Genomic DNA, 144,179 nt, shown 5'->3' on the forward strand with positions numbered 1-144,179 from the left:
TCTAAACTGTATTTAAGTATTGTCTGCAGTCCAGCAGTGTCAATTTTGTGTGTGCTTTGAATTTATTGTGACTTTGTGTGAAGTAAATTCTCTAGACTAAAGGCTTCCATGCGATAACCTGATTGGATAATGTGCTATATATAAAATGTTTGCCAATTTGCTTCTGCAAGGATTGTGTATTTTGTAAAATTACATTAGTGCAATATTGGGGGAAATGTTTTAATTTCCCAGGTCATTTTATTTTTGGGGGGAAATGTGAAGAGTGAAGTCCAAGGATCCCGTTTACCTGTATTTGTCCCTAATGCATACTCTGTAAATTGCTTTGGATAAAAAGCGCCTGCTTAAATGCCATATTAGAATTGAATATGTATCTAGGTATAAAATTCACAATACATTACAGCTGTCTGAAATAACTATATTCTTTAAAAGGAAAAATAAATAAATATCTCCCTTCACATCTTTAACAGTAAAGACAAAAACATATCTCCCATACAAACAGCTAATATGAAGTTTCCCTTCTTCTCTACTGAAACTCTACCACGCTAACTGTATACTTATGATATTTGCAGAACACTGGTAATACCCAAAAATGTTTCTATGTGAACTATTGTGTGATCATAGCAATAGGAAAAATTATCACTGTACAGGAAAAATCTTCAATCTCATCTCAGCCTATCATTACCCTTCATAGAGCACAACAACATTGTCTGACCCCTCTCTCATTCACTTTGTCTCACCATACCTCCCCACTTCTCACTGGTGGTTCCTCAGACAAGCAGGTCATAGACCACTTTCTCGTTTCCAGGAGCAACAGGTTCTACAAAAACAAGGTGCGATATGGTCATCCTAGTCATCCTCAGACACAGGATGAGCTACAGGGATTTCCACTAGGAAGCATTCCCTGAAGAAGGTCATGACAGAGTTCAACAAGTAGCGTTGGCTCTTCACAGAGTAAATGTTGTGGCCTTCGTCCGGGAAGATCTAGGGAACAGAGAAATAGATAGTTGTTCTTTATCTTTATATTGAATTTTACAGCAGATTAGTTTTACATTTACTGTTATTACGAATGAGATAAAATGAAGTGTTAACTTCTATGACTACCACTATTATCAATGCCACAACACACATGCAGAACTGCTGTTATTAATTACACTTCAACGTAGATTCAGCGATATGACGCAGGGGCACAAAGTAAACAGCATGGTGGGTCAATTTCCATAACAACTACGGGCAAGGCTTAACTCCTCCACTGTTTTGGTCCTGCAGCTACCACGTTTTAAGAAGCCAACTCCTGCACAGATACTGTGGGTGACTGTGTGAGAGCGAAGTCTTGCGTCTGGCACATCTGCAATGCTGCTCGTGGCAACGTAATTTAGCCGAGTCTACCTTTATGTAATTTAACTCTTACCATTATCGCTCCACTAGTTCTTTCTTGAATTCTCCCTCTCCCTCCTCTCCCACTTACTTTTCAAAGGTGGGGCCTTTTTTAAATATCAGACAGATTTTCCTCAGGGCAGGTTTGGCACCACGCAGCAGGTAACTATTTCCACTTTGTCAAACTTTAAATAATAAATTATTCAAGGCAGAGGGGGAGGTCAGCTTCAATTATACATGCATCACTGAGGCCTCCTTTGTCAGGGACATTAAATGGCGCTTGGCATAGGAAGGGAGAATGTAACTAGTCACCTGCAGAGTGTAGTTAACATTTGATATTGACAGAAGTTCCACCAGCTCCGCGGAATGCTGGAAATGAACGGTGGCTGAAAGAGAGATAATTGAAACGTTGGTGTCCTTGCTCGACAAGCATTTTCATCCAAAATGAATAACATTGTAGGCAATTTCACACAATTAAATATAATTACAGGGCTGAGGCTGGAGTAATGTAGAAAAAAACAGTATCCATTGTCGTAGTCACTAAGCTATTGAGAAATGAAATAGATCTGATACAGTAGATTAAGCTATAGCACAATAGACGTACAATTGAAGATTCTTCTTATAAGACAAGTTCTAAGTATAAAATGCACTGTATCTCAGGTTTAAATGAGCTCAGACTAAAAATCTAGCATGTGCACAAGTACCTGGTATGCAATTATAACGTGTGCTGCTCAGTTCTATTTTTGTGAGTGCCTGTCAATTATATCTTATTTCATTAACAACAGTATGATACATCTGTCTTTTTATCCCCACTTAAGGCTAACAATCAACTGAACACAATGAATAAGCCCATTGTTTGACCTAAACACTGTCTGTCTGACAGATAAAACAGTAATTAGATAACGGCTTATCTCCTATCTTTTTCATTAAACCTACAAAATAAGCTCCACATTGATGTCCAACAATAGCGTTCAACCATGCTCTGAGTAGCAACTCGAGAGAACTAGTACTCACCATCTGCTGTTCCATGGATGATGAGAAACTTCCGTTGACCTGTGCCTGTGATGTTGGGAAGCAGACTGGAGAGCTGTTCGAGACACAATGACAATTTTATATCAGTGAAAGATACTGAAAACATACTGAAAATACCAACTAGTTTTCTATAAGAGAAATGCATTCAAGCACAGCTTGGTGTGATTTCTGCCCCTGAACAAGGCAGAGTTAAATAAAGGTAAAATAAAATAAATTTTAGCAGAGGCTTGCCACTACCAGAGGCTTGCCATTAGCGAAGAATCAACAGATATGACACTATTGCACTGTAACAAATGTTTATTGGATGAATTGCTAATGATAAGATTAAATGTAGAATTGTCAAAGTGCTTCCACCTTGTCCACCTCTCAATATGACATTTTTTTTTTTAAATGTGGAAAGTCAATCATACTTGGTATTTACGCTCATCCTGGACTGGAAACCCAAAGTAACGCTCAGTGAAGGCCGAACCTTTGGAAAAATACAATATAGTTAAGTGTGTTTTTGGAATTTCTTTCATTAGTCCACTATTAATACAGTCCCAAAATGTTTTGTGTCGGCAGTCAAGCTTTCAAGATATTGGACTTTCAAGAAGCAAAGTGTCACCTGCCACTTCATGATGAGGATGTGGCAAGTCACACTGCTTGAAAACCCAATATCTTGAAAAGTTGACTGCTGACATGCAAAACCTTCTGGGACTGTATTAACAGTGGACTAATTTAAAAAAAAATACCAAAACATAGTTTTTGAGTGGATTTTTCCAGTAAGTGAAAAATGACAGGTAGGAAACATGAGATTGATCATGTAAAGTAAAGAGCGAAAATTCAGGCGAACTGGAAAGTGAGAAAAGATTCCAGTGATTGCATAGACAGGAAGCAGGTATATTTTCTCTCATTATTACCTCTAACATCCCTGAACTATGAATGGGCTTCATGCCACTGTGTTTTGAGGTAGATATTCAAAGGCAGTTCTGAAGTAGTAAGAAACACTGTATTTCCTCCCAGTGCCTGACATATTTCTATAGAGTAATAGCAAATGCTGGCCTTACCATTCACATGAATGGTATAAACAACAACATCCTTCAGCCTTATTGGACGTGGCCCTACATTTCACGTCAGTGGATGAGTGCCGCATCCGCCTACCGCATTTGACAAATCCTGATGTATTAAGTGGCCATCAGCATAACTTCTAAGAGATATTGGACATGACTTGACAAACTCTATTAAATTAATGGCTACTGAAAGGATTTATCTTAGACTGGAAAATTACCGTAGAGTCTCCAGTCTGTCACGGGAGCAACTGCAACCCCACATCTGAACATGGAGCCAGAGGAGAGGAGTAGAAGAGAGCTCAGGAAACCCCCATAAGCCTGGGGAAACACCCCCAAAAATAGTTGGACATGCAATGTTGGATATAGGTAAAAACCCATGTACTGTAAGTAAGAATACAAAAAAAGGGATTATAGCCATATATGCCATATCCACAAATATTCTAAATTACACTTCCTTACCTTTCCATAAACAGCAACTTTATTTTTATCCACATATGGCAGCTTGGTCAGGTACCTAAGAAAATACGGGAGGGTATTAAAGTCTAACATTTCTGAAATGCAATGAATCAGTTCCCATCGAATCAACAATTTATTTCAACAGTATCCATGTGAGAGCTTTCAGATTATGTTCAGATCATGCTCCAGTACATACTCTACTGCTGCGATCTGGTCCTGCACCTCCACAGTTCCCAAACGCTGGTGGACTTCATGTAGGACCCGCTGGCCCAGGAACCCACTCCCACTGCCGTCCAGGCGAGCCACAATGACGTTATCTGAGCTGACCAGAACAGAGTCCCAGTCAAGAACAAACTGGTCACTCACCGCCTGGCCACCGGGGGCACTGTCACTATGGAACACCATGAAAGTTGGTCAAATTGAACTTACCATCAAGGTGCAACATGGGTTACTTCTGGTGTGTTCAGTGCTCATTGGAATATCGTATATCCTAGTAGTGATAAATACAACAGGAGTGTGTTCAAGTGTTTTTGAAGTCATAACAACTTTCAACCACTGACATATGAGCTAGGTAGCTAATAATGAGTTAACTAGATTACTAACATTGACAAAATGGCAAAACTAGTTAGATTATTCACACTATTAAAGGGCAATTCTGCCACTTTTCAACCTCATATTCATTTCTCCAGCACCATACCAGTGTCTAAATATGTTAAAATTGCATGTTTCTATAATCTGTGGTTAAGAAAATGAGAAGAAATGCTTCTCTGTTACATTAAAGGCTAGGATTAGTGAAAACTGATTTTGAAACCTGCAATCAGTTTTTTTGCTTACTCCCTATTGCGAATCTCACAGAGATTGAAAATCACTTTTTTTATGTTTTAACTTAAGATCATTGGGTACAAGTGCATCGCAGTGCTAGCTGTGCCACCAGAGATTCTGGGTTTGAGCCCAGGCTCTGTCGCAGCAGCCGTGACCAGGAGGCCCATGGGGCAGCGCAGCGGAGTTGCAGCGGAGTTGCAGTGATGAGACAGGACAGTAACTACTACCAATTGGATACCACGAAATTGGGGAGAAAAAGGGGGGTAAAAAAAGAAAAAAGAAAAAGTTAAAGGTCAATGATGAAATGTCCCAAAAAACTCTAAACTCAGGTATCACCTTCTGGTTTCCAACTTGTAACTCTTATGTGGAGGATCTGTCAAGTGGTTAGTTCCGTGTCGGAATGTCTCTGCAGATCCTCTCAAGCTCTATCAGGTTGGATGGGGTGAGTCACTGCACAGCTATTTTCAGTTCTCGCCAGAGATGTTCAATCGGGTTCAAGTTCGGACTCTGGTTGTGCCACTCAAAGACATTCAGAGACTTGTAGCGAAGCCACTCCTGCGATGTCTTGGCTGTGTGCTTAGGGACGTTGTCCTGTTGGAAGGTTAACCTTTTCTCCAGTCTGAGGTCCTGAGCGATCCGGAGCAGGTTTTCATCAAGGATCTCTCCGTACTTTGCTCCGTTCATCTTTACCTCGATCCTGACAAGTCTCCCAGTCCCTGTCGCTGAAAAACATCCCACAGAATGATGCTTCCACCACCATGCTTCCCCACAGGGATGGTCCAGGTTTTCTCCAAAAGTGATGCTTGGCATTCACGCCGAAGAGTTCAATCTTGGTTTCATCAGACTAGAGAATCTTGTTTCTCATCGTCTGAGAGTCTTTTAGGTGCCTTTTGGCAAACTCCAAGCGGGCTGTCATGTGCCTTCTACTGAGGAGTGGCTTCTGTCTAGCCACTCTACCATAAATGCCTGATTGGTGGAGTGCTGCAGAGATGATTATCCTTCTAGAAGGTTCTCCCATTTCCACAGAGGAACTCTGCAGCTCTGTCAGAGTTACCATTGGATTCTTGGTCACCTCCCTGACCAAAACCCTTATCCCCAATAGCTCAGTTTGGCCGAGCGGCCAGCTCTAGGAAGAGACTTGGTGGTTCTAAACTTCATCCATTTAAATATTGTGGAGGCCACTGTGGTCTTGGGGACCTTCAATGCTGCAGATTGGTTTGGGTACCATTCCCTAGATCCGTGCCTCGACACGATCCTGTCTAGGCGCTCTCGGAAAATTCCTTTGAACTTATGGTTTGTTTTTTTCTCTGACGTGTGCCTTTCCAAATCATGTCCAATCAATTGATTTTACCACAGGTGGACTCCAATCAAGTTGTAGAAACAGGATGGACCTGAGCTCAATTTCGAGTCTCATAGCAAAGGTATTTTATTTTGTATACATTTGCAAACATTTATAAAAACCTGTTTTTGCTTTGTCATTATGGGGTATTGTGTGTATATTGAGGAAAATAATTTATTCAATCAATTGTAGAAGTCTGTAACTTAACAAAAAAATTTAAAAAGTCAAGGGGTCTGAAAACTTTCCAAATGCACTGTATACAAAAAAAATGTATTGAAAAAAGGTCAAACAAAACTAAGTGCATCTAGTTTGCAGTCTTTCCAGCTTCAGTTTGAGGTGATTGTGTTTGCTGTGTTGTTGAAGAACAGTGTCCTGACGAGTGAGCACATTTTCTAGGCGAAATTGCACCTCATTAGCTCATTGTTATGGATATATCCAAATAAATGTCACTAGAAAACAGCTCAAACAAATCCAAATGCTGCAGTTTTGACGTGACAGTAAGTTAGCCGTAGTTGGCTAGCTAGCAAGCATGGGATAAGAATGTTGCCAGCCAGTATGGTAATAGCACATTTAGAATGAACAACTGGGTCGTGTCCATAGATACAGAACAAAAAGACTGAATGGCTGAGTCACGTCTCTGGCAACCGAACCGATAGAACGAACGACTAGCCAGCTTGGGTATCAACCCTAGATTTGTGTCGGGACTAAATCTTGTGGAAGGATGAAATAGTATGAATAAATAAATCTAAATAAGAATTTGTATTAAAATATGTCAATCACTATTTAAATATGTTTTGAATAACCTGTTGTATTGGGGAGGCAGGTAGCCAGTGACCGAAAGGTTGCTAGATCGAATCCCTGAGCTGACAAGGTAAAAAATCTTTCATTCTGCTCCTGAACAAGGCAGATAACCCACTGTTCCTAGGCTGTTACTGTAAATAAGAATTAGTTCGTATTAACTGACTTCCCTAGATAAATAAAGGTTAAAATATATATATTTTAAATAAACGTGATAATGCCCTCAAAGCCGATGTTTGGAGGATTTATTGGCACGGTTTTCCGGCCCGAGAGGCAATTTCCGTGCAAATATATCCTCCAAACACTGGCTTCTCAAGCATTATCACTTAAATATCCACTCTGGTTTTGACATGTGAGCTCTAACCAACAGCTCACAGATATACAGTTCGGGTAGGCTAGCCTACATGAAGAGATTATTATGGACAAAACAGCAAGATTATTTTTATTTGTCAAACAGCAGCCAAGAATCAATCAAAGGAGCATCACGCTCATCATCGTGTACTTTCACCACCCTGTGAAGTTCATCATAATTTATTTAATCTGTAGTGGGAGGACCACACTAACATATCACCGTGTGACTCCGTGTGACTTATTATATCAATATTCCGGATTAAAGTAATTTCAACCACCATTTCTCACATAATTAATTTTACAGACACAAAAAGATCCCAATTTGTCTAACGTATTTAGTTTTCTCAACATTTGGAAAGTTTACAGACAAATTAGCAGTTTCCATCAGGCCTGTCGTGACATTTGTTTTTATCTGACTTGTACTTTACTCGCATAAAAACAGTTGTTTGGAAACCTTGTTACTGATACAGAAATAAGACTTTTTGGAAAATCACTATCTGGATAAACACACTACACAGACACTTATTTTCTATGTCCCTGGAGTGATATATGGAATGACAATAGTCTTTATTTTGATCCCTCAATAATCTCAGGAGAAATGTTGATGCGAAACTTGGTTCTGCTATTGCTCTAAAACAATATTCAATCTGAAGCCACTGATAAGGATAAGGATGTAGGGAAATTTCACACACAGTACACTCCAAGATAAGGATTGGTGAAGGGTAGGATACGTACAGGATCAGCAGAAGTGGATGCGCTGTGGCCTCATCAAAATCTATTGGCAAGGTCAGCTCCAGACGAAGTGCTATAAAATAAATCAGAATTCCCTTACACCTCAAATGCACATTGATTATACTAAGTACCAATCAGCCTTCCAAATGTAGTACCTTAACACATCATGTTTATTTCTCCAATGAGAATCTTGAGAGAATCTTCAGATGTTTAACCTGTTCTGATTGCATGATATGATGACTTGACAAATGACATGTTACATCGCTCGACAAATGACCGAGCAACTGATTACATTGCAGGCAACTTTACACGTATGGCAGCGTACATACAAAATCAAGAGTGAAAAAAAAACATGGACAAAAGGCAATCCTTGAAATGGAGCTAGAAATTGAGGTGCAGTCTCCATTCAGAAGCCTTAATGAAATGCAGCACATTGTGTCTAATTGCGCACACGGTTCAGAGTGAAGAACCCATATGGCGAGCCATCCCATCTAATTGGATTAGTAGATTGGCAGGCTTCTCATTCCAGAGCTGATTCATAATCACCTCACAGAGCTGTGCACCTGTTCTTTTAATTGTGTTTATCCCTGGTATCTGTTTATTATGTACTCGGGCACTGCAAGCTCCATGGCTCACACTACATCTAAAAACCCTGCCTGTCGAATTGTCTGCACGTAGCAGGTGAAAAATGCTGAAATATGCTGAAAGCTGAAATATGTTACCTGTTACTTTGCTATTATTCCATGAATGAACCACATGAGGGATAAGGATGATGATTCATGATGATGCTGATGATGACAACTATGATTACAGTGACAGTGGTGATGATGTTAATAGACCAAAGATGATTATGAAGATGGTGGTCACGATGATAGAATGATCATGAGAAAGATTGGATTGTCATACCAAAGTTGTTGATTTGTAGGGTCCTGATATCTCTCCTTGGTATATTCCTATATATCAGTGCATCTCTTAGTGCAGTGTTCTTCTCCAAAGTGTCATTCTCTATATACAGAGATGGAAAAATAAATATTTGGATTAAGCAGACACATAATCTCTCTTAAATCCGTCATGGTAAAGCATTGTGTTTTACTATCTGCATAGACTCAGAATTGCATATAATGTTATTGCCTTCAGAAAGTATTCACACCCCTTGACTATTTGCAAATTTGGGCTTATTAGAGCCTGCATTTATAATGGGTTCAATGAGATGTTGTGTCACTGGCCTACACACAAAACCTCATCATTTCAAAGTGGAATGATGTTTTTAGAAATGTTTACAAATTTGATGAAAAATGAAAAGCTGACATGTCTGGCAACCCTAAATACGTTTTGCTTAGAAATTTGCTTAACAAGTCACTTAATACATTACATGGACTCACTCTGTCTGCAATAATAGTGTTTAACCTGATTACCTCATCTACCTCATCTTTGTACCTCACACATTAAATCATTAAATTCAATTCAATTCAAGGGGCTTTATTGGCATGGGAAACATGTGTTAACATTGCCAAAGCAAGTGAGGTAGATAATACACAAAAGTGAAATAAACAATCAAAATGAACAGTAAACATTACACATACAGACGTTTAAAAATAATAAAGACATTACAAATGTACAAATGTTGTAACAATGTACAAATGGTTAAAGTACACAAGGGAAAATAAATAAGCATAAATATGGGTTGTATTTACAATGGTGTTTGTTCTTCACTGGTTGCCCTTTTCTTGTGGCAACAGGTCACAAATCTTGCTGCTGTGATTGCACACTGTGGAATTTCACCCAGTAGATATGGGAGTTTTTAAAAATTGGATTTGTTTTCGAATTCTTTGTGTATCTGTGTAATCTGAGGGAAATATGTCTCTCTAATATGGTCATACCTTGGGCAGGAGGTTAGGAAGTGCAGCTCAGTTTCCACCTCATTTTGTGGGCAGTGAGCACATAGCCTGTCTTCTCTTGAGAGCCATGTCTGTCTACAGCGGCCTTTCTCAATAGCAAGGCTATGCTCACTGAGTCTGTACATAGTCAAAGATTTCCTTAAGTTTGGGTCAGTCACAGTGGTCAGGTATTCTGCCACTGTGTACTCTCTGTTTAAGGCCAAATAGCATTCTAGTTTGCTCTGTTTTTTTTTTTGTTAATTCTTTCCAATGTGTCAAGTAATTATCTTTTTGTTTTCTCATGATTTGCTTGGGTCTAATTGTGCTGCTGTCCTGGGGCTCTGTGGGGTGTGTTTGTGTTTTTGAACAGAGCCCCAGGACCAGCTTGCTTATGGGACTCTTCTCCAGGTTCATCTCTCTTTAGATGATGGCTTTGTTATGGAAGGTTTGGGAATCGCTTCCTTTTAGGTGGTTGTAGAAGTTAAAGGCTCTTTTCTGGATAATTATTTGTAAGGTCCCTCAATTGAGCAATGAATTTCAAACACAGATCCAATGTTTACATATCTTACATTACTCATCTCATATGTATAAACTGTATTTTACACCATCTATTGCGTCTTGCCATTGCTCATCCATATATTTATATGTACATATTCTTATTCCATCTCTTTACATTTGTGTGTATAAGGTAGTAGTTGGGGAATTGTTAGATTACTTGTTAGATACTACTGCACTGTTGGAACTAGATGCACAAGCATTTCGTTAGATATCACTGCGCTGTCGGAACTAGAGGCACAAGCATTTCTCTACACCTCCTTTAACATCTGCTAACCATATGTATGTGACCAATAAAATTAGATTTTGATTTTTGAACCACAAAGACGAGGGAGGTTTTCCAATGCCTAGCAAAGAATGCCACCTATTTGTAGATGGGTAAAAATAAAAAAGCAGACTTTGAATATCCGTTTCAGAGCGATGAAGTTCGGCAGTGGCTCGCCCATTACGGCGTTAGGGGTGGCGACCCACTTGTGATTGGTATTTTTTTGGTATATATTGCAGAGCTAGTGGCGTCACTACAGACCCTGGTTCGATCCCAGGTTGTATCACAACTGGCTGTGATCGGGAGTCCCACAGGATGGGGCACAAGAGTCCGGGTTAGAGGAAGGTTTGGCCAGGGTATGCCATCATTGTAAATTGTATTTTTTTCTTAACTGACTTGCCTAGTTAAATAAAGGTTAAATATTTTTTGTTGTTGTAAATAAATAAATGCAAATTACATATATATATAAAACTGGTTCATTTGGCCAAAAAAGTTCATAAATATATATTGAATAAATTATTATAATCTGTGTGTATATAATATATATATATATTAAATGAATCAAGGAGTATGTTTTAAATGCTCATAAAATTGCAATGTGTGAATTTTCCTGTTTCAAAAATATATAGTTCAAAACAAGCTAATCAGTTACTTACTGCTCTGCCCCTCAGTGACTGCCAGCAGTGCCTGTTCCGCCTCCATGTGTGCAATGGCCGCGAGAACATTGCTTGGATTGTGTTGCCAGCTATTTGCTATGAGTGGGAAAAGCCCCAATGAAATCACAGTATTTCATAGCATAAATTATAACAGCAAAAAGTAAATGGACCATCCAGGGGGGCTCAAATGTGCTTTGGTTCAGTCAGAACTTCTGGGTCTGCTCTAGTCTCCTCCTCCCAATGAGTCTCTCGCCCCAGATGGCTTACTTTCCACATGTGAGACTATAATAGATCAGCCATTTTAGGCGAAAAAGCAAAAAGCAAATTGTAATTAACTTGTAATTAAATGATCATAAAAGTCTTAGGAGCCTGGGACCTGATAAACCAGAAAACTACATCCAACAAGGGTCAAAGGACAGATGGATACCCCACCTAGAATCTTCTCATCGCAGATCTGGTAGGACAAAAAAAATCATGGCTAATTGTATCGTTTCCCCCTGATGTCGTTTATCAGGTTCTACAGTAGGTGACAGGGCGACATGTTGTGTGGACTAAAACAGCATAAAACTTGGTGTATCACAAGGCAAAATTGATCATTCAGCTACAGTAATTTTGAGAAACACTGAGAAATACTTTGGTCGTTTCAGCTGTTAGCTTGCTGGCTCGTTAGCTCCCATGCCAGTTTCAAGTCTTTCTAAACTCCTCTGACTAACTCGGAAATATGAAGTTATTTCAGAATGAACATTTACTGGCTAGCGTGTCATGCTTTGTGATATTATGATGGATAGCTATCCCCAGTTAGATAATGTGTTTTAACTTATTGCATCTGTATGCTGATTGCGTTCTCCCTGTTGCACTCGTTCGTTCGTGAGCTGGCTGCTCGTTCTAAATAGTATAATCTAATCTGTTCAAAACAGTGGCAGCATGCGCAGCAGTGGTGATTCGGTTTTTGACATGCAAAAGTGAAATAGGTGTATTTATGTTGTCGTTCAAATGCACAGATTACTTTATACTGTATATCTTATCAAAGACTTGTCATCATATTTTTTGTCCTGCGGTTTTGTTGACGACTCCAACCATCTCGCGCCATGGTTATTAATTACACTTTGTATGGTGTATCAATCCACCCAGTCACTACAAAGATACAGACATCCTTCCTAACTCAGTTGCCGGAGAGGAAGGAAACTGCTTAGGGATTTCATCATGAGGCCAATGGTGACTTTAAATCAGTTACAGAGTTGAATGGCTGTGATAGGAGAAAACTGAAGATGGATCAACAACATTGTAGTTACTTCACAATACTAACCTAAATGATAGAGTGAAAAGAAGGAATAAAAAAAAATACAGAATAAAGAAATATTAAAAAAATGTCCTGAATACAAAGCGTTATGTTTGGGGAAATTCCAACACAACGCATCACTGAGTACCACTCTTCATATTTTCAAGCATGTTGGTGGCTTGTCATTAGCTTGAAAATCTATGGCAAGACTTGAAAACGGCTGTCTAGCAATGATCAACAACCAACTTGACAGAGCTTGAAGAAATCAAAATAATAATAATGTGCAAATATTGTACAATCCAGGTGTGCAAAGCTCTTAGAGACTTACTGTCACGTCTACTCCCGCTCCCCCTCTCCGTTCTATTTATGACTAAATTCACCTCCTGTGCTTGCGTCCTGACTCCCAGCATCTGCGTTACACTTACCCAGAAAGAAACAGCTGTAATTGCTGCAAAAGGTGATTTTAACATGTATTGACTCAGGGGTGTGAATACTTATGTAAATTAGATCATTTCTGTATTTAATTTTCAATATATTTGCAAAAATGTCTAAAAACGGGTTTTTACTTTGTCATTATGGAGTATTGTGTGTGCCATAGATGGGTGAGAAAAACAATCTATTTGATCCATTTTGAATTCAGGCTTTAACCCAACAAAATGTGGAATCAAGGGGTATGAATATTTTCTAAAGGCACATTGTATGCCATAATATCCTAAAATAGACACATCCATAGTTGAAAATTAAACTCATTTAAATTGAAACGAGCAGCATAATCAAATCATATGCTAGAACTGATTCAATAGACATGACTCCTTTCATTTAATCACATTACCATATCTGTTCACACACACATTTTCCAAACACATCCCACTCAATGCACACACATGCTTTAGGATACCCAGGTTTCATTTAAATATTGTACCACATCCATCTAAATGATGATCAAATTGCTAGGAAACTGATTCAGCGATATACATTTGTTGTGGCCCTACGGAGGATATAATGACGCAACTTTAATGAGTGAAATAATCAACATCACTCACGGAGTGTGCCTGCAAAGGAAGAAGAGGTTGATCATGTATCTACTCCAGTATCCTAGACTGCTTTACAAATGGCATTTTATTCCTTATTTAGAGCCTTACTTTTGACCAGGTCCCATTGGTACATAGGCTGGATTCTGCAGTAAATAGTATAGAACCAGGTGTACTCCCGGGTGTAACTCCTTGAATTAAGTGTAAAACCTTGACCTGCTAAAAAAATTCCTTTCTTCCCTTCATCCCACTGTTCTTCCTTTCTTACACAAGCAAGCAGTATACACACAGTTCCATGGTTGTTATTGTTTGAATTGATGGTGCTCTTGTACTTACTGCTCATGTCATTCAGTTTGTAAAGGGTGGTTCTTGGTATACCAGGACCTGCAGAAACGAGACCAAGTATAACCATTTTTGTTCTTGTAAGAATTTCTAATCATTTGTTAAGCATTTCATGACAACATTTTAAACATCACTGAATGTCTGCTAATTATTATTGTAATTTATATGTTGTACATTCAACTGAAAATGTTATATAAAACACAATGCAAAATTACAGGTGGCATGTATCCAACTCAGAATGAACTGATTATCTTTATTGAACTGTTACCTCTACAGTTCAGCAGGACATATTGATAGTCTTGGTTGAAGACTGCATCGTAGTAAGAGCATTGTGTTTTGAACAGGGAGCAGGTCAGGCATTCACGTTGAAATGGGTTTACCGCCGACACCCTGATTGAAAGAAGTCGAGAAAATACTATACGGTAAGAGGTCAGAGTCAAATTATCTTGAGAGCTTGGTCCCTACAATATACAGTGCATTCGGAAAGTATTCAGACCACATTACTTTTTCCACATTTTGATAAGCCTTCTAAAATGTATTGAACAGTGTTTTTCCTTCATCAATCTACACACACAATACCCTCTTGGGTATGACGCTAAAAGCTTGGCACACCTGTATTTGCAGAGTTTATTCCATTCTTCTCGGCAGATCCTCTCAGGTTCTGTCAGGTTGGATAGGGAGCGTCACTGCACAGTTATTTTCATGTCTCTCCAGAGATGTTCGATCGGGTTCAAGTCCGTGCTCTGGTTGGGCCACTTAAGGACATTCAGAGACTTATCCTGAAGCCACTCCTGCGTTGTCTTGGCTGTGTGCTTAGGGTCGTTGTGCTGTTGGAAGATGAACCTTCACCTCCGTCTGAGGTCCTAACCACTCTGAAGCAGGTTTTCTCAAGGATCTCTCCGTACTTTGCTCTGTTCATCTTTCCCTCGATTCTGACTAGTCTCCCAGTCCCTGCCACTGAAAAATATCCCACAGCATGATGCTGCCCCCACCATGCTTCAAGTAGGGATGGTGACAGGTTTCCTCCAGAAGTGACACTTGGCATTTATTCCAAAAGTTTTCATCAGACCAAATCATTTTGTTTCTTATGGTCTGAGAGTCCTTAGGTGCGTTTTGGAAAACTCCAAGCGGGCTGTCAGGTGCCTTTTACTGAGGATTTGCTTCCGTCTGGCCACTCTACCATAAAGGTCTGATTGGTGGAGTGCTGCAGAGATGGTTGTCCTTCTGGAAGTTTCGCCCATCTCCACAAAGGAACTCTGCAGGTCTGTCAGAGTGACCATTGGGTTCTTGGTCACCTCCCTGACTAAGGCCCTTCTCCCCCAATTGTTCAGTTTGGCCAGGTGGCCAGCTCTAGGAAGAGTCTTAGTGGTTCAAACTTATTCCATTTAAGAATGATGGAGGCCACTGTGTTCTTGGGGACATTCAATGCTGCAGACATTTTTTGGTACCTCTCCCAAGATCTGTGCCTCGACACAATCCTGTCTCGGAGCTCTACGGACCTTTCCTTTGGCCTCATGGCTTGGTTTATACAGACTGGTGTGTGCCTTTCTAAATCATGTCCAATCAATTGAACTTACCACAGGTGGACTCCAATCAAGTTGTAGAAACATCTCAAGGATGATCAATGGAAACAGGAAATTTCAAGTCAATTTCAAGTCTCATAGCAAAGGGTCTGAATACTTATGTAAATATATCTATATATATATATTTATATTTATCCTATATATTTATATCTATATTTTTTTACATTTGCAAAAATATTTAAACATCTGTTTTCACATTGTCATTTTGGGGTGTTGTGTGTAGAATGATATTGTGTAGAATGATATAAAATATGTAATCAGTTTTAGAATAAGGCTGTAACGTATCAAAATGTGGAAAAGGTCAAGGGGTCTGACTACTTTCCAAATGCACTTTACCTCTAGACAAATGTTTGGACCAGAGTTGATATCTGTTGGATGCCTAACATCTGCATATTGGCAATTACTATACTTTCTATTTAAATTAATGTATACAGTACCTGTACAGTTGTCTTTGTATTGAACTATCTTCTGTGCTAAGGAAATAACTATAGAAAGAGAAGAAAATATGTTGTTATGATATGTTGTCCAGGTTCAGTCGGCATGACATTCTTGAACAATATTTTGCAACTGAATTCAGCACTACATCGTAGGCATGTCAGAGTAGGGTTGAAAATTCCGGTAACTTTCCCAAACTTCCCAGGTTTTCCAGTAATCCTAGTTGGAGGATTCTGAATTTTCTGCTTACTCCCTCCTGATTATGTGAATCTTCCACTGGGATTTTGGGAAAGTTACCAGAATTGTGCAACCCTATGTCAGAGTATCAGTAATGTACACTGTATCTGCTTCCTCATCATACTCCAGGATCTGAGACACCTCCCAGCTGCCAGAGGTCAGGTGGCGCATGTTGACCTCATCACCATTGAACTGAGCAGGGAAACAAAACAAACACACATTACATCACCTGCAGCGACACGCTAGACTCAACATAACCTTGTATAGCCCATGTGCGATGTATAACAAAACAAGGCAGTAAACATGTCCCCCATGAAAGATGCAGCGCCCCCCCTTGGATCAATCAGTATAATTTTGGCAAGAATGGCAAGAAGCATCATGGCAAGAAGCATCATTCACCCAAGTGTAATCCACATCAGGTCAGTGGTGTCTGAGATATCACATGGGATAGCTAGACTCATATCCCTTAACTTTTCTAGGGTAGGGGGCAGTATTTGGAATTTTGGATGAAAAGTGTGCCCAAATTAAACTGCCTGCTACTCAGCCCTAAAAGAAAATGCATATAATTAGTAGATTTGGATATAAAACACGCTGACATTTCTAAAACTGTTTGAATGATGTCTGTGAGTATAACAGAACTCATATGGCAGGCAAAAACCTGAGAAAAAATCCAACCAGGAAGTGGGAAATCTGAGGTTTGTAGTTTGTCAAGTCATTGCCGATCGAATATACAGTGTCTATGGGGTCATATTGCACTTCCTAAGGCTTCCACTAGATGTCACCAGTCTTTAGAACCTTGTTTGATGCTTCTACTGTGAAGGAGGGGGGAATGGGAGCTGAATGAGTCAGAGGTCTGCCAGAGTGGCATGAGCTGACCATGCGTGTTCACGTGAGAGTTAGCTTGCGTTCCATTGCATTTCTACAGACAAAGGAATTCTCCGGTTGAAACGTTATTGAAGATTTATGTTAAAAACATCCTAAAGATTGATTCTATACATCGTTTGACATTTTCTACGGACTGTAATGGAACTTTTTAACTTTTTGTCTGCTCGCACCTCATGAATTTGGATTACTGGGCTAAACTCGTGAACAAAAAGGAGGTATTTGGACATAAATTATGAACATTATCGAACAAAACAAACATTTATTGTGGAACTGGGATTCCTGGGAGTGCATTCTGATGAAGATCATCAAATGTAAGTGAATGTAAGTGAATATTTATAATGCTATTTCTGACTTCTGTTGACTCCACAACATGACGGGTATCTGTTTGGCTTGTTTTGTTGTCTGAGCGCTGTACTCAGATTATTGTATGGTGTGTTTTTTTAAAATCTGACACAGCGGTTGCATTAAGGAGAAGTGGACCTAAAATTCCATGCATAACAGTTGTATCTTTTAGCAATGTTTATTATGATTATTTCTGTAAATTGATGTGGCTCTCTGCAAAATCACCAGATGTTTTGGAACTACTGAACATAAAGCTCCAATGTAAACTCAGATTTTTGGATATAAATATGAACTTTACCAAACAAAACATACATGTATTGTGTAACATGAAGTCATATGAGTGTCATCTGATGAAGATCATCAAAGGTTAGTGATTAATTTTATCGCTCTTTCTGCTTTTTGTGACTAGTCTCTTTGGCTGGAAAAATGGCTGTGTTTTTTTGTGACTTGGCTCTGACCTAACATAATCGTTTGGTGTGCTTTCGTCATAAAGCCTTTTTGAAATCGGACACTGTGGCTGGATTTACAACAAGTGTATCTTTTTAAAATGGTGTAAAATACTTGTATGCTTGAGGAATTTTAAATATGGGATTTCTGTTGTTTTGAATTTGGCAGCCTGCATTTTCACTGGCTGTTGACGAGGTGGGACACTAGCGTACCCAAGTGAGGTTAACATGTGTTCCAAACAGATCAAGAGTCAAACAGAACAAGACATATAAACATGTCCTCATTATAGTGCCACCGTGTGGTCGATATGAATGATTCTTGACAGTGTTTACAACATGTGTAAAAAATGTTGTTGCAATATGAATATCTTTGACTGATTTATATGCATTTACAGTATGTTCTAGACCATGCCGAAGTGAAAGTTTAGGTCAAATGGTGTGAGGGGCGTGACCTTTCAAAGTTTGCATTTTCAATCTCTTGTTATAGACCATCTGGCCAATCAATGAAATTTTGTAAATACCGGATCTCTATGGCAAGACGCATTATTCACACAAGTTTCTTCAAAATCAAGCCAGTTCTGTCTGACATGTCGTGTGTGACTAACGTATTAACGCACTAACGGACGGAGACAGGTCCACAGTCCCCTCCCCAATTTTATCATGGGGGACAACAGAGAGCGAATAACCTAATTGAGACTTTCCTTACCACAACTATGACAGCTGAACATCCTACCTGGTCAGATATCATGGTGATATGGTGGAATGACCCTCGTCCGCCATGTTTTATTGGCATGGTCAGGAAGAAGGTATTCCCATCCTTGGAAAACAATGGCTCTTCATTCTGTAAGAAAAGAGAGTGTAGCCAACTGGTCATGACCAGAAAAAAAAAAGTTTAACATTTAATAGGCGGATTTTCTGGTTTTGCAAGGTATTTCCTTTGTATCCCTCTCTAGTGAAAAGTATTGCACAATAAATTATTGAATGAACTTGTGTAATATCTGTGTAATAACAATATGACAAACCTTATGCATGCTTACCTGACGATCAAGCCACTTCTCTGATGTAATCACATGTTTCTGAGGAGGAAACAGAGAGAGGTTAGTGCAGGGTATATGTGTCTGCTGTTCAAACCTTGAACTGTAGACATGGACAACCCATCAGACCTTTCACAGAGCAAAGACAGTAACGTGTACATGTACCACTCAAAAGTTTGGACACACCTACTCATACAAGGGCTTTTCTTTATTTTTATGATTTTCTACAGTGTAGAATAATAATTTTTATTCTTTAACACTTAATTTCCTTAAAACTGCATTGTTGGTTAGGGGCTTGTAAGTAAGCATTTCACTGTAACGTCTACACCTGTTGCATTCCGCACATGTGACAAATACAATTTGATTTGATTTGAAGGCCTGATTCATGCAGTCTCCTCTCAACAGTTGATGTTGAGATGTGTCTGTTACCTGAACTCTGTAAAGCATTCATTTGGGCTGAAATTTCTGAGGCTGGTAACAGTAATGAACTTATCCCCTGCAGCAGAGGAAACTCTTCCTTTCCTGTGGCGGTCCTCATGAGAGCCAGTTTCGTCATAGCGCTTGATGGTTTTTGCGATTGCACTTGAAGAAACTTTCAAAGTTCTTGAAATTTTCCGCATTGACTGACCTTCATGTCTTAAAGTAATGATGGACTGTCATTTCTCTTTGCTTATTTGAGCTGTTCTTGCCATAATATGGACTTGGTCTTTTACCAAATAGGGATATCTTCTGTATACCACCCTTACCTTGTCACAACACAACTGATTGGCTCAAATGCATTAAGAAGGAAATAAATTCCACAAATTAACTTTTAACAAGGCACACCTGTTAATTGAAATGCATCTCATGAAACTGGTTAAGAGAATGTCAACAAGTGCTCAGCATATGTGGGAACTCCTTCAAAACGGTTGGAAAAGCATTCCAGGTGAAGCTGGATGAGAGAATGCCTAGAGTGTGCAAAGCTGTCATCAAGGCAAAAGGTGGCTAATTTGAAGAACCTAAAATATAACATATATTTGGATTTGTTTCACACTTTTTTGGTTACTACCTGATTCCATACATGTTACTTCATAGTTTTGATGTCTTCACTATTATTCTACAATGTGGAAAATGGTAAAAATAAAGAAAATCCCTTGAATGAGTTGGTGTGTACAAACCTTTGACTTTTACTGTACGATGCTTACTTTTAGACATGCCCCCATAGTGACCTCACATAGCGACAGGATGGAGGTGTTCTGGGCTCGGTTCAACCAGCGCACACCAATCTTCTCCTCTGTGACCCATTTCACCATGGTTATGTAGTAGTCACTATAGTGGACAAAGGGCCATTGGGACACAATTATGTATATGTTTTTTATTTCAAAAACTAAATGATATGCTGCCAACTGGGGCTTAATGAACGACATGCTGCGATCGTTGTCTTTTTTAATTGAACATGCTGGTCTCTTCATAGAAACAAGATTGTTCAATTGATACCTTTTTTCAAAGCTGTTGGGAGGTCGCAGTTCAGTTGTCTGGGATCCCCCATCCAAGGTGACGACGTAAAGCTTAACTGTGGGATTGACCTGCCCTACCTAAAACACAAATAGAAAAACCACACGCACAACAGTTTTCAAAGTGCTCACCCACCATTGAGAGCACGGAGATCACACGTAGAATACTTTATAATCTATACATAGAAGGCATGAACAGTTTGTGATATACAGCCCCACAACATTCTGCTATGTTCTTGTCATGTTTTGAAATGCCAGCGTTCATAAACAGTCCCTCATCAGAGAATATAATGACCAGGGAGAATCACAAATGGAGCAAACAAGAGTTGTGTTGCGCAGAAGCCTTCAAGGCCCATCTTAACGAGGCGATTGTTTTCTCCCAGATGAGCTCAGTCCTCCCCTTAAAACACGCAGCTCATTAGTCTATCAGGGCTGGAGGAGTCCCATACCACAGATCCTAACTTGAAGATGACAGGAGTCAAACTTTGGCTTTCACTGCACTGATATTGCCAACTGCATTATAACCTTGCTCCGCTATTCTCTTTTTTTCGGCATAATCGGGTCTCTGGGTGAAAGGAAAAAAACAATATGCCAACTGATATTCCAAGAGAAATGAATTCTCTTCTTCGCCGACTCCCTCGATATTAGCCTGCCTCTCTTGTGGGTATGTGCAAAATTCTCATTGTATATGTGTGTGTATGTGCGTACTGTTATACGTGTGTGTGTACGTGTGTACGTATGTGCTTGCCTGCGTGTGTGCGTGTGCGTGCGTGTGTGTGTGTGTATGTGTGTGTGTGTGTGCGTGCGATCAAAACTTGCTGTGGTTTATTAATAAGATTCCCTCCAATGAACCTCTCTGACTCTAATTCTTTGTCCGGGCGAGGCAACATTCCTCTACCCCAGCTACCTCTCGAAGGGGCGAGTGGGCTCTTCCCCTCCAGAACAGAGGATGGTAGAGCATCACCTCTCCTTACCATAGCATATCACAGCACTTCCCGCCTAACGCTACAGATCCCTGCAACCACCACCACCGTGCTCTTCAAAGGAAGCCAGTCAGCGTTGATATGAATGAAACTAGACTTTCTTTTTAACCAGGATGAAAAAGCTAAAGCCAAAAAGCCCTGTGCAGGTTTAATTATTCATTCCACCTGTAATATTATGAAGCTGTTTCTTCTTTATGCTCTGGAAGAGCCAGGAGAGGGCTTTGGGTACATGGCTACTCTACACAGAATGTGCTTGTTAAATGTAAGAGTCTGGTAAGTACACCGTGCTGTTGAGTGGAACAAACTACCACAGCAACTCAAAGCTATACCGACCGTAACTTCATTTTTAAAAAATCTCAAAAGTTCCCATGAAGTTTCCATATGCACAAAAAGCTTATTTCTCTTAAATGTTGTGCACAAATTTGTTTACATCCCTGTTAGTGAGCATTTTTCCTTTGCCAAGATAAACCATCCACCTGACAGGTGTGGCATATCAAGAAGCTGATTAACCAACATCCGTCTTCTTCACCTTTGAAGAAGTGGGACAGAAGTGGGAAGTGGGACCACATTCCACTGGCCACTATCAACAGCCTGATCAACTGTATGTGAATTAGATGTGATGCGCTGCATGAGGCAAATTGTGGTCACACCAGATACGGACCGGTTTTCTGATCCAGGCCCCTAAATTCTTTTAAGGTATCTGTGACCAACATATGCATATCTGTATTCCCAGTCATGTGAAATCCATAGATTAGGGCCTAATAAATTTAGTTCAATTTACTGATTTTCTTATATGAACTGTAACGCAGTAAAATCTTTGTGTAACGCTCAATGAGTGAATAGGTGTAGAGAGGCGTAGAGAGCAAAGGATGCGGGAAAACACGCTTTAATGTCCAGAAATAATCACAGGAACAAAAATAGTATACCAAACCAGGTATAACTACAGAACAAAAGTACCCTATCGTGAAAAATAACAGGACAGCGAGAAACCCAAATGAAAACACTAACCACTCTAACACATACAGATGAACAAGCCCACACAAACAGAAGCGGGCTGAACAAACTTAAATAACCCCACCCTAACAACCAAACAAGGAACAGGTGAAACCAATTAGACAAAACCAAACGAATACAGAACAAAGGATCGGTGGCAGCTAGTAGACCGGCGACGACGACCGCCGAGCGCCACCGGAACAAGAAGGGGAGTCACCTTCGGTAGAATTCGTGACACTTTGAAATTGTTGCATGTCGCATTACACATTTTTGTTCCGTGTATGTAATGTTATGTTTTTTTGCACCATGCACTTTAGGGACCAAAATGAAAAAGGTCTCTTGACTTTATTGTGCTACCTCTTTCGCAAATCAATCAGTCAATCAATCAATCAATCAATCAAAAGCACTAGAATTTCACAGTCACTTAGAGTCAGTGACAATAGCTGTGTCCTGTTTCTGAGTACAAAAGTAGGACCCCTATGGGCAGATACAGTGCAGTTTGTTGCACTGAAAGTAAAGGGGCTGAATAATTTTGCACGCCCAATTTTTCCGTTTTTAATTTGTTAAAAAAGTTTGAAATATCCAATAAATGTCGTTCCACTTCATGATTGTGTCCCACTTGTTGTTGATTCTTCACAAAAAAATACAGTTTTCTATCTTTATGTTTGAAGCCTGAAATGTGGCAAAGGGTCGCAAAGTTCAAGGGGGCCGAATACTTTCGCAAGGCACTATAACTTCTCTTGTGTTTTTGCTGATAAATCCCCCATCATAGTAATATTTCCTGCATCATATCCCCCACAATACCTTCCCCCATTTCTACCCCCTTGGACTTGTGTCTTATAGTGAATGGCATTCTGAGATTAGGGAGTTTTCACCAAGTCAAACATACAGTAAACAAACATGGCTGCCATTATAAAGAATTTAACTGCTGTTAGCTTAGCTGACACACATTTATTTTCTAAACAACATTACATTAGTCTCTTGTCCTCACCAGAGAAGTGGTGCATTGTAAACTAGTCCAGCTGTAAGGTCGCCAACTTATGTTTTCTTGTCAGCGCACCCTGTTATTTAGACTGGTTTATTGAGTTTGGCTGTGGATGTTTGGCTGTGGATGTGTTCCGTGTGATGCTTGGATGATGAAGTTTGCATTTATCTTTTACAATAAAAGGTCAAACTGAGGAATACAGTTTAAGACCTTTATTTTCCATCAGTACAAAAAAAAAGATTTAGATGCTGTTCAGCCAACAATGCTGTTTAGACGCATTTGTTGCGTCATACGTTCTGTTACTACTGTTCCAATCACATATGTGAGATCGTACGCTGCAGGGACCACTCAACAATGATCACAAATATGTGATTGTACGAGTCAACAGGTTAAATTAAGAATATTTCTGATGGGTGACAATATTATCACTTGTGAATGATTGTGTTTGCAATAAGGCAAGAAACAGCACATGCCTTGTTTTGCGACTTTTTAAAATCAGTCACACATCTCATTGGCCCATATGGCCAATGTTTTAATAAGGTTTGTATCACAGTTAAAGTTGCCAAATAACTCCTTTACAACTGGTGTAGAGCCTAATGGCATACTGTAACAAAGTATTGAGATAAACTTTTGTTATTGACCAAATACTTATTTTCCACCATAATTTGCAAATAAATTAATGAAAAATTCTACAATGCGATTTTCTGGATTTTTTTTTCTCATTTTGTCTGTCATAGTTGAAGTGTACACGTTGACCAATAGAATTGCAAAATGTTTGTACTATGGGGGATAGTAGATATACATATGCTAGTGCTTTTGCTATTCATTAGGCCTACTCATCTTGTTGGCTGATGAAAATAACATTTGGACAGTTCTTCTAACATGTTCAGAATGCGATAAGGACATGCACAGTTGCGTCCCCAATGTGTCTGTCTTCACTTGTAGCCTACTTCGGAGCTGAGATGCCTGTGAGAAGGACCCGATCACTTGAAGGTCATTGGCTAATAAGAATTGAAATATCTGAGAGAGCCATGTGAGTAAGAGGTGCTTTGGAGTGCTGCGACTGGCAGCCGGGAAAAGGGAATTATAATTATTATATTCAGCCAAAATGCACAACGGCCACACAAGGGGGATGCAGCCCAACGTTTGTATCACAATTAAAGTTGCATAAATAACTCTAAATTGAGCATATAGGTGGACCTGTTTTCTTGTTAACCGCTCAACACAGAATAAACGCATATTTGCAGTCCCTCAGAAATTGTTTGGAGAAAATATCCATTTAATTTTATTCAGCTGTGTTCAATTGTATTCTTCATACTATAAAATAATGCCACAGAATTCTAAGCAAATATTGTCTGCTAAATGAACTAGTGTATCCCACAGCCTTATGGCATAACCGGATCAGAGCCTAAAATAATATATAAGTTTGCGATTCTGCTCTTCTGAAATAGTCTACATTTTCTAAACAAACCGGTCTAAAATAAATAATGAATGTATTGTAATGGTGTAGGTTATATTACATGTATTTATTCTACTTTTTAAAAATATAGATATTCCAAAGGTCTGCAGCAGTGGCTTGTAGGCTATGCGTGGAAGTCAAAGATGCTAAACGTGTTTATGTTAATGGCAATTAGTGTGAGACTGGTAGTAATTTGCATAACAGTCACCGGCTGACACAATTTCATGACCGCGACAGCCCTAGTAAGGATACTGTTGGTCTAAGTCTTACCTTGGAGTAAGTTTACTGTTAGCCTAACTTGGTCTAAATTGGTACCGGGTCTAACTTACCTTGGGGTAAGGGACTGTTGGCCTGACTCTTACCTTGGGGTAAGCTTACAGTTGGCCTGACTCTTACCTGGGGTAAGGGTACAGTTGGCCTGACTGTTACCTTGGGGTAAGGGTACAGTTGGCCCCTGGGGTAGAGGGCGCCAGTGAAGCGAGGCAGGAGCATGTTGGGTACCAGAGTGTCGTTGAGGTTGAGGTAGGCCAGTCGTGACCCGTCAGGGGACCACCAGTGTGCCACTTGAGAGTGCAGCACTTCCTCTGTAAAACAATGAAAGGAGATTTTTTAATAACTGTTTATACCAAGTAGATAAAACATTGCATGTGGTAACTCTACACTTTACACAACAAAATAAGCATGTCAAAACACATTCACAGCACTAATAAAGTGTATTTTCTTTATTGGAAAGAAATGCAAGGACACTTGTTTTTAATTATCTACCTTTTTTAGCTCCTCATCTTACTATTTTCTACTTCCTCCAGAAATAATAATGTGCGTGTGTACAGCTAAACTTTGGATTCATGGAGAGGCTGAACCATTATGCAGTAGGAGTGCCAGGCAGGCAGAAATCATGTAGGAGATGACAAAATTATCAGCCTCTTCACTTTCCACTGGCCAACACAATATAATGTGTAAAAATAGCTCATTTGGGGACATTTCTATTTTTCCTGCTCTAAACACCCAATAATCTAGCTGAATGTAATAATGGCCCTATATGATGCACAATCGTCATAGAGCTATTCAACAGAGTAAATACAGTCACTATCTATGTGTGGGTTGTGTGTGTGTGTGTCTTTGTGTTTGTTTGTGTGTGTGTGTGTGTGTGTGTGAATCCTGTTCTATGCTGGACACCAGTCAAGTCCTTTTGCTATCCGTGGTTACAAAAGACAGTCCCCAGGCCATAAACAAAGGGAGCCATTTCAGAGTTGGGGAATGTACTTATACTGTCCACACAGTATAGGTGAATTCCAGTCTGAGGTTGTCATTTATGGACATTCTCAACCATTGTTGACCAATATTATCAGAACAGTGGCGGTCCTACCTTCATATAACCAATCAGCGATGCCATTGAAGACCACTCCTTCTTGTCCTGAAGACGTCAGTCTCCAAGAACTGCTTTTGACATCCGTCTGGTAGTAAATGTTGTTTTCAAAGACATACACCTGATGAGAAAGATGTTTCATTCATCATGGGATATCAAATCTACTGCGTTCACCTACATATAGTCGATGTTCCTGCTATGTAATAAGATCACGCTTCATTACTTATAAATAAAAGAGCCTTGTGGTTTATTAAGACAAGTGTGTGGAGGCGTATGTGTGAAACACACACACACACACACACACAAATCAGACAGCTTCTATCTCAAGGCCATCAGACTATACAGCTTCTATCTCAAGGCCAACAGACTGTTAAACAGCGATCATTAACACAGAGAGGCTGCTGCCTACATACCAGCCTTGAAATCATTGGCCACTTTAATAAATGGAACACTATTCACTTTAGTAATGCCACTTTAATAATGTTTACATATCTTGCATTACTCATCTCATGTGTATATACTGTATTTTATACCATCTAGTACATCTTGCCTATGCCGCTCTGACATTGCTCATCCATATATTTAAATGTATTTGTTTTTATTCCATTCCTTTACTTAGATTTGTGTGTATTAGGTAGGTGTTGTGGAATTAATAGATTACATGTTAGATATTGCTACACTGTCAGAACTAGAAGCACAAGCATTTCACTACACTCGCAATAACATCTGCTAACCATGTGTATGTGACCAATAACATTTGATTTGATTTAAAGTTATACTCACACACGCTCAAGAAGTTATTCAGTGGAGGAAGAATCAACAACACAGAAGAACCTCTTAAATCAACGCACACTTTGCGGAGGGAAAGAACCCACACTTAAATAGAGTATTTGACTTGCTATCCCCAGTTTTGAGCTTTTTTCCCCCTGTTGTATCTTAGAATTAACTTGGAAAGTTCCAAAAGAAATGCGATAAATTGTACCGGTGGAGGTCATAACACATGGCAAAGTGGTCATTTTTAACAATTTATCTTAGACAAATACACACACACACACACACACACACACACACACACACACACACACACACACACACACACACACAGCTGTAAGGGCTTTCTAGGGTTGCGTTTACAAAAGGCAGACAAATTCAGATCTTCTTTTTCCACTAATTGGTCCGTTGACCAATCACATCAGATCTTTTCACATTAGACATTTTTCAGAGATGATCTGATTGGTCAAAAGACAAATGAGTGAAAAAAAATATCAGAATGGGTCTGCCTTTGTAAGCAGCCTATGTAACTGATTACATGGGGGCCAGGTATAAATACTGCAGTAAGTAGATAAATATGCTATCAAACGGTTAATTACTTTCCATGTCTACGCTTTACAAATAATGAACTGATTATACCATGCTTAATACTCCTTGGGTAGAGGGAATTACTCACAAAGAGAGATCTGGTAGCCAACAACATGTCTTAAAGCAACGGGTTGATTAGTAGTACTGTTGTTCGTTTTCCGTCTCGATAATTGGTTCCTTTTACGGCTTTTGTTTATGTATCTCTCATGTCAAAAACGACCTTTAATCAACATTCACCTTTGAGCAAAGGGGGTCTGGAGAATGAACTATACATACCATTGTTGCATAAGAGGTTTAAACATTGCCCATGCCTCTCCATGGCTTCCAGCGATTGAAAATGAGTCAAAGCAACGCATTTGGTTGGTAAAACACAACAAAAAACATTGTATTTCATGGGCTCATGTTCATGTTGACTTCACGTTTTGCAATCGACTTCAAAGATCTGATTTGAGATTGAGAGTCCTTCGCACCTGCTTTCGATTGTGTACATTTTTTTGTACTTACAGTATGAGGGAAGGTCAAACTATTTTGTTCAAACACAAATGGCAATTTTGGCTTCAACACTACACACTATGGCTTTAAACCAACTCTGGCCTTGTGGTTAGAGTGTCCGCCCTGATGGGGGTTCGATCCACAGTCGAATCAAACTAAAAATTCTAGAAATGGGACCTGATGCCTCTCTGCTTGACACTCAGCATTAAGGAGCTGGATTGTGGGTAATGCCATGCGATAGACTAGCATTTTGTCATCAAGCTGCCTCGTGCTACAAAATCAGGAGATTCTGCCCTGGCTCGGACAAGGCTTGTCCAAGGCTTACATACTTACTATATATACAGTGCCTTGCGAAAGTATTCGACCCCCTTGAACTTTGCGACCTTTTGCCACATTTCAGGCTTCAAACATAAAGATATAAAACTGTATTTTTTTTGTGAAGAATCAACAACAAGTGGGACACAATCATGAAGTGGAACGACATTTATTGGATATTTCAAAGTTTTTTAACAAATCAAAAACTGAAAAATTGGGCGTGCAAAATTATTCAGCCCCCTTAAGTTAATACTGTGTAGCGCCACCTTTTGCTGTGATTACAGCTGTAAGTCGCTTGGGGTATGTCTCTATCAGTTTTGCACATCGATAGACTGACCTTTTTTCCCATTCCTCCTTGCAAAACAGCTCGAGCTCAGTGAGGTTGGATGGAGAGCATTTGTGAACAGCAGTTTTCAGTTCTTTCCACAGATTCTCGATTGGATTCAGGTCTGGACTTTGACTTGGCCATTCTAACACCTGGAAATGTTTATTTTTGAACCATTCCATTGTAGATTTTGCTTTATGTTTTGGATCATTGTCTTGTTGGAAGACAAATCTCCGTCCCAGTCTCAGGTCTTTTGCAGACTCCATCAGGTTTTCTTCCAGAATGGTCCTGTATTTGGCTCCATCCATCTTCCCATCAATTTTAACCATCTTCCCTGTCCCTGCTGAAGAAAAGCAGGCCCAAACCATGATGCTGCCACCACCATGTTTGACAGTGGGGATGGTGTGTTCAGCTGTGTTGCTTTTACGCCAAACATAACGTTTTGCATTGTTGCCAAAAAGTTCAATTTTGGTTTCATCTGACCAGAGCACCTTCTTCCACATGTTTGGTGTGTCTCCCAGGTGGCTTGTGGCAAACTTTAAACAACACTTTTTATGGATATCTTTAAGAAATGGCTTTCTTCTTGCCACTCTTCCATAAAGGCCAGATTTGTGCAATATACGACTGATTGTTGCCCAATGGACAGAGTCTCCCACCTCAGCTGTAGATCTCTGCAGTTCATCCAGAGTGATTATGGGCCTCTTGGCTGCGTCTCTGATCAGTCTTCTCCTTGTATGAGCTGAAAGTTTAGAGGGACGGCCAGGTCTTGGTAGATTTGCAGTGGTCTGATACTCCTTCCATTTCAATATTATCGCTTGCACAGTACTCCTTGGGATGTTTAAAGCTTGGGAAATCTTTTTGTATCCAAATCCGGCTTTAAACTTCTTCACAACAGTATCTCGGACCTGCCTGGTGTGTTCCTTGTTCTTCATGATGCTCTCTGCGCTTTTAACGGACCTCTGAGACTATCACAGTGCAGGTGCATTTATACGGAGACTTGATTACACACAGGTGGATTGTATTTATCATCATTAGTCATTTAGGTCTACATTGGATCATTCAGAGATCCTCACTGAACTTCTGGAGAGAGTTTGCTGCACTGAACGTAAAGGGGCTGAATAATTTTGCACGCCCAATTTTTCAGTTTTTGATTTGTTAAAAAAGTTTGAAATATCCAATAAATGTCGTTCCACTTCATGATTGTGTCCCACTTGTTGCTGATTCTCCACAAAAAAATACAGTTTTATATCTTTATGTTTGAAGCCTGAAATGTGGCAAAAGGTCGCAAAGTTCAAGGGGGCCGAATACTTTCGCAAGGCACTGTATATGGCTTTCCAAAGGAGGAACGCCATTCACTGCTAGTTGTCTCACTGTGTGATGTCATCTTCCTGAGATTTCCAGTAAAAAACTCCTAGTGTCTTGCTCTACATTTTTGTATGCTTGGTTGTGTTATTATGGTATGGTCCCAGGGCAGACATGGTACATATACCCAACCAATTTGTGGACAAGCCCCTTCACCTCACCCCATTTCATCCGACTTTAACTACTTATCATAAATCTACCGCCATGCATGAGTAAAGGACATCAACTCAACGTGATTGAGTACACGGTGTGCAGTGTACACATCATAAACCCTACATTAGCATGAGTCATTTTCTTCAAGCTGACCCATAGGAATACTCACCAGCTGTTGATCCCGAACGCCCCAGGAAGCAAACTGCAGGACCGAGTCCGACACCTCTGGAGGGTTCAGCTCCTGTACCTCCCTGGTTGAAAACCCAACATCATTATGCAGTCCCTCATGTACAAAATTTAGAAGGATTATTCAGATTATCAGCAGTAGATTTGAGGTAGTGGTGTGCTTTCAGCTTTCGGGTCATAGCCACACCCTGATTCCGAAGGCATTTAAAAGCCATCCAATCATTAGCTGAATCAGACCTTCTTGCTTTTGCCCACACAGCATTCTGTTTCCTTATTATTCCAGCTAGCTGATCTGTATGGTTTGATAGGGGCATGCTTGTTGCATACTGTACATCCTGGAATGTTTTGTGGAAGTAAGAAAAGACAAATTCAACATCAGGGATGAATTCAACTCTATTCCAGGCAATGTTTAAAACATCATGTAATAAACCCTGAATATCAAACAGCTTACAGTTTCTTTTCATGATGATACGTGGAGGTAATTTAGACATTTTACAATCCCTTACACAGACAACCGCACGGTAATATTATTTTGTAAAGACACCAGAACCATTAAAACGACGAGGAGTATTGGTTAAAATAAGATCAATCAAAGAGGATTTCAACCTCGTTACACTTTTGACAATCTGAGTAAGATTACAGGTGTTACATAAATTCTTGAGGTGAGGAGAGTTGGATGTCAGGTCACCCATAAGCACGAATTCAGATTTGACGTTGTGTGATAATAGTTCAAATATACAATCCAGAGAGCCAATGGGGGTTCTATAACAACAGGAGACAACCAGATTCAAGGATGCGCAGAGATTTACAGTACATTCAAAGACAGATATCCAAATTGCTTAGGCTTGGTAACAGAAGTCAGAATGGTCGCAGAGAACTTGTCTTTTATGCAATGGCAACACCACCATCCTTGTGATCTGGCTGAAAAACATTGCCAAAATCATTGTCAGTGATGGATTTTTTTTTAGAGACAGGTTTGAGGAAGCATAAATATATCTGGGTCTGGGTTTTTTTTATCCAAATAATTACAAAATCAAGTTTCGGAAGAAGAGTTCTTACATTTATGTGTAGAAACTTCAGACCATTTTGACTTTTCAATTCAGATGGGGTAGAAATGTCCATTTCCTGACAGTAAAAGCAGCAACGTAATGACGTACTTAATCAGTCTAGATTGGATTTTACAGTATTTGGATTTCCAGACCATACTAGAACCATAGTCCAGAGGACCCAGAGTCTTAAACGCAACATATTTAAAAATATTCATACTGTCTGGTGACTTGGGGCGGCAAGGTAGCCTAGTGGTTAGAGCGTTGGACTAGTAACCAGAAGTGTTGCAAGTTCAAACCCCCGAGCTGACAAGGTACAAATCTGTCGTTCTGCCCCTGAACAGGCAGTTAACAGGCAGTTAACCCACTGTTCATAGGCCGTCATTGAAAATAGGAATTTTTTATTAACTGACTTGTTTCGTTAAATAAAGGTAAAAAAAAGAAATAAAATAAAACATAATTAAGTACTGAAAGAACAATCCATGTAAATGCAAGCATGTGGTTTCTCCCAGTTCTCCAGCGCAATAGCGGGACAAGGGTATGGTTTCTCCCAGGATGCACCATGGGAAAAACACTCAAAGTTCTCCACATTTAAGAGGCATCAGGCCCTAAATGCATCATCCTCAGTGTGAGATTCAAGGGTAGACAATAGCAACAACAGCAGCGTGTTCGTTTGTAGCCCGATCAATCAACGTGAGAAATAATCCCAACAAGTTTTCTAAGACTATAATTATAGGCCTATGAGGTCACTAATCAGAAATAGGTCTAAGCTACAATAAAATAACAAGGGCCAAGTAATAAAAATTGAAATTCATACAAGTTCCCCAGTAAAAGTCCACACAAGTCTACAGGCTAACGATAAAACGGTGTGTGCGCGTAAATGTGTGCTGGAGGTGAGCGAAGCACGGGGACGAAGGGAGCAATTGGCGGGGTAACTGTACCAGACAGGCGAGGAGCAGGCCTGGATAATCGGTAGAAGAGTCAGCGGGCCAAAAGGCGAGGGACAAGCATGTTCACAGGAGTAGCCTAGGTACAGCCTAGGTACACCCGCTTGGGAGAGGCTTGTTTCGGGAGGCAGGGTATGAGAGGAGGCTTTCAACCAGACAGGTGCATAGTGGAGCAATTGATATCTGTTTGCTTTCTCCGATAAGAGAAAATATAGATTATCTTTATAGCCAAGTAACTTGTTGACTATGTAAAAAAAAACACTGTTGTATCTGGCAATGATTACAACAACAAAAAACACTTGCAAACTAATGAACAGAGCGTGGAGACACACGGGTTCAGCTGACATCTTGGTAGGAAATTGCCTTCTGTTTACTATTAGGCTACTCAAATCTTGACAGGTGATACATACCTTGTATGCAGGTTGTATATCAAGTAGGATGCCAGGAAAGAGTACCGGTACACCTAAGGAGAAATCCATAGCAGAGAATGTGTTATCACCAATACATAATCAGAAAAATGTGGTGTTGATGAAAGATTAATAAAGCAATATTTATTTTCCATTATAAATGTTTTGCACATTATCCAAATCTATAATTGTTTTTATTTGGCACTGTGAACTAAATGGAAAGCTGGACAGAAGACTTTTGCATAACTATAAGGCCATTAAAACTCAATCTACACGGAGTGTACAAAACATTAGGAACACCTTCCTAATATTGAGTTGCACCCCCTTTGAACAGCCTCAATTTGTCAGCGTGTGGACTCTACAGGGTGTCGAAAGTGTTCCACAGGGATGCTGGCCCATGTTGACTCCAATGTGTAAGGTTCTGCTTTTCTTTTCTTAGTCAACCTTGCATAATTTTTCTTTGTGTTCTGTCTTTTCATTTTTGTTCATTGATTTCACCTGTGTTTGTTTCTCACCTGGTCTCATCAGCTCACTATTTTGTTCAGTTCTGTCTGTCTGTATGGTTGTGAGGTATTGTTTGTTTTTGACTGCCTACCTGTGGTTGACCATTGCCTGCGACCATGATTCCTGCCTTCCGCGAAGGCATAATAAACATGTGCCGTGCTCCGCGTGTGAATCTATACCTCTTTCTCCCTGAGTATTCATTACACAATGCTTCCCACAGTTGTGTCAACTTGTCTGGATGTCCTTTGGGTGGTGGACCCTTCTTGATACGGGAAACCGTTGAGCGTGAAAAACCCATCAGCAATGTAGTTATTGACACACACAAACCGGTGCACATGGCTCTTACTGCCATAGCCCTTTCAAATGTTTTGTCTTGCCCTTTCACCCTCGGAATGGCACACATACACAATCCATGTCTCAATTTTCTCAAGGCTTAAAAATCCTTCTTTAACCTGTCTCCTCCCCTTCATCTACACTGATTGAAGTGGATTTAGCAAGTGACATCAATAAGGGATTATAGCTTTCACCTGGATTCACCTGGTGCTCTTAATGTTTTGGACACTCAGTGTATATCCATTGTTTTTGATTGCAGATTGAGTCTGGACCATTCAGGAACATTCAAGACCTCTTGGAAAGCCAGTCTGGTGTGTCTTTGGCATTAAAATGGGTGTAATTGTTTAAGTTGTTAAAAAGAAAAACTTCCCAAGGTTTATTAAAAAGACTACTGCAGGTTTTTCTGACATCAATGAGGGATCACAGTTTTCACCTGGATTCGCCTGGTCAGCCGATGTCATGGAAAGAGCAGGTGCTCCTAATATTTTGTACGCAGTGTATCTCCATCAACACAGCTTTTAGTTGTCATCAGGTGAAGAGGGAATTTCTAAGTGGTGCTATATGGGTAATCAGTGAGCTCATTTGCATAACAATATTACAGTAATCTTACCCTTGGGCATGGTGATAAATACAGTGGAGGCGCGCCACTCGTCTTAACCAGAGCTCAATTGCCCATGGAAATGGAGTCTGCTTGGCTGATTATACCAGTCAGTCTTAATTTTGGTTCTCCTGTTTGAGTTGCCCGAGGAAAATTTTCCCCCGAAAAATACATTGCATCATCACTGGTCACTCATACTCACACTCAGAAGGTCTACTCTGACACCATGATAGGAGACATTTGGGAATGTTTTTTTTTCTTCCATAAGATTGTCAACAGTTGGCTAAAATGGCTATGAGAGAAAGTGAGGATTAGCCTCTCAGACTAACAAAGCCTCTTAACACATTTGATACGTTTCATGAGTGAAGGGTGGGAAGGAGGGGTAAGATGTTTTGGTATTATTCTTTGAATCGGTGAATCTGAGAGGTGGGTTAGGTGTGATGAATTGAATGATTACATCGAGACGAAGAGGTGAATATGAGCTTTATGTGTGAAGGAATACTTAGATCTATATTTGACCGGACGAATACTTTGCCAAGAAGCATGAGAACCACTTCCAAGTTCTAAATGTCTAAATTGATAACACTTTACTTGACACCCAGCATCATAACATGTTATGAAATTGTCCTAATCATGTCCTAATATGTCATAACAGCTGACATAACTTGTCATACCATGGTCATAACACTGTGATGACCCATATATTTACGCCTGTTGTTGCTCCTATTGTGTTCTTTTATGGCTGGTTATGACACCTACATAAGAGTGTCAAAACCCCACATTTATTGAACTGTGTTTTTTCCCTGCCAAAACGTTTCCTTTCATTTTAAAGTGTGTTTTTTAAGTCCTATGTTGTTGTTGTAATTCATTATTTACAGTCATGTGTCTTTTTCATCACATTTTAAATAACTTGCAAAAAATACACTTTATGACACGGTCAAGAAGCATTATGACATCATAATCATATAAGCCAGACATGTCTATCACATACATGCCCTTATGTTAGTCATCAGTCAAAAATAGGGTGTCTGAAATCTGCTCCTGAATTTATCCCAGACATCAGAAACAGCGCATTGGGGTAGGTGCATGTCTGACATATATTTGTGCGTAATTACAATGATAATGTAACATGGTCAATTTCAGAAAATGCTACATACAGTGCATCCAGAAAGTATTCAGACCCGTTGACCCGTTTTCCACATTTTGTTACGTTACAGCTTTATTCTAAAATGGATTAAATACATTTTTCTCCGCGTCAATCGAATCACAATACAGAATAATGATAAAGCAAAAACAGGTTTTTCAATTTTTTTTGCAAATGTATTAAAAATCAAAAACAGAAATAAGACCCTTTGCTATGAGACTCGAAATTGAGCTCAGATGCATCCTGTTTCCATTGATCATCCTTGAGATGTTTCTAAACCCTGATTAGAGTCCACCTGTGGTAAATTAAATTCATTGGACATGATTTAGAAAGGCACACACCTGTCTATTTAAGGTCCCACAGTTGACGGTGCATGTCATAGCAAAAATCAAGCCATGAGGTCGAAGGAATTGTCCATAGAGCTCCGAGACAGGATTATGTTGAGGCACAGATCTGGGGAAGGGCATAAAATAATGTCTGCAGAATTGAAGGTCCCCAAAAACACAATGGCCTTCATCATTCTTAAATGGAAGAAGTTTGTAACCACCAAAACTCTTCCTAGAGCTGGCCGCCTGGCCAAACTGAGCAATTGGGGGAGAAGACCCTTGGTCAGGGAGGTGACCAAGAACCCAATGGTCACTCTAACAGAGCTGCATAGTTCCTCTGTGGAGAATCTTCCAGAAGGACAACCATCTCTGCAGCACTCCACCAATCAGGCCTTTGTGGTAGAGTGGCCAGACAGAAGCCAATACTCAGTAAAAGGCATATGACAGCCCGCTTGGAGTTAGCCAAAAGGCACCTGAAGGGCTCTCAGACCATGATAAACAAGATTCTCTGGTCTGATGAAGCCAAGATTGAACACTTTGGCCTGAATGCCAAGTGTCACATCTGTAGGAAACCTGGCACCATCCCTATGGAGAAGCATTGTGGTGGCAGCATCATGCTGTGGGGATGTTTTTCAGCGGCAGGGACTGGGAGACTAGTCAGGATCGTGGGAAAGATGAACAGAGCAAAGTACAGAGAGATCCTTGATGAAACCTGCTCCCGAGTGCTCAGGACCTCAGACTGGGGCGAAGGTTCACCTTCCAACAGGACAACAACCCTAAGCACACAGCCAAGATAACGCAGGAGTGGCTTCGGGACAAGTCCTTAAATGTCCTTGAGTTGCCTAGCCAGAGCCCAGACGTGAACCGGATTGAACATCTCTAGAGAGACCTGACAATAGCTGTGCAGTGACCCTCCCCATCCAACCTAACTTGGCTTGAGACGATCTGCATAGAAGAATGGGAGAAACTCCCCAAATACAGGTGTCCCAAGTTTGTAGCGTCATACCCAAGAAGACTCGAAGCTGTAATCACTGCCAAAGGTGCTTCAACAAAGTACTGAGTAAAGGGTCTGAATACTTATGTAAATGTGATATTTTTTTGTAAATGTGCAAAAATGTTTAAAAACCTGTTTTTACTTTATCATTATTGGGTATTGTCTGCAGATTGATGAGGAAGAAAAAACAATGTAATCAATTTTAGAATAAAACTAACGTAACAAAATGTTGAAAAATTCAAGGGGTCTGAATACTTTCCAAATGCACTGTAACATAAACATATTGTTGACAAGTAGGCTATGTTGCAATGGAATGTTTTGCCTTGTGTGTGTCACGCCCTGACCATAGAGAGCCCTCGGGGTTCTCTATAGTGTAATAGGTCAGGGCGTGACTAGGGGGGCTTCTAGGTATTATATTTCTATGTTGGTGTGTGTGTATGGTTCCCAATCGGAGGCAGCTGATAATCGTTACCTCTAATTGGGGATCATACTTAGTGTGTCCTTTTTCCCACTTGCGATGTTGGGATATTGTTTTTGTATGAGTGCCTATGTGCTCTACCTATTTCACGATCGTTGTATCTTTGTTGTTTTGGAAGTGTCACTATCATTAAAATGTGTGTCACGTTTGTCGTAAAGAGGAGACCAAGGCGCAGCGTGAGATGAATACATTCTTCTTTTATTAAACGAAGAACACTTAAACAAAACAACAAAACGAACGTGAAGCTATAAACAACTAGTGCTGACATGCAACTACACATAGACAATAACCCCCAAAACCAAAATGGAAAATGGCAACCTAAATTGGATCCCCAATCAGAGACAACGATAAACAGCTGTCTCTGATTGGGAACCAATTCAGGCCACCATAGACCTACATTTACCTAGACAATACCAAAACCCCATAGATATATAAAAAACCCTAGACAAGACTAAAACAAAAACACACATACCACCCTCGTCACACCCTGACCTAACCAAAATAATAAAGAAAACAAAGATAACTATGGTCAGGGCGTGACAATGTGGAACTCTACTCACGCTGCGCCTTGGTCTAATTATTCATATGACGGTCGTGACAGTGTGGTAGGTTTTGTGAGTTTTGACACTCTTTTGCAGGTGTCATAACAGCCACAAAATAATGCAATATACACTATATATACAAACGTATGTGGACATCCCTTCTGCTATTTCAGCCACACCCGTTGCTGACATGTGTATAGAATCGAGCACACAGCCATGTAATCGCCATAGACAAACATTGGAAGTAGAATGGCCTTAATGAAGAACTCAGTGACTTTAAGCGTGGCACTGTCAAAGGATGCAACCTTTCCAACAAGTCAGATCGTCATATTTCTGCCCTGCTAGAGCTGCCCCGGTCAACTGTAAGTGCTGTTATTGTGAAGTGGAAACGTCTAGGTTTAACAACGGCTCAGTCGCGAAGTGGTAGGCCACACAAGTTCAAAGAACGGGACCAGCAAGTGCTTAAGTGTGTAAAAATCGTGTGTCCTCGGATGAAAATTCAATACCGAGTTCCAGACTTTTCTCTGGAAGCAACATCAGCACAATAACTGTTCACCGGGAGCTTCACAAAAGAGGTTTCCATGCCTGTCCAGACGCGCACAAAGGGGGGACCAACTCCATGCCCATGATTTTGTAATGAGATGTTCGATGAGCCAGTGTTCACATACCTTTGGTCACGCAGTGTATATCACAACAGGTCTAAATATATGTGTCATGACAGGGTTATGGCCATTTATGTCAGCTGTTATGACACATTATGACACTGTTGTGACCGTGTCATAACGTGTTCATGCGCTGGGTGTCAAGTAAAGTATTACCGAAAAGGTAGTTATTTCATTTAAGGCTCAGTAAGCAATCCAATAGATATTCACACCTTACTGCTATTATTGCTAAATGTTTTTCATATGATTGGCAGGAAAACATACACATTTAAACTTTGCCTTAATGATCACAAACTGACAAGTAACAATAAAATGTATGCCTATTGAAACACACCTAAGGGAGACATATGCATCACAGCATTAAATGCGGCATTAAATGCCAAAGGAAAGTAGCTACTCTAAAGGTATTCAAGTCATGCAAAACATACATCACGACACCGAGCCACACATCTAAGAGAAGATACATAATATTAAGATGTATGGCTACAACTAAAGCTGAGATCCAAATATTCACTTCAGGATATCCTACTCCCTGCAGCTATAACAGGCTATATTTAACACTTGGCACAAGCTAACATACCGAGCATGGAGGCTATTGGAGGCATAGCGGTAGCACTATTATGATAAATTCACAAGACAACTGGAGATGGTGGTGCAGTGGCCGTGCTATAACTCTCAATAGACTCGGGCTGTCAGTGTGATGATGATCACATCTGGTCACATCATCTCAGCGGAGATCAGTTCCAGTCTCCATCAAACCTGTTCTCGCAGAGCTCACTCCCCAGCATGTGAGGGCAATGCCACTAGAAGGGAGGTGATCAGGGCCACCAACACCTATAATGTAGAACCATGTAAACATTGTACAACTTATCAAGCTACTTGCACAGTGTGACTTGATTATTACATCTGTAATAACAGTCCATCTACAGAAAGTAATCTGTGTGGTTTTATGAGATGACGAATCATAAATACATGTATTCAGAAACAATTTTGGCAAGGAGTTTTGATTCCCGATTTACACAAGCATCATGCCTTATATGTTTTCCGTTTGTAACGAACTTTCCCCAGTAAAATGTGCGCATTGATTAAAATGCATATCTTTCACGGTAGTCCACAATTTGTAAAAATGTGTACATTGATAAGTATATATGCTTCCTGGTAGTCCAAAATGAGACCCCCTAACAGATTGTTCTGCTCAACAACCAACGATCTGTTTTCAATATTTCAACAGAAGACAAGCAAAGACAGGGACTTGATAAAGTACAATGCATATACGGTAAACATTTAGGACAGAATCATGACTTGAGATCCACGTGTGTAACTAGAGTATTTGCGGATAAATCAATGAATGATTTATGCATTTGTTGAGTTAAGCATCTGGAAGAAGGATTTTGTTCTGCCCTCAATCTATTTTACATTAGTGTTGTACAGTGTGCAATGTTATATGTGCAGTATAATACTCATGACATGTTCCAGCATCAAATACCCATGAATGAGTCAATTCTAAAATGACAGTCTCCTTGGTGACCTGAAAGAATAAAAAGCAATATCCACAGCCTTGTTATTTGAATTTACATAAAATATTTTTAAGCTATTTGTATTCCTACCTCTGTTTGGTCCTGTATGGCTGATGAACTAAATAATCCTTGTTGTTTGTCTTTAAAGTTTGAATTAAACCATGCACAGTAGATATGTTGTTGGGGGTTAGACTATATGGGTTGTACAACATTCTCCAAAGCATGAGAGGCAGGAGATAATAAACAATACACAACATCTACTGTATATACTCTGTATTCTCTAGATATACAGTACCAGTCAAAAGTTTGGACACACCTACTCATCCCAGGGTTTTTTTCTTTATTTTTACTATATTCTACATTGTAGAATAAGAGTGAAGACGTCAAAACTATGAAATAACACATGTAGTAACCAAAAAAGTGTTAATCAAATCAAAGTATATTTTATATTTGAGATTCTTCAAAGTAGCCACAATTTGCCTTGACGATAGCCATGCACACTCTTGGCCTTGCATGAGTAGGTGTGTCCAAACTTTTAACGGGTACTGTATATTTTCCAACCAACATCCATTGCTGTAAACCTTGCACTGTAGACCTTGATTTTAGATATTCTACCAGACTCAAATGTTGACAGGTTGTGATATTAGCAGTTTGTTCCTTTCTGGCATAAGTCAACAAATATTCTGCACCTAGTAATCTTTGGAAATTCTGTAATGCAATTCAGACAAGAGGAAACAAATGCCTTTCTCTCTTCTGCAATGATAATGAGTTTTCAGTAAGGGTGCAGCGCCTGTTAGAAACGCGCCTGAGCGCATATAGTCCCTTATCTCAGCAGCATTGATCACGCTCCTCAACCATCATTATAATGCCGCACTGAGGCTTTAAAGGCACAATCTGTGATTTCAACAGTCTGACCCTTCCACTTTACCCCTACAGGCAGGCACATGAACGGATAAGAGTAAACCAGTGCCCAGCAGATGCCACTTTGCCATCCAACACGCCTTTTGGGTGGTGGTATATATATTTTTTTGTTTAACGTTTTGTTGCTGTTGTTCGGAGCACATTGCCGCAAGTCATCGCGATGTCATCAAGTTAGCTACGCACCACCCTGTCCGTTGGTTGCGCCTGTTGGTGCACCCTGTCTGGAGGTTGCACCTTTTTCCTACACTGCTCTGTACTGAGATCGTTCATGCCCGGTATCCAAACATACCTTGAGATGCAGTCACTGGTTGAGTGTGTGTAACTAGCTACCTAGTTTAAATATCAACAGTACTGCCACCGCAGCATCACATTTGATTAACACTTGATAACATAATTACATAATCATCATCAATAATCGGTCTGGAAGACAGACAGAAGAGAGCAGCTGCATCAACAACACTCGCTCCGACCCAACTCCATCATTTCCTCAGTCGGCAGCAGCAACACAGGTAGTCTAGACTCTAGCTAACCACCATATATTCAAATATCCACACAATACACTAGCCAGCCAGCCAGCCATACAGTGTATGTCACGCAATGGCCTTAGTATTCTGTGTTTTCTTTATTACGTTGGTTAGGCCAGGGTGTGACATGTGTGATTTATGTGTCTTGTTTTGTCTAGGGGTTTTGTAGTCTATGGGGTTATGTTCAGTTGAGTGTTCTAGGTAAGTCTATGGTTGCCTGGAGTGGTTCTCAATCAGAGGCAGGTGTTTATCGTTGTCTCTGATTGGTATCTCTATTCTTTAGGTATCTTGTGGGTGAATATTCCTGTCTTCCTGTGTTTTGCACCAGTTAGGACTGTTTCGGTTTTTCCACGGTTTCTTATTTTGTATAGTGTTCACGTTTTCAGCTTTCATTAAAGATGTTTATAAATAACCACGCTGCATTTTGGTCCTCCTCTCCTTCCCAGGATGAAAACCGTTACAGTGTATATGTTGAGTTAGAAGATATTGAAAATTATATTATGAAGTTAATATTTAAGAGCAATGAAGATAAATCACAATCAGTAAAAAAAAATAGATAGATAACTAGCAGATTTACATTCACCTTTCACCCACTCTTCCCATGTCAATCATGTCTTTAGGAGACACTGTAACTAACTTACTAACAATTTGTGATGAGTGAGTGTGCTGTTGCAGAAATAAATAGGCCTATGCTCAAAAATGTATAATGTCATGAATTTTGAGATAGGAATTATGAACGTTTTATTTTTTTTGTCCCTTTTTTTCACCTAGGTTGGTTGAATGTATACAATCTTACATTTAATATTGTTAGGCGTATGTCATGGTTTTGTTGTAGTAGAAACAATTAACATTTCTACCAGAACCCTCTTGGCATTTTTAAAAGAAAGGTTTGTGAAATGCTTGTTGTTTTAGTTGCTTCTTGTTTTAGATGTTCCTTGACAGACGAGACATTAAAAACACTGAAAAATATAGCTTGTGTTTTCAGATAGAGTTTCAAGATATAAAGATAAGACAAGTCATGTTTCTACGTTACGCTGTAATGAAATGTGCCTTTAGAAAGTGTTCACACACCTTGACTTTTTTCACATTTTGTTGTGGTACAGCCTCAATATAAAATGGATTAAATTGAGATTTTGTGTCACTGGTCTACACACAACTTTGTTGTGGCAAGCCTAAATACGTTTAGGAATAAAATGTTGCTTAATTAACAAGCCATCTAAGTTGCATGGACTCAATCTGTATGCAATAATAGTGTTTAACAATTAAATGTTTTATGATTAACTCGTCTCTTTACTCCACACATAAAATGTTCTTTAAGGTCCCACAGTCGAGCAGTGAATTTCAAACACAGATTCCACCCCAAAGAACAGAGAGGGTATCCAATGCATTGCAAAGAGCAGCACCTACTGGTAAATGGGTAAAAAAAAAAAAAACGGTCATTGAATATCTCTTTGACCATGGTGAAGTTATTAATTACACTTTGGATGGTATATCAATACACCCAATCACTATAAAGATGCAGGCGTCCTTCCTAACTCAGTTGACGGAGAGGAAGGAAATTCACCATGAGGCCAATGGTGACTTTAAATCATTTGCAGAGTTAAGCAGACTGAAGCAGGTTTTCCCATTTCTTTTGATCCTGAAAAACTCCCCAGTTTTTGCCACTGTCAAGTATACCCATACCATGATGCAGCCACCACCATGCTTGAACATAAGGAGGCAGTTACACAGTGATGTTGTTGTGTTGGATTAGCCACAAACATGCCTTGTTGCATACATATGCATTTTATTCTGTATATTTGTATTCTTCTTTTCACTCTGTCATTTAGGTCATTAATGTGGAGTCACTACAATGTTCCTGATCCATCCTCAGATTTCTCCCATCAAAGCCATTGAACTCTGTAGCTGTTTAAAAATTACCAATGGTGTCACGTTCTGACCATAGTTCTTTTGTGTTTTCTTTGTTTTGGTGTTGGTCAGGACGTGAGCTGAGTGGGCATTCTATGTTATGTTTCTAGTTTTCCCGTTTCTATGTTTGGCCTGATATGGTTCTCAATCAGAGGCAGGTGTTAGTCATTGTCTCTGATTGGGAACCATATTTAGGTAGCCTGTTTTGTGTTGGGTTTTGTGGGTGGTTGTCTTCTGTCTTCGTGTGTCTGCACCAGACGTTTTTTTTTGTTTCGGTTTTTTCACATTTGTTGTTTTGTATTTTGTAGTGTTCACGTTTATTGTCTTTATTAAACATGATGAACACTAACCACGATGCGCTTTGGTCCTCTCCTTCGTCCACAGAAGAAAGCCGTTACAAATGGCCTAATCATGATAAGCAGTTTCCTTCCTGTCCTGCAGCTCAGTTCAGAAGGACGACTGCATCTCTGATGTATCTGGGTGGTTTAATACATCATCCACAGAATAATTATTAACTTGTCGTTATCGTTGCCCATCTACCAATCACTGCCCTTCTTTATGATGCTCCTTGGTCTTCGTAGTTGAATCTGTGCTTGAGATGTAATACTTGATGAGGGACCTTACAGATGTTGTATGCATGGGGGACATACATGTCAACCACTAATAATTCACAGAGTGAGTCCATTTAACGTATGATTTGTTAAGCCACATTTTACTACTAAACTAGTTTAGGCTTACACTGTGTACCAAGAGTGATATAGTAGCACAATTATTATCTCCTGTTTTAAAATCAGCTCAACATGGTAGTTATTAATCGAGCGGGCATTATTATTATAGCTCCTATAGAGCAAAGCATTCTGGGAACACTAGGCAATGAGACCTCCAAAGTGTACCTTGCATGGTTGTATCAATATGAACAAATAAAGGAATGAATGAATATAGCATAACAGCTGTCAGTCTAAACTTTCATTATATGTACTGTAAAATTTCATTTAATCAGCCATACTGAATGTATTGACGCCCAGGGAATTGAGATATGCTGCCGCTTGAGGTTGAACAGACAATACTTCAATAACAACATCGACAGCCCCGATTCATACACTTGTCCAGCCTAATTCTTAAAGCTCAGTAAATCTATATGAATGGCATGTATGTAATTACAGTAAGTGGATGTGGAAATCAGAGTGGCATGTGTTAGAATATCAGGACTAATTCTCCATATCAAGCGTCGGTACGTAAGTGCTCACAGCTGCTGGTGTTTGTATATTTCAATTGTTAAAGCCTCACTGACAGACTCGGATTTTGTCATTTTAATACATTAGAGAACTGAAATGTTCACATTTGAAGTCTAACGTGATGGCAATTGCCGTATTGCTGCCGTCTTAAATTGGGATAATGTACTTTGTAGTTGTTGGGGTTTAAATTGTTCAGAATTTTTTTTTTTGAGAGGCGGGGGAAATACAAAAACCCTACTAAAAGCAACATTGCCCAATTTGTCGAAATAAAGTGACATGATGTTAAAAGATGTTCATTGTTCTACAATTTACACCAGACTACCGCAACAAATAGAGGACACTGAGTTCTCACATCTCACCAGCAAAATGTTAACTCTTGCCTGGAACTAAAACTTGTACAGCTCTTTAGAATCACGGTTGTTGACCACTCAGACAGTTTGTGGGGACTCTGAAAGTCTGAACATTGCCCAACAACTCCCCTGGGATTTATAAGTAGATCTGTGTCTGCAAGTCTATTTGTTAGAAGCTCCTATGCTTGAGTGAGGTAGAACATACGTCAACCATACAACCACTCTTTCCCCAGGGTGTCACCTTAAGGAGAAAAAACAGCCTAATGGTTAGAAAGACAAGCCGGCAACCGGAGGGTTGTCAGTTAAAATCCCGGGTCTGACAGGAAAGTGAGCTGTGGAGGCTGCTGGTATCAAATCCTAGATGCCATTGCCTGCTGTTATGCCCTAGAGCAAGGCACTTAATCCCCACAACAACAACTCCCCGGGCGCCGAGTGTGGCAGCTTTCCGCACCTCTCCAAAAAAACAGATGTTTTTCGGAGAGGTTGGTTTAAAACGTCTTCGGAGTAGCCCCCTTCTTCTCAATTTCCGCCTAAAGACATACCCTAATCTAACTGCCTGTAGCTCAGGCCCAGAAGCAAGGATATGCATATTCTTGGTATCATTTGAAAGGAAACACTCTGAATTTTGAATGTAGGAGAATAAAACACAATAGATCTGGTAGAAGAAAATACAAGGAAATAAACATAAGTTTTCTGTTTTTAATTTTGCTGCATCATCTTTCAAATGACCAAGAACAGCCAAACATACAGATAGGATGCTGAGGAGGATTTGAATGGAGAACATAAGATGGCAACAATAGCCGAGCAAAGTTTTAGACAGATAACTTCCAAAATGAGCGAGCTACATGACATTGAGCTGGAAGTCACCCAGGTGTCCCATACAAATTTACTCAAATTGAACACAAGTGGCCGAATTGGTACAGTGATACATTTTGAAGGAAATAACTATATACAAAATACATAAATGCTATTCTAACACACACCAAAAAAAGATATGTAAAAAATAACTATTTACACATTTTCTATTTACAATATTGTGAAGACCCTCAGTCCTCTACACAATATTGTGCTGCTGGTGCCATGGCCCATAGCAGTCTCTTTCTGCTGTAAAGAAGGGGCTTACTGAACAGGTGGTGCAGGTGATGGGGCATTTCCTGTGACAAAGGGCACAATGACGTCTCCCTTTTTACCCTGAGGCACATTCATGCCTGCAGAGATGAATCTGGACAGGTGAACACCACTGGTTGGAGCAGAAGGGTCAGAGGTAGAGGGGACAGAAGGTGCTGCAGTGGACTTGCTGTAGCTTGCAAGCTCCTGGATGAGCAGCTCCCTGAAGGCTAGCTGTGAGATGGGGGGGCTGTCCACAGCCATTTCCTTCTGGAGGATGAAGGCATTCACCACAGCAATGTAAATGAAATGATGTAAAAATGTCTTGTACCATTTTGTGGTCTTGTGGAGAACATTGTTGTATCCTATCAATTTCTTCTATAATTTGGGTTACATCTGTATGTCTAGACTTTGTTTGAGCTTTTCCTGATTTATTCGCCATCATTTAAATATATAAAATAGCTGAAAATGCTCTTCACAATGTACTGCTATGCGTAACACTCGTGGCTCCGTGAAGTAGGATTTTCAATGGCGAATGAACCTCTTTTACGCCAGAGTTTACGACAAAGGCGGGTCTTCGAACTTATAACCATGACATATTGCCATTTACCTCAGCTCATTGGCTATCTTCCAAGCTTGATTTCAAGATGATCAGTGGGAATTGGGCCAAAATACAGTCAATCAACGATAGACCGCTCCTACCATTGGTGCGCAATGAGGTCATTGATTGGTGTCTTCAAATCGGTTTGTTTTGGTCAATACATCCCGGAAAAAAAGAGCCATCAGGTGTGATTGTGTTACTAACAAACAGAGGATTGCAACGAAACCAACCATGACTGGATAAACGTGTGTTTAGTGTGTGTATTTACCACAAATGTTTCGTCCAAAGTTGAATGAGACGGAAATCACGACGCAAGCGGTTTTCAAATGTTTCATGTTAGGCTTTAAAAATTGATTTTATCAAACAAACTAACATTCACTGTGGAGATAGGGCAATTGGCATTGCCACCAGAGGAATATTTTCAAAGGTAAGCGATTTATTTTATTGTGATTTCTGACTTTTGTGACGCAAATGCTTGGTTAGAAAATGCTAGTAATACTTTTGTTAGCTGGGTGATCTCCTGAGATAATCGCTACCATCCCACTGGTGCCAGAGAGGTTAAAAGCAGAAGTCACATTTGAGATGGACCAATAATGTGATCTTAACTGTCAACACCTGAGCGTCCACAAAAAACTATATTTTGGGATTATCTCCTCACACTTTCCCTCAAAATACAACTTCCAGCCCTCTGTGCAAATACAATGTTAAACGGCGGTGCAAAACAGGAGCGCGTGGCTTGCCTAAGACAGAAAGCCTTTTGTTTATTTTGGGATATTGCCTTTTTGGCATAAGCCTCCGCCACCACGGGAAGGCAGGAAAACACAGACACCTTGAGCTTTCGCTAGACTCTGCTCTGTGTGCGTCCGTCCCTATGGGTTAATCACTACACCTGACTGTGTAGCAGCAGTCCGAAAACCCATCTTAAAGGCCCACTCTAATTTTTGCAGCCGTTTTTGATCATTTAAAATCATTAGACACCCATTGATTCCCTTCCCTGAGCTTTATATTAAACCAAATGGCAGGGATGCCGTTTTGTTGTTTTCCAATGAAGGAGTGGGCCTTTATAGCTGTATGGCTGTTACAAACGTGTCTAAATGGAACGTACACAACAGTGCATGTCAATCGTCTCATTATGGCACTGATAAGGCAGGAGGCATGTAAATGTCCATGCTTGCAACACCAATGTTGATTAAACCACTGTTAACAGTACTGGTGACTAATAAAAAAAAGGCTATTTTTAATGATTGAGGGAGAGTTCCATCTAGTAAAAAATGTCAATAATTGAATGCTGTCAAGTCATATGGCAACACATTGAATGGCTAACCTCTCAGGCTAGTAAAAACACATGTTAGGTCTAGCATAACTCACATTTACATCAATGTGGCACCTCTTTCTCAGTTCCATGTATCCATAAAAGTAAGCATAGGCTATCGCATGGCATATACAGTGCATTCGGAAAGTATTCAAACCGCTTGACTTTTTCCACATTTTGTGACGTTACAGCCTTATTCTAAAATTGATTAAATAATTTATTTCCTCATCAATCTACACACAATAACCCCTAATGACAAAGTGAAAACTGATTTTTTTAAATGTTTGCAAATGTATTAAATATAAAAAACAGAAATACCTTATTTACAGGCATGTCAGAGCAAAAACCAAATCATGTGTCATCAAACTCCTTTCTAGGGAGTTTTTCCTAGCCACCGTGCTTCTTCACCTGCATTGCTTGCTGTTTGGGGTTTTAGGCTGGGTTTCTGTACAGCACTTTGAGATATCAGCTGATGTACGAAGGGCTATATAAAATAAATTTGATTGATTGATGTGTCACGCCCTGACCTTAGAGAGCCTTTTTATTCTCTATTTTGGTTAGGTTGGGGTGTGACTAGGGTGGGTACTCTAGTTTTTCTATTTCTTGGTTGGCCTGGTACGGTTCCCAATCAGAGGCAGCTGTCTATCGTTGTCTCTGATTGGGGATCATATTTAGGCAGCCTTTGCCATCTGTTGCGTGTGGGATCTTGTTTTTGTATTGTAGCCTTTTGCACTACAAAGCTGCACATTTGTTTTGTTACTCTTTATTTGTTTTGTTGCTGGTTCACATTAATAAATATGATGAACGGAACGCCTTCCATGCTGCACCTTGGTCCAATCCTTCCAACAACGATCGTTACACCATGGCATGGAAGGAATTGTCCGTAGAGCTCCGAGACAGGATTGGTTTGAGGCAAAGATCTGTGGAAAGGTACCAAAAAATGTCTGCAGCATTGAAGGTCCCCAAGAACACAGTGGCCTCCATAATTCATAAATGGAAGAAGTATGGAACCACCAACACTCTGCCTAGAGCTGACCGCCCAGACAAACTGATCATTTGGGGGAGAGGTGACCAAGAACCTGATGGTCACCCTCACTGAGGTCCAGAGTTCCTCTGTGGAGATGGGATAAACTTTCAGAAGGACAACCATCTCTGCAGCACTCCACCAATCCGGGCTTTATGGTAGAGTGGCCAGATGGAAGCACTCCTCAGTAAAAGGCACATGACAGGCCGCTCTGATGAAACCAAGACCAAGAACTCTTTGGCCTGAATGCCAAGCATCTAGAGGAAACCTGGCACCATTCTTACAGTAAAGCATCATGCTGTGGGGATATTTTTCAGCGGCAAGGACTGGGGGACTAGTCAGGATCGAGGGAAAGATGAACGGAGCAAAGTACAGAGAGATCCTTGATGAAAACCTGCTCCAGAGTGCTCAGGACCTCAGACTGAGGCAAAGGTTCACCTTCCAACAAGACAACAACCCTAAGCACACAGCCAAGGTAACGTAGGAGTGGCTTCAGGACAAGTCACCGAATGTCCTTGAGTAGCCCAGCCAAAGCCCAGACTTGAATCCGATCTAACATCTCTGGAGAGACCTGATAATAGCTGTGCGGCGACGCTCCCCATCCAACCTGACAGAACTTGAGAGGATCTGCATAGAAGAAGGGGAGAAACTGTATGCCATGGGTATGCCACGGGTATGCCATGCTAGTAGCGTCATACCCAAGGAGACTCAAGGCTATAATCTCTGCAAAAGGTGCTTCAACAAAGTACTGAGTAAAAGTGAATAATTATGTATGTGTGATATTTCCGTTTATATATATATATATATATTCAAAGATTTCTAAAAACCAGTTTTTGCTTTGTCATTATGGGGTATTGTGTGTAGATTGATTAAGAAAAAAACAATTTTAATCAATTTTATAATAAAGTAACAAAATGTGGAATATGTCCAGGAGTCTGAATACTTTCCGAATGCACTGTACCCTCATCAGATCTTCGTCCTCCTCTGCATTTTGAATAGGCTCTTAGCTACCCTACTAACCATCTTCTGGTGATTGGTGCAGACTGCATTATACAAACCGGTATCTGAATCAAGATGACTGCTGTTGTGAGCCACTCTCATGTTCCCAGGTCTGCTATTAAACAAGATTAAAATTGGCTACACATCGAAGTGCCTAAAAGGAATGGCTTTTATGCGCTCCAGAAGAATGAATGCGAGAGAGGAGCTATATAGGCAGCAGGAAAAGATTTGTGTGGAGCGCAGAAACCAAGTATTGTTTTAATGGACACACTTTGAGAGCCATAGGCTAGAGTGTCTATGTATACTGACTGAATAAGAGTTCATATTTTTAATAGGTTTTGCTGTAAGGTCTTCATTTTTGCAAGCGAGATATTCAATTCCATCAGGGCATTCAGTTGATGAAATGTGTTAATGGCACTCGTTTTGAAGCTGTCACTGTTTATTGGGCATCCAATGTTTTTCAATGATAGGTTTGGAGACATTATGACTGTAGTCGGCTATGACACACAGTTCAAGTGAAATATCGGGAACTCAAAGTACGACTGGTTATTCCATTAAAATACCTGCTTCATCATAAGGGGTTATGTTTGTGCGAAATACCCTTGATGCTGAGTTAGGGTTAGGTCATTACTGAGCCAGTAACAGATTGCATTCAGAAGATCAAAAACCATGTTGCTAGTGTTTCGTAGCCAATTCTTTGTTGTTGTTTGCAACCAAACTAATGGATAAGCGGTCGGTCGTCTGAGTAGGAAAGGTTTCCCCCGGATACCACCTATCTTTTCCTTTGCTGGAGCCTCTTCCTATTATGAAAGAGAAAATCACTGAACACAAGAATGGGAAATTGTTTCTGACGGTTTCTGCAAATATGTGCTTTCTCTAAGTATTGCAAAGTATTCCCTATCATTGCATGTTGCTAATTATTCATCCAAGTAACACAGTTCAATTGCACATCAAACAAATACAATTTTGATTTGATATCTATCGAGCCCGTAGCCTATCGGCTTACGTTAAACGATAATTGCTTTCTCTTTGAACAACAGTTATTTTTGTACGATGATGGAAAAAATGTCTTGGATTGTTTACAACAAATTGCTTTGATGCGGATACAACTTTTGTCCTGAGGTTAATGAAAGGGTTGAATTTGAATGGAGTGATGTAAAAATACGACAATAAATCTACACAACCTCTCATTATTTTCCAAACTGTTAGAAACAGGGCAAAAACATGTTTTTCCACTATGTAGTCATACCACAAAGAATAAACACATTCGACTGAGACCAAAGGCACCTTCAGTGGGCATTCCATTGGCCCACAAGTACCAGAAATAACCATCCAGTGAACCAAGCAAGCTATCCACTAACGTTGATGTTTTTGTTGGTGCATGCCAACAAAGTTGTAAATATTAATAATTATGGTACGGTTGCGTTATTTTTAGTTGATGGGTTGTGCTTGAGCATTCAGAGATGCATCAGTGGGATACTATCCAAATACAGTGTTTCCCATATCTATATAGACTCAAAAAGACCTGAATAACGTAAAGAGTTACAGTATCGGTTTGGACCTACAGAAGCAAACAATACGTCAGCAGGGAGTGAACTAGTAGTATTTACAAAACATTTCAACGTCACTATGAACCTAATAAGAGCAGACACAGGTAGGACATGAGGAAGAAGACAAGCCCTACGCCTTTTAATGCAGTTACTTTTCCACAGAGTTACGAGTCCAGAGAATTAGCTTTCTTTACCAGAACATCACAGAATACGAACAAGAGGAAGGCCTCAAAACACCACCGCAAATGACATGGCCAAGGGTACCAATCTCACAGAAAGGTCTCTTCAGGCACTCACTGTCTTTATTGTTCTCATTCTCTGTGCATCTGTTGTGTCTGACATCTCTTTCTGAGAAATACTGAAGGATGCATTAGAAGGAAACCCGGAGACCACAGAGACACACAGGCCCAACACCATTCATTCTCCAATGTCATTCTCATTAATGTTGTAAAACAAAAAGTTTTTTTACTGTACCTCAGATTATTGTGTTGTTATTCATTTTCAATATCAACAAATGTTTCTCATGACAATAACCAAACGAGTTGGCTATACAGCATAAATACATCTGGGACCAGGCTACGAAGATGTGTATCATTTTGAGATACTCTTCAGAAATGGCACATTAAAATCACTGACCTGTTTCACGTCATAGCCCAGAAGAACGAAGTTTAGATCTGGAGAAACTGCAAACTTGGAGGCCTTAAATGTTGCCTGGTAAGAAAGAGAAAAGAGTGGAAAGAGAATGAGAGATACTGTGAATGTTCATCTGCAGTTACAGTCCATTCAAATGTGTTGTTCTGAAGCGTGAAATATAATGATTTATTGGATTAGCATGAACTAGATGTCAGCTCGGGGGTTAGAACTTGCAACCTTCCGGTTACTAGTCCAACGCTCTAACCACTAGGATACGCTGCCGCCCCAGTTGGTATGCACTGAGACGGTAAGTACTCACAAAAGTGGTGTTTTTTAGTAAGAGGTCTGTCTCATTGCTCTGCGTGTTGGCTTTGAACACATCACCGTCCCAGCTCCTGAAAATGATCTCCTCATCTGTCAGAGAGAGAGAGGGAGAGAGAGAAATGGGGAAGAGAGAGAAAGAGAGAGGACCCTGGGTAAAAGGTTGTAAGGTGAATAAGTGAAGGGTAAAAAGTGAAGCCAAGGCTGAGACCAAGGGTTATGGTTAATGCCTGGGTTTGTTTAGGTTTTTATACTGGAGAACCTTGCTCATGAATTGCCTTGAGGTGCTTAACAATGGTTTGCTACATCCAATCTAGTTACTCATTATTCATTCAACTTGGCCCACTGCCAGTAAATTACAGATGTCACAATGAATGGCTAAGAGTTCCGGTGCTCATATACAATTATGGGCATCGTGCCAAATATGTGTTTTTAAGCATAGCCACTTGTCTCAGGTATCCTGTATAATGACATCCCATGTGAGACATCCCTTGTATGACGCACCAAATATGACTTGTCACTGCAATGAGAAATTGAGACACTCAACATGCACGGTAATCTACCGACTCACTTAGAGAGTATCAGTGACAACTTGGCTCAGTATTATTTCACATCAACAGGAACAAATGTGATGGGAGTTTCAGCCAATATCTTTAATCTCTGGCCAGTTTTACAATCTGGGCAGTCCAGGATTTCATTAATGCTTTTGACGGACCAATATCATTACAAAGCCCTCATCTCATATACAGTAAATGTCATTGAATGAGTTCTAAGGCGTCAACCTTGGGCCGGTGGGCTATAAAACAGAGATGACTCAGAATACATTAAAGTAAAATGACAGGCAAGTAAACATAAAAGAGTGATGGATGGTTGACTTATGATCAATAGGAGAAAGAGGGTACAAGAGAAGAGAGGGGACCAGAATGTTATTAAGTTAGATTTTTTAGATGACACTCCTTCTAAGGGTACTTGATAAGAATGTATAAAACTGTCATTGTGATTCATAATTGGTTTGCAGTAAGTGACATTGTGCAGTAGCATACTGAATCAACTGAAGCCTACTAAACTGTAAATATTGTGGCACACCGTGAGCTTGTAGTCTTGAATCAACCTGTGGTTGGCTGGTATTTATATATTGCATTTGTGCAACATTTGTGCTGTACAGATTGTATGCAGACCCTATGGAGTGCCCTTTCAATACAATGTGTTCAATGCCATCTTCCCCTGTACATGATTCACTGATACTTTTCACCCCCCAAAATGTTGGTATTTTCCTTTGTGACGCAGTGCAAAAAAAAAATGTTTTGTCAAATTTGTCAGACAATCCACATGTTATGGAGGCCTGTGACAAAGCACAGAGGCACATTTGGATTTGCGCTTATGCTTTGTGTGCTCTGCTCAGAAACTGTGATGTACCTTCAAGGCAACCGTCACATCCACTTGCCATCTGCCAAGTGTGTTGACAAAAGACGTTTCATCCAGAACTTCATGAATAGTGTCCTTATGTGAAAGCAATTTGACAAAGTATTTTTTATACTGTGTCACAAAGGACATTTCCACACTATGAGGTTGGAATAATGCTGTGAAATTGTGAATAATATTAATGCTCTTTAAGTGTAAGAGCTGTTTGACAAGACCTGTTCTGTGCTGTGTTTATTTTTTTATACGCTATGACTTTACTTTTTTATACGGTATAATTGTTACTCAGAAATAATTTGATATTGACATAGAAACGGCTGCATTGGACCTTTAAGAATGTCAGTGAAGTAATTAGCAGTACTTCAGGGGTTTGCACTCAGGCAGTTGTGAGGAGCGCTCTTTGAAATTGAAGGATGAATAGTGAGGCCCCATCTTTCAGGAGTGGAAAATAGAGCATGACCGCAAGGAGACAGCAGCATGTCCTAGCCTGTCAGAAGACTGAGATGCTGAGTGAAGTAACAAGCTGACAGCACCTATAGACAAGCCAAACTCAAACTCTTAGACAGAGAGACTAAGAAGGGGAGGAGTGCCTTGTCATGAAAGGTGCTATTTGTGATGCTTTATTTATGATATTTTGAAAAGACTCTCCTTCAGATAATGTGGATGAAAGGATACAGTGATTTGAGAGTGTTATAAATTGGTCTGACCCCTTCATATCTGCAACACCGCTTCTGACACTAGTCACAGCCTGACAGTGCTAAAATACAGACTTCGCTTCACATACTGTAAACACAAACAAGTGAAAGCAGCAGTGATTTGCAAGCTTCAACTTAACGCATTAAATCCCTCTCTGATCTTCCGGAGCTTGAGTTGTTAATGGTTGCAGATGGTACATCCCGTACTGTTCTGGCTCCGGAGTAGTGAATGTATGAGGAGGGAACGATTTATAACCAAGAATGCTGGTTCCCAACGGAGCAAGAATTCCTATAGATTACAGTAATGTATTCTATCATTGTTCTCTGCTGGTGCTATGATTAATTTACACCCCACTGGTGGTATTTAAACAGTGATTGTATCAATGTTACCTTCTCATGCATCCTCTTTCAAGGCTTGTGTTTGCTTTTAAGGCTCCGATAGGGCTTGAAATGAGTTTGTTTCAGTATAATGTTCAAATTTGTGTAATACAGTTTATTTTATTTCATGTGTTTGCTTATCTGCTGCAGTAGGTTAACTATTTCATGTCCATGTGGAGAAGATTAACCACTTCCGGCCTCTCCGAATTAAATTTACATTAACACATTCCTTAACAGCATGAATATGTAATATCAGACAAACAGCAGCAGTGACGGTAGTTTGGTACCTTTAAAGGCTTCGGAATATGCCAGCACAATTCATCCTAATGGCAGAACAATGTTCCTCAGAGATATACAGTATGTTGTTTCCATTGAAATTCAAATGTCGATTTTGAATGGTGTGCGGATGAACAAACACCACCAGAGACAATTGGCAGAAACAAATGTACTTTGTCAGCTCAGAACGCATTCAAAAATCTTCAAAGGACACAATTCTTTGAGAGCGTTTGATGCCTGTGCCATTTCTCTTTGAAAGCTTTTTGATGTTTACTTTTGGGCTTTGCTCTGTGGTGAAACTAAAGAGCAGATGGGTGATGTTTACGGATCTTGATTTAGTGAGAGGCACAAGTCTCCAGCAGATACCACGCAGATTTGATGAAATATGATGTGTTCAGTCAACAGGGGAGACTAAATTCGAGGAGCAACAGGTCCCAATAATGGCTGCTCAGCATTCATAGCAAATGGAAACAAAATACATTTGAGACAGATACAATGTTATTACAGATACGAGCGACATTAGATATGTAGAGTTATGAATATACTGCATAAACATACCATTGATCCACTTAGCATCAGGGTCATGCACCTGGAACTCTCGTTGAAAGAGGTCATCCAGTGTCAATTGAGTGCCTAAAGACTTCGCGCCATCATCTGTGAAGAAATGACACAAAGTCTTCAAATAGACATAGAGAACACTTTTACATACAATTGTCAGTTAGCTAAGGCCATTCCCAGAATGTTGGGCAATCAATCGCAGCGCTCCAATAGATAGAAACTGTCATCATTCACATTTAAATCACATGAAAGCCAGTGAGGGCTGTGGCAAAAACTGAGCTTTCGTTAAAAATAAATGTTTAAATTGCTAAATAATTGAACAGTGCACCAGGAGGATTTTTCTGAAGCGGAATTATAATTTTTGTTACATTGCTTGCTTGCTATCTCATGTGATTAGCTGACCACCAAACATTGCTATCGCTAGCTAGCTAGATAGCCACTTAATATAACTATTTTTCTTAAAATGTAAGTTAGCTAGCTAAGTTATCAATCTTTTGTCATATCAGGATATGATTTGAGAGCACTAGTTTGCTCCAAAAGTGGTTATAGCTTTGACTGCATGCTGACAGTGAATTCAGAGCCATTCAGTAGTGTGTCCATCCCCTCTGCCCAGATTGGGTGAAAACACACTTTGGTGATGCCATTTCACTTCCTTATGTTATAAAATACATTTTACCAAGACAAATACGATAATTCATGTTCTGAATCGTTCAGTGGGGTCCTTCTCTAACATACTGTATCTTTACCATTATATCAAAAAAGTTGGATTTCGAAACGTAATACATCCAATAATGAGCACCGAGCTCTGTTGACATAGCGACGCGGGTTTATCATAACTTTCGCGGTTGACATCTTCAAAGTTGTTTCCGCGGGTTGCGAAAAGCTAAATTAGCATGACATGAGCTGAATTAAATGTTAAAGGCTTTGAAAATAAATGTCGGTTGACATTTATGTGAGAACCGGAATTTTGAATGAATATGAAAGCATACATTGACATATGAAAATACTACATGTCATGTCTCAAAATCTATATCCATTTTACCTATATAAATATTTTATGTCCTGTGGATTCGAGAAGAAACATGACGATTTCAACACGATAGTGAGTGCATTAGCCTTCATTCCTGCACAGAATCCAGCCTAGCTGACACAATTAAATGTTCTCGATTTTTTAGGCTCTATTTTTCTCTTGATTTAGTCACTGTAAATCTGTCCATCCTACAAGTGTAACAACTCCAATAACCAGTGGTGGGAAAAGTACCCAATTGTCATACCTGAGTAAAAATAAAGATACCTTAATAGAAAATAACTCAAGTAAAAGTGAAAGTCACCCAGTAAAATATTACTTGAGTAAAAGCCTAAGAGTATTTGGTTTAATTAAATTTACTAAAGTATCAAAACTAAATGTAATTGTAAAAATGTACTTTAGTAAAAGTATAAATCATTTCAAATTCCAAACCAGATGGCATAATTGTTAGTCATTTTTTTTATTTGGCACACTCCAACATTCAGACATCATTCAGAAACAAAGCATTTGTGTTTAATGAGTCTGCCAGACGAGAGGTAGTATTTGTATTTATTATGGATCCCCATTAGATGCTGCCAAAGCAGCAGCTACTCTTCCCAGGGTCTTCAGTTTATACAATTTTAAAGCATTACAATACATTCACAGATTTCACAACACTGCCCTCAGGCCCCTACTCCACCACTACTACATATCTACAGTACTAAATCCATGTGTATGTATAGTGCATATGTTGTTGTGTGTGTGTGTGTGTGTGTGTGTGTGTGTGTGTGTGTGTGTGTGTGTGTGTGTGTGTGTGTGTGTGCCAATGTTTGTGTTGCTTCACAGTCCCCGCTGTTCCATAAGGTGTTTTTTTTTCTATTTTTTTAAATCAAATTTTACTGCTTGCGTAAGTTATTTGATGTGGAATAGAGTTCCATGTAGTCATGGCTCTATGTAGTACTGTGTGCCTCCCATAGTCTGTTCTGGACTTGGGGACTGTGAAGAGACCTCTTGTGGCATGTCCTGTGGGGTATGCATCGGTGTCCGAGCTGTGTGCCAGTAGTTTAGATAGACAGCTCGGTGCATTCAACATGTCAATACCGCTCATAAATAAAACTAGTGATGAAGTCGATCTCTCCTCCACTTTCAGCCAGGATAGATTGACATGCATATTATTAATATTAGCACTCTTTGTACATCCAAGGGCCAGTCGTGCTGCCCTGTTCTGAGCCAATTGCAATATTCCTAAGTCCTTTTTTTGTGGCACCTGGCCACATGACTGAACAGTAGTCAAGGTGCGACAAAACTAGGGCCTGTAGGACCTGCCTTGTTGATAGTGTTGTTAAGAGGGCAGAGCATCACTTTATTACAGACAGACTTCTCTCTGTCTTAGCAACTACTGCATCAGTCTGTTTTGACCATGACAGTTTACTATCTATTGTTACTCCAAGCAGTTTAGTCATCTCAACTTGCTCAATTTCCTCATTATTTATTACAATATTTAGTTGAGGTTTAGGGTTTAGTAAGTGTTTTGTTCCAGATACAATGCTTTTAGTTGTTCCAAATACAATGCTTTAAGTTTTAGAAATATTTAGGGATAACTGGTAGAGATGACCAGGGATGTTTTCTTGATAAGTGCCTGAATTTGACAATTTCTGTCCTGCTAAGCATTCAAAATGTAACGAGTACTTTTTGAGTGTCACGGAAAATGTAAGGCGTAAAATGTCCATCATTTTATTTTGGAATGTAGTGAAGAAAAGGTTGTCAATAATATAAATCCCTGCAACAGATACAATTATATTTTGGCTTATGGCCAGATCCAGGGGCGCAACTTTGACTGGGGACATGTCCTCCAACCACATTCTGAAATTGCATTTTTGCAATGTGCATTTTTGCAATGTGATACAAAATGAGGCAGCGGTGTGCTTTAGGACCATCAGATTGGTCGGATAGGCTGTTTGTCCGACTGGATAAAAATACATAAATAATCCTTTTTATTATTTTAGAACTGGGGCCTCCTCCAAAAATTGTCTAAATTGTCAATGAACTTCAAATTGATAGAGGACCCATAGGATTTAAGCCAGTAGTGTAGCCAGAGGAGACAACTAAAGTGTTCCATTCCGTGACCTATTGTTGGTATAGCCTGTCTATGAAACCTTTGAAGTAATTTTTTAATTGCTACAATTTATGAAGATTTATATTGTTGGTACCATCATGAATGACTACTGTTTGAGCATTCAAGTGCTTCTGCATCACAATAGGGACCTGGTGATCTATGTCACAAACACGGGATCCAGGGAAGCAGTGTGTCTTGCTTCCGGGACCACCACATCCCTAACTATGGACAAGGAGAGGGTCGCTACGAGCCTGATGGACGTCGGAGGGCCCCCGGTGAAGTCAGGGGGCTCAGAGCTGTAAAACGGTTAGAGAGCCGCAGGTCTGGACGAGAGGGCAGAGGAGGAATACATTGGAATGGTGTAGAGCAAGATGCAGTAGTCCGCCGATTCTCATTGGTTGGATGTGTTAATACAAGTTATTGTAGTTAAAGTAGTATCATCCATAGCTACCGCATAGGAGACCAATCTCATAGCGCACCCTGGATAATCCCCTTGGTCATTTATGATAGCCTGCTAACGTTAGCTCCAGGAGACGGTAAAATTCAGTCAAACGCGGTGTGTTGAGAACAGCACTAACACTGGGTTCTGAAATAAACAAAATTTGATTCAATCACATGAAGGACAAAACACTCACTTTACAGAAAATGATTAGACTATACTGTACATGTAAATCAGTCCACATAAATTACTGGGTAAACAATATGAAAAGTATTAGACTATACATGTACATCAGCTCAAATAAGTTGCTGGGTAAACAATATGCCAAACAATATGCCAAGGGGTCAAATGCTGTTGGTATTGACCCCACGACTGGTGTCTGGGGTACGTGCTCATTAAGGGCCTGTTTCCCAGGCACAGATTAAACCTATAAAATTGCCAGTGTAGAATTCCCCTACAATAACCCATGTACTGTATAGCCTACAATATGTATTCCATTTTATTCACACTTAATAGACAATTAAGACATTTTAATTTGTTTGGTGACAACAATAACACAGACAAGACCAATTGGAGGCTATAACATGGGACATAACGTTTCAGTAACGTCTAGATAAATACATTAGCTATATTGTCACAAGTGGGATATTTCATTTATTTTGTTAGAAATGTAGATCACATGTAGGACTATGTAATTAGATTGTAAGGATGTACGGATGAATATGTATTTAAGCTCTAAATAGTCATCCTCCTAAAACATGCATTGATAATAACCAATGATAGGTTGTGACATCAACCATATACTGTATGAGCATGTAGTGCCTTTTGCTTCCAAAAGAAACACAAGGTTGTCTCCCAAAATGCTTTGCTTCCGACTTCAAGTTGTAGTTTGTGAGGAGCAACTGCCGAAATTATATTCGACTGCAGTTGAAAGTTCATGACCTTTGATCACACGGTTGTGGTAAAGATCATGCAGTTAACAAGTCAGATTGTTTTTTTATTACCCAAAATGCAACACACTTTGAAAAGCGGTGACCAACGTTGGTCAAAGTCTTGCCAAAAGTTATCCGCTCGAATGCGCACATTGTCTCTGAAAATGGTAATCATCCCAGAGTATTCCCTCACAATTAAATAACCTCCATTTGCTTAAAAGAAAGGCAATGGAGTGTTGAACTTTTAACTTAAATGAAAGGTGCTAGTTTTAAATTGTAAGACAAAATTCTAAGAAGGTAGCTTGTCGTCTGTTTTTGAAAAGCTGCATTTATTGAGAATGGTGAAAAGTTAGAACCTTTTGAAATGATTTGAATCAGGTTTTGAGATTATATGTAAAAGAAAATAACTCCAGAAATTTACTTTTGGAAAGAAGAACGATGGCCAGTCCAATGAGTGACAGTATGACCATGATGACCAGCAGAGAGATGGCGATACCTTTCCAGTTCCTGTCTGGCCCAAAATCCGGCACATCCTTCAGAGAGAGAGACAGAGATAGAAAGAGGGAGGAAGAGAGAAGAAAAGGTTAATATTCATAACGAATTTGTAGCAAGTTGAAAGTAGAAGTGGAAACAAAAAAGAAACATCTCCCAACCGGACAGTCGGTCCATGACGCTAGAGATGAAGAGGCGAAGATTTACTCTGCCCAAAATTCAGTCTTTATGAGACAAGCCCTTTTTTGCATGGAGGTCTATGAATTGTGTCGAATTACGTGAGACTTATTTGATAAAATAGAAGTTTTAGCAATATTTAGGCTGTTACAAATGTACTGATATAAATGGATGCACATGGCATTCAGGAAAACTTTGAGATTACACTGAACAACAATATAAACACAACATGTAAAGTGTTGGTCCCAGTTCAATGAGCTGAAATAAAAGATCCCAGAAATGTTCTAAACGCTCAAAAAGCTTATTTCTCTGAACTTTTATGAGCATTTTTCCTTTGCCAAGATAATCAATCAATTACATGTATTTATGAAGCCGTTTTTACATCAGCAGATGTCCCAAAGTGCTATACAGAAACCCAGCCTAAAATCCCAAAGAGCAAGCAATGCAAATGTAGAAGCACGGTGGCTAGGAAAAACTCTAGAAAGGCAAGAACCTAGGGAGAAACCTAGAGAAGAACCAGGCTCTGAGGGGTGGCCAGTCCTCTTCTGGCTGTGCCAGCTAGAGATGATAATAGTACATGGCCATTAAGGCCAGGTTGTTCTTCAAGATGTTCAAACGTTCATAGATGACCAGCAGGGTCAATTAATAATCACAGTGATTGTAGATGGTGCAACAGTTCAGCACCTCGGCAGTAAATGTCAGCTGGCTTTCAGAGTTTGAGACAGCAGGAGTGTGTGGGTGGGTGTGTGGGTGTGTGTGAGACAGAGAGAGAGAGAATAGCTGGTCTGGGACAAGATAGCACATCCGGTGAACAGGTCACAGTTCCATAGCCACAGGCAGAACAGTTCAAACTGGAGTAGCAGTGCGACAAGGTAGCACGTCCGAGGAGCAGGTCAAGGTTTCATAGCCACAGGAAAAATAGCAGAAACTGGATCAGCAGCACGACCAGATGGACGGGATGGAGACAGCCAGGAGTTGTCAGGCGAGGTAGTCCTGAGGCAAGGTCCCAGGGCTCAAGCCCTCAGGGAGGGGAGACAGAGAGAGTGCGGAAAATTAGAGGGAGCATACCTAAGATCACACATGACACCAGATAAGACAGGATAATTACACCAGATCGGGCAGAATGACCCTAGCCCCCCGGCACATAGTCTCCAGTATCTATGCTGCAATAGTCTGAGACAGGAGGGGTCGGGGGACAATGTGGCTCTGTCTGATGATACCCCTCGGACAAGGCCGACCATGCAGGACATAAACCCCACCCACGTTGCCAAAGCAAAGCCCCCATACCACTAGAGGGATATCAACAGACCTCCCACCGCACTAGACCGAAGGGGCACAAAACCGGACAGGAAGATCATGTCAGTGACTCAACCCGCTAAAGTCGAGTATATTGGGGAAAAAAGCCTGGCACGACTTGACGTCCCCCTCCTTGGGACAGCAAGAGAGAGCACTAGTAAGCCAGTGACTCAACCCCTGTAATAGGGTCAGAGGCAGAGAATACCAGTGGAGAGAAAGGAGCCAGCCAGGCAGAGACAGCAAGGGCGGTTCATCACTCCAGTGCCTTGCCGTTCACATTAGCACGCCTGGGCCACACTACACTTAATCATAGGATGAATCTTCAGTAAAGACTAAATGGTTGAGAACGAGTCTGCGTTTCTCACATGGATAGGCAAACTATTCCATAAAAATGTAGCTCTATAGGAGAAACCCCTGCCTCCAGCTGCTTGCTTAGAAATTCTAGGGACAATAAGGAGGCCTGCATCTTGTGACCATACCGTACATGTAGGTATGTATTGCAGGACCAAATTGGAGAGAAAGGTAAGAGCAAGTCCATATAATGCTTTGTAGGTTAGCAGTAACATCTTGAAATCAGTCCTAGCCTTATCAGGAGCCAGAGGCTAGCACTGGAGTAATATGATTGAATTGTTTTGATCTAGTCACGATTCTAGTAGCCGTATTTAGCACTAACTGAAGTTTATTTTGTGTTTTATCCGGGTAGAGTAGAGCATTGTAGTAGTCTAATCTAGAAGTGACCAAAGCATGGATTAGCTGTAGATGTAATCATGTGAACTGCTGATTATATAGTAAATGTTTCACAGTTAGCATACAGTATATTTTATTTTACTGGTGTTCTAAGCAATCTAAAGGTTGATGACGCGATCTCTCTCTCCCCCAATGTGATATTTTTATTTTGTTTCAAAACAATACATTTGGTATAAGCGTTGCTGGCTTCATTAAAAACTGTGACTGGTGGTGTTTGGATGTCCTTGGTCTTGTTTATTTGATCGGGGGCTTATGCATGTAATCAAATCAAATTGTATTTGTGACATGCACCGAATACTTACAAGCCCTTAACCAACAATGCAGTTCAAGAAATAAACTAAATGAACTAAAGTAAAAAATGTAATAAAAAGTAACACAATAAAATAACAATAACGAGGCTATATACAGGGGGAAACATGAGGCCAACTTTACCATATTATCCTGAAGGCATACTTACAGTGCCTTGCGAAAGTATTCGGCGCCCTTGAACTTTGCGACCTTTTGCCACATTTCAGGCCTCAAATATAAAGATATAAAACTGTATTTTTTTGTGAAGAATCAACAACAAGTGGGACACAATCATGAAGTGGAACGACATTTATTGGATATTTCAAACTTTTTTAACAAATCAAAAACTGAAAAATTGGGCGTGCAAAATTATTCAGCCCCTTTTCTTTCAGTGCAGCAAACTCTCTCCAGAAGTTCAGTGAGGATCTCTGAATGATCCAATGTTGACCTAAATGACTAATGATGATAAATACAATCCACCTGTGTGTAATCAAGTCTCCGTATCAATGCACCTGCACTGTGATAGTCTCAGAGGTCCATTAAAAGCGCAGAGAGTATCATGAAGAACAAGGAACACACCAGGCAGGTCCGAGATACTGTTGTGAAGAAGTTTAAAGCCGGATTTGGATACAAAAAGATTTCCCAAGCTTTAAACATCCCAAGGAGCACTGTGCAAGCGTAAATATAGAAATGGAAGGAGTATCAGACCACTGCAAATCTACCAAGACCTGGCCGTCCCTCTAAACTTTCAGCTCATACAAGGAGAAGACTGATCAGAGATGCAGCCAAAAGGCCCATGATCACTCTGGATGAACTGCAGAGATCTACAGCTGAGGTGGGAGACTCTGTCCATAGGACAACAATCAGTCGTATATTGCACAAATCTGGCCTTTATGGAAGAGTGGCAAGAAGAAAGCCATTTCTTAAAGATATCCATAAAAAGTGTTGTTTAAAGTTTGCCACAAGCCACCTGGGAGACACACCAAACATGTGGAAGAAGGTGCTCTGGTCAGATGAAACCAAAATTGAACTTTTTGGCAACAATGCAAAACGTTATGTTTGGCGTAAAAGCAACACAGCTCATCACCCTGAACACACCATCCCCACTGTCAAACATGGTGGTGGCAGCATCATGGTTTGGGCCTGCTTTTCTTCAGCAGGGACAGGGAAGATGGTTCAAATTGATGGGAAGATGGATGGAGCCAAATACAGGACCTTTCTGGAAGAAAACCTGATGGAGTCTGCAAAAGACCTGAGACTGGGACGGAGATTTGTCTTCCAACAAGACAATGATCCAAAACATAAAGCAAAATCTACAATGGAATGGTTCAAAAATAAACCAATCCAGGTGTTAGAATGGTCAAGTCAAAGTCCAGACCTGAATCCAATCGAGAATCTGTGGAAAGAACTGAAAACTGCTGTTCACTAATGCTCTCCATCCAACCTCACTGAGCTCGAGCTGTTTTGCAAGGAGGAATGGGAAAAAATGCCAGTCTCTCGATGTGCAAAACTGATAGAGACATACCCCAAGCGACTTACAGCTGTAATCGCAGCAAAAGGTGGCGCTACAAAGTATTAACTTAAGGGGGCTGAATAATTTTGCACGCCCAATTTTTCAGTTTTTGATTTGTTAAAATCCTTGTTGAAATATCCTATAAATGTCGTTCCACTTCTTGATTGTGTCCCACTTGTTGTTGATTCTTCACAAAAAAATACAGTTTTATATCTTTATGTTTGAAGCCTGAAATGTGGCAAAAGGTCGCAAAGTTCAAGGGGGCCGAATACTTTCGCAAGGCACTGTATATTTCACTGGTCTCCCACAAAGCCAATTTCTCCTTTGGCCGCCTTTCCTTCCAGTTCTCTGCTGCCAATGACTGGAACGAACTGCAAAAGTCTCTGAAGCTGGAGACTCATATCTCCCTCATTAACTTTAAGCATTAGCTGTCAGAGCAGCTTACAGATCATTGCACCTGTACTTAGCCAATCTGTAAATAGCCCACCCAACTACCTCATCCCCATATTGCTTCTTTTTATTTCTTCTCCTTTGCACTCCAGTATCTTTACTTTCACATTCATCTTCTGCACATCTATCACTCCAGTGTTTATTTGCTAAATTGTAAGTATTTCTCCACTACGGCCTATTTATTGCCTTATCTCCCTAATCTTACTTCATTTGCCCACACTGTATATAGACTTTCCTATTGTGTTATTGACTGTACGTTTGTTTATTCCATGTGTAAATCTGTGTTGTTGTTTGTGTCGCACTGCTTGGCTTTATCTTGCGCAGGTCGCAGTTGTAAATGAGAACTTGTTCTCAACTGGCTTACATGGTTAAATAAAGGTGAACTAAAATTTACAAAACACAATACTACAGGAAAGATGGTTGTTTAATATGAGAGATTCAGTGATGTTAAGATTTTGAAAGTCATGCAGTGTATGCCAAGTTTTAGACAACATGTCACGGTGTGTAGAAGAGATTCCACAATCCAGAATTTTGTCGACAGTGTGAGCAGCCGTATACGTGCTGAAATCTACGCCCATCATGACTTATAGCACCAGCCACTAGGCCAAATGTTATGCAAAGAGTGTGTACCATGAACCCATACTTCTTCTTTAAATTTGTTTTGGTGAATATCAACCAACTGAAAGGTGCATACACCGCCACCTACTGTACTAGAGTGAGGCCTCCCTATTAATCTATTTCTCTTATCAAGCTCTGCTTTTCCACCAACACTACTGGAGTGTGAATTCATTACACTTTGTGACACAAAAAGAGAAGGGCAAAAGAACGGGGAAAGGGAAGAAAAATTGCACTACCAACTAACCTTACACACATTAAAACCCCCATTCCATCACTTTTTTGCACTATTTTGCATTATCTGATCCTACACCAGGCCAGCAGCCAGGAGGATGGGACACTATCATTCAACACACCATGTAACTTCTCTGCATTAAAATCTCATACACCCAAGTACTTCGCTGCAGCTGCCACCAAAACGTCTATTTTCTATGATTTACGTATCATTTCTGCGGTACAGTTAATAACCATGGCTATGAACACTAAGAAGCTGAAAGTACATGTTATTCCTATCACTCTCACCCACAATACTTAAAGTGACAGGTACACTACATTACCAAAAGTATGTGGACACCTGCTCATCAAAAATGTTGTTCCAAAATCATGGGCATTAATATGAAGTTGGTCCCACCTTTGCTGCTACAACAGCCTCCACTCTTCTGGGAAGGCTTTCCACTAGACGTTGGAGCATTGCTGTGGGGACTTGCTTCCATTCAGCCACAAGAGTATTAGTCAGGTTGGGCATTGATGTTGGGCAACTAGGCCTGGTTTGCAATCAGCGTTCCAGTTCATCCCAAAGTTGTTCGATGGAGTTGAGGTAAGGGCTCTGTACAGCCCAGTCAAGTTCTTCAACACCAAACCATTACTTTATGGACCTCGCTTTGTGCACGAGGGCATTGTCATGCTGAAATAGGAAAGGGCCTTCCCCAAACTGTTGCTTCAGCACTCGGCGGTTCCGTTCTGTGAGCTTGTGTGGCCTACCACTTCGCGACTGAGCTGTTGTTGCTCCTAGACGTTTCTAGGAGCAACAGTACTTACATTTCAACAGGACAGCTCTAGCAGAGAAGAAATGTGTTAAACTGACTTGTTGGAAAGGTGGCATCCTATGACGGTGCCATGATGACAGTCACTGAGCTCTTCAGTAAGGCAATTGTACTGCCAAGGTTTGTCTATAGAGATAGCATGGCTGTGTGCTCAATTTTATACACCTGTCAGCAACGGCTGTGGCTGAAATAGCCGAATCCACTACTTTGAAAGGGTGTCCACATACTTTTTTTGTATATATAGTGTAGGTGAGTCGGGGTTTGTACACATGACAAATTGCATAATTTATACAGAACCTGCAGGGGCCATGATCGATATTGAACTAAATCATCTGCAGTTGTCTTTTGACAGAGCAGGTGCATAATAGGCAGAATCTACCACACACCCAGAGCTGATTAGTGAAGGGGCTCGAGGCAAAAGGCAAAACTGGAGAAACAGGAAAAAGTCTCTGCACACTTCCAGTCAGATGCAACTTTCTTTAATTGTGGCTGAGCTTTCGGTCGGTCAACCTTCATCAGAGCAGGTGCACCATTGCGAAATACCTACTGTTTAGTTTGCCTTGTAACGTCTCCACAATAAATGTGGTACGAAATTAAATAGACTGTAAGGTTATGCATGCATTTCTTGGTAACAAAAAAATAAGAAAAGGAATGTGTACATGTTGAGATTCATGCCATAATTTGTATGCAACCGAGATTACATTTTGTTGATTGGTCAAAATGATACACTATTAATATGAAGTATGCCGACACCCCTTCAAATTAGTGGATTTGGCTATTTCAGCCACACCCGTTGCTGACAGGTGTATAAAAAACCAGGACACAGCTATGCAATCTCCATAGACAAACATTACTGAAGAGCTGAGTGACTTTCAACATGGCACCGTCATAGCATGCCACATTTCTAACAAGTCAGTTTGTCACATTTCTGCTGGATCTGTCCCGGTCAACGCAATGTCAAGCATTGACTGGAGTGGAGTGTAAAGATCGCCTCCATTGTGGAAACACGTTCTCTGGGGTGATGAATTAGGCTTCACCATCTGGCAGTCCATCGGACTAATCTGGGTTTTAGTGGATGCCAGGAGAACGCTACCTGCCCCAACGCATAGCGCAGACTTTAAAGTTTGGTGGAGGAAGAATAATGGTCTGGGGAGGTTTTTCATGTTTCAGGCTAGGCCCTTTAGTTCCAGTGAAGGGAAATCTTAATGTCACAGCATACAATGATATTCTAGATGATTCTGTGCTTCCAACTTTGTGGCAACAGTTTGGAGAAGGCCCTTTCCTGTTTCAGCATGACAATGGCCCCGTGCACAAAGCAAGGTCCATACAGAAATGATCGGTGTGGAAGAACTTGACTGGCCTGCACAGAGCCCTGAGCTCAACCCTATCAAACACCTTTGGCATGAATTGGAATGCCTACTGCAAACCAGGCCTAATTGCCCAACCTCACAAATGTTCTTGTGGCTGAATGGAAGCAAGTCCCCGCAGCAATGTTCAATCGTCTAGTGGAAAGCCTTCCTAGAAGAGTGGAGGCTGTTATAACAGCATAGGGGAGACCAACTCCATATCAATGCCCATGATTGTGGAATTAGATTTTTGACAAGCAGGTGTATGCATACTTTTGGTCATGTAGTGTATTTGATTCAAAGCTTTCACTATCCCAGAAATAACATACAGTATCACCATGAAGGTTAAAGAGACAGGACAAGCTATGACAGGCTAGGTAAACAACAGTAATACTCAGGCAGTAATTGAGGAATGAAGACAGAGGATTTTTAGGTGAAACCTTAATCACTTTGAGGGGAGAAATGTAATCTCCTTATCCTATTGTCTACACCCACTAAGCTGTTTGCCCTTGCTCCTTAATGCAAGGGTATGAAAGAAGAGAGCGAGAGAGAGAGAAAGTAAAGTGTGTGCGCACATTTGGGTATCTTCTCCTGGTCTTCTGTGCCTGATAAAAAGGTTAAAGTGTCCCTTTTTTGCTGCTGCCCGCAGTACACTGCTGTCACATTGAGGAATGACTCTCTGTCTCCCAGAACCATTATGCCAAGCCCTGCTCTCTGTGTTTGTCAGCACTGGGCTGGAGGGCTCCTTGCATAGAGGGCAATTTTAATTCACGCTAAACATAGCATAATAGGGCTATTTAACAGAATGTGCTAGCAGGAATGTTCAGGAAATAAAATGAAGTAAGATGAAGTCTGTAACCGTTTTATGACTCCCGTTGCCTCTTACGGTACACTATTTTTCAAAAACTGTATCAGATTGAACCATTATAAAAATAATATTAGCTAGATAGATCCAGATTGGATATTTATTGTCATACAGCAGCAGAGACCATAAACAAAATACGATACAAAAAAATGCCATTATTTCTCAGGGCTCTATTTGAACAAATCTAATGCAATGGTAAATATAAGCGCAGGCGGTAGGTAGCACATCTGAAGGATATCAAGGATCTGGAAATATTATGTATGGAGGAATGGTCTGAGATCCCTCCCAATGTGTTCTCATACCTCATAAAAACATTTCAGAAAAAAGTCTCAAGGCATTATTCTCACAAGGGGAGGGTGCTGGAGTATTGAAAACAGTGGTGCCAAACATTTTGTAGAGCATCGACAGATGGAAAATCCAGACCATTCAAATAAAGTGTGATCAGATCTCTTACTCTGAGCAATTATATGAGTATAAAATAAATTGGATTATTATACAAAACATTAGGAACACCTTTCCTTACTGTTGGTCATACTGTTGCATATCTACTGTAACTGTACAGGGGTGAATATTTTGTGGGGACTTTGGTGGATGTATATGTAGGTAGATGGTGAGTATGTGGAATGCATAATGCTAATAAATATCCCAGGGGGTAAATTTGAATGATAATAAATCAAACCGCTTGACATTTCCGTCATATAAAAGCAGAGACGAATGCTGTGTGCCAATAGATATTCAGTACATCACATATTCAACAGAATGGGGACTGCAGGAGGATATGTCTTCAGTTTTTGAGATGATTGGTCCCTGGAGAGGGAAGAGCTAGATTTTACATATTGTGTATATTTATTTATTCTGAACACATTTCTGTTATGTTGGCAGTGTCAATTCTTGCTCATAAAAAAAAATACAAACTTTTGAGTTCGCTAGCTGGACATGCAAACACCGCCAATGTGTACCATCTCTGCTAATCACGTCTGCCAATCACGCTCTGAGTAGCTAAGTGAGTAAACACAGCTGGTGACTGCTCGAAGGAGATCTCTGTCCGACAAACTGCTATCAGGTAAAGTGTTATACCATCAATGCAAGCTGTAAAATGACTATCAACTTAGGATGCTTCAACATTGATTAAGTAGCTAGATAGTTGGCTACAATAAGTAGACCTGTTGCTAGCTAGCAGGAGCAGATTGCTTTATAACTAGCATGTCATATAGGTACAGGGAGCTTTAGCTATCAGTCTATTCCAAGAAACTGTTTAAGAATGCAAAAAGCTATAGAACAAGTAGTGTAAAGCTAACACAATACAGTCATCATGGCAGGACCCATTAATTTCATTCATACTGACACATCCCTGTCAATAGTTGAAGTAGGATGATTGCAGAGAACTCTGCTTCTATCCTAGTAGCCTAGTTATGTTGTCATTATTTAGACTGCCAGGATGTTTCTTTCTAGCTCATAAACTACAATCCTTTGCTGTTAAACTATTTTTTATTCATTGTTGTCTCTCACTTTTGTCTCCCATTATATATTCAGCTCTCCATGTGTCCTGCTACCAGAGATATAAACCAAGTGCTATTCACCAAGCATGAATTGATTCACTCACCTGTGAGGAGAGTACAGGTCAGCGTTCAACACCATAGTCCCCTCCAAGATCGTCACCAAGCTCGGGAACCCTGGGACTGAATAGCTCCCTCTACAACTGGATCATGGACTTTCTGACGGGCCGGCCCCAGGTGGTGTGGGTGGGCAACAACACCTCCACTACACTGACCCTCAACACCAGTGCGTAGTCCTTTCCTGTACTCCCTGTCACCCACGACTGTGTGGCCACGCATGACATCAGAGTTTTCTGATGACACGACGGTGGTAGGCTTGATCACTGACGGTGATAAGGCAGCATACAGGGAGGAGGTCAGAGGCGTGGCATTGTGGTGACAGAACAACAACCTCTCCCTCAATGCCAGTAAGACCAAGGAGCTGATCGTAGACTACAGGAGAAAGATGGAACAGCACGCCCCCATCCACATCGACGAGGCTGTAACGGAGCGGGTCAAGAGCTTCAAGTTCCTTGGCATCTACAGCACTAAAGACTTAACATGGTCCTTATATGGGCTGTTGCGGTGACCATATTACCACCACACCAACGGTCACGAGTCATGAAGGCAGTAAAATTCCACATGACCGTCTAGTCATGGTAATTGGGCTTCTCCAAGCCCTTATGCTGCTGATGGTCATTAGTGGCCTGCCAAACTTCCTAACTGCCTGGTACTCAGCACTATATTGTCCCTCTAATCACTCTGACATTAATGCAAATATATTCGAAAATCAAACACTTGACGGCCCATGAGCTCATGTTGCACAACATTTCAATAGGCTATGCAATTGCAAGAGAAAACAGACTGAAAAGAGGAGGATCAGCTTTCTATAGGCTAGGCCTACTATATTTATTTTTCAACTTTCCTAATATTAAGCACATTGCTTATATTTACAGCAGGAGTATAGCCTACCTGGCTGGCATGAAAATAAACCACTGGGAAAAACGTCCTCCATTAGCTATTTAAGTGCATAGATGACATGTATTTTTTGTGCGCAATAGTGGTCCAATCAAAATCAAAACACATTTCACACATATATTATTTAGTACAGTATACGTAAGGCAAGATTCAATTGTCTGATGGGTGACAATATTAGCTTATCACTTGTGAATTATATATTATCACTTGAATGATGTCCAGCATAAGAAGCAATTACTTTTTTTTGCAACTTTTTCTAATCATAGTCACACACCTCATGTAGCCTAGCCCGTAGGCCTATATGTTTTAATGAGGTTTGTATTACAACTAAAGTTGCCAAATAAATACTTAAAATTAAGCACATTACTACGCTTTACAAAGGGTGTAGAGCCTAACTGACATACATAAGAGGCATGTGAGTTTCAAGTTTGGGGAGGATCATTTCCACCATAAAAATGCACCTTTGTAATGAAAGCAATACATGCACAATCGCATTTGTGGTCACTTTTGATGATGGTGTTTTCCCGCTAATGGAACATTTGTGCTTAAAGCCTACTACAGTGTGCACATTGCTGTGCTTATAATGTGAGGAAATAGCCTAATAGTTTATCAACATTTTAATCTAAAAGCTCTGATCTGTTGCGTCAGCCTCATTGCATAAAAACGTGTTTTTTGATGCTCGTGATAGTATTAATTTGGGATCTATTGCATCCAACAACCGTCCCAGACTATGTTTGGAATATTTGTTTCCTCACACAGAATAGAATCAGTCAACTTTTGTACTATGGGGGATAGTAGATTGACATAGACTTGTACTTTTGTTGTTCGTTAGGCCTAAACATCTTGTTGGCTGACGAAAAGTAAATGTGAACATTTCTTCCAATATCTTCAATATGCACCTCGGAATTGGATAAGGACGGGAATAGTTGCGTCCCCGATGTGTCGGTCTTCAAATCAAATCAAACTTTATTTATCACATGCGCCAAATACAACAAGTGTAGACCTTACCGTGAAATTCTTACTTTACAAGCCCTTAACCAACAGTGCAGTTCAAGAAGAGTTAAGAAAATGATGACCAAATAAACTAAAGTAAAAAATTATAAAAAGTAACACAATAACATAACAATAACGAGGCTATATACAGGGGGCACTGGTACCGAGTCAGTGTGCGGGAGTACAGGTTAGAGGTCATTTGTACATGTAGGTAGGGGTGAAGTGACTATGCACAGATAATAAACAGTGAGTAGCCTGTGAGAAAGACCGATCACATGATGGAGAGCCATGTGAGTGAGATGAGTGAGATGAGAGGTGCTTCAGAGCAGGCAGCATTTAGGGAGAAGGGCTGCAAAAGGCATGGATTTTTTGGGGGTGCATTATGGCCACACAAAGGGGATGCAGCCGGGAAATATGAGGCATTATCAAGTGCTTCCCCAAAAAAAACAAAGCAGAGCTCATGCCTTTCATCATTAGAGTTGCATCATGAAGCCTTACAATGAATTAAAAATCAAAGCATATAGCCCAACGTTTGTAGAACAAATACAGTTACATTAATAACTCTAAATTAAGCATAAATGAGTGCTTATTTCTTTGTTAGCCGCTCAACATGGATTACGTGGATTTATTTGACATTTTAAAATGTCGATTTTCCAAAGCTTTATGTGTGGAAGCAAGGAGATGCTAAATGTGTTTCTGTTAATTAACGGTTAACCTCTACGGGACCGGGACGGTTGAGCTAACGAGCGCTAATGTTATTAGCATGACAGTTGTAAGTAACAGCAAACTTTCCAGGACATGGACATGTCCTATATGGGCAGAAAGCTTAAATCTAACTGCACTGTCCAATTTAAAGTTGCTATTACAGTGAAAAAATACCATGCTATTGTTTGAGGAGTGCACAACAACAAAAAACTTATCACGGCAACTGGTTTGATACATTCACCTATGAAGGTAAATAATGTACTTACATTCAGTAATCTTGCTCGATTTGTCATCCTGAGAGTCCAAGACATAAAATGTAGCATAGTTTTCTTTGATGAAATCCATTTATAGGAACTGGGTTCTACAGTTTGAACCTCTGCTGTCTCTGGCTCCACACCTATCCCTCCTGGCCATCTAGATGTGTGAAAGTTAGTGTATAAGCTCATGAAGCACCATGTATGACCTTCCTGGGAGTGTGTAGACTATAATTTTGTATTACTATATAATTTTTGTATGTTCTCTATAGTTATGTACTTGAAAATGTATCAATTGACCAATTTGACACATTTGGGCAGACTTGATTGAAATGCTCCACTGGATCAATCTGAAACTTTCACACACACTGCTGCCATCTGGTGGCCAAAATCTAAATTGAGCCTAAACAGCAATATTATAGTATGGCCTTTCTCTTGCATTTCAAAGATTATGAAAAAAATTATAATTAGAAAACGCATGTTTTTCTGTTAGTATTATATTTGACCAGATGTAAGGTGTTATATTATCCTACATTCATTTCACATTTCCACAAACTCCAAAGTGTTTCCTTTCAAACGGTATCAAGAATATGCATATTCTCCTTGCTTCAGGTCCTGAGCTACAGGCAGTTAGATTTGGGTATGTCATTTTAGGTGAAATTTTTTTTTAAAAAAGGGTAAGATCCCAAAGAGGTTTTAATTACCGTGAGACCGACAATTATTTGCTTGACAATCACCAGCTGATGAAATTTCGTGACTGCCACAGCCCTAATCCACAAACACCGGTACAGTCGTGGAGAGGACATGACAGCACCTATTCCCCCTCAGGAGGCCGAAAAGATTTGGCATGGGCTATCGGATCCTCAAAAAGTTCTACAGCTGCACCAACGAAAAAATCTTGACTGGCTGCATCACTGCTTCGCATGGCAAATGCACCGCCGTCGACCGCAAAGCGCTACAAAGGGTGGTGCACTGGGGCTGAGCTTCCTGCCATACAGGACCTCTATTTCAGGCAGTGTCAGAGGAAGGCCGAAAAAAAAGAGACTTCAACCACCCAAGCCATAGACTGTTCACAAGTCTGGCAAACGGTACCAGAGCATCGGTTCTTGCCCCAACAGGCTCAGAGACACCTTCTACCTCAAAGCCATAAGATTGCTGAATAGTTAATTAAATGGTTACACAGACTATCTGCATTGACCCTATCTTGCACTGACTATGTACATTCACATTCACTACATGCAGTGCATTCGGGAAATATTGAGACCTCTTCACTTTTTCAACATTTTGTTACATTACAGCCTTACTCAAAAATTGATAAAAGTATTTTGTTCCCTCATCAATCTACACACACAATACCCCATAATGACAAAGCAAAAAAACTGTTTTGCAAATGTATTAAAAATAAAATACCTTATTTACATAAGTATTCAGACCCTTTGCTATGAGACTCGAAGCTCAGGTGCATCCTGTTTCCATTGATCATCCTTGAGATGTTTCTACAACTTGATTGGAGTCCACCTGTGGTAAATGCAATTTATTTGATATGATTTGGAAAGGCACACACCTCTCTGTATAAGGTTCCACAGTTGACAGTGCAAAACCAAGCCATGAGGTCAAAGGAATTGTCCGTAGAGCTCCGAGACAGGATTGTGTCGAGGCACAGATCTGGGGAGAGGTACCATAACATTTCTGCTACATTGAAGGTCCCCAAGAACACAGTGGCCTCCATCATTCTTAAATGGAAGAAGTTTGTAACCACCAATACTTTTCCTAGGACTGGCTGCCCGGCCAAACAGAGCAATCAGGGGAGAAGGGCCTTGGTCAGGGCCGGGGGACCAAAAACCCAATGGTGATTCTGACAGAGCTCCAGAGTTCCTTAGTGGAGATGGGAGAACCTTCCAGAAGGACAACCATCTATAACAATCACGCATTTATGGTAGAGTGGCCAGACAGAAGCCACTCTTCAGTAAAAGGCATATGACAGCCCGCTTGGAGTTTGCCAAAAGGCACCTAAAATACTCTCAGATCATGAGAAACAAGATTCTCTGGTCTGATGAAACAAAGATTGATCTCTTTGGCCTGAATGCCAAGGCTCACGTCGGGCAGAAACCTGGCACCATCCCTACAGTAAAGCATGGTGTTGTCAGCATCATGCTGTGTGGATGTTTTTCAGCGGCAGGGACTGGGAGACCAGTCAGGATGGAGGAAAAGATGAACGTAGCAAAGTACAGAGAGACACTTGATAAAAACCTGCTCCAGAGCACTCATGACCTCAGACTTGGGCAAATGTTCACATTCGAACAGGACAACGCCCTAAGCACACTACCAAGACAATGGAGGAGTGGCTTCTGGACAAGTCTCTGAATGTCCTTGAGTGGTCCAGCCAGAGCCCGGACTTGAACCCGATCTAACATCCCTGGAGAGAACTGAAAATAGTTGTGCAGCTACGATCCCCATCCAAACTGACAATGCTTGAGAAGATCTTCAGATAAGAATGGGAGACACTCCTCAAATACAGGTGTACCAAGCATGTAGTGTCATACCCAAGAAGACTCGAGGCTGTAATCACTGCCAAAGGTGCTTCAACAAAGTACTGAGCAAATGTGATTTTTCAGTTGTTTTTGGTTTGACATTATGGGTATTCTGTGTAGATTGATGAGGGGAAAAAACAATCCATTTTAGAATAAGGCTGTAACATAACAAAATGCGGAAAAAGTCAAAGGGTCTGAATTCTTTCCAAATGCACTGTACACACACACACACACACACACACACACACACACACACACAACCATAAACTGCTGCTAAACTGTTATTTAATCTTACTCTTATTATGATCTATTATGATACCTACTCTGCCTTTATGTACATACCTAGCTCAAATACCTCATAACCCTGCACATTGATCATCAGGTACTGGTACTCCCTGTTTATAGCTTAATTCTTGTGTATTTTATTCCTCGTGTTAGTATTTTTTTATTTTTTTATTTTTAAATCTGCATCATTGGGAAGGGCTTTTAACCAAGCAAATGCACCCGTTGTATTCAGCACATGTGATGAATAACATTTGATTTGATTTTGATGAACTCATGGATGCCATTTTAATGACTTTGCATCCAGTATGAAAAAAAAGTTAGACTTCCAGTCATTACGCTAACACTAGTTAGCGAATGTCTTAATGCTAGTTGGCAAATTCCTTCAAATTGAACGCAGGGACATAAAAATGGTATCGACAAAATCCCGAACTATCCCTTTAATTAAACCACCTCAATTTATTCACATTTACTGAATATTAACTACATGAAATTCCAACATTCATTTCCCAACTGCTTTTTCTATAATCCTGCAGGTTTTCACCATTCTCAATGAGATCCAAACGTATTTCTCAATGCATCAAACATTATGCATGCACCATGTTGTTTGGCCGCTCCTAACACCTGGGATCTCACAGTCTGGTTTAGAATCCTATTGTGGAGCACATTGTACAAATTTAACCCAACTGTTTTTTGGAGAAGATTGTATTGCAAGTTTGAATATACTGTATGTGTAGGCTATGCCATATGTGTTATCTAGTGTGCATGTACTGTAGCTGTGCTGTAGTTTTAAACCTTCATTTTTTTAGCATACATGACACACATCTCCATGATTTTATTTAGGTTTCCATGCAACTATGATTTAATGGTATTTCATCCTGCAAATAGCTAGTTACTTCAAATTAGACATACAGTATAATCATGAAATAGTTTAATTCACTGGCAGAGATTAATGAAACGCACACAAATAAAATGGGTCAAGATTTGTTCATGTTGAACATGAGTAAAGGTATTGTTTATTGTGGTCACTGAATAGCTAGCAGGCAAATTGACACAGTAGCATTAGCTAGCTAGGCTAGTCAGCTTTCAGAAAACTGGCTAAATGGTCTACAGAGTTACCTCTACAGTTCTAATTGCATGCTGCATATCTCAAGTGCCCTCAAACAGATATGGATCTTATTTTAGTCTTTTAGATTTAATCCTCTTCATCACACACAGCAGCTCACGACTTTATTTCAGCCTGTGTTTACATCGTAGAGAGAAGTAGGCCATTTGGCTGACTTCTTCACGACGTGTATGTATAGGAGTTCTGATTGGTTCTAAGTTTAGCAGTTCTGCAAAGTTGTCTGAGCAGACAGAGCAGACAGAGAATAAACCTTTTCTGAGAAAATGTAAAGAACAAGCCCGGCACATTGTTAAAGTGCCCAATTCATCGCTGTATTGACAACATTTCAATCCGAAATGGATCTTTGTTAGGTAAAAAAAAAAACTGAGTGCTCACATCCCAAAAAATATTCACATTTCACCTCACATGACCATTATGCATGTGGCGCAAGGTGGGTGCAAAAACAGTTTGTGTAGCTATAATAATTTGATATCAATGAGATGGGCACATGTAGCAGTTAAATAAAATAATATACAGCGCCAGTCAGAAGTTTGGACACACCTACTCATTCAAGGATTTTTCTTTTTTAAAACTATTTTGTACATTGTACAATAATAGTGAAGACATCAAGACTATGAAATAACACATATGGAATAACATAATTACCCAAAAAGTATTTAAAAAATACATTTCATATTTGAGATTCTTCAAAGTAGCCACCCCTTTCCTTGATGACAGCTTTACACACTCTTGGCATTCTCTCAACCAGCTTCAACTGGAATGCTTTTCCAACAGTCTTGAAGGAGTTCCCAGATATGCTGAGCACTTGTTGCTTGATTGCGCTTGATGGTTGATGGTTTGATGGTTTGATGGTTTTGCTAATCTGAAAACAAGACTCCCTAAATTCAATCAGCATATCGATTATGCAACCAGGGCTGGTAAAACCCCATTTTGTTGCTACCTGCCTATAGACAGAGACTAAAACAGGGAGCTCCCGTGCTCAGGTCTGTTCTGACCAATCTGATTCCACGCTTGAAGAGTGCTTCGATCACATGGATTGGGATATGTTCTGCACTGCGTCAAACAATAACATTGACGAATACGCTGAATCGGTGAGCGAGTTAATTAGCAAGTGCATCAGCGATGTCATACCCACAGCAACTATTAAAATATTCCTAAACCAGAAACCGTGGATTGATGGCGCAAACCAATGCTTTTAAACAGGGCAAGGTGACCCGAAACATGACCCAATACAAACAGTGTAGCTATTCCCTCCACAAGGCAATCAAACAAGCTAAGCATCAGTATAGAGACAAAGTATAGTCACAATTCAACAGCTCAGACAAGATGTATGTGGCAGTGTCTACAGTCAATCACGGAATACAAAAAGAAAACCAGCCCCGTCGCGGACCAGGATGTCTTGCTCCCAGACAGACTAAACAACTTCATTGCTCGCTTTGAGGACAATACAGTGCCACTGACACAGCCCGCTACCAAAACCTGTGGACTCTCCTTCACTGCAGCCGATGTGAGTAAAACATTTAAACGTGTTAACCCTCGCAAGGCTGCAGGCTCAGAAGACATCCCCAGCCCCGTCCTCAGAGCATGCGCAGACCAGCTGGCTGGTGTGTTTACGGACATATTCAATCCATCCTTATCCCAGTCTGCTGTTCCCACATGCTTCAAGAGGGCCACCATTGTTCCTGTTCCCTAGAAAGCTAAAGTAACTGAGCTAAACGACTAGCACTCACTTCTATCATCATGAAGTGCTTTGAGAGACTAGTCAAGGACCATATCACCTCCACCCTACCTGACACCCTAGACCCAATTCAATTTGCTTACCGCCCCAATAGGTCTACAGACGACGCAATCGCAACCACACTGCCCTAACCCATCTGGACGAGAGGAATACTTATATGAGAATGCTGTTCATCGACTACAGCTCATCATTTAACACCATGGTACCCTCCAAACTCATCCTCAAGCTCTAGACCCTGGGAACTGGGTACAGGACTTCCAGAATGGCAGCCCCCAGGTGGTGAGGGTAGGTAACAACATCTCCACCCCGCTGATCCTCAACACTGGGGCCCCACAAGGGTGCGTTCTGAGCCCTCTCCTGTACTCCCTGTTCACCCACGACTGCGTGGCCATGCACGCCTCCAACTCAATCATCAAGTTTGCAGACGACACTACAGTGGTAGGCATGATTACCAACAACGACGAGACGGCCTACAGGGAGGAGGTGAGGGCCCTCGGAGTGTGGTGTCAGGAAAATAACCTCACACTCAACGTCAACAAAACAAAGTAGATGATCATGGACTTCAGCAAACAGCAGAAGGAGCACCCCCCTATCCACATCGACGGGACAGTAGTGGAGAGGCTAGTAAGTTTTAAGTACACATCCCAGACAAACTGAATTGGTCCACCCACACAGACAGCATCGTGAAGAAGGCGCAGCAGCACCTCTTCAACCTCAGGAGGCTGAAGGAATTCGGCTTGTCACCAAAAACACTCACAAACTTCTACAGATGCACAATCAAGAGCATCCTGTCGGGCTGTATCACCGCCTGGTACGGCAACTGCTCCGCCCACAACCGTAAGGCTCTCCAGAGGGTAGTGAGGTCTGCACAACGCATCACCGGGGGCAAACTACCTGCCCTCCAGGACACCTACACCCCCCGATGTCACAGAAAGGCCATAAAGATCATCAAGGACAACAACCACCCGAGCCACTGCCTGTTCACCTCGCTATCATCCAGAAGGCAAGGTCAGTACAGGTGCATCAAAGCAGGGACTGAGAGACTGAGAGGCTTCTCAAGGCCATCAGACTGTTAAACAGCCATCACTAACATAGAGTGGCTGCTGCCAACATACTGACTCATCTCTAGCCACTTTAATAATGAAAAATGTATGTAATAAATGTATCACTAGCCACTTTATACAATGGCACTTTATATAATGTTTACATACCCTACATTACTCATCTCATATGTATATACTGTATTCTATACCATCTACTGCATCTTGCCTATGCCGTTCTGCCATCGCTTATACATATATTTTTATGTACATATTCTTATTAATTCCTTTACACTTGTTTGTAAAAGGTAGTTGTGACATTTTTAGGTTAGATTACTTGTTAGATATTACTGCATGGTCGGAACTAGAAGCACAAGCATTTCGCTACACTCGCATTAACATCTGCTAACCATGTGTATGTGACAAATACAATTTGATTTGATTTGACATAGTATGTGTTTACCATAGACGGTAATGTGAAGAACATAACCTTCACCAAAGTCAAATTAGAATATAATGTTAGGCGAACAAGACAGTGTCCAAGTTCTAAAATTCTCCGGTAGAATGCCCTCCTTTTATTTCGTCACACCCGTAAGCTATTTTCTGTAATTGGCTCGGCTTAAATTGTAAATAATGATCTTGTTGTGAGTTTATTTTCCTGTAATAATGAAGACAAATGAGCTAAAGTGAAGAGGTTGTCGGCTATATGATATGGTCATTATTTGAACTGTCTAGCCAGCTCAAAACATTGTTTAGACAGTTGCTTTAAGTTGCCTGGTTTGCTAGCTTGACAGATACTAAATTCATTTTTAAACGGGTGGGTTAATTGGTGTTAAAATTCACTAGTTATGCTATTTTGGACCAACTGTCTGTTGATGTCATGCAGCCTGACTTTTTTGTGTTTATACTTTTTCATAACGACAACGACAAGTCTGATATCGGACGACAATAGCATGTTCATGATGTCTCTGCGGCAACTGTTGATGAATGTAGTATAAACCAGCCTTTAGTCTTGAATCTTTGCTTGTTTGGTACATGGCCTCACATGTGAATCCTTAAAGAGATAGGTGGTGCTAAAGGCTTAAGAGGCTGTGAACGATGCAGAGTGGGTGTAGACAAAGAAGAGCTCTCCAGTAAGTTTACCGAAACATTCAAGTGCCATTTTTTCAAAAGCGAGGTTACAAGTTTGTCAACTTTCAAAGCAGAATTACTTGTCCTTTGTTCCGCAACTGTAGTGTATGATATTCAATTTTCTAGTTTTCAACATTTTCAAATGTTGCTACATAAGACCGAATCGAGCCGGTCTGTCACATTTGTTTGTAACATTACACTGGGTACATTGGCCACATCTTTAATTACCATCCGGTACATTGTCTAGGAAAGGTAGTACTGCACATGGCACTGGTGGAAGATCAGACCTCATCACCATTTGACTGATGTCGGGGGCACGTCTGAAGACTACCCGTGGGGGTTCTTAAACGTATTTTATAGTTGTTGATCAGTGCTCAAGATGTGCCAGTGTTTTTTAATGACGTGGTCAAACTGTTTACCAAGTGGGGAGTATTGAAGGAAGCATTGAACGCGTTGGTCAGGAGGGCGGAGTGGTTTGGGAAGCTGTCATCCTGAGTCATATTTTTATAACGATCCCTTGCGTCATGCAGCCATTCCCCTGGGTAACCCCGCTGTCTGAAACATCCAGATAGTCGGCTTGATTGTCATAGCCACTCTGTGTACTACAAATCCTGCATTTGCGACTGTATTGGCTGATGGGGAGGCTCTTATTTAGGGGTGTAGTGTGGAAGCTGTACTTCAGCTTCCTGTATAGCTCCATGCTAAAGCCACCCCCCTCCCTCTTAATCAAAATGTCAAGAAAACTTGTTTCATGCGCCTCAAAGGTGAGGGTGAATTTCAAATGTTCCTTGCTTGTATTGATGAAGGAGTGGAATCGATGAAGTTCCTCTGCTGTGCCCTGGAATAGAAGGAATGCCTCATCAATGAAGTGTTTCCAGAGCCTGATATGGCGCAAGAATCGATTGTTAGGGCTGAAAATCACATTCTTCTCAAACAACCCCACATACAGATTGGCATAATTCTGTGCCATTTTACTACCTATAGCAGATCCCTTCTGATGAATGAACACGTCATTTTCAAACATGAAACATTTCTTAGTCAGAACCATCTCAGCAAATTCAACAATACAGTAGGTGCTAGGAAGTGTGCGAGTGGGTCGTTGAATAAGATAGTGGGCCATGGCTTATAGCCCTCCCTGGATTAAAAATCAAAGCAATCCATAAGCATCTCCCCATTGATATTTTGCATTGTCTTGAAGGTGTTAGTCATGTCCATAGAATCAGGGTACATAAGGTGCCAACAAATTCTATAGTCATCATAAGTATATTTCCCTGTTATTATACAAACAAATCAGCTCCTCCCTCTATGCGGATCTGTCAACTTCACGTTTTGGGTTCGGCCCACCACCTATTTTTTTGTTGCTTAAAAGGCTATCCGTGGTATGTTTGTGATTGTAATCTTAGCATCTGAGATAAAACACACTTTGGTGCTGCTACTTAAGTACTGTAAGTGCATTGTTCATCTTACACTGGGACAGTGACTATAACCTATTAGGAGAACCCTTTTAAGAATCATTTTACCTGAAACCAAGAAGGGTTCTCGTATGGGACAGCCGAAGAACCTTTTTGGAATCCTATTTTCTAAGAGTGTAAGCTACATCCCATGTTTACAACCAATGACCTGAAAGTTACGTTTTGTATAAAATGATTCATTGCGTAGTCATTATATCAAGTAAAGTTGCTTTTAAACCTGATTCATGTCTAAAAAAAATACTTTCAAGTGCTTATGAAGTGGGTGGGGACGAAATTAAATCATTAATTAAAGTAAATTATGTAACAGTGTGATAAATCATAAAAAGGTTTCCTGATTTAACTCCTTCTAAGTCTCCCACGTCACACTCTAATGGCCATCTATATAATCATCCCCAAACTTGGCCAATTACTCTTAGTCTCTCTGCTGTGATGAGTCATTCTGGCACAACATGGCTGTCGCTCACCGCCCAGGTGCATGCTACACATTAGTGATAGATGGAGATAGTTACCGCCGTTTGATCCAAATTGCTTTAAGACTAAGTGAAAAGCAAACGAGTGTAGAGGTTAAGAGTGCTGGGCCAGTAATTGAAACCTTGCTGGTTCGAATCCCCAAGCCGACTAGGTGAAAAATCTGTTGATGTGCCCTTGAGCAATGCACTTAACACCAGTTGCTCAGGACAAGAGCAACTGCTAAATAACTAAAATGTAAAAATTATATAATTATATCACATATTTTAGATAGTGTAAATGTATTAGAAAAATGTCACAATGTTAAACTGATCTATTAGAGTGAAACTGAATTCTGATAAACGTTCATGTTCACCTCAACCTGCAGCTCTAGCAGCCTGTTATACCACACTGACTGCTGAGACGTGAACCGATGCCTGCTGAGTTTCCCTGGTCCCCTTCCTAACCCCCTCAATTTAATTCTGGCAGTTACTTCACAGGCAAAAGCCTGGCTACAGAAATGTCTGAAAGAAGTCATGTCAGCTAGGACTAATAACTGGTGTTACATCGATTGACCCAGACCCATAGATACGTAAGTATGGCTCTGGAGTGACTCAATAGAAAAGTCCAAAGTTTTTCCTCTTGCAGTAGCAGTAATAAGCATTGTGAAGACAATGACAGAAGAACCTAGCAGTGGCAGATAAACCAAGCAGGCATGTATCGTATTAGCGCCGGTAGCTGTGTGCATGGTTGATGCGCTACTGGCTCACCGTACATTCTGAGGCCTTATCGTAGAGGTGCAGCTTGTGTCTTCTGTAATAAAACGGGTGGCTATGACAACTATGGCAGGAGGGTGAAACCAACCTGCGCAACAGCATGGGGAGAACAGAGATGAGCCATGGAGTGTTACTTTCAAAACTATCCCAAATGGCTTTGGGTGTTCCATGGACCTTTTACTTTCAGCCCACTCAGAATTGACATAGTATGTTATATTTTTGCCTGCTTTAACTGTATCTGTTTGAACAATGTCTTCATGCCCTCACAATAGCTTCTTTGCCATCCCTTCTTGCATGTGTCAGAGGATGCAGATTTGGAGAACATACATTTCTAAAGAAAACAGTTCCCCTCGTGATTTGTCGGTCAATTTGCAGACTTTGCCAACAGTGGCAATTTCCTGGCTTCAAGGGGAAATGTTTGTGAAACTCCATTATTTGAACACGGGGCCTTTGGGAGAATATTGCATACAGCACAGTGTATCTGAGATACAGTTGGGACTAATAGCTTTTTAGACACACAGTAATTTAATGTTGAGGTGCTCGGTTATTTGTCTACTGCAGTCCCTCAATCATAGTCCCTGCAATTAAAAGGTTCCACAGTCACACAGCTTGGCTCTGACAGTGACTCTGACCTACGTAGTGTGCACACAGGCTGTCAACATTATACAAGACTGCGCTAGCCCAGAGAGCTAACTCTAGGACCTAACACCAAACCACCTCACCGACAGCTACCAAACCCCCTCTGTTACATGTATGTATAAACAAGTGCCCTAAACACCAATGATTTAAAAAGACACATCAGACCAGAATAGAAATCTGTCCCTGTAATATTGGGTGTTTAGCTAGTTCAGAATAATGTACAATGCTAACTACTAAATCAATCTGTTTATCCTCACATAATCTGTCAAGTCAACTACAAAAATAAACATTGATTCCATTAGAGTTTGACACACGCATCCATCTCCAGGAGCTGCATTTCAGACAATTTGTCAGAACACGAGAGAGAGAAAAAAACGGACCCAGACAGGGGTAGCCTAATGAATTCAAATGGAGTTCCAAAAAAAAGTATTTTCATGGCCAGAAAAAGTTCACTGAACTCATTTGGGGAGGCAAATGGAGAAAAACTTAGTTCAAGAATGAAGCAGCCATGTTATCGGCCTATTCATCTCCAGGGCAACACAGCGTTAATTAAGAGCGAGTGAAAAGAGAATAACAGCTTGCCTGTCTGTCTGTTGAAGACTGACACAGACACAGAATGCTATTGCACTCTAGTGGATAATAATTGGGGTGTTACTTATAACATAGTGCCAAGTAGGCTTCTTAATTCAGTTAATTAATGTTTTGAAATTCATAGATAGATTTATTTTTGTAGAGCTCCTGGATTACTTAGTGTCACACAACAAATATTTACCTCCTGTTTTTCTTTACTCTACTAGACATTGGTTAATGGAACAGTAAATTATTAAGTGGTTATTAACATGACAACTTATTTCATGTCAATTAGCTGCGCACAATTTAAGTTTTGGATTACATTATATTACATATTATATATTGTTCATGGCTGCTTATTATTTTTATTTTGAAGCTCTTGATGAAAATAATAGAAAATGTATGTAAATAAAGTATGTAAATAAAAAGAAAGTAACAGTACTGCAATGTCATCTATACATACTGGTACATTTGTATTGTTCTCCGAACACCAACAAAGGCTGGTGCCGAAACATGTCTGTTTGTTCTGACCTCTGCTGCTAAAAAAATACATTCAAAACGCAAAGAATATTTCCGTTTATTCCTTTTTTCAAGTATATGCCCTTTGAGCCCGGCACCAAAATATCTTTCATTACTACAAACATTTGACCTGAGCATGCCAATTTCTCTTTCTATCATTTGCAGAATACCACATGTTGATTCTTATGGGTGTAACGTACCAAACCTCCTCGCTATTTGGTAATGGTTGTGAATTACTGCCTTAGGATCCATTCCTACATGATTCTTCATTTATGCAGTCTTTGAGAATATAAGTGAATATGTTATCTGTTAGAGGGTGTTTTATGCAGCCCTATTATCCTTACCAGGCCTCACACTTTTCTACAGTCGCCAGTGAAAATCTACACACACATTGTCTTCACATTTTGCTGCCTTAAAATTAAATTCTAAAAGGGATACATTTAAAAAAATGTCTTACCGATCTACACAACATACTCCACATTTCCAAAGTGAAAGAAAAATTACAGAACATTTTCCAAATTAATTAAAAAAATATTATGAAATTAAGATGTATTCACTCTCCAGAGTTTATACTTGGTGAATGCACATTTGGCAGCCATTACAGCTGTGTATAATTTCAAATAAGATTCTACCAAACTTGCACTCTTAGGGCAACATACATTAGGGCTAGGCAGTCAATCAGCGGGACACCTGTCAACAATTTCCGGTGAAATTGGAGGGCGCGCAATTCAAATAAAAAATTGGAAAAATTATGGAAAAATAAAACATATAGGTACATACAAGTGTCTTATATCGGTTAAAAGCTTAAATTCTTGTTAATCTAACTGCATTGTCCGATTTACAATAGGCTTTACACCGAAAGCGTGCCATCCGATTGTTTGAGGACGGAGCCCCACATTAACATATTTTTCAACCAGCACAGGCTTCATAAAATCACAAATAGCGATTAAATAATCACATAATTTTTGAAAATCTTCCTCTGATTTGCTATCCAAAGGGTCCCAGCTATAACATGCATGGTCGTTTTGTTAGATAAAATCCTTCTTTGTATCCCAAAATGTCAGTTTAGTTGGCGCCATCGATTTGAGTTAAACATGCAGACAAAAGAATCCAAAAATCTAACACTAAACTTTGTTAAAACAAGTCAAACTATGTTTCTATCCAATCCTCAGGTATCCTAAAATGTAATTAAACTGTAATATTTCATATGGAAAGAAGTATGTTATATAGAAAAGTAAAATTAGCAAGTGAGCGTCCTCTTCATTGCGTCCCCACAGAGTGATTTCCAACTGTGACTCCCAGTACCAAAACTCGAAATTCTTCCTCCGTTTTGGAAGAAATAAGCCTGAAACCTTGAACAAAGACTGTTGACATCTAGTGGAAGCCATGGGAATTGCAATCCGGGAGCTGGAATTACATAGGACCCATAGCTTTCCATTGGAAGAGCATGGGATCTCAAAAATGTATTTTTTTTTTTTTGGGGGGGGGGTTCTCCTACCATATCAATTGTGTTATAGTCTCATACATTATTTTAACATTTCTACCATCTTCAAAGTGTTTTCTATCCGATGGTTTCTATCCAATCATATGCATATCCTGGCTTCTTGGCCTGAGTAACAGGCAGTTTACTTTGGGCATTTCAGTCAGGCGGAAATTCTGAAAAAAGGACCCTAGCCCTAATTAATTGTGTTTGTCAAAATTAGCTGTCAGCCTATTATCAGCCTCAAAACATCATCCTGTCATGTTTCTCACATGGTTGAAGCTTATGTCAATATATGGCAGTCAATGGGAAAAGATGCCAACTAACTGCATCGCCCTCGATCGCTTGGCGCTTCAGACAGTGGTACCGGACCGCCTAGTACAGCACTGAGGCCGAGCTCCCTGCCATCCAGGGCCTCTATATCAGGCTGTGTGAAAGGATGGCTTGGAAAATTGTTAAAGACTCCAGCCACCGAAGCCGTAGACGGTTCCCTCTGCTTCCACATGGCAAACTGTACTAGACCAAGTCTGACACGAACAGGCTCCTAAACAGCTTCTATCCCCAATTACAGACTGGGACAAGGAGAAGTTGAAAATTACCTTGAATATGACTGCCAGCTGGTCTGCACATTCTCTGAGAACGCTCCCTGGAATACTGTCCGGCCCTGTGGATTGAAAACCTTGGAGAGCGAGATCACCCAGTCCCCTCATGCATGGCTCGGTGCTGTTTTCGTTTATGTGTGCATAAAATACTTTGAGTTCATCTGGTAGAGAGGCATCATTTGGCAGACCACGGCTGGGTCTTCCTTTGTAACACATAATGGATTGTAGCCTCTGCCACATGCATCGGACATCGGAGCCTGTGTAATAGGATTCCGCCTTGTTCCTTTTGCTTGTTTGATTGCTCTGTGGAAGTCGTAGCGGGGCTTGTTGTACTTGTTTGTGTCCTCAGCCATAGCCTCTGGATTGGCTGTGATAGCCCTGTGGGAGTAGCCCTGTCCTTTATTAAAAAAAATATGTATTTTTTATTTCACCTTTATTTAACCAGGTAGGCTAGTTGAGAACAAGTTCTCATTTACAACTGTGACCTGGCCATGATAAAGCAAAGCAGTGTGACACAGACAACAACACAGAGTTACACATGGAATAACATGGAAAACAATAAACAAGCCAATAACACAATAAACAAGTCAATGACACAGTAGACAAAAAGAAAGTGTAACAGGCTTTCTTCTGTGGACGAAGAATCGGACCAAAGCGCAGCGTGGTTAGTGTTCAACATGTTCAATAAAGACAATAAACGTGAACACTACAAAATACCAAAACAACAAATGTGAAAAACTGAAACAGTCCTATCTGGTGCATAGACACAAAGACAGAAGACAACCACCCACAAAACCCAACACAAAACAGGCTACCTAAATATGGTTCCCAATCAGAGACAATGACTAACACCTGCCTCTGATTGAGAACCATATCAGGGAAAACATAGAAATGGAAAAACTAGACACAACATAGAATGCCCACTCAGCTCACGTCCTGACCAACACTAAAACAAATAAAACACAAAAGAACTATGGTCAGAACGCGACAGAAAGTCTATATACAGTGTGTGCAAAAGGCATGAGGTAGGCAATAAATAGGCCATAGTAGCGAAGAATTACAATTTAGCAGATTAACCCTGGAGTAATAAATGAGCAGATGATGATGTGCAAGTAGAGATACTGGTGTGCAAAAGAGCAGAAAAGTAAATAGAAACAGTATGGGGATGAGGTAGGTAGATTGGTTGGGCTATTTACAGATGGGCAATGTACAGCTGCAGCGATCGGTTAGCTGCTCAGATAGCTGATGTTTAAAGTTGGTGAGGGAAATATAAGTCTCCAGCGTCAGCGATTTTTGCAATTCGTTCCAGTCACTGGCAGCAGAGAACTGGAAGGAAAGGCGACCAAATGAGGTGTTGGCTTTGGGGATGATCAGTGAGATATACCTGCTGGATCGTGTGCTACAGGTGGGTGTTGTTATCTGAGGATATTGTTATCCGCCCCTCAGCTGTCCAAATCATTTAGCCTGTCACAGAGACAGCCATGTGGTTCAATGCAGATTAATTATGATCCACCTGGCGCCAGGGTGGCTGAAGTAATGAGATGAGCCACATGGTGAGGCGACACATCAACCCCCCACCCCATCACGTCCCCACGATCACTCCCTGAAGGTCCACCCTCATGCGCCACTATTCACAACAGCAGATGGTGAGGAGAAACATGGATGTACTAAACAAGGGTGGGGACACTAATAATGTGAGGTGTGTGGAATGTTAGCGGTACACTAATACAACGTTCTGGGTATGGTAGAGTGGCGGATGGTCCCGGGAGTGTTTGTCCTCTGTTGAAAGCCAGAAAGAACAGATCTCTTTACTTACATAGACTCCCCTATGTATTTATTTGGATAGTGAATCTAAAACCTTTAATTTGGTTCTAAACGCCAGCATTTGGATTTGAGATCGAATGTTTCATATGAGGTGACGGTTTAGAATGTCACCTTTTATTTGAGGGTATTTTCACATGTTCATTTCCATGGTCTTCAAGGTAATTATGATGCAACTATGATGGTGATACCATGTGGATTAAAATTATCATCATGAATATTAAGACTATACCTACACACATACACACTCAACCATGCAAATTGGCAGAGTTATTATTTATTTGGACATCACACGTTATAGTCTTACTCTTATGCAGACATTGTACACACTCCCTATATCACATCCAATATCATACACATCAACCTACTCTGATTTGCTACACACATAATATCTTCTCTCAATTTTCTAACATCTGTGGCATTGGCTCACATGCAAACAAGCAAGGGAATAAAACAAATATTGATAGAACCTATTTATTGAATTCTAAAAATATCAGACATTTGAAAGCTCTAGTTTTGACCTTCATAATACCTCTGATTGCAGTAACTTTACATGCACCAATTATGGTCTATTTAAACTGAGAATAGAATCTAGTTATGGTAAGGAGTGAAATAAGTAGAGCCAGTTATAATTGTAACGGTTTAGCAGATTATAAAAAAAGAAGATCAGTCTTTATGTGGCTAAAATAAAAGGACTATAACATATGCTGTTTAAAGGAAACTCACTCTACATCCTTAGATTAAGTTGCGTGGAAAAAGGAATGGTGTAGTGAAATAATTTTATGTCATGGACAAAGGAACTCAAAGGGTATGATGATATTAATTAACAAAAAGTTTGATCTAAATGTGCAAATAGTCAGGGAAGGCGGATACTTTGAATATGAAAGTGGACGAAAAAGCGATTTGGTTCATTAATCTATATGGTCCAAATCAGGATGATCCACACTTCTTTGAAAACATTTATACCAATTTATTGAACTTACAGGCAACAAATGATCTAATCACTATGGTAGGAGACTATAACACAGTGTTAAGTACCTCAATGGAGTGTAAATGTAATCACTCTACAAACTATCACCCTGCCCTTAAGGAAATCACAAATATTATGGACACATTAGAAATAGTAGATATTTGGAGACCTAGTGAGATATACATGCGAGGAGACTTAATCAAGCTAGTCATCTTGACTACTTTCTTGTCTCTTTCTCTCTTGCATCAAAGGTTAAAAAAGTTTTAATAGGAGACCGAATGCGATCGGATCATCATCTAATTGGCATTCACATAACTCTTATAGATTTTCCACGTGGATGGGGATATTGGAAATTTAATCAAGTTTACTGGAGGACAACTTATTTTTAACTAAGACAAAATAATTCATAACTGAATTTTTCCAGTATAATATAGGTTCAGCAAATCCTGTTATTGTTTGGGATACCTTTAAATGTACATTCAGGAGTCATTCAATTCAATATTCATCAATAATGAAAAAGCAGTTTCTGGCTAGAGACATGACTAACAAGGGAAATCCATGAACTAATAGTACAGGTAGATAGCAATAAAAACGATACTACAGAGATACAAAATAAGTTAGAGGGGAAAAGAAAAAGAACTTGAGGAACTTATTCAAGAACAATCTAATGTAATCTATTACAAAATAAAGCAAACTGGATGGAATATGGAGAAAAATGCACCACATTCTTCCTGAATCTCCAATACAGGAACGCTAACAAAAATAATTTGCAGAAACTCATTACTGTAGACGGAGTGATCTATGATTCTCTGAATGATATTTTAAAAGAGGAAGCAAATTATTTTAGGCAGATGTTCTCTTTTCCGTCTCATCCTTTCCAAATGAATGAAGATTATGGTAAAGAATTATTTCCAAATAATAAAAAGAAAATGGAAAATTAACAAATGTACAGAAAGATCATTGAAAAGGCCAAATTACAGTGGAATAACTTTTTGAAGCTATTAAATCCTTTCAGTCTGGAAAACCTCAGGGCTTGATGGCATACCGGTAGAGGTATTTCAAGTATTTTTTGATATACTAAAAGCTCCATTGTTAGATTGTTTTAACTACTAGCTACTAACTACTAGCTCCATAATATCGACAGAAACATGGCAAACATTGTTTATAATCAATCCTCAAGGTGTTTTTCTAATATCTATTCGATAATATATCCATCGGGACAATTAGTTTTTCATTAGGACCGATTGGAGTAATGGCTACCTCTGTATTTTACGCGAGAATCTCTCTCGGAGCCACCATGTGACCACTGTGGCTACCTACGGGTATTCTTCAACATAAATGCGTAAAACTACGTCACAATGCTGTAGACACCTTGGGGAATACATAGAAAGCGTAAGCTGGTTCATAGCACACTCACAGTTCAATAGGGACTCATTGGAACGCAGCGCTTTCAAAACCTGGGGCACTTCCGGATTGGATTTTTCTCAGGCTTTCGCCTGCAACATCAGTTCTGTCACACTCACAGACAATATCTTTACAGTTTTGGAAACGTTAGTGTTTTCTATCCAAAGCTGTCAATTATATGCATATTCTAGCATCTTGTCCTGACAAAATATCCCGTTTAAAACAGGATTTTTTTTTCTCCCAAAAATGAAAATACTGCCCCCTAGTACCAAGAGGCTAGATCCCTGCAGCTAGATCCCTGCACAATATTACATATTGGATACTTAAAAAATACAACTTTTGCATTACCCTGCAGTTTACCTATAAAATGGGCTGATGGTGAAGTAGACATACTCTGTATTTATTTCACAAAATAAATACATAAAACTCTCCACAATGAATTTCAATAGAGAACTTGGAAAAATAGACAAGATCCTGCAACCATGGAGAAGTAAATACCTGTCTATTTATGGAAAAATGTCCCTGGTTATCTCCTTAGTCATATCTCAGTTTACTCACTTATGGTGCTGCCTACTCCTGATGATTCGTTTTTCAAATCATATGAGCAAAAAATATTTTGCTTTATCTGGGATGCTAAACCAGACAGAATATAACATGCCTATCTATATAATGAATATGAATTGGGTGTGTTGTGATTATTAAATATAAAAGCACTAAACAGCTCTCTAAAAGCTTCACTCATTCAAACATTTTATTAGAGTAGATTATTAAGAAAAGCTCATCCATTGCTTAAAAAACGCCTTTTTGCCTTTGTGCAGATTGCCATGTCTCATTTTCGATTAATTGAAAATTATACTATTTTCAAAGTATCGCTCTTTTTCAAACAAGCATTGCAGAGCTGGCTACAATTTAAATTTCATCCCCCTGAAAAGATAGAACAAATATTACAACAAATATTATGGCTGAACTCAAATGTGCTGGTTGATAAAATACTTGTATTTATGGGATGTTGGAGATGTTTGAAAAGGGTATTTTGTTCTTAAATTATATTGTAAATTGGAATGGTAGAGTTATGTCCTTCATGGAGTTATCAGAATTGTATGGGAAGGTCTGACCAATCCAAGAGTACAACCAATTGATTACAGCATTACCCCAAAAATGGAGGAGGCAGGTGGCAGCTGGAGGAGGTAGGGAACTGGTCTGTCTGCCCAATATAAAGGATCAAAACTGGCGGAGTAATAAAAATAGCATAAATAGGAAAGTATACCAGTTTCATTTGAGTACCAGGATGTTGAAAACTGTGCCATACAGATTGCAAAATAGTTGGGAAGAGATTTTTGATGTACAGATTCCATGGTACAGGGTGTATGAGTTGATATATAAAACAACGCAAGATTCAAGACTTAATGCTTTTCAGCTAAAATTATTATACAGAATTCTTGCCACCAACAAAATGTTAAATATTTGGAGCACAAAATCATCGAAGCTCTGCAGATTTTGTTGTGAGGATACAGAATCAATAGACCATTTATTTTGGTATTGCCCTCAGGTAGAGGTTTCTGGTCTCAGGTTCAGGACGATGAAATGGTACAAGACATTCTTCTATCATTTCATCGACATTGCTGTGGTGAATGCATTTATACTACATCAGGGAAATGGCTAAGAGCTGTGGAAAGCCCCCCATCTCACAGCTAGCCTTCAGAGAGCTATTCATCAGGGAGCTTGCTGGCTACAGCACCACTGCACCACGTTCTGGCCCCTCTACCTCTGTCCCTTCTGTTCCTGCCACAAGTGGTGTTAATCTGCCCAAATATATTTCTGCAAGCATGGATATGCCTCAGGGCCAAAAGGGCACAGCATGGAGGCATCGTTGTGTTCTTTTGCAAAATGAAGTCCCCCATCACCTGCACCACATGCTTGGTGACCCTATGCTTTACAGCAGAAAGAGACTGCTATGGCACATGGCATCAGCGGCACAATATTGAGTAGAGGACTGAGGGTCTTCCAAATATTGAAAGTGTGTAAATTTGTTATTTAAAATGTAGATATATATATTTTTTTTTTTTTTTATTTCCATTTTGTGGGGGTGTGTTAGAATACCATTTTGGTATTTTGTATATAGTTATTTGCTTCAAAATGTATAACTTCACCAATTCGGCCACTTAGGTACATTTGGGCAACTTGTGTGGGACACCTGGGTGACTTCATGCTAAATGTCATGTAGGAGTAGCACACTCATTCCGGAAGTTATCATTCTGAAACATTGCACAAGTACTGTTGCCCTCTTATGTTTGTCACTGAAATTGTCCACATCATCCTATCTGAATCTTTGTTTTGTCTTGTTCCTTTTAAAGATGATGCAACAACGATAACATTTAAAAAACGTATGGTTTTTTCCTTGTATTATCGAAACCAGATCTATTGTGTATTCCTACATTCAATTCACATTTCCACAAACGTCAGAGTGTTTTTTTTCAAATGATACTAAGAATATGCATATCCTTGCTTCTGGGCTTGAGCTACAGGCAGTTAGATTTGGGTTTGTCTTCAGGCGAAAATTGAGAAGAAGGGGGGATAGCCTTAAAACCTCTTTCCGCTCAGATCCCTTTAGCGGGATCAATTTCATCTGCAGAGTGCCAAATTCAAATTCAATTACTAAATACATTTAATTTTCATGAAATCACAAGTGCAATACACCAAAACACAGCTTAACATGTTGTTAATCCAGCCGGTGCGTCAGATTTCAAAAAGGAATTAAACCATGCGATTATGTGAAGACAGCTCTCAGACAGCAAAACAGCTAGCAGTAAAGTAGATTGGTCACGAAAGTAAGTAAAGCAATAAAATTCATCACTTACCTTTGATGATCTTTGTATGTGTGCACTCACGAGACTCCCAGTTACACAATAAATGTTTGTTTTGTTCGATAAAGATTCTCTTTATATCCAAAAACCTCCATTTGGTTGTTTTGTTCAGTAATCCACAGGCTCATGCGGTCACGACGGACAGACGAAAATTCCAAATAGTATCCGTAAAGTTTGTAGAAACATGTCAAACGTTTTTTATAATCAATCCTCAGGTTGTTTTTACAATAAATAATCAATAATATTTCAACCGGACTGTAGCTTTTTCAATAGGAGATAAAGGAAAGGTCTCGCTCCCGGGCACGCGCATACACAAATCTGAGGACATCTGGCTATCCACTGACGCGACGTGATCATTCTCACTCATTTTTCAGAATAAAAGCCTGAAACTATGTCTAAAGACTGTTCACACCTTGTGGAAGCCATAGGGAAATGAATCTGGGTCGATATCCATTTAAATGGAGGATTGCAATGAAAAAGAGTAGTTTCAGAAAAACAGCACTTCCTGGATGGATTTTCCATATCAGTTCTGTTATACTCACAGACAATATTTTGACAGTTTTGGAACCTTTAGAGTGTTGTCTATCCTAATCTACCAGTTATATGCATGTCATATCTTCTGGGCCCGAGTAGCAGGCCGTTAAATTTGGGCATGCTTTTCATCCAAAATTCCAAATGCTGTCCCCTACCCTAGAGAGGTTAACTAATTATGTGACTTCTGAAGGTAATTGGTTGCACCAGATCTTATTTAGGGGCTTCATAGCAAAGGGGTGAATACATATTCACACACCACTTTTCTCTTACAGTTACCCCCCTACTTGTGCAATTTCCGCCTGAAGACATACCCAAATCTAACAGCCTGTAGCTCAGGCACAGAACCAAGGATATGCATATTCTTGGTACCATTTGAAAGAAAACACTCTGAAGTTTGTGGAAATGTGATATAGATCTGGTTTCGATAATACAAGGAAAAAAACATACCATATATTGCAAATAAAATGTTTTATAAAATCACAAAGAATATTTTATATTATTAATTTCAAACAACGGCATTAGCATGAGAAGAACTTACCAGTCTAAAACTATGTACTCGCCGTTCAAAAAATATGCTTTCATTTTGGAGTTAAAGCTATGGTTGCTAGCTGAATCTTCTTCCAAAAGAAGATCTGTTTCACTGTCACGCTCAATTTAGTCTATAATTTTGTCTACATTCGTATATCTAGTCTTAGATTTAGCTTTCCCTGACTTATTCTTCATGATGTTCGATATACACTGCTCAAAAAAATAAAGGGAACACTTAAACAACACAATGTAACTCCAAGTCAATCACACTTTTGTGAAATCAAACTGTCCACTTAGGAAGCAACACTGATTGACAATAAATGTCACATGCTGTTGTGCAAATGGAATAGACAACAGGTGGAAATTATAGGCAATTAGCAAGACACCCCCAATAAAGGAGTGGTTATATGCAAATTCTAGCTTCTGGGCCTGAGAAATAGGCAGTTTACTTTGGGCAAGTTTTTCATCCAAACATCAAAATACTGCCCCCTAGCCTAAAGAGGTTTTAAGAGGTTTTAATATTACGATTATTTATTTGAATTGCTCTCCCTCAAATTTCACCAGATGTTGTGGGCTGGTGTCCCGCTGAATACTCAGTGTACGTTAACTTAAGAGATGTGAAAGGTTGGTAGAATCTTATTAAAAATTATTCACAGCTATAATGGCTGCCAAATGTGCATCCACCAAGTATTAACTCTGGGGTGTGAAGACATCTTAATGTTCTATATTTTCTTTTCACTTTGGAAATGCGGAGTATGTTGTATAGATCAGTAGGAAAAAATAAGAATGTGTCCCTTTTCAATTTAAGAGAGCAAAATGGGTGTGTAGACTTTCAATAGTGACTGTAGTGTGTGAGGCCTGGTAAGGATAATAGGGCTGCAAAAAACACCCTCTAACAGATAACATATACTCTTAAGTATTCTCAAAGACTGCATAAATGGAGAATCATATAGGAATGGGTCCTAAGGCAGTAATTCAAAACCATTACAAAATAGACATATTTTAGTTACATTAATTGTTGTCCCAGTCTGTTGTCCCCTCATGTTTCAACATGGCTACCATGGTTCCTGTACCCAAGAAGGCAAAGATAACTGAACTAAATGACTAATGCCCCGTAGCACTCACTTCTGTTATCATGAAGTGCTTTGAGAGACTAGTCATGGATCATAACACCTCCACCTTACCGGCCACCCTAGACCCACTTCAGTTTTACATAACACCCCAAGAGGTCCACAGATAACCAATCACCATCACATTGCCCTATCCCATCTGGACAAAAGGAATACCTATGTAAGAATGCTGTTCATTGACAACAGCTCAGTATTCAACACCAAAGTACCCTCCATGCTCATCATCAAGCTGGAGACCCTGGGTCCTAACCCCACTCTGTGCAATTGGGTCCTGGACTTTCTGACCGGCCGCCACTAGGTGGTGAAGGTAGGAAACAACATCTCCACTTCACTGACCCTCAACACTGGGGACCCACATGGGTGCGTGCTCAGCCCCTTCCTGTACTCCCTGTTCACCCACAACTGCGTGGCCATGCACGCCTCCAACTCAATCATCAAGTTTGCAGATGACACAACAGTAGTGGGCTTGATTACCAACAACGACGAGACAGCCTACAGGGAGGAGGTGAGGGCACTCGGAGTGTGGTGTCAAGAAAACAATCTCTCACTCAATGTCAACAAAACAAAGGAGATGATCGTGGACTTTAGGAAACAGCAGAAGGAGCACCCCCCTATACACATCGAAGGGACAGCAGTGGAGAAGGTGGAAAGTTTTAAGTTCCTCTGCGTACACATCACAGACAAACTGAAATGGTCCACGCACACAGACAGTGCGGTGAAGAAGGCGTAACAGGGCCTCTTCAAACTCAGAAGGCTGAAGAAATTTGGCTTGTTACTCAAAACCCTGACCAACTTTTACAGATGCACAATCGAAAGCATCCTGTATCACAGCCTGGTAAGGCAACTGCTCCGCCCTCAAAAAGCAAAGCTCTCCAGAGGGTGGCGCGATCTTCACAACGCATCACAGGGGTCAAACTACCTGCCCTCCATGGCACCTACAGCACCCGATGTCACAGTAAGGCCAAAAAGAACATCAAGGACAACAATCCAGAAGGTTGAGGTCAGTACAGGTGCATCAAAGCTGGCACCTTCTTTCTGAAGGCCATCAGACTGCTAAACAGCAATCTTTAACTCAGGGAGGCTGCTGCCTACATTGAGACCCAATCACTGGCCGCTTTAATAAATGGATCACAAGTCAGTTTAAACAATGCCACTTTAATAATTCCACTTTAATCATGTTTACACATCTTACATTACTCATATCACATGTATATACTGTATTTTATACCGTCTACTGCACCTTGCCTATGCCGCTCGTCCATCGCTCATCCATATACTTATATGGACGTATTTTCATTCACCCCTTTAGATTTATGTGTATTAGGTAGTTGTTGGGGAATTGTTATATTACTTGTTAGATATTAATGCATTGTCGAAACTAGAAGCACAAGCATTTTGCTACACTCAAACTAACATCTGCTAACCATGTGTATGTGATCAATAAAATTTGATTTGATATTTTATTGGTTGTGTCATTACAAGTGGCAGAGACTTCTTGTTAGAATAAAGGGCTTCTGGGTGACTCCTTGCTGGAGAGATATATAGTGTTTTTGGTTGATGTGTCAATACATAGGCAACTGTTTTTACTACAACTCAAACAAATGCCATCCTACTGGGAAAAAAACTGGTTGAATCAATGTTGTTTTCACATAATTTCAAAAACATTATATGTGGTGACGCTGAATCAATGTGATGTACTGATTGTATTTTCAAAATGTCATCAAGGTAAGGGAATTTTGTATTTCCTTTTCAGCCAAGTGTGAACATAAATCCAAGATTAGTGACATGGTGAATTTTTGTTGTTGTTGATTTCATTTTGAATTCACGTTAGTTGACAACTCAACCAAATGTAAATCAAAACTAGACATTGAAATGACAGTGGGATACCTAATACTTCAATATACTAAAGCTGAGGGGATGGCTGAGCTGGAGCGCAATAGGTGGAGTGAAACATATAATGAAAATGTCTGATTATCTACACTAATCTTATGCGCACATTCAAACACTGACTTATAGTTATGGAGTTCAAATCAAGTGAAGCCAGTTCAGACAGGAAACCAGAGTGTGCATCATGCATCAGGTGATAGACTCGGCTGGTATTGCAGTTGACCATAAGTTGACCATTTCCACGCACACATCCTCTGATCGCAAGCAATGTACTGGATTTTCTTGCTAATATGCTGCCGCTGTAACATGAGTTACGTACTATGTTTGCTCTTCCACCAACCCAGCCTCCACCTGTTTGGCTCTGCTTTTGTTTCAGTCAGGGGGATTGATAGCGTATCGAGTTCACTGACTGTAGTTAGTTTATCATCTTAATGATTGCTGCTTGCTCTGGCAGTGAGTTACCCCGAAAGAGCCGAGCCTAATTCCAAGACCTAATATAGACCATTGACATTTATTTTCTAATAAATGGTTGAACAAATGTAGGTGATGTTTTCTGTTTGAACTAAATATTGGTTTTGAGACAGCCATTTGAAATACAGTAGAATTAAACAATATTGACTCATACAATGCTAAATACGTTCAATTGTTGGTCAAGAAGCTTATGAAAGACCAAAGGGTGGAAGGTTGCTCTCTCATTACAATTGTGTAAGAATTTGTAAAAATCCAGCTGTACACTGATGGATTTGGCCATCTGTGGGCTGTGATTTTGATGTAGACTTGATGGCCCGTGAATGAACAATTGGCATGATTATACGATTTTAACATCCATTTTGAGAGTAAGACTAAACAACAAAAGACTAATGTGTTTGTTCATGAATTATGCTTAATGACTGCATAGTGTGTTGGGATCCTACCCAACCATCCGGTTGCCTATTTGGACTTAATGAAGCATTCTGAAAGGGCTTACCTCCGGTTTCTTAACTTCCTCAAAGCCTGCTGCTGGTTTGGGATGTATTGCTGTGTTCAATAGTTGTGCACCGCTAAGTGCCCTTGGATTGGAATTGATTACATGATAGAGCACATACAGTACCTTTGTAGTGCTCAGCACATGTCTGATCACATGTCTCACATTGCTGGCTGAAAGCCTCATGGATTATCAACAGGAGCATTTTTAACTGAGAAAACAAGAATGTATGTAACAATCTCAATTGCACTCCACACTGCCCTCACCCACCTAGATAAGAAGAATACCAGTGTGAAAATGCTGTTCATTGACTACGTGGCTTCAGCGTTCGACACCATAGTATCATCCATGCTCGTCACCAAGCTTGGGATCCTGGGACTGAACACCTCCCTCTGCAACTGGATCCTGGAGTTCCTGACGGGCCGACCCCAGGTAGTGAGGGTAGACAACATCACCTCAGCCACGCTGAACCTCAACACGGGGCCCACAGGGATGTGTGCTTAGTCCTCTGTTGTACTCACTGATCACCCATATCTGCGTGGCAACGTACGACTCCAACACCATCATCAAGTTTGCTGACTACACGACGGTGGTAGGCCTTTCACCACTGACGATGAGACAGCCTAAAGGGAGGAGGTTAGTGACCTGGAAGTATGGTGCCAGGAAAACAATCTTTCCCTCAATGTCAGTAAGCTCAAGGAGCTGATTGTGGACTACAGGAAATGGGGGAGGAGGAGGGGAGGGGAGGGAAGTGGAGCAGGTCGAGAACTTCAAGTGTCCAAATCACTAAGGACTTATAATGGTTCACACACGCAAACAGTCTTGAAGAAGCCGCGACAGCTTATCAGGCACCTACCCTTTTCCACATGTTGTTACCTTACAGCCTTATTCTAAAATGAATATACAAAAATAATCCTCATCAATCTACACACAATAGCCCATAATGACAAAGCAAAATCAGATTTTAATAAATTTTTGCACATTTATTACAAATAAAACAAACAGAAATAACTTATTTACATAAGTATTCAGACCTTTTGCTAAGAGACTTGAATTTGAGCTCAGGTACATCCTGTTTCCATTGATCATCCTTGAGATGTTTCTACAACTTGATTGTTTTAGATTGATTGTGTATTGATTCTGTCCACCTAAATTCAATTGATTGGACATGCTTTGGAAAGCACACACCTGTCTACATTAGGTTCCACAGTTGACAGTGCATGTCAGAGCAAAAACCAAACCAAGACTCTTCCTAGAGCTGGCTGCCCAGCCAACCTGAGCAATCAGGGGAGAAAGGCCTTGGTCAGAGAAGTGGCCAAGAACCTGATGGTCACTCTGACAGAGCTCCAGCCTTCCTCTGTGGAGAGATGGGAGAACCTTCCAGAAGGACAACCATCTCTGCAGCACTCCACCAATTACACTCTCAGACCATGAGAAACAGGATTTTCTGGTCTGATGAAACCAAGATTGAACTCTTTGGCCTGAATGCCAAGCGTCACGTCTGGGGGAAACCTGGCACCATTCCTATGGTGAAGCATGGTGGTGGCAGCATCATGCTGTGGGGATGTTTTTCAGCGGCAGGGACTGAGAGACTAGTCATGTGTGAGGCAAAGATGAATGTAGCAAAGCACAGAGAAATCCTTGATGAAAACATGCTCCAGAGCGTTTAGGTCCTCAGACTGGGGCGAAGGTTCGCCTTCCAAAAGGACAAAGACCCTAAGCACACAGCCAAGACAACACAGGAGTGGCTTCGGGACAAATCTCTGAATGTCCTTGAGTGGCTCAGCCAGAGCCCGGTCTTGAACCCAATCAAATATCTCTGGAGAGAACTGAAAATAGCTGTGCAGCAACGCTCCCCATCCAACCCGACAGAGCTTGAGAGGATCTGGAGAGAATATGGGGGAAAATCCCCAAATACAGGTGTGCCAAGCTTGTAGTGTCATACCTATGAAGACTCAAGGTTGTAAGGTGCTTCAACAAAGTACTGAGTAAAGGGTCTGAATACTTATGGAAATGTGATGTTTCAGTTTTTAAATTGTAATAAATTTGCTAACAGTTCTAAAGTTTTTGCTTTGTCATTATGGGGTATTTTGTGTAGATTGATGATGGGAAAAAACTATTTAATCAATAGAAAAATAAGGCTGTAACCTAACAAAATGTGGAAAAGACTTTCTGAAGGCACTGTATAGTTGCATTCTCATGCTTCTTACACTCTCATCGTAGTTCTTGTGTGGTATTTATTCTTTCAAATGTTTTTCTATTATTATCTATATTATTATCACTGCATTGTTGGAAAGAGCTTTCAAGATACGCATTTCACTGTACTGTTTTACACCTGCTGTATCCGGTGCAAGTGGCGAATACATTTTGTAACTTGAAACTTAAATTCCCCTTTGTCTACAAATGAATCATTAATATGTTGGATTCATGTCTGTATCTTAACCAACAATCTACGTTAATGAATAGGACTGAATCAAATTAAACTTTGAGTAGAATGCATTTAAAGTATGATTTGATTTCTTTAACTTAGATTTTTGGTTGACATAGAGATGTGAATCCAACAAACTGGAATTAAAGACAGACTAGTCAATGGCACAGAGTGAACTATCCAAAAAGAAGATAAATCTCCTGTTAATTGCGTTGACAACCAAACACAATTCAATATCACTTTTGAAATACAATAAATAGCCTATTAACTTGTTAACACATTATATGTTGGATTCACATCTCCAACTCAACCAACAACGTAAGTTGAAGAATGGGATAAAGCCAGTGGCTCAGATTAATTAATATGTTGTAAAAATAAACAAAATAGCTGACATTGTATTCCCATTTTACCTTTGCCGTGCTTTTAAATTGTTGAAAGCGCAGTGGTAGACATTTGGGTGACAACTAAACAAAAAACAAAAAAAATTTAGTTGTGTTTTTAGATGGTTGAAAGCATAGATATAATACATTAGAAATTCAACTAACTTTTGGCTGTCTTTCTGAGTGGGTGAATATAGGTTGTAATCTAATTGATCAACGTCTCAACCAAATATTGCCCAATGACGTGGTGTGCCCAGTGGGCTATTCCTAGGCTTAGGCTATAGACTTCAATACTTGTTATTTTTGAAAGACACTTTTGGACAATTCCTTCGTTGGATAGAATATTAGGAAATTAAGATACTGTTCATAACTTAACTTGTCTTAAAGCTTTTATGATATGCCAGTAGGAGGAATGAGGATAGGCTTTTGGTCATTTGGTTTTCAACCTCAATGAATTTTCCAGGCCCCCATAAATATTTTCTTTTTCAGTAAGCTTAAACTTGATTAAACTTGTCATTCGATTTTTCTAAAGGCTATTGATATTGTTGGATCGCGCTCATTATTAGTCCTCTGACTACCTTGTGTTTTTAGGCTATTCAAAAAACTTTTTGAGATGGAACTCTGTTGCATTCATTGTCTGATGGGGAGAAAGCCATTCATAAAACGATGAAGCCTAGCCTTTATATTCACATAGCCTATATTGCCTTCTCCATTCGATATGCTATGTTTTTTTAAACAGCTTAAAACCTGTTAAGGATATGGCAGACATTCGCCCCCTTTGGAGAGATTGGGTACCCCTAGTAAACTGGAAAAAAAATCTGTCAAAAATTGCTAATATATGCAAATAAAAATTATTATTGGATAGAAAACACTCTAAAGATTCTAATTATGTCTGTAAGTATAGCAGAACTCACAGGGCAGGCATTCTTCCAAACTAGTTTTTGTGGCCATGAAAGTTGGAGCAACTTTGACGTCATGGCCCCCACCCTTCCCAACGAGCTATGATTCTGGGGACACTTTCTTTCTCTTCCGCTAGATGTCCTCTTTCATTAGAGCTTCAAATCGTTCAAATCCCGCGAGAATTGACCCTATGGGAGTGAAATTAGTGCGTGCCACGAGAGAATAGGCTGTGCGTATGGGCGCGAATTGGTCCCAGCCATTCCTTTGTTTCCAGCACTCAAGAGAAGGGCAGACGATGGCCGATTGAATTGAAGTTTGTTTTGCATGTCTAAAACATCATAAAGCTTGCTTCTGCACTTAGTTTGACCTGTTTAGTCGACATATAATGTGTAATTTTGAAGTTTTGATGCGCAACTTATCCGGACCAGAGGACGTTTTGGGTGCATTTCAGCTGATGTTATTAGCAGTAGCTAATACAAAGACGCAAGACTTGAAACCAAACGATGTATTGGGTAAGTATGAAGCCTTCCAGAACATTCTGAACGAAGACCATCGAAGGTAAGGGAATATTTATGCTTAAATCTGTGTTTCTGTTGACTCCAACATTACGTGGAAATGTAGCTTGGAACTGAGCGCTGTCTCAGCATATGGAATAGTGTGCGATTTCTGTAACGTTAAAAATAAATCTAACACAGCGGTTGCATAAAGAAGCAGTGTATCTTTCTAACTATATGTAGAACATGTATATTTAGTCAAAGTTTATGATGTCTATTTACGTTATCTTGCCGCGCTACATAGATTTCCTGCGGGCATTTTTGAGTAATTTCTGAAGGTGAACTCACTGTAAATGGACATTTATGGATATAAATGGCATATTATTGAAAAAAAAAATATGTACTGTGTAATATGTCATATTACTGTCATCTGATGAAGATTTTCAAAAGGTTAGTGAGCGATTTATTTTTTAATCCTGCGTTTGTTGATTGCATGTTTTGGCTATTGAAATGAGCTGTGTCTGGTGGTGGTTTTACATATATATGTGCTATGTTTTCGCCGTAAAACATTTTAGAAATCTGACTTGCTGGCTAGATGAACAAGGTGTTTATCTTTCATTTGAGCTATTGGACTTGTTAATGTGTGGAGGTTAAATATTTTTAAGAATATTTTTGCGTTCCATGCGCCACCGTTTCAGCTGAACGTGGGAGGGTTGATCCCCAATTGGGAACCAGTATCGTAGACAGGTTAAACAGTTAAGTGTCTGTTATTAAAAAAAAATAGGTTTAGGTTTAGGCTATAACTTAATAGGTTTAGGCTATAACTTAATGCCCATGCATCCAACAGAGAGAGATAAACTATATTTTCTGAATGCATATTTTGCACTGCTTTGGTTGAATTCTCCGCTCTGTCTGGCCTACATTCCTCTCTTGCATTCTGTAGGCTACATAACATACAGTATTTATTGAAAGGGCTATAGCAAATAGCAATAGGCAAATTACTCAGAATATCACTTTTGTGGGCTGTGAGACTCCATTCTTTACAGTGGGGAAAGTAGTATGAGAGTATGAGTAGTATGAGACATGGTCTTTACTATTCCAGTGTGCTTACATAGTGCCTCATTTTTGTACTAATTGCTTTTAGTAAAGACTTGGATTACTAGTAAGGTTGGGTGGTATTATGATTGCATCATCTATCAACGATGACTGACAGCCATCGTTGATGGCGACGACGACGTAATGTGACGGACGATGGGTTAGCTTATTTGAACTTGACTGATGTAATGTATACTGTGTTTGAAGCATTTTAGCTTCGAAATCTTGCAAGTGACTCCGACAGTGAAGATGATAGATCTGGTTGACTGCTCAGAGGAAACAAAGAAAAGACACAGTGCTTTCAAAAGTCTTGGACTTAACATTGGCCGGCTGGCCAATCTTCATAAATGGCGATAACCTTAGTCCATTCTTCGACAAGAAAGACCAGTTGTCTACTGAACAAGGATGTGTTCTGTGGGGATCTAGGGTGGTGGTACCTCACAAATTCAAGAGGAGACTGCTATCATGAGGGACATCCAGGGATCACTCGAATGAAAGCACTCGCCGCAGTTATCAGTGGGGGCCTGGAATGGATCAGAACATTCAGCAGCATGTAGGCCACTGCTCACCCTGTGAAGCTGTTCGGAACAAGCCTGCTAATGCACCTCTCCATTAATGGTCCTGGGCTATTACACCATGGGAACACATAAATGTGGATTACGCCGAGATTGACAAGCAACACTTCCTTGTTGTCGTCAATGTCCATTCCAAGTGGATGGAAGTGTTTCCTACTCAACTGATCACAGCTGAGAAGACCATTAATCTTTTCAGACACCTGTTCGCATGCTTTGGACTAGTCAAGGAGCTCATTCCGGACAATGGCCGTCCTTTCACATCGAACGATTTCCAAATGTTTCTCAAGAACAACGGAGTATGGCACATCCTGTCACCGCCTTACCATCCGGCATCAAACAGAGCAGCGGAGAGAGCTGTGTAAACATTTAAGAAGGCCTGGACTAGACTCGGGGTTCAGTCTGTGCCCTTCCACCAAAGGCTTCCCCGTTTCCTGTTTACTTACCATAACAAACCACACACAGTAACGGAACGTACATCAGCTGAACTGTTTCTGAAACACCAACCACGTACCCGCCTGACATTCTTGAAACCAGACTTGTCAAACACTGTGGCAAAGCACAAGCCACAGCAGAAGAAATCTCATGACAGACACTCAAAGACTGTCAGAGATTTCAAAGAGGGAGAGAGTGTGATGGTACGTGATTTCAGACACACCAAGCGCGTGGAACTCAGGTGTGATCTTGAAACGCAGAGGACCTTTGACTTACCAAGTCTAAGTTGGTCATCGCCATGTCAACGTTCATGTGGATCATCTGCTACGGTCCAACGCCCCAGCTGAGACATGCTGAGAGAACAACAACAACAATAAACCCCCAGGATTGTTCCCCTGACTGTGGATGTACGGTAAAGACAGAGCCTGACCTTCCACCTAAACCTGGCCCACCACCGGAAGCCCAGGAGGAGCTGAGATATCCTGTTCGACAGCGAAGGGCACCTCAGCTGTTTCAGGAGGTAAAGAACGGTAAAACAAACAAACACTTCAATATGTCCTAGATAAAAAAGAAAGAAAAATAACATCACTTCGGTTAGTTATTAGTTCCATCTTCGGGGCAGAACAATCCCCTGGATTTGTGCTGGGCTCTGAAAAGTCTGCTTCAACCCAGTAGTTGAGGATTGTTTAAGAATGCATTGTTCGGATATTGCATTAGTATTTCGCAAACATGTTTACCTTGTTCTCTGGGAGTTACAAGTCATGGAGGAGGATTGTAGTATTGGTGATCTATATCTGTCTATATTAGTTACTATGCTGTTACTAAGCAGTAATGTATTATGACAGTGTTATGTTACAACACCAAATAAGCAGCAGGACAGAACCATCGCTAGACCAGCACATTACAAGGAGCACAATAAAAGGTCCAGATGCGCAATTAAAGGGGAATTACTCACTTAAAAATCAACATGTTCATTTTCTTCTTCACATGGATTTAAGCATCGACACGGACTCAGAACGTCCAATTTCGTTGTTTCTCTATGAACAATTGCAATTTTGAGAGTTAAAAAAACTAATCTAAAACCAGGGAAAATAAAACTGAGAAAATATAATTTGGGAAAATATAAATAATAATTTGGGGAAGAAATCACAGATTTTATAGGGCCCCATTAGAGTTGTTTATTGATCATTATTTTACCATGGTATATTGGCAGAAAACATAGAGCACTACTTTCTCTTGTACACGAATGACCTGGGGAAGAGTTGCAGGGGAGAGGAGAAGAATGTGCCTATTTGAAAGCTAGAAAAAAATGAGTAGCTCACAATATATTTTATTTTTTAAGTAGCTCGCATGCTAGAAAAGGTTGGAGACCCCTGGCCTATGCTGCCAGCTGACCTCGACTGGGCCCCACTGCTGTCAGTGGAGCACCTGTGGCATCTGACTAATCTATCACACAAATGAACAGATGGGCACCACAGACAGCTCGTTAGTACCCACAATCCACAGGGGCCTCTGCACCATCACATCGTGATTGAGCTACAGTCATGAATATTCATCGACTTTCTTCTCTCTGACAATGTGTAGAATGTTAGGGCTATGGTTCTATTCAACATATTTGATTGGAGATGGTTCCAAGTTTTGATTTTCTTCTCATGCGCCTATGGCTATTTAAAAATATATTTCCTGGTCAGGTCCATTATATGATCAACAAAGACTTGCAATATGTCAAAGACAGTTGGGAAAGCAGATCTTTGAACGTAACAGCCTTGTGTAGGTCTACACATGAGTATTTGCCAATGGGAGTTATGCTGTGGTGAGGTATTACTTTTATGCTCACTTATATTCTTTATGAAAATAAGTTTTGCCGACAGCAGCTGAGCCCAGCTGCTTGGCTCCTGTGTGTTGTGTGAGTCATTGTTTGGAGTTTTTCCAGACCTCATCAGTTTCAGTTATTTTCAATCCAGATATCTGCTCACCATTACAAATCGTAAAACCGTCCAACATGGTTCAATCTGGTAAGGCCCCTGTTCAACTGTGTTTGATCAGGCCCTTGATCATTGTCTTTAAAGTTCCAACGCAGCAGTATATCTATATACTGTATTAAATCATGTATGTGTTGCTTTCAGATACAATGGTGAAAAATAAACAAAAATAGCTTCTTAGCAAAGTGCAATTTCTCAAGCAAGAATTTAGCAAGGACTGTCTGGGAGTGGTCTGTGTGGAGGGGAAAACTGAAAATGAGCTGTTATTGGGAGACAGATTTGGAACTCTCTTTCTTAGTGGTATATTAACTCATGTCCTGCATTGTGTTGTTACCATGAAGGCCGTAACTCCATCCCAGCAAAACAGGCTGACATTTCAGGCAGTCTTTTCAAACAGCTCTTACACTGAAAGGGCATTATTCTAATTTTCACAATATCACAGTATTATTTGAACCTCACGGTGTGAACATACAGTGGGGCAAAAAAGTTTTTAGTCAGCCACCAATTGTGCAAGTTCTCCCACTAAAAAAGATGAGAGATGCCTGTAATTTTCATCATAGGTACACTTCAACTATGACAGACAAATTGAGAAAAAAAATCCAGAAAATCACATTGTAGCATTTTTTATTAATTTATTTGCAAATTATGGTGGAAAATAAGTATTTGGTCAATAACAAAAGTTTCTCAATACTTTGTTATATACCCTTTGTTGGCAATGACAGAGGTCAAACGTTTTCTGTAAATCTTCACAAGTATTTCACACACTGTTGCTGGTATTTTGGCCCATTCCTCCATGCAGATCTCCTCTAGAGCAGTTATGTGTTGGGGATGTTGCTGGGAAACACAGACTTTCAACACCCAAAGATTTTGAGATCTGGAGACTGGCTAGGCCACTCCAGGACCTTGAAGTGCTTCTTACGAAGCTACTCCTTCGTTGCCCGGGCGGTGTGTTTGGGATCATTGTCATGCTGAAAGACCCAGCAACGTTTCATCTTCAATGCCCTTGCTGATGGAAGGAGGTTTTCACTCAAAATCTCACGATACATGGCCCCATTCATTCTTTCCTTTACACGGATCAGTCGTCCTGGTCCCTTTGCAGAAAAACAGCCCCAAAGCATGATGTTTCCACCCCCATGCCTCACAGTAGGTATGGTGTTCTTTGGATGCAACTCAGCATTCTTTGTCCTCCAAACACGACATGTTGAGTTTTTACCAAAAAGTTATATTTTGGTTTCATCTGACCATATGACATTCTCCCAATCTTCTTCTGGATCATCCAAATGCTCTCTAGCAAACTTCAGACGGGCCTGCACATGTACTGGCTTAAGCAGGGGGACACGTCTGGCACTGCAGGATTTGAGTCCCTGGCGGCGTAGTGTGTTACTGATGGTAGGCTTTGTTACTTTGGTCCCAGCTCTCTGCAGGTCATTCACTAGGTCCCCCTGTGTGGTTCTGGGATTTTTGCTCACCATTCTTGTGATAATTTTGACCCCACGGGGTGAGATCTTGCGTGGAGCCCCAGATCGAGGGAAATTATCAGTGGTCTTGTATGTATTCCATTTCCTAATAATTGCTCCCACAGTTGATTTCTTCAAACCAAGCTGCTTACCTATTGCAGATTCAGTCTTCCCAGCCTGGTGCAGGTCTACAATTTTGTTTCTGGTGTCCTTTGACAGCTCTTTGGTCTTGGCCATAGTGGAGTTTGGAGTGTGACTGTTTGAGGTTGTGGGCAGGTGTCTTTTATACTGATAACAAGTTCAAACAGGTGCCATTAATACAGGTAACGAGTTAACTCCCTCCAAACACACCGCCCGGGCAACGAAGGAGTGGCTTCGTAAGAAGCACTTCAAGGTCCTGGAGTGGCCTAGCCAGTCTCCAGATCTCAACCCCATAGAAAATGTTTGGAGAGAGTTGAAAGTCTGTGTTGCCCAGCAACAGCCCCAAAACACCACTGCTCTAGAGGAGATCTGCATGGAGGAATGGGCCAAAATACCAGCAACAGTGTGTGAAAACCTTGTGAAGACTTACAGAAAACCTCTGTCATTGCCAACAAAGGGTATATAACAAAATATTGAGATAAACATTTGTTATTGACCAAATACTTATTTTCCACCATAATTTGCAAATAAATTCATAAAAAATCCTACAATGTGATTTTCTGGATTTTTTTCCCCCATTTTGTCTGTCATAGTTGAAGTGTACCTATGATGAAAATTACAGGCCTCTCTCATCTTTTTAAGTGGGAGAACTTGCACAATTGGTGGCTGACTAAATACTTTTTTGCCCCACTGTATATATATTTATACACACTACCAGTCAAAAGTTTGGACACACCTACTATTTATTTTTTTTACTATTTTCTACAATGTAGAATAATAGTGAAGACATCAAATCTATGATATAACACATAAGGAATCATGTAGTAACAAAAAAACTGTTAAACAAATCAAATATATATATATATATATATATATTTTAGATGTTTTATAGTCTTTAAGGAGTTCCCACACATGCTGAGCACTTGTTGGCTGCTTTTTCTTCACTCTGCGGTCCAACTCATCACAAACCGTCTCAATTGGGTTGAGGTCGGGTGATTGTGGAGGCCTGGTCATCTAATGGGTCAATATCACAAAACAGTACAATTTGGACCATGCAACATTTTAAATGTTTATTTCAGAATTTGTGTTCCTTTTATGTTTTACTATAAAAAGGAAATATTAGACGTGTAGAAAAACATGTTGGCCAAGCTCCAGCACTAAGAGTTGAAAATTATGAACACATTGACAGTGAATCAGCCATACGATATGTCCACCCTGTTACGGACATGCACTTATCGGTCTTTAATTACTTTCATTAGACTATTTTAATCATATACACATTTTCATGAAGCTACTTGGGTGGTTACTTGGAAGAATCTCAAATATCTCACTTTTTGGTTACTACATGATCCCATATGTGTTATTTCATAGTTTTGGTGTCTTGACTATTATTCTACAATGTAGATAATAGTAAAAATAATGAAAAACCCTGGAATGAGTAGGTGTGTCCAAACTTTTGACTGGTACTGTGTGTGTGTATATATATATATATATATATATAGTGGGGAGAACAAGTATTTGAGACAATGCCGATGTTGCAGGTTTTCCTACTTACAAAGCATGTAGAGGTCTGTAATTTTTATCATAAGTACACTTCAACTGTGAGAGACGGAATCTAAAACAAAAATCCAGAAAATTACATTGTATGATTTAGCATTTTATTGCATGACATAATTATTTGATCACCTACCAACCAGTAAGAATTACAGCTCTCACAGACCTGTTAGTTTTTCTTTATGAAGCCCCCCTGTTCTCCACTCATTACCTGTATTAACTGCACCTGTTTGAACTCGTTACCTGTATAAAAAGACACCTGTCCACACACTCAATCAAACAGACTCCAACCTCTATACAATGGCCAAGAACAGAGAGCTGTGTAAGGACATCAGGGCTAAATTGTAGACCTGCACAAGGCTGGGATGGGCTACAGGACAATAGGCAAGCAGCTTGGTGAGAAGGCAACAACTGTTGGCGCAATTATTAGAAAATGGAAGAAGTTCAAGATGACGGTCAATCACCCTCGGTCTGGGGCTCCATGCAAGATCTCACCTCGTGGGGCATCAATGATCACGAGGAAGGTGAGGGATCAGCCCAGAACTACACAGCAGGACCTGGTCAATGACCTGAAGAGAGCTGGGACCAGTCTCAAAGAAAACCATCAGTAACACACTACGCCGTCATGGATTAAAATCCTGCAGCGCACGCAAGGTCCCCCTGCTCAAGCCAGCGCATGTCCATACAATGTGATTTTCTGCATTTTTGTTTTAGATTCCGTCTCTCACAGTTGGTGTACCTATGATAAAAATTACAGACCTCTACATGTTTTGTAAGTAGGAAAACCTGCAAAATCGGCAGTGATCAAATACTTGTTCTCCCCACTGTATACTTATTTTCCACCATAATTTGCAAATAAATTCATTAAAAATCCTACAATGTGATTTTCTGGATTTGTTTTCTCATTTTCTCTGTCATAGTTGAAGTGTACCTATGATGAAAATTATAGGCCTCTCTCATCTTTTTAAGTGGGAGAACTTGCACAATTGGTGGCTGACTAAATACTTTTTTTCCCCACTGTATATAAACACAGAAAAAAAATCTAGTTTTAGACTGCACTGGGAATTTACATGATAGCTCAGGGGGTTCATCAATGATGACCTGTCAGTCAATAGTTGGGAAGCCAATCTGCAATAAGGGTGGGACAAAGAAGTGATGGACCCCTCCATTAACAGACAGAGCCGTCCCCAGACACAGGCGACCACGGCAGGTCTCAACGTTGTGTCAGTCTGCTGCTTCCTTATTTTATTTGCTGTCCGGAGTTTTAATCTGCCCCTCTGATTGCTTCTTGCCTTCCTGGGCTGCCAAGCCTGCAGAAGCCAATCAGGCAGCAGAGCTTTATGTCACTGTAGCCCAGACACAATCAACTGCGGAGATTATGGTAATGCCGTCACATCCCGGGAGCGGTGTAAGCCTCCGCTCAGAGATAAGGCCGTAGGACCTAGTCGGAGCATACAGTGGACAATTAGTTTCTAGTTCAGGATCAACTATCATTTGCCAGACACATTTCCGAGAGCTTAAATGGATTCATAATCCACCCGTGTGCCCGAGAATTCCCTCTCCTTGAACATTGGTGTGATTTTTGGAAGGTTTAAGTCACAGGCTAACGTAAGACCACAACAACTGCATGGTCAGCTGTAGTGTTTTTCAACTTTAGGTGTAATTTAGCTCCGCAGGCTGTCTTGTGCTGCAAAGATGACCCAGATTTGATACACGGATGGTCATTATTTTTATGATATAGAGATAAATAGCAGCATAGTGATGATTGCTCCTGCAGTTTATTGTGCAACGTTTCAACCCAAAGATCTTCGTCAGGCTTCTATTTTCATGTCATGAGTATTTTGTTATACCCAGAAGTGGTAAGATATTGGATGTACTTACACTACATTTGAAAATGGTAATTCTTTCTGTCATTTTTACTTGCCCTTGCCTAAAACTCAACACTTATTTCTCTCCGTTTTGAAAAGCAAGTGGCCTCAGTTCATTTACAACCAACCTCTGTGTCAAGCACCCATTTAGTTTTAACTAGAATAGTGATACACAAATCCAATCAGAGTTGCATTAACCTTTCAGATGGATATTATTCAAACACTGCATAGTCTTTTGACAAAAACACCAATCTACATGTATCAAATAGTTTCCAGGAAACCATCAAATGAAAGATTTCCATCTGAATTTCTGGAGAAAACTTATCTGTAGAGGCCTCTGAAGCATCATGTCCTTGATGCCATGGAAGGCTTTGAAGGCATGCTATGACATATAAAAAAGTTAACATAAGAGGAAAACGATTTTTATAGTAATATAAAAAGCAACAGAATCCATCCCTGACGTCAATGGTTTGAGGTAATGAAAGGAGCTATTCAGTAGACCTAGACAAGGATTGAAGGGCACTATAGATGGATTCGTTGTTTAGCAACAAAACTGATGTGTGAGCAACTATGGGAAAAACAGACGGGTTAACTTAGATTTGTTGACAAAGTGTAAACTATATTTCGCCAAATTTTTTCTGACTTTTATTTATTGAAAACATAAATACATTTGCACAATGAGCACTTGTTGTCTTTCAAATACATTGTTACAGTTTTTGGTTAGCTAGCTGACGAATTGTAGACCTATTAGCATAGACATGGCATTAGTCAAAACACCTCAAAGCAAGACATGGTATCAAGAACAAGATGAATATATCTGAAACAAGCCACCTACGATTTCCCACATGGCAGCTTCTTGTCATTGTTGCCAACTATTTGGCCATCCAGAATTACAACACAGACTTCTGCCCAATTGAACTGCGCACATAGTTTTCGTGACGTTGTCAGCTAACCCATCTAAGTTGACAAAAGAGCCCACAAACGTCAAGGGCAGATACACAAATATATAATCAAGTTAATAGAATATGACAAAGACAAGAGTCTGAGAAACATTGCAGTATCTTCAAACGTCTCCATTCATGATGACTGCTGAACAGATTAAAAACGTGGACGATGAATGATCCATGACTCAAGTGAATGGTCCTGGACTCAATTGTATATTCAAAGTTATTGTGTTTTATGAATGGTGTATGTTCGTCAACATACTTAAGTGTTGTTTTCCTGATTGGAATGCACCCCGGTGAGTAACTTGTTTACGTCAATGACTGTATGTATGAATGGACAAAGCCATCAATTATGTGACACTATTCACTCCTGTGTGAAGACTCAACAGCGCATTGAAGCCAAATTAAGTTGGTTAAGATGGCGTCTCAATGAGACATAACATGCACATTTTGAGCTACTCTAGGAAATTATGTTGGAGCCTAGCTCAGTGCTGCCTCCTCTCATTGGGTAACTCAAGTTGAAGGCCGACCGTGGTACTGTAGGCTGCCTTTAGCAACTAAATTATCCATATAATATCTTCTGTGTACGATTTCTAAATAATCGCTTCAAGACATACATCTGGTGTATCATAAGCAATTATTGGTACCATCATTGTCTTCTAAAAATATATATTTACACAAAAGATTGACCACGAAGTTTGCCATTTTTCTATTCACTAATGGGGGATCATATTTTCTGCTAACAATGCCTGCAGTACTGCGGTCGGTACTGCAGGTAACTTCTGTGGCTTCAGTGAGAGTGGGAAGTCTTTCTCCACTGGTTTATACCTATAGAGGTTTGTGAGATTATACTCTAGCCCTATTGATTTACTTCACTCATTGCTTTGTCATGGATCCCCCCAGTACTGCTGCTCATTCCATTTCCGGAGGTCTAGGTCACTGGCTTTCTAGGCTTCACTGAATGAGATTCATTAATATTAACTCCGGACTGTCTTGTCTGATTACACACACCTGGTTCCCATTTCCCCTGATTAGTATCTTATATACAGTTGAAGTCAGAGGTTTACATACACCTTAGTCAAGTGCACCAATCTCTCCTGTAGCAAAGGACCTCCACACCATGATGCTGCCACCCCCGTGCTTCACGGTTGGGATGGTGTTCTTTGGCTTGGAAGCCTCCCCCTTTTCCCCCCAAATGTAACGATGGTCATTATGGCCAAACAGTTCTATTTTTGTTTCATCAGACCAGGGGACATTTCTCCAAAAAGTATGATCTTTGTCCCCATGTGCAGTTGCAAACTGTAGTCTGGCTTTTTTATGGCCATTTTGGAGCAGTGGCTTCTTCCTTGCTGAGCGGACTTTCAGGTTATGTCGATATAGGACTCGTTTGACTGTGGATATAGATACTTTTGTACCTGTTTCCTCCAGCATCTTCACAAGGTCCTTTGCTGTTGTTCTGGGATTGATGTGCACTTTTCGCACCAAAGTACGTTCATCTCTAGGAGACAGAATGCGTCTCCTCCTGAGCAGTATGACGGCTGCGTGGTCCCAAGGTGTTTATAGTTGAGGTCTACAATTGATTTTCTGAGTTCTTGGCTGATTTCTTTTGATTTTCCTATGATGTGAAGCAAAGAGGCACTGATTTTGAAGGTAGGCCTTGAAATACATCCACAGGTACACCTCCAATTGACTCAAATTATGTCAAATATCCTATCAGAAGCTTCTAAAGCCATGACATCATTTTCTGGAATTTTCCAAGCTGTTTAAAGGCACAGTCAACTTAGTGTATGTAAACTTCTGACCCACTGGAATTATTAATGATCTGAATAACTGTAACATCCTATGTTTCTCAGAGTCGTGGCTGAACAAGGACATGGAAAATATAAATCAAGCTGTTTTTTCTCTACATCGACAGGACAGGACAGCAGCTTCAGCTGGTGCGCAATCTCTAATAAGTCTGGAGGTTCTGCTCAGCCGATTTCGAATACCTCATGATAAGCTGTAGACCATTTGGGCTGTGATCGTAATTTGATAACCGTGTAACTGACAGTTATTGTTGAAGACAATCATGAAAATAAAAACTCAAAACCGTTTAAATAGGCCTACATTAATTTTGGTATACAGTACCAATCAAAAGTTTGGACACATCTACTCATTAAATAATTTATCTTTATTTTTACAACTTTCTACATTGTAGAATAATAGTGAATACATAAAAACTATTAAATAACATTTGGAATCATGTAGTAAACAAAAAAAGTGTTGCTGCCAATGTTTACTGACACCGGACATATTCAACCGATGTTAAGCTTTCAAAAATAAATCAGGTATTCTGAACTCTGGCACACTAAGACGTGAGTCTTTTGTTACGAAATGTAGTTAGCTAGCTTGATAAACAATGAATCCCAATGCATGACGTAACGTTAGTTAGCGAGCCAGCCAGCTAACGTTAGCTAGCTAGCTAACAGTACACTAAGTTGAAAATAAAAATACTTTGTCAAAATTAGAGTGGAGTAGCTAGCTAGCTAGCTAAACAATGGACCATAATCACAACTCATGACACTACTACCCTGCATGAATCTGCAGGTAGCTAACTAACCAGTTTCTATGGCTATAACTAGGCAAGTAAATATGTCTGAGATATGAAGAAAAAGATCATACAGATAATGTTAGCTAACGATAGCTAGCGACCAAACCAGCTAAAATTAGCTAGCTAACAGTACACTTGAAATGAAACCACTTTCTGTCAATATTAGAAACGTGTAATATCTGAAAATGTAGCTAGCTAGAGCATCTTACCAGTATACATCATGGTTGGACGCGTCTCCTGTCTGATGCCATGTATGGTTGCCCTTACTAGTTTGAAGATGTAATCCAGACTGGTGTTTTCTCCATCTCCTTAGCTATCATACTCAAATTCCACTGATTTCAAAACTCGGTCCTCCAGAAAGTGGAGAGCATACACATAACGTTAGCTAGCTAACAGTACACTTTAACATGACATTCGGTATATGCAGTTTTACTACGCAATGCATTTTAAAAAAGCCACATGACACAATTACCTAGACATACTGACCAGCTCCAATAGACAGACGCGTGCTATATGGCAGACCAATACAAACTCATCTCTCGGCATGTCCAGCCCACTCATTATCTCAGCCAATCATGGCTAGCGGGAAGGTAGCTTCCTTTTTCTCTGGCTAAACCAACTAGGCTCGTAATTTAACCATTTTATTCATATTTACAGATGGCAAACAAGTTTGATATGAACCTTTTCATGTGTGAGTTCCAAATATCTCTAACTGTCGTCCCAGCGTGAGTTTTTCTATGCACGTGATGTTAGAACGTTCTCTCCATTCCATAATGTGATTGTTACGCAACAGTACATTTAATCGGCGCTGCCCTCAAACAAAGGCACACAGCCTGTTTTTTATTTTCTAAGAACAGTATGAATTGAGGTGTGTTCTGCCTCCTCATTCATTCATGTAAAATGTGTCATTTTTACTTTTGCGGACCAATTGTTTTTGTTGACATTTCTGACCCGGACAAATGAAGCTACCCTGGCCTTATGACTCCCAAGTGGTGCTGCGGTCTAAGGCACAGCATCTCAGTGCTAGAGGCATCACTACCAACACCCTGGTTCAAATCCAGGCTGCGTTTCTATCAAAGTAAGTGACTTATTACGTTAATAGTTTCTGCATGTGAACTGTCTGTCCAATTTTTTAAAAAATACCTTGTTCAGAAATCATCTCACTTGTTAGTTGGCGGTGAACTATGTGGACATTGAGGACAGCATCGATCAGATGGAAAAATATCTTATACCACTTTGTTGTTTTCCGAGTGCATTCCACAAAGCTGTTTATCATGTCCGACTTATCCACTGCCCACATTCTGAGGTTATAGTCAAGCACACCGTCTAGTTTTTCTCTCTCTATGGCCGACATGGTTGCTGTATGGACAGTGGAGAGGACATGGACATTTCGCTTGTCATGCCACTTTACTGCCGGTTCTTGACTATTCTCCTTGAACTCCCCCTCCCCTCTCTGCATCTGAATTCCAGCATCCCCTTCCTGTTTGACCTGACTGTGCCACAGGCCTCTGTGCTGTTGGAGAGCAGATGCTGGAAGAGTGTGGGACTGCTGTAAAAATTGTCCACATACAAAGTGTGTCCCTTGCTGAGACGAGGAGCCAGCATGGTCATCACCACGGACAAGGCCACCCCAAGCCCCTCATACGCATCAATGCTATTGTGTTAGCACGCTAACCGCTAAATTGTCCTCAGCCTTTTCACTCCTGTTTTAGCATCCCCATTAATCACTGTGTTGCTAATTAAGCAGGGCCTTTCAGTATGCTATTGTAGTATGCTAATACTCTAACACAGCCAAGTTATGCTAACTTATTAGCGCATATTAGCATCGGGGTCAGGGTAGCTCAAAATGCTTTTGTCAGGCTGGTAAGAATATTTCTTATTTTGTATAACGGGTCATTTAGGACGGCAGCAGCATTGTTGACGAAATGCAGGCATCGCAGCAGAACTAGGAAGCGGTCTTGGGAAAAGAGGGTTGCAAAGAAGGTAGTTGCAAACAGGATCTGTGTTCTAGTATTCTCTTACGGAGTTCTTCTTTACTATCCCCATGAGAAGGACTGTCACCAGAAAGGTATACATTTCACAAATTGTGGTCCCCCCCACTCCTGGCTCTCTCTCCTGTAGCTCCAAGGCATAGCGATTGGTCTCTACTATGTCTCCCACCAGCTCCTCTGTCAGAAACAACTTGAAGCACTCTGCCTCAGATGGAAATGGCAAGGGGTGTTGCACTCCAGACTGGGACTCAAAGCAAACAGCAAGGCCAGGAAGGGTGAAATGGCTGGCAGCCTTCCAGCCACCACAGAAGTCCTGTGCTTCATCCACTGTCGGTCTGCCTCAATCACCACCAGCATCTTCAAAGGGACCTGGGACTTTGTCATTGAACAAGGGGTCATCAGATTCAGGGTTCTCAATGGCTGGGGGATAGCTCCTCACTGTCAGTGTCAGAATCTGATTGCTGACGTTCATACCTCGACTCATTGTCAGAATTGTTTAAATCTCCAGAATTTCTACATTTGTGAGTTGTCTCCTCCTGAAAGATGTTGCTAATGCTACAGCTTAGCTCACTCGCTAAATACATAAACAACCACACTGAATGGCTCAGAGTGGGAGGGAGAGGTTACGTGATTGTGACTTGTATCAATAAATCACTATCAGAAATGTTTTGTGGCAATTATTTATTTATTTATTTACTGTTTTATTCACGTTTTCAAGTACCGATGATAAATCATGCATTCCGATTCTTGCATAGATTGTAATGGGCACATATGTGTGTAAAATACTTTTTTGAAGGTTGTACTGATTATGATGATCTAAGCTAATTCCAGCTATATGTGGAGCCATGTTTGTTGACATACAATGTATTCTGGGTTTCACGTAATTGTCTGTCGGACCAAAGATGTTATAACAAAATGAGGTGAGTAAGGGTTCACTCATTTTTTGAGAACTTCAGGAAATGGAGTGGGATGTGAACGATGGTAGACGACACACCCCTTCAACATGCATACTATAAACAGACCAAACTCATCTTGCCTTCTCTTATTATCTTTGGTTTCTGTGAGAGAAAAAAAGCATGGCGGCGTGCTGAAACTACCCATCTTCGGATTACTTTCGATTTCTAGAAAGTGTTTTACTCAATTATTTCAATCAATGGTGAGCTCACCCATGATGTTATTAATTATAAATAGTAATTGCTATTAGCTAATTCATATTGTAGTTTATGTCAGCCAAGAGTTATAAAAATATGACCGCTTGTGTTGTGTCAATCTTTCCTCAGTTAGCGCTAGAACAAATGTACCCTACATTTTTCCAGTTTGGATGATAGTGTTATGCTATAGATACTTCAGTGAATATCTGAACATTGCATCCAAAAATAAACTGCTCACATTCTGGACATACCTTTGTAAGGGCTGTGTTTGTGTAAATAGTTTCTGAAGAAACCGTGGCCAGCTCAAATGTTGATTGTTGCGTCATTCGAAACTGGTCGTTCTAAATAAGCTTTCTAACTACACAGGTGTGATTGTATGCTACAGGGACCACTGTAGAGTGATCACACCTGTGTGATGGTATGTGTGAAAAGCTTAAGGTACATGAAAGTTCAAACGTTCGAGAAGGAATTTCTGGCAAAAAAACGCATTTAGATAAAAAAAAATTTTTTACGTTCAAACAGCTCTCTTGTGCAGTCGTGACCTGCCACATACGCCTAGTTTCCTGAATCGGGTCACATTTATAAGTAATAACCTGAATAATAATAATGAAATGCCATGATAATAACAAAGCGTAATGGTTTGTTTCAAATAGATTTTATTAAGAAACAGATCCATGTAAGCAAGAGTTCAAACAGAATTGTGAACTTTTTTACCTCCCCCAATGGTTGTTGGTGACTGTGTTCCTTGGCCGGGACAATTACCGTAACCTCAAATTCTAAGACCGTCACAGCCTTGTAGACCATACTATTTATCAAGAGAGTTTTCAGCTATATTTTTCGTAGCGGTCTATGTACCACCCAAACCTATGTCGGCACTAAGACTGCACTCAACGAGCTGTATAGGGCCATAAGCAAACAAGAAAATGCTCATCCACAGGCCGCGCTCCTATTTGAATGCCACCTATGCAACTAGAGGCAAAAAAAAGTCTAGATCACCTTTATTACACACACAGAGATTCATACAAAGCTCTCACTCGCCCTCGATTTGGCAAATCTCAAATCAAATCAAATCAAATTTTATTTGTCACATACACATGGTTAGCAGATGTTAATGCGAGTGTAGCGAAATGCTTGTGCTTCTAGTTCCGACAATGCAGTAATAACAAGTAATCTAACTAACAATTCCAAAACTACTGTCTTGTACACAGTGTAAGGGGATAAAGAATATGTACATAAGGATATATGAATGAGTGATGGTACAGAGCAGCATAGGCAAGATACAGTAGATGGTATCGAGTACAGTATGTACAAATGAGATGAGTAAGTAAACAAAGTGGCATAGTATAAAGTGGCTAGTGATACATGTATTACATAAGGATAACGTCGATGATATAGAGTACAGTATTACGTATGCATATGAGATGAATAATGTAGGGTAAGTAACATTTATATAAGGTAGCATTGTTTAAAGTGGCTAGTGATATATTTACATCATTTCCCATCAATTCCCATTATTAAAGTGGCTGGAGTTGAGTCAGTGTCAGTGTGTTGGCAGCAGCCACTCAGTGTTAGTGGTGGCTGTTTAACAGTCTGATGGCCTTGAGATAGAAGCTGTTTTTCAGTCTCTCGGTCCCAGCTTTGATGCACCTGTACTGACCTCGCCTTCTGGATGATAGCGGGGTGAACAGGCAGTGGCTCGGGTGGTTGATGTCCTTGATGATCTTTATGGCTTTCCTGTGACATCGGGTGGTGTAGGTGTCCTGGAGGGCAGGTAGTTTGCCCCCGGTGATGCGTTGTGCAGACCTCACTACCCTCTGGAGAGCCTTACGGTTGAGGGCGGTGCAGTTGCCATACCAGGCGGTGATACAGCCCGCCAGGATGCTCTCGATTGTGCATCTGTAGAAGTTTGTGAGTGCTTTTGGTGACAAGCCGAATTTCTTCAGCCTCCTGAGGTTGAAGAGGCGCTGCTGCGCCTTCTTCACGATGCTGTCTGTGTGAGTGGACCAATTCAGTTTGTCTGTGATGTGTATGCCGAGGAACTTAAAACTTGCTACCCTCTCCACTACTGTTCCATCGATGTGGATAGGGGGGTGTTCCCTCTGCTGTTTCCTGAAGTCCACAATCATCTCCTTAGTTTTGTTGACGTTGAGTGTGAGGTTATTTTCCTGACACCACACTCCGAGGGCCCTCACCTCCTCCCTGTAGGCCGTCTCATCGTTGTTGGTAATCAAGCCTACCACTGTTGTGTCGTCCGCAAACTTGATGATTGAGTTGGAGGCGTGCGTGGCCACGCAGTCGTGGGTGAACAGGGAGTACAGGAGAGGGCTCAGAACGCACCCTTGTGGGGCCCCAGTGTTGAGGATCAGCGGGGAGGAGATGTTGTTGCCTACCCTCACCACCTGGGGGCGGCCCGTCAGGAAGTCCAGTACCTAGTTGCACAGGGCGGGGTCGAGACCCAGGGTCTCGAGCTTGATGACGAGCTTGGAGGGTACTATGGTGTTGAATGCCGAGCTGTAGTCGATGAACAGCATTCTCACATAGGTATTCCTCTTGTCCAGATGGGTTAGGGCAGTGTGCAGTGTGGTTGAGATTGCATCGTCTGTGGACCTATTTGGGCGGTAAGCAAATTGGAGTGGGTCTAGGGTGTCAGGTAGGGTGGAGGTGATATGGTCCTTGACTAGTCTCTCAAAGCACTTCATGATGACGGATGTGAGTCGTTTAGCTCAGTTACCTTAGCTTTCTTGGGAACAGGAACAATGGTGGCCCTCTTGAAGCATGTGGGAACAGCAGACTGGTATAGGGATTGATTGAATATGTCCGTAAACACACCGGCCAGCTGGTCTGCGCATGCTCTGAGGGCGCGGCTGGGGATGCCGTCTGGGCCTGCAGCCTTGCGAGGGTTAACACGTTTAAATGTCTTACTCACCTCAGCTGCAGTGAAGGAGAGACCGCATGTTTTCGTTGCAGGCCGTGTCAGTGGCACTGTATTGTCCTCAAAGCGGGCAAAAAAGTTATTTAGTCTGCCTGGGAGCAAGACATCCTGGTCCGTGACTGGGCTGGATTTCTTCCTGTAGTCCGTGATTGACTGTAGACCCTGCCACATGCCTCTTGTGTCTGAGCCGTTGAATTGAGATTCTACTTTGTCTCTGTACTGGCGCTTAGCTTGTTTGATAGCCTTGCGGAGGGAATAGCTGCACTGTTTGTATTCGGTCATGTTACCAGACACCTTGCCCTGATTAAAAGCAGTGGTTCGCGCTTTCAGTTTCACACGAATGCTGCCATCAATCCACGGTTTCTGGTTAGGGAATGTTTTAATCGTTGCTATGGGAACAACATCTTCAACGCAAGTTCTAATGAACTCGCACACCGAATCAGCGTATTCGTCAATGTTGTTATCTGACGCAATACGAAACATCTCCCAGTCCACGTGATGGAAGCAGTCTTGGAGTGTGGAGTCAGCTTGGTCGGACCAGCGTTGGACAGACCTCAGCGTGGGAGCCTCTTGTTTTAGTTTCTGTCTGTAGGCAGGGATCAACAAAATGGAGTCGTGGTCAGCTTTTCCGAAAGGGGGGCGGGGCAGGGCCTTATATGCGTCGCGGAAGTTAGAGTAACAATGATCCAAGGTCTTTCCTCCCCTGGTTGCGCAATCGATATGCTGATAAAATTTGGGGAGTCTTGTTTTCAGATTAGCCTTGTTAAAATCCCCAGCTACAATGAATGCAGCCTCCGGATAAATCGTTTCCAGTTTGCAGAGAGTTAAATAAAGTTCGTTCAGAGCCATCGATGTGTCTGCTTGGGGGGGGGATATATACGGCTGTGATTATAATCGAAGAGAATTCTCTTGGTAGATAATGCGGTCTACATTTGATTGTGAGGAATTCTAAATCAGGTGAACAGAAGGATTTGAGTTCCTGTATGTTTCTTTCATCACACCATGTCACGTTGGCCATGAGGCATACGCCCCCGCCCCTCTTCTTACCAGAAAGATGTTTGTTTCTGTCAGCGCGATGTGTGGAGAAACCCGTTGGCTGCACCGCTTCGGATAGAGTCTCCAGTGAGCCATGTTTCAGTGAAGCAAAGGACGTTACAGTCTCTGATGTCCCTCTGGAATGCTACCCTTGCTCGGATTTCATCAACCTTGTTGTCAAGAGACTGGACATTGGCAAGAAGAATGCTAGGGAGTGGTGCACGGTGTGCCCGTCTCCGGAGTCTGACCAGAAGACCGCCTCGTTTCCCTCTCTTTCGGAGTCGTTTTTTTGGGTCGCTGCATAGGATCCACTCCGTTGTCCTGTTTGTAAGGCAGAACACAGGGTCCGCGTCGCGAAAAACATATTCTTGGTCGTACTGATGGTGAGTTGACGCTGATCTTATATTCAGTAGTTCTTCTCGACTGAATGTAATGAAACCTAAGATGACCTGGGGTACTAATGTAAGAAATAACACGTAAAAAAACAAAAAACTGCATAGTTTCCTAGGAACGCGAAGCGAGGCGGCCATCTCTGTCGGCGCCGGAAGTCAAGTCAAATCTGATCATAACTCTATCCTCCTGCTTACAAGCAAAATACATGCATACATACATACATACATACTAGTGACACGCTCAATACGGAAGTGGTCCGTTGAAGCGGATGCTAAATTACAGGACTGTCCCGCTAGCATAGACTGGAATATGTTCCGGGATTCATCCGAGGGCATTGAGGCGTTTACCACATCCGTCACCGGCTTTATAAAAAAGTGCATCGACAAAGACATCGTCCCCACAATGACCGAACATATATATCTCAAACAGAAGCCATGGTTTGCAGGCAACATCTGCACTGAGCTAAAAGGCTAGAGCTGCTGCTGTCAAAGAGCGGGACACTAATCCAGAAATGTATAAGGAACTATCAAACATGACCCAGTAAATGTCTGGGGCTGAGATCCCTGCCATCCAGGATCTTTATACGAGGCAGTCTCAGAGGAAGGCCCTAAAAATTGTCAAAGACCCCAGCCACCCAAGACAGACTGTTCTCTCTGCTACCGAATGGCAAGCGGTACCGGAAGGCCAAGTCTGGAACCAAAATGCTCCTGAAAGGAATCTACCTTCAAGTCATAAGACTGCTGAACAGTTAATCAAACGGCTACTCTGACTTTTTGCATCAACCCTCTTTTTTTGCACTGACAATCTTGCACTGGGTCTATGCATACTCACTGGACTCTACCCACACACTCACACATATTAAACTGACACTTCAACACACACATACATATGCACACACACACACGTGTCCGTCTGTTTACCTGTTTCGCATCCTTATGCACGCGCACAAGGATGCTCTCCCTCTCTTGCTAAAGAAATATTAATAGACTCTGCCTCTCGCTTGTATGCACTGCTGCTAAGCACACATCGGCTGGAGGGGGTTGAGATCCATGCCCAGGCAGAGATGACAGAGGGAAGGAGAGGAGAGAGAAAATGTGCAGGGCTGCATTAGCCCCCAGCATTTAAAGCTCCTGCAGAAAGAGTGCCCCTCTTTGAAGTGGATATACATTATTTATTTCTGTTTTTGCAACCACGTCGGCTGTGTACTAATTCAGATGGGGCTTGAAACTACACTGTCTAGTATGGAAAGAAACATATTATTCTTATAGATTAAATTAACTTTACATGAAGGACTGCTGTATATGATAGTAAAATCAGTGTTTGTGGGTACAGTATCCTCACCAATGATTTCAGATCATATTGATCTACAATCATTGGTCATATCTGCTGAAAATGGACCCTCAATTCACATGTACCTTTTTCCGTGAGTGAAAACATACAGTGCATGTCTCTATGAAATATTGAGTACTTCTCAGTCATTTTCTCTAAAGCTCTTACCCACAAAATCACATTAAGATCGTATGTGGCTGTCAAGATCTAAAACCAAACAAAATCTAGAGCAAACAGCTGTAGCTTGTTATGGAACTTTAGAAGGTTTTAACCTAGTGTATAACTTCAACTTACATATTCTCAACATTCTTTCATTTATTTATTTGACACATTTATCTACACACACATAATTCTAGAGTTCTTCTAAGAAACAGAAAGTAATACTCTCTCAGTAGACTAGTGACTTTCCACAATTTGCCCTTGTCTTGCCTTGAAACCAAGTCACTCAGAGGGCCATTGAGCAATGAGCAAGGATCAATTGGTTTGAGCTCCTAAAAATTCATACTGGCACTATTTGAGTTTGAGCTCTACTACAGTACGGGAAAAACGAGGCGAAATGCAATTAAAAGTGTGGAAGACAGAACATGGTTTGGCGCAAGCCATGAAATTGCAGGGAAACATCAAAGCCCAAGTCAGAGCAAGAGCAGCATTCTAATAGAGTACAAAGCCAAAGGCCAAATAATGAGCTAAATGTTTAATGAGTGGTGAGACATTGCCAACTACAGTGGATGTATGTTATACCCACTCCTGTATGATTACTATCATCAAGTAGTGATTGATTTTGTATTATTGAAACCAAACTGACTTTGGGGAGTGAAGAATTAAAGACAAGTCTATGTCAAATTACTGTCTATCAAAAAGGGCAAAACAGTAGGAGCCAGTTACCTACATATCCTACTTGGGTCCCACTTTAAATTATGTTCTGCATTTAAGTCTTGGGGCGGCAGGGTAGCCTAGTGGTTAGAGCTGACAAGGTACAAATCTGGCGCTCTGCCCCTGAACAGGCAGTTAAAACCTCTTGGAACTACCGCTCCCAGATCCGGGAGAATTGTCATCAAATGACACGAATTAGCATAACACAACGGACAAAAAATATTACTAGAAAATATTCATATTCCTGAAATATATTGAAAAACAGCTTAGCTTTTTGTTAATCACCCTGTCATCTCAGATTTCGAAATTATGCTTTACAGTCAAAGCAAGACAAGCATTTGTGTAAGTTTATCGATAGCCTAGCATAGCATTATGCCTAGCTAGCAGCAGGCAACTTGGTCACGAAAATCAGAAAAGCAATCAAATTAAATCTTTTACCTTTGATGAGCTTCAGATGTTTTCACTCACGAGACTCCCAGTTAGATAGCAAATGTTCCTTTTTTCCATAAAGATTATTTTTGTAGCCGAAATAGCTCCATTTGTTCTTCACGTTTGACTAAGAAAATCGACCGGAAATTGCGGTCACGACAACGTTGAAAAATATTCCAAATTAGATCCCTAATATCAACAGAAACATGGCAAACGTTTTTTATAATCAATCCTCAAGGTGTTTTTCAAATATCTATTCGATAATATATCAACCGGATCAGTTGGCTTCTATTACTATTACGCACACATCACTCTGAGAGCCACCAGCTGACCACTGACGCAATGTTGTCGCTCACGCTCATTTTTCAAAATAAAAGCCTGAAACTGTCTTGTGACACTAGACACATTAGGGAAGCCATAGATAAAGGAATCTGGTTGATATCCCTTTCACTGCTCAATAGGGACGCATAGGAACACAGAGGTTTCTAAATAAGAGTCCCTTCCTGATTGGATTTTTCTCAGGCTTTCGCCTGCAATATCAGTTCTGTTATACTCACAGACAACATTTTTACAGTTTTGGAAACTTTAGAGTGTTGTCTATCCTAAGCTGTCAATTATATGCATATTCTATTATCTGGTCCTGAAAAATTGCCCGTTTACTTTGGGAACGTTATTTTGCCAAAAATGAAAATAGTGTCCCCTAGTTTCAAGAGGGTAACCCACTGTTCCTAGGCCGTCATTGAAAATAAGAATTTGTTCTTAACTGACTTGCCTAGTTAAATGAAATCTAAAATAAAGCCTTCATAATGCCTTAATAGGAACTACATGAATGTGTCTCTAAGCATCTATAACCGTATGCCATTTTTATTTTACCTTTATTTAACTAGGCAAGTCAGTTAAGAACAAATTCTTATTTTCATGCTATATAAAGGGGTCAGAAATGTGTCATAGGTGTGTGACATAACCACCATTGTAAAATGTGGCATAACACACTGTCAAATATGATATAAACATGTCCTTTATAAAGGATGATATGTTGTGCTGAAGGAGAGCACACAAAATATAAATAAAATGTATTTGTCGCTGAATACAACAGGTGTAGACTTAACAGTATAATGCTTCCTGATTGAGCCCTTTCCCAACAATGCAGAGTTAAAAAGTGAGAAAAATTTGCTAAGAAAAATGGAAATAGTAATACAATAAAAATAACAATAACATATCAAACAAGGTTAATTTAAAATAGAAACTTACAAGCAAATACAAGAATATGTTTCAGTTTAATTGAACACCCTAAAAAACAAGATACAGATTTATGAAAAATGGCTATTGTTGCCAAAAATACTTTTGACTGTCTTGAATGGCCTTTTATATTCAAAACTTTGTAAGCTTTCAACTTCCCAGCTGACATAATTTAATAAAAATATTATATAAAAAGGTCCTAAAGCAAAAATATACACAAATACATTATCTGATGACATTGCTTAAGAAAGGGGCACAAGACAGGGATGTCCTCTCTTCCCACTCCTGTTTGCGCTGGCAATTGAACCGCATGCAGAATTAGACAGGAACCCAATGTAACAGGTATCAGTATTGGTAAACATGAATATAAACTAAACTTACACTATATATACACAAAAGTGTAGGGACACCCCTTCAAATAAGTGGATTCGGCTATTATATAAAATAAAGCGAACAGCCATGCAATCTCCAGAGAAAAACATTGGCAGTAGAATGGCCTTACTGAAGAGCTCAGTGACTGTCAACGTGGCACCAGAATAGGATCCAACCATTTCAACAAGTCAGTTCGTAAAATTTCTGCCCTGCTAGAGCTGCCTTGGTCAAATATAAGAGTTGTTATTGTGAAGTAGAAGCGTCTAGGAATAACAACTCCTCAGCCACGAAGTTGTAGGCCACACAAGCTTACATAATGGGGCCACTGTGCCGAAGCGAGTAAAAAAATAGTCTGTCCTAGAAACACAACCTTACCCTTTCCAAATTCACTGATCAATTGGTTCACATGGAAAACTAAAGCATAGAAACCATAAATGACTTGATAATCGGAATTACATTTATTTCCATGACAGGATTTTGGACTGACAAAATATTTTCAAATACATGCAACAATAGTTTCATATCACAAAATTTCGATTTGACATTTTTTGGACATCAGAGCAATCTTGAGTCAATCCTAAATGAGTCAGAACAATGTATTCACATGATAGGTAAAATATACAAAACCTTGCAGAGAGTCTAAAGAACAGACATTCTCTTGGAAAAAAAAACTATAAACTATTGCAACAAAGACTTATAAATAAGTGATATTGGCACAACATGGTGGGAATGTTCCAACATACAGTTGAAGTCGGAAGTTTACATAGGTTGTAGTCATTAAAACTCGTTTTTCAACCACTCCACACATTTCTTGTTAACAAACTATAGTTTTGGCAAGTCGGTTAGGGCATCTACTTTGTCCATGACACAAGTCATTTTTCCAACAATTGTTTATAGACAGATTATTTCAATTACAATTCACTGTTTCACAAATCCAGTGGGTCAGAAGTTTACATACTTTAAGTTGACTGTGCCTTTAACAGCTTGGAAAATTACAGAAAATTATGTCATTACTTTATAAGCTTCTGATAGGCTAACTGACATCATTGTAGTAAATAGGAGGTGTACCTGTGGGTGTATTTCAAGGTCTACCTTCAAACTCAGTGCCTCTTTGCTTGACATCATGGAAAAATCAAAAGAAATCAGCCAAGACCTCAGAAAAAGAATTGTAGACCTACACAAGTCTGGTTCATCCTTGGGAGCAATTTCCAAATGCCTGAAGGCACCAGGTTCATATGTACAAACAATAGTTCGCAAGTATAAACACCATGGGACCACGCAGCCATCATACTGCTCAGGAAGGAGATGCGTTCTGTCTCCTAGAGATGAACGTACTTTGGTGCGAAAAGTGCACATCAATCCAAGAACAACAGCAAAGGACCTTGTGATGCTGGAGGAAACAGGTACAAAAGTATCTATATCCACAGTAAAACTAGTCCTATATCGACATAACCAGAAAGGCCGCTCAGCAAGGAAGAAGCCACTGCTCCAAAACCACCATAAAAAAAAGTCAGACTACGGTTTGCAACTGCACATGGGGACAAAGATCGTACTTTTTGGAGAAATATTCCCTGCTCTGGTGAAACAAAAATAGAACAGACAAACTGAAATGGTCCACCCACATAAACCTCAGGAGGTTGAAGAAATGTGGCTTGTTTACCTAAAACCCTCAAACTTTTACAGATGCACAATTGAGAGCATCCTGTCGGTCTGTATCACCGCCTGGTACGGCAACTGCACCGCCCACAACCGCAAGGCTCTCCAGAGGGTGGTGCGGTCTTCCCAACGCATCACCGGGGGCAAACTACTTGCCCTCCAGGACACCTACAGCACCCGATGTCACAGGAAGGCCAAAAAAGATCATCAAGGACAACAACCCAAACCACTGCCTTTTCACCCCGCTACCATCCAGAAGGCGTTGTCAGTACAGGTGCATCAAAGCTGGGACCGAGAGACTGAAAAACAGCTTCTCTCTCAAGGCCATCAGACTGTTAAACAGACATCCCTAACACAGAGGCTGCTGCCTACATACAGACTGAAAATCATTGGCCACTTTAATGAATCGTTTACTAGTCACTTTAATAATGCCGCTTTAATAATGTTTACATATCTTACATACTCATCTCATATATATATATATATATATATATATATATATATATATATATATATATATATATACACACACACTGTATTTTATACCATCTATTGCATCTTGCCTATGCTGCTCGGTCATCGCTCATCCATATATTTACATGTACATATTCTTATTCCATTCCTTTAGATTTGTGTGTATTGGGTAGTTGTTGTGTAATTGTTAGATTACTTGTTAGATATTACTGCACTGTCGGAACTAGCATTTAGCTACACTTGCATTAACATCTGCTAACCATGTGTATGTGACCAATACAATTTTATTTTATTTGAGCTTTTACAGTGTATGAGGCCTATCTGATCTAAAGCAACCCTTTCCTTTCTTTAGTATCTCTCTATAAAGACCCATCTTCTAACAGCAGTGGCCTTAAAAGCCAAACTACAGAGCTGCAAATGTGGGACTATGGGGACCTTGTTTGGGTTTCGTTTGCGACCTCATATGACTAATTAGAGTCATGGAGAAAGAGGAAGAGAGGCAAAAAACAGAGTGGTTACTGCACTTCTATAATAATTTGATAATTAATTACTTTGACTTCATATCAATAATGCATTTCTTACACATCTATAAGCATTTCATGAAAGTATTAACAGGTCCTGACCAAATTATTAAAGGTTAATGAAATATATCCATAGCATATCTATAGCGCATTCATATCATCCTATTCATTTATATTTATGTATGTTAATAGATGCATCATTACAATGACAGGGTAGTGTCACAGGCCTATACCGGCCGGTGGGGGAAATGGGGCTAATACAGGCTACAGTGCTTTCAGAATGTATTCACACCCCTTCACTGAATTTAAAAACAGATTAAATAGAGAATTTGTGTTACTGGCTTACACACAATATCCCATAATGTCAAAGTGGAACTATGTTTTTAGAATTTTTTACAAATTAATACAAAATGAAAAGCTGAGTCTAAGGCACTCGCTGCATCTAAGTGCTAGAGGCTTCACTACAGACTCTGGTTCAATTCCAGGCTGTATCACAGCTGGCAGTGACTGGGAGTCCCATAGGGTGGTGCATAATTGACCCAGCGTCGTTAGGGTTTGGCGTCATTAGGGTTTGGCCGGGGTAGGCTGTCATTGTAAATAAGAATTTGTTCTTAACTGACTTACATGAAAATAGTGTTTAATCCTTAAGAGTCTGATGCACCCGTGCATCAATCTAAGTAACATAATAAAAAAAAGCCCCATTCCCCATCAAAATCTATCAGTTTAAGCTAGAGATATGGGCTGGGTATCAACCCATCGTGTCAGCCTTCCGCATCTGTAGTGGAAGGTGGCTGAGCTACAGCAGTGTTTGTGAGCCTTCCCGAAAATCAGTCTTCAAATGAAAAAGTCTGTACGGTTTGGCCTACAAATTATTATAATTATGGAAAGGGGACGATGGTGTTCTCCGTTTTGCTCTATGACACCCACAAGTGTCAAGGGACTCGTCTGAAGGAAACCCATACAAATGAATGGAAGTATGGAGGTAGTTTTGTGGCAACAAAAATAAGGGGATAAATATGTGTCCAAAAAAAAACTTTCTGAGCTTTCTTATACTTTATCTACTAGATATGGGACAGACACTTATTCTTTATGATTTATTTTGTGACTGTCTTTTTGCCATTTATGAATGTTTTATTCAATGTGTTTCTATGGGCTATAGTAGGAAAGGACAAATTCATTTATATTTTTTAAAATGTATACCTAAAGAGGTTCTAAAATTCAAAATCGAATAGTTAAACGATCCATGGTATGCCATCTTAAAACAATTCCATATGTTAGCTTGGTACGTGGTAGTAAAATAAAAAAGGAAGCCTGTAAAGAATACAGATATTCCAAAACATGCATCCTGTTAGCAATAAGGCACTATCAGGTTTCAGGTAAGACCCAAGTGCAGACTGTGTTGACGTAACAATGTTTATCGCAACTACAGGGGCAGGCAAATGACAGGTCAAGGCAGGCAGGGGTTGATAATCCAGAGTAGTGGGGCCAAGGTACAGGATGGCAGGCAGGCCAAGCATCAGGCCAGGCAGAGGTTGGTAATCCAAATTAGGGGCAAAGGCACCGGACGGCAGGCACTCTCAGAGTCAGGACAGGCAAGGGTCAAAACAAGGAGGACGAGAAAAAGAGAGACTGAGGAAAAGCAGGAGCTGAGACAAAACGCTGGTTGACTTGAACAAACAAGACAAACTGGCACAGACAGACAGAAAACACAGGTATAAATACCCAGGGGATAAGTGGGGAAGATGGACGACACCTGGAGGGGGGTGGAGACAAGCACAAGGACAAGTGAAACAGATTAGGGCGTGATAGGCACTAAAGTACAATTGCAAAATAATTGGCAAAGAAATTAACTTAATGTCCTGAATACAAAGCCTTGTTGAGTACCTTGTTTTCAAGCATGGTGGTAGCTGCATCATGTTATGGGTATGCTTGTCATCTGCAAGGACTATGGATAAAAATAATTGGAACAGAGCTAAGCACAGGAAAAATCCTAGCACACCTGGTTCAGTCTGCTTTCCAACAGACACTGGGAGACAAATTCACCTTTCAGCAGGACATTAGCCTAAACACAAGTCCAAATATACACTGGAGTTACTTACCAAGACGACATTGAATGTTCCTGAGTGGCTGACTTACAGTTTTGACTTAAAATCGGCTTGAAAATCGATAGCAAGACTTGAAAATGGCTGTCAAGCAATGATCAACAACTAACTTGACAGAGCTCGAAGATTTTTAAAAAGAATAATGAGCAAATATTGTACACTCCAGGTGTGCAAAGCTCCTGGACTTACCTCAAAAGACTCACAACTGTATTCGCTGCCAAAGGTGCTTCTACAAAGTATTGTGTAAATTAGATATTCTATAAATATGTTTTTACTTTGTAATTATGTGTAGATGGATGAGAAATGTTTTTTGAATCAATTTTGAATTCAGGCAGTAACACAACTAAATGTGGAATAAGTCTAGGGGTATGAATACTTTCTGAAGTTTTACATTTTAAAATATGGTTTGGCCTTTAGGCATATTCACTAACGCTGGTATGGCAGAATCACACTTGAGAACAGCCATAATGACGCATCTGTTAAAACTTCTTAGGGCTGCAATCCCGTTAACGGGATGAAATGACAACAGCCAGTGAACATGCAGGGCGCCAAATTCAAAACAACAGAAATCTCATAATTAAAATTTCTCAAACATACATGTATTTTATACCGTTTTAAAGGTCATCTTGTTGTTAATCCCAACACAGTGTCCAATTTCAAATAGGCAATTATGTTAGGTCACCACCAAATCAGAGAAAAACACACCCATTTTTCCAGCCAAAGAGAGGAGTCGCAAAAAGCACAAATAGAGATAAAAGTAATCACTAACCTTTGATGATCTTCATTAGATGACACGCATAGGACTTCATGTTACACAATACATGTATGTTTTGTTTGACAACGTTCATATTTATATTAAAAAAATCAGAGTTTACATTGGCGCGTTACATTCACTAGTTCCAAAAATATCCAGTGATTTTGCATAGCCACATTGATTCAACAGAAATACTCATCATAAATGTAGATGATAATACAAGTTATACACATGGAATTATAGATATACCTCTCCTTAATGCAACCGCTGTGTCAGATTTCAAAAAAACTTTACGGAAAAAGTAAACCATTGTCACGTTCTGACCTTTATTTCCTTTGTTTTGTCTTTATTTAGTATGGTCAGGGCGTGAGTTGGGGTAGGCAGTCTATGTTTGTTTTTCTGTTGGTTTTTGTGTTCAGCCTAGTATGGTTCTCAATCAGAGGCATGTGTCGTTAGTTGTCTCTGATTGAGAATCATACTTAGGTAGCCTGGGTTTCACTGTTGGTTTGTGGGTGTTTGTTTGTCGCCACACGGTACTGTTTCGGTTTTCGTTTTCATCACATCGTTTATTGTTTTGTATTTCAGTGTTCAGTTAGTTTTTAATAAATCCGCATAAACACTTACCACACTGCATCTTGGTCCTCCGATCCTTCTCGCTTCTCCTCCTCAGAAGAGGAGGAGCAAAGCCGTTACAACCATGTAATAATCTGAGATGGCGCTCAGAAAAATAATCAAATTAGCCATCATGTTGGAGTCAACAGAAACCAGAAATCACATTATAAATATTCCCTTCCCTTTGATGAACTTCATCAGAATGCACTCCCAGGAATCGAAGTTCCACAATAAATGCTTGATTTGTTTGATAATGTCCGTTATTTATGTCCAAGTAGCTACTTTTGTTAGCGTTAGGTACACATATCCAAACGCTCGGGCATTACTTCGGACAAAAACTTCAAAAAGTTATTTTACAGGTCGAAGAAACATTTCAAACTAAGTATAGAATCAATCATTAGGATGTTTTTATCATAAATCTTCAATAAAGTTCCAACCGGAGAAATCCTTTGTGTCTAGAGGAGCAATGGATCGCAGGGCGATATCATGTGGAATGCGCCTGACCAGGAAATGGCTCTCTGCCAGTAACCTGACTCATTCAGCTCTTATTCAGTCCCACAACACAGTAGAAGCCTCATTCAAGTTTCTAAAGACGGTTGACCTCTAGTGGAAGCCCTAGGAAGTCCAACTTCCTTCATATCCCAATCTGAATTCAATAGGGCCTGAGTTGAAAATCGACCAACCTCAGATTTCTCACTTCCTGTTTGGATTTCTTCTCAGGTTTTTGCCTGCCATATGAGTTCTGTTATACTCACAGATATCATTCAAACAGTTTTAGAAACTTCCGAGTGTTTTCTATCCAATATTAATAATAATAATATGCATATATTAGCAACAGACTGAGGAGCAGGCTGTTTACTCTGGGCACCTTTCATCCAAGCTACCCAATACTGCCCCTGCAGCCATAAGAAGTTTTAAGATACCTAAATGAGCTCTAACCTTTATTGTGATTAGGAACTGTTATAACACGTTCATTAAATGCTGATAGATTGGTAATGAATGTGCTATGGATAGTCAAAGTAAATTCACCATATAGACCTCGGGCGCACAGCGACAAGGACTGTAATCAATCGTTTCGTTTCACAACCTCCTATTCAGTTCAGTTAGACTGTATCTAACATTTATATTCAACTAATGCAATTTGAAGTATGCCCATTGATTAGCTAAAGCGGTCTCTTCCAAAATGGAAAAACCTAGCAGCATTGCAGTTTACACAAACCAGTGTGCCTGGCACCTACTACTATACCGTTCAAAGTCACTTCAACATTTTGTCTTTCTAATTCGCCCTCTGACCAGGGCACATACATCCATGTCTCAATAGTCTCAAGGCTTAACAATCCTTATTTAACATGTCTTCTCCCCTTCATTTCCACTGAATGAAGTGGATTTAACAAGTGACATTAATAAGGGATTCACCTGGTCAGTCAATGTCGTGGAAAGAGTATGTGTTCTTACTGTTTTGTAAATAACTGTTCATAGGACTGTTCTTTTTCCTGTCAAGTAAGTCTCCTACATACGGTCAAAACCAAGTCGAGAATGGATGGATGGACACTTAAGAAAACTGATATTTCAACAGTTCTTTCTCATCCAACTGTCTGAGGAATTTTTAAGTTTTGGCTCTGTATGGAAGCTAACCTTCAAAAGAATTTCATCCCATTCATTCTTCACCTCAGAGGTCTAAACTGTTCACTGAAAAGAGTTGAGAATCTCAGTTTCAAAAGGGAAAAAAACACAAGAGAATTTGTCTGTTGTGGCGAATGAACTATTCCCCCAACCCCTACAAAGGGCAGCTGAGAGAACATTAATTCCGTTCTCATCTAGCCACAGAGAGATTTGCAATTCTAGCAGAGCGACTATGTCATATAATTGCCATTACCAAGCAATCATAACCAAGTAACAAGCGTAATGGCTATGTGATACATAACACTGTAATGAGATCATTTTGATTATTAGTGGACTCCTCATTGGGGCAACACTTGAGGCCTCTGGCAATAATGTCCCTTCAATTACATGGTGATGTACTACATGTAGCTGCTTCAACGATCTGAACACTCAGGCAGGTATAATGAACATGACATGATGGATAAAGATGCTGGTGGAATTGACAGTTCACTGACCTATTGGGATGATTTTCCTACCCTCCCTGATGGGATTGAGTTATATGGGCCCAAGGAACAGATAACAGGTAGGCTAGGCCAGCATTAGTCTAAACTCTCCTCTGGGAGCAGTTCATGTATTTTATTTATTCCAGAACTAGCACACCTGATTCAACCTGATAACTAATCATCAAGCTCTTGTTGAATCAGGTGTGCTAGTTCAGTGTTACAACCAAAAATTGTCTGCAGGGGAAAATAGGTTTGAGAAACACTAGGCTACACAGTCTGAGAATCTCTTTCAAACAATGTGGAAGATTCTTTGCTCAACTCTTGTGTTTTCTCTTCTGAAATCCATGAATTGTTCCTCAACATTTTTCAGGCAAATATTACAAAAATAACACGTTGATTTCCTGATTTGAAGGAAAAGAGAAACATCTGTGTAGTAGAAATCCTTGACCAAGAGACACATACATTTCCATCAGAGGAGAGTAGTGGGGAGGAGCTATAGGAGGATGGGCACATTGTAATGGCTGGAATGAAATAAATGTTACCAAATCCTTTTTAGAAAACGCATGGAAACAACGTGTTTGACTCCATTCTATTGATTCCAGTCATTACAATGGGCCTGTCCTTCTATAGCTACTCCCACCAGCCTCCTCTGATTTACATAGATATGAGCAGTTCACACAGTCCTACCTTTGATATTTAACGCAGAGATCCACGAAAGGTTAAACAGTTCCACCAGTCAACCGAGCCGCATTTGTCATGGTCTTTTTCAAAAAGGAGATGAGCATCAAGCAATGTAATAAAAAAACTAGTAGTACATATACTCTGCTGTTCTATCGCACGTGAGATTATGTGCAATGAGAGCCGAGGGAATAAAACAGTGTTCATTGTTTGAAGTAATGTCTTTGTTGTTGTAATATCGCAAATGGACATGGCAGTTTCTTTTTTTTCCCCCCAATTTGATTTGGTAAGGTTATAGATGGATCAGCTAGATGGGGCATCATCCTGGGTAAATGTGCCTTTGCGTACCGAAGCCAAGGATTAAATTATGGTGGGCAGATGACTGCCATATGCAAGTCTAAAACAAATATACCCGAAAGAGTACAGACGAGTTCAGAATAATACCCCACCCCTCATAGAAAGGGCAGATTAAGGTTACTGGCCTCTGTGGTTCTCCCTTGGGGGAAAATAGGTCAAGTGCATACGGTTCTCAGCAAACACTTGAGAACATTGAAAGCAGCTAGCTGTAGCTATCTGCTGTAGTGTTGCAGCCTGGAGTGTCATTTGAATGGAGCATGTTGAGTTGAATTTACTCCCTTTCCATAGGAAGGTGCAGAGGACTAAACTGAATACAACTGCTTTCCATTGAAGAAAGACTAAAGTGAATAAAAAACACAATAGAAGGCATTGAGGGGCCTCCTGAGTGATCCATCGCAGTGCTAGAGGCGTCACTACAGACCCGGGTTCGATCCCGGGCTGTACCACAACCGGCCAAGATCAGGAGTCCCATAGGGCAACGGACAATTGGCCCAGCATCGTCCGGGTTGGGGTAGGGTTTGGCCGGGGGGCTATACTTTGCTCATCGAGCTCTAGCGACTCCTTGTGGCAGGCCAGGCGCCTACAGGTTGACCTCTGTCGTCAGGTGAACGGTGTTTTCTAGAACACATTGGTGTGGCTAGCTTCTGTGTAAGGCGGGTGGGTGGTAAGAAGCGCGGTTTGGCGGGTCATGTTTCAACCTTTGCCTCCTGAGCCTGATGGAGTTGCAGCGATGAGACAAAATAATTGGGGTAAAATGCCAATACATTGAAGGAAGGCATTGACAAAATGGTGTCATACAAGCAATAATTGATGTTAAAGAGATCTCTGACAAACCACAGTAAGATTGAGCACTTTGTTCTGGATCTTTGAGGAAATTGGGAAAAATTGCTTTGCATTAGAGTCAATTAAATATTTTAAGATGTCACAATACCTGTATGACAGTGTTTTCCCAGACTATGATGCAACACAGATATTAGTATTACTAATATTTCCATTGTGTAAAGTGTAGCTAGGGACAGGGGATACCTAGTCAGTTGTATAACTGAATGCATTCTACTGAAATGTGTCTTCCACTTTTAACCCAACCCCTCTGAATCAGAAACGTGTGGGGGACTGCCTCAATCAACATCCACTTAGTCGGCACTCGGGGAGTAGTTATTGGTGGTTAACTGCCTTGTTCAGGGGCAGAATGACAGATTTTTACCTTGTAGGCTCAGGGATTTGATCCAGCAACCTTTCGGTTATTGGCCCAACACTCCTAGCCGCCAGGCTACCTGCCACCCCTACAGCTTTCAATAACAGTGTTACGCAGAATTCTGCTGGTGCTGGTATCATGCAGCTCTGACTGTGAAAGGAAATCATCATCTGGTTGATGCCGAGTGGGAAGGATATTTTGAAAGTGTTTCAGTCTGCCATGACGAATCATTATCTATAGCATACTTTATTAACTAGCATAACCAAGTCGTTTTAATTGCTAGCTTTTGCTGTGTAGCTAAATAGTTGCATACAGGTAGCCTGCTAGCTAGCTGACATTAGATTGGTTAATGTTTATTGCCGATGTGCTAAGCCATGCATGACATGACGATAATTGTCTTTTTTAAAATTTTACTAGGCAAGTCAGTTTGTCATGTTTAATCACCGAAAATGGCTAAATAGCTATCTAGATTGGATTTTAGTGTTGTATAGCACACTGTATTACTTATGTAACTAATATTAGGACATGAGATGGGACAAAACATTCCAATGTACATAAAGTACTCAAAATGTTCTGTGTAAGAACTCCATTGTTACACAGATTTATCAAATGTTCCTATATTTCTAACCAGTGCAGACATTTTCAGTTCATTATTTTTCTTTCTCACACTTTAGACAGTCCCTTACTCCCAGTACTTTTTTCCTTCTTCTTTTCACTTGGTGATTCCATTTTCTCCCGCAGTGCAGCGAAACTCTTCCCCTCTTTGCTGTGACATTAGAAACTAGCTAGCATCCCTCGACGAACTAGCTCCACATTTTCTTTGTTTCTTCCTACAGTAAAAAAAAACGTTTAAACTCAGACTTTCTACCGAGTAGAACTAACAAACGTGAGAATGTTTCTTCCTCGTCGCCAGTTTTGTTGTATGGCACACTGTATTACTTATTCAACAAATATAAGGGCAGGTCATGAAACATGAGAAGAAACTAACGTATGCATTATTTCATGCGTTTCACAGGACAAAACCTTCCAAGCACTCCAATGTACGGAAGCTGGGGGGCGTTACAGGTGCCCTAAAGGGACAAACTAGAATGTCAATACACAAACAAATAGATTTAGGTCGTTTTTTGCATGTTCAACTACCTGGCTAGCTAGATGGATACCATTTACATCTAGCTAGCTGGTAATTATCAAGTTAAATGTTTGCTAAATCAGTTGTATCAGCATTGCCATTGTTTGGCTGGAAGCATTGTTTGGCTGGAAAGCCATTGTTTGGCTGGAAACAGGGCTTGTTTTTTAGCTGTAGTACAGCTGTAGCAGTCAGCAGGTTATAACAAGCTATAGGAGATTAATGAATTCATGTTTTAACAAACTTATTTTCTGGAATTTGTCTTTCAGCTTAAGAAGGACCTGCTCTCCTCCACCATTACAAGGAGATGAAAGACAGTGAACAAGCAGCACTTCAGGTATTTTGTCTTTGTTCTAATGAGCTTATTGCTTAAACTTGGTCAGTGAATGTTATTGCTAGTTTGAAAGGTTTTAATGTCTTGTCGATTTTTGTCTGCTTTCCTCTTTTTCAGCTTCAATTGTCTGGACCCTGGTGTTGTTGTGGCTAAGGACCTTTCACTCAGATGGAACCAGATTTCAGCTGCTTTGCAATGCTGACATCCTTCCTCCCAAGAGATGTGCAAGCATCCCCTGGACTTGACACAACCCGGAAAACATACATTTTTTAAACATCAGGACTTTTTCAAATCAAAAGGGCACGAACATTACATGTCCTGCTCCAAAGGGCAGGACGGAAATAGGCTCTCAGGGTAGATTCCTTTGTTCATAACATGACATCAACCAAAGTCACTCAAAGGATCTCATGATATAGGCCTAGGTCTAGATAGTGTTTTTACCTTTATGTGTTAAGTTTTTCCTGCTTGTAGGCTAGTACTTGACGTCTTTTCATGTTTAAATCCCTCACTGCTTTTGCACATGGCCACAGTCACATGGGTCCACATGTGAATTCTTAAAGATATGGGTGGGTCTAAGGCTTAAAAGGGTATGAACGATACTAAATGGGCGTGTAGCTGTTCAATGTGTAAGGTTATCTTTATTATAAAACAATAGGCAATTTAATACTGTTAATGTTTTTTGACTAATGGGGGAACTTGGTGAGATAATGTTCAGAGAATCCATTTTCTGTAATTTGGTGAAAGTAAACATTTTCTAAAATACACATTTCTCAAGGATTGATGTAGAGCAAGTGTGTAAATCACAGCAACTTTTTTAAAATACTTTTACTCTAAAATGGGATGAAACATTTATCAACTTTTAAAGCAGCATTACTTGCCCCATCCTCCAACTACCGTGTATGAGATATCATTTTGAAGCTCTGTCTGTACTTTTATACAATGTAAAAATATATTTTTTTAAAGCTAATAACTTAAATTATATTTAAGCCCCATAGAGAGCGGCCCAGAGCGGCCCTCCAGACCTCATTGAAGACCGATTGTGATACCCCGGGGCAAAATTACTTTGACACCCCTGGACTAGGCTATATAAAGTGAGTTTCTGAAACACGGAGTTGCTACTTGCTGATGTGAAGAAGAAACTGAATGAGAGTACAGGGAGTAAAAACCAACAGGCAAATTGTCTGTAGCCTATAGGCCTCATTTCGCAACAAAGCATCCTTCACTCATGCTGCCAAACATACCCTCGTAAAACTGACTATCCTACCGATCCTTGACTTCGGCGATATCATTTACAAAATAGCCTCCAACACTGTACTCAGCAAATTGGATGCAGTCTATCACAGTTCCATCCGTTTTGCCACCAAAGCCCCATATACTACCCACCACTGCAACCTGTATGCTCTCGTTGGCTGGCCCTCGCTTCATATTCGTCGCCAAACCCACTGGCTCCAGGTCATCTATAAGTCTTTGCTAGGTAAAGCACCGCCTTATTTCAGCTCACTGGTCACCATAGCAGCACCCATCTGTAGCACGCGCTCCAGCAGGTATATTTCACTGGTCACCCCCAAAGCCAATTCCTCCTTTGGCCACCTTTCCTTCCAGTTCTCTGCTGTCAATGACTGGAACAAATTGCAAAAATCACTGAAGCTGGAGACTCATATCTCCCTCACTAACTTTAAGCACCAGCTGTCAGAGCAGCTCATAGATCACTGCACCTGTACATAGCCCATCTGTAAATAGCCCATCCAACTACCTCATTCCCATTCTGGTGATGCTGTTCGGACTGACCAACACTCCAGGAGTGTTCCAGGCCCTGGTCATTGATGTGCCCCGAGACATGTTGAACCGATTTGTGTTTGTCTACCTTGACATCCTCATCTATTCCCGGACAGCTCAAGAGCATGTCCTCCATGTCCGACAGACCCAGCATCTCCTGGAGAACCAGCTGTTCGTGAAGGCGGAGAAGTGTGAGTTCCATCCATTCCATTTCCTTCCTAGGATACATCATCGCTGCAGGGATTGTTCAGATGGACCCTGACAAGGTGAGAGTGGTGGTGGATTGGACCCAATCCACATCCAGAGTGCAGCTGCAGCGTTTCCTGGGGTTTGCCCATTTCTACCATAGTTTCATCCGGGGTTACAGCACCCTTGCTTCCCCCCTCTCTGCACTCACTTCTCCCAAGGTGCCGTTCATATGGTCTCCAGGAGCCGACCGGCGTTCTCTGACCTCAGGCAGCAATTCACTACAGCCCTCATTCTAATCCATCTGGACCCGTCCCATCAGTCCGTGGTGGAGGTTGACGCCTCAGACATCGGAGTGGGGGCTGTACTGTCCCAACGCTCTGCCCTGCACCAGAAGCTGCATCCCTTCCTTTCCCATCACCTTAACCCCGCCGAGAGGAACTAGGACGTGGGAAATCGAGAAATACTTGTTGTCAAGATGGCGTTGGAGTGGAAGCACTGGTTAGAAGGAGCGGAACAGCCATTTTTGGTTTGGACGGACCATAAGAATCTGGAATATCAGCAGTATCCTCCTGATGATCCTCAGTCCCTTGAGTGTATGACTGAAGTCTTAGATCCACTCGGTTTCGTCTCAGTTGTGATCCATGTTCCGTTTGGGTCTCATAGGATCGCGGTGCAACTTCTCTCTGCACACACGCTTGCTGCATCCAGGTTCCTGTGGTGACGTCTCAGAGTCAAATATGATCTCCAGGTTTCAGTTCAGGTAAGAGTCTTGCACTTTTGTCGTGTTGCTGTTTTTGTTTGCCTTTGTTTTTGCTTCGCGAGTTTGGCTTTGTTAGCACCTCAGTGTTAGCAAGTCCTTATGGAGTGATAGGTTGGTTCTGATGCGACGTCCCATCAACATTTGAGCAGGTGAAAGTACGTTCTGCAGCTGTGCGCTGCGGTAGATCAGATTTTTTAGGAAATCCTCCTTTCCATCGTGTGCCTTTTTCATCGGACGTTTGACAATTTTGAATGAACTCTCTGCTAAGGACCTTGGGTAGTTGGGGCTGGAGGTGGTGTCGGAATCCACAGTCGATAGCAAACGATCGGAATTCAGAACTGCAGGCCATTGTCCGAGTACAGTTCACACGTAACCCCATGTCTTGCAAACATTGATTTCAGGTAGGTGATTACAACTTTGCTGGAGGTAGTTGGCAGTGATGCTACTTCAGGGTAGTTTGAGTAGTAGTTGGTAACAACAATCTGACTTGCCATTGCAGTCAAAAAGGTCAACTCCAACTTTGTAGTAGGGTCTGTTGGCTACTCGATGAGGCATTAGCGGCTCTGCTTGCTGCTTTTGCTTTGGCCTGTGGGTCAAACATGGTTCAGATGAAGCAGTGGTCTGGCTGATGTCCTGGTTTATTCTTGTCCGGTACATTCCTTCTCGTGCTCGTTGTTTGCATTTTTCCTCACCTTAGTGGTGTGTATTTTCTGTAGCATTTCTTTGCGTAATGTAATGGGAATGACAATCTTGTTGCCTTTGAACACTATGTCATCCACAATGGTGAGCTCTGCTCTGCACATCCAGTAATCCTTTATTCTCCTTGGACAGTTGTTTTCTATTCAGGCCATCCTATCAGAGTTGTTTCTTTCAACCCTATCAATGTTTGGTCAGCTGCGGGCTCTCTTTTGATCTGCTCCATTCTCTCAGAAGACACAGGGAGTGATGCTACAATCATGTTGACATAGGCCTCAGTGTTTTTCTGTGTCGAAGCTCTCTTTCTTGTCAACT

At 40.5% G+C, this 144,179-nt stretch overlaps 1 protein-coding gene and 1 long non-coding RNA gene across 2 annotated transcripts; one reads left to right on the forward strand and one right to left on the reverse strand.

The window, feature by feature from the left end:
- Positions 1-399: 399 nt before the first annotated feature.
- LOC110519993 (inactive dipeptidyl peptidase 10-like) lies at positions 400-81,838 on the reverse strand. The gene is made up of 26 exons (XM_090230591.1): positions 81,758-81,838; positions 60,615-60,726; positions 55,701-55,796; positions 52,373-52,467; positions 52,057-52,131; positions 32,795-32,847; positions 30,375-30,456; positions 26,200-26,320; positions 25,263-25,417; positions 20,397-20,494; positions 20,105-20,228; positions 18,924-18,962; positions 18,620-18,727; positions 16,314-16,405; positions 15,979-16,026; positions 14,227-14,348; positions 13,953-14,000; positions 8,860-8,958; positions 7,957-8,026; positions 4,108-4,302; positions 3,915-3,969; positions 3,674-3,773; positions 2,817-2,875; positions 2,389-2,461; positions 1,687-1,760; positions 400-981 (listed from the first exon to the last, which is right to left on the reverse strand). Exons 1-26 carry the CDS (start codon positions 81,836-81,838, stop codon positions 847-849), a joined length of 2,409 nt encoding a protein of 802 aa, XP_090086717.1. The 3' UTR covers positions 400-846.
- A 22,197-nt stretch (positions 81,839-104,035) lies between these two features.
- Positions 104,036-140,695, forward strand: LOC149984612 (uncharacterized). Its single transcript, XR_016494707.1, has 3 exons — positions 104,036-104,165; positions 140,379-140,446; positions 140,561-140,695. It is a non-coding gene; the product is annotated as an uncharacterized LOC149984612 (long non-coding RNA).
- Positions 140,696-144,179: the final 3,484 nt, after the last annotated feature.

The sequence above is a fragment of the Oncorhynchus mykiss genome, chromosome 3 (assembly GCF_057628025.1).
Source record: "Oncorhynchus mykiss isolate SJ-2025 chromosome 3, ASM5762802v1, whole genome shotgun sequence".
Classification (NCBI taxonomy): domain Eukaryota; kingdom Metazoa; phylum Chordata; class Actinopteri; order Salmoniformes; family Salmonidae; genus Oncorhynchus; species Oncorhynchus mykiss.

What these genes read in the sequence shown, in the direction of transcription:
- LOC110519993 (XM_090230591.1), bottom strand. Translation starts at nt 81,838, where the DNA reads ATGACTCAGGATGACAGCTTCCCAAACCACTCCGCCCTCCTGACCAAC. An exon ending in CGCTGATTGGTTATATGAAG is followed by an intron (nt 25,418 to 26,199) that starts GTAGGACCGCCA and finishes ATTGTTTTACAG; the next exon opens with AGGAAGTGCTGCACTCTCAA. An exon ending in AGAAGTGGCTTGATCGTCAG is followed by an intron (nt 18,728 to 18,923) that starts GTAAGCATGCAT and finishes CTTTTCTTACAG; the next exon opens with AATGAAGAGCCATTGTTTTC.